Raw genomic sequence first — 144,179 nt, forward strand, 5'->3', positions numbered from 1 at the left:
AGGGATACGCTGAGACTGCGGCCAGCACCCCAGAGAGACTGTGAGAAACTCAGATTTCCCTGGAGGACTGCTGGAGGAGTGTGACTGAACTCCGGGACATTTATGCCGTTTCTGGACTCATTTTACCCTCCGTGTGGTGAATTATTTGATGGTCATTCTATGTTGCAAGGAATAAATATGCTTGGGATTGTTCACTCATCTCTCGCTCTGTTGATTGTGTGATATGGGAGAAGGACCCCTTCACAGCGGGACCCCACTTTTTTTAATTAATTATTTATAAATTAAAAAAACAGCATGGGGAGACCTTCACTTTGGAATATCAGCCAAGGGGCAGCTGCCAGCTGTGGTCTGCAGCCGTCTGCTTTACCCTAGCTGGTTTTTTTTTTTGCTTTGTTGTTTTTTTAATTGTTTATTTATTTTTTAGCTAAATATAAGGTTAAACACCTTTTAGTGCCACATGAAAGTTACTAATTGGTGCCAGCTTAGAATATGCAGGGGGGTGGGACATTATATATGTGTTTGACATCTATTCATCCATCTATCCATCCTAGCTTATTAGGGTGTGTGCCCACGATCAGGATTTGCAGTGATTCGGACGCAGAGTGTTTTGACTGCGATGTTGTGCAGTACAAGCGCAGTAGCGGAATGTTTAGAAATCTCATCCCCACTGTGTTTCTTTTCTCTGCAGCATAAACTGACCAGCGGCGCGGCTTCCTGAGGTCTACGCAGGATATCAGTTTATGCTGTGGTGATGACAGTGTTCTTCGCAGGGAGAATAAAGTCCGCAGCGGCATGAACCCGGATTGTGGGCACGGGTTGCTGCATTCTCATGTGGACAACACTGGCATCTGCACAGAAGGGCTGACACTGCGTCCTAGACGCAGTGTTGCCGGATTGTGGGCACACAGCATAAAAGTGAGAAGTTTGGCATTACAACAACATTTCTGTGAACTACCCGTGGAGTCAAAATGCTCACTGTAACCCTGAATAAAATTCTTGATTGGTCTAGTGTCCAAAATGGGGTCGCTTGAGGGGGGGCGTTATGCTGTATAGGTACCTTAGGAGCCCTGCAAATGCGACATGGTGCCCACAATTTATTTCAACTTTTCCAAAATTCACATGGTGCTCCTTCCGTTCCGAGCCCTCCTGTTTGTCCAAACAGAGGTTTTTGGCCACATGTGGGGTATCCCTGAGCTCAAAAAAATGTGGATAACAAACTGTGGGGTTTACTTTTTGATGTTTCCTCTTGACAAAGTGAAAAATTTGCTGCTAAAGCAACATTTTTGTTAAATAAAATGAACATTTTCAATATGATGACCTAAGGTTATCAAATTCTGTGAAGTACCTGTGGGTTCAAAATGCTCAATACACCCCTGGATAAAATCCTTGAGGGGTCTAGTTTCCAATATGGGATCACTTGTGGGCGAGCTCCACTGTTTAGGCACCTTAGGGGCTCTCTAAATGCGACTTGGCATTCGCTAATGATTCCAGCCAATTTTACAGTCAAATTGCGTTCCTTCCCTTCCGAGCCCTGCCGTGCGCCCAAACAGTTGATTTCCACCACATATGAGGTATCTGTGTACTCAGGAAAAACTGCACAATAAATTATATGGTGCATTTTTTCCTGTTACTCTTGTGAATAAAAGCTATCTGGTTGAAGTAATATTTTTGTGGTTAAAATGTATTTTTGTTATTTTCCCGGCTCAAGATTCTAAAATTCTGTGAAGCCTCCGGAGGTTCCAGGTGCTCACCAAACACATAGAGAAATTCCTTGTGGGGGGGGTCTAGATTCCAAACTGGGGTCACTTGTGGGGGGTTTCTGCTGTTTAGGTACCTTAAGGGCCCTACAAATGCAACATGGGGCCCGCAATCTATTTCAGCCAAATTTGCTTTCCAAGATTCAAATATTGCTCCTTCTGTTCCGGCTCCTCCCATTTGTCCAAACAGAGGTTTCAGACCACATGTGGGGTATCACCGCGCTCATAATAAAGTGGGGAACAAACCGTGGGGTCCACTTTTTGGCGTTACCTCTCGAAACCTGTCAAAATGACACTGGTCAGAATTGCAAAAACATGGCCGAGACATAAAGTACAAAACTGGCTCCATTCTTAAGGGGTTAAAGTGAATGTAAATGAGCCGGTCAGGAATAGCGGGAAACTGGTCCTGAACTGGTTAAAGGTGAAAATAGTTGAGAAATGAAGGGGTTAATGATAATGATGACCCCAAAATAACAGAGACCCTGCACCTACCTCCACCTGCAGAGCCGCACACTAGATATATAATACCCTGCACCTACCTCCACCTGCAGAGCCGCACACTAGATATATAATACCCTGCACCTACCTCCACCTGCAGAGCCGCACACTAGATATATAATACCCTGCACCTACCTCCTCCTGCAGAGCCGCACACTAGATATATAATACCCTGCACCTACCTCCTCCTGCAGAGCCGCACACTAGATATATAATACCCTGCACCTACCTCCACCTGCAGAGCCGCACACTAGATATATAATACCCTGCACCTACCTCCTCCTGCAGAGCCGCACACTAGATATATAATACCCTGCACCTACCTCCACCTGCAGAGCCGCACACTAGATATATAATACCCTGCACCTACCTCCACCTGCAGAGCCGCACACTAGATATATAATACCCTGCACCTACCTCCTCCTGCAGAGCCGCACACTAGATATATAATACCCTGCACCTACCTCCACCTGCAGAGCCGCACACAGATATATAATACCCTGCACCTACCTCCACCTGCAGAGCCGCACACTAGATATATAATACCCTGCACCTACCTCCACCTGCAGAGCCGCACACTAGATATATAATACCCTGCACCTACCTCCACCTGCAGAGCCGCACACTAGATATATAATACCCTGCACCTGCCTCCACCTGCAGAGCCGCACACTAGATATATAATACCCTGCACCTACCTCCACCTGCAGAGCCGCACACTAGATATATAATACCCTGCACCTACCTCCACCTGCAGAGCCGCACACTAGATATATAATACCCTGCACCTACCTCCACCTGCAGAGCCGCACACTAGATATATAATACCCTGCACCTACCTCCACCTGCAGAGCCGCACACTAGATATATGGCTGCTCTGTGCTTACAGGACCTGTGATGATGTCACATGGAGGGGAGGAGTCAGGGGTCACATGATCAGCTCCTCAGTGTATGCAGGACTCTGCTGTGCTGGTTGTCTTGGTGCTGGATGAGGGGAAGTTTATGTGTGGGGTCAGGAGGGGTTTACAGTGTGGATGTAGCAGAGCCGTGTGTGTACGAGGTGCACGGAGCGGAGCCGTGTGTGTACGAGGTGTACGGAGCGGAGCCGCGTGTGTACGAGGTGTACGGAGCGGAGCCGCGTGTGTACGAGGTGTACGGAGCGGAGCCGCGTGTGTACGAGGTGTACGGAGCAGAGCCGTGTGTGTACGAGGTGTACGGAGCAGAGCCGTGTGTGTACGAGGTGTACGGAGCAGAGGCGTGTGTGTACGAGGTGTACGGAGCGGAGCAGTGTGTGTACGAGGTGTACGGAGCGGAGACGTGTGAGTATGAGGTGTACGGAGCGGAGCCGTGTGTGTACGAGGTGTACGGAGCGGAGCCGTGTGTGTACGAGGTGTACGGAGCGGAGCCGTGTGAGGTAATGGACGCTGTACGCAGACAGGAGACTGTAGAATAAAGAATTTATTTCCGGTTGTGAACAAAAAAAATAACGGCTATTTGGTTATACGTACGTCAGACAAGGCGGGGTATATAGAGCTATTGGACACCTCTTTATATATCAAATGAGAATGTGACATTTTGGAAATAATACCACTTACCGTAGATTGCAATCAATGCAGCTGATGTCTTCTAGGTCGTTATACAATGTGGTGGATGGAGGCTGCTTCTCTCTAAGATTCCTTTCTCTTTTCTTATGAGGAGAGAATATTTTCTTTTAAACGTAGAAAAAGGCTCCATAATTATAATATTGAATATTCTGAGCTTCCTTAGGTCTTGTGCGCACGCTGTGTTTTTTCTGTATTTCCCTCCCCACACGTTGCAGGTTTTTTATTTGGCTGCATGTTTGTGGTGACCACAAAGATACAGCATGTCAATATCTGGCCGGGGAGGGGGGGTGGGTGGGTGGGGGTTGTAGAAGCAAGCGCTTCATATTCAATGTTCACCGGTGAGGCTGTCACACTGCTCCCGTGGCCTCTCATTCTTCCTCCTGGGCCACTAATTAATCTCATACATATTCACTGCTTCCCCAGCCACTGGCGTCTGTGATTGGTTGCAGTCAGTCGAGCCCCCACGCTGAGTGACAGCGTGTCTGAGGCTTCCAATCACAGACACCGGTGGGCGGATCTATATCGTATATTAAAATAAATTAAAAAATTGGCGTACGATCTCCCATATTATGATACCAGCACAGATAAAGCATTACATCTGGGGGCTGCTATTCTCAAACTGGGGATACCAATGGTTATTGGGCACCCACCAGCCTAAAAATATCAGGCAACAACAGCCCAAGATTGTCGCATCCATTAGATGTGACAACCCTGGCACTTTACCAAGCTCTTCCCGATTGCCCTGGTACAGTGGCAAGTGGGGTAATGAGGGAGTTAATGGCAGTGCACAGCAGCCACTAAGTCCTCGAATAGTGATAACAGGCATCTATGAGACACTGACCCCATCACTAGTCTGTAAGTGAAAGTAAATAAACACAAACACTGAAGAAATCCTTTATTTGAAATAAAAGACAAAAAAGGACCCTCTTTATTAACAGGTCCAATGTAATCCACACAAGGTCCTACAATGCTTCCACCACTGCTACATCTGAAGCTCACAGCAAGCGCCATAGAACATGACTTCACGGCTCACTTCAGTCACTTGGGTGATTTGCTGTCACAGGCGGAAGACTCCAACTGTGGCTGCGGGTAACCTGAGTGACGTCACCACTGACCGCGTGGCTCACTTCACTCATGCATGGAGCTCACAGCGGGCAGTCATGTTCTATGGCGTTAGCTGTGAGCTTCAGATGGTGCATTTGTTGGGGCCAAAAATGTGCATCTTTGGGGGTCACCACAAAGATACAACATGCACACCTAGCCTTATACAGTCATCTCTGTTTTGGATGACTAGTCCATTCCCCTTGTTGGTTACTAGTTACTATATCTGAATCATTGCATAATGATTTTAGGGCAACTTTTTCTTTTTTATTTAGGTTATTTTGTGAAGATGGGAGTGTAAAATGTCTGTTTTTATTGAACTCTTCAAGCACCAAGTTGAGTAAAGTGTACAAAAAAATAACCTTGACTTTCACGGGGATAAAAGCTTGATTTTGGAAAAACATCAGTATGTAGTGCTGTGTCATATAGAAATGATAAAATCCATAAAGGCTCAACAAGACCCTTATGAAGCTGACCCCCTCCTTTGGAAACCGGTAACTAAAGAGAATCCTCTAGCAGATGTGAGGCCAATCTCAACTTGAATGCACAAGAATGCAGAAAAGGACAGATTTATGACCGGTAGAGATAAGAGCAGCAGTTGAACAGAAAAATTGCAGGTAAATTCAAATCCTTTTATTCCCTTATAGAAAATATGAATTGAGGTTTTATGAACTGCATCAATATAATAAATAGTCATATTTTTGAATTTGTGATAAAGCAGAGAATGCAAAGCAACGTTCCGCATCATTGGGTGACAGCAGGGGTCCCGCCAAATGGAAATCGGACAGATAGATGAAAATATCTATGCAATGTCTCCTATCTATGAATAGATAAAATCATGATAGGAAAGATGATGGTAATATGTCCTGCCTGGGATATCCAGGGGTGAAGATACTGTAAAAGTTAGAAATCTCATCATTTTCTAAGACTAAAGGCCCCGTTACACGCAACGACATCTAACGATATATCGCCGGGGTCACGGATTCCGTGACGCACATCTGGCATTGTTAGTGACGTTGTTGCGTGTGACACCAATGAACGGCCGTTAACGATCAAAAAAATACTCACCTTATTGTTGATTGTTGACACGTCGGTCATTTTCAAAAAATCGTTGATTGTTGCAGGACGGAGGTTGTTCGTCATTCCTGAGGCAGCACACATTGCTACGTGTGACACCTCATCAACAACGAACTACAGCTTACCTGCGGCTGCCAGCAATGAGGAAGGAAGGAGGTGCTCATCTCTGCCCCTCCGCTCCTATTGGACGGCCGCTTAGTGACGCCGCTGTGACGCCGCACAAACCGCCCCCTTAGAAAGAAGGCGGTTCGCCGGCAACAGCGACATCGCTAGGCAGGTAAGTCTGTGTGACGGCTCCTAACGATTTTGTGTGCCATGGGAAGCGATTTGCCCGTGACGCACAAATGACGGGGGCGGGTGTTTTCACCAGCGATATCGCAAGCAATATCGCTGCGTGTGACGGGGCCTTTAGACAGATCCTATAGTTATCTGAATTCCAGCCCTGTTATGAGTCACCAGATGGGAAGTATGTGGGTGTAACTTGTGTTAATAAAAAGCTAATGTCAATTATAATCCTTGTTCAATGAAAGGAACATTGCCATGTAGGATTGCTCCACGTTCCATTGGAGTCCTTCCCTCCAGAAATCTGAAGCCATTTCTGTGATCCAGGTTGAGTCATTTCCCTTTTGTTAATCTCTTTTATTTAAATCAATTGTAAATACTGTATTGTTTTGTTCTCCTTTGTAATATCTGTTGTATATTTTTATAAACATTGTTTACTTTTCAGATTAAATATATAACAGTTAATAGCGTATGGCTTTGGAATGTGGTTTATAGATTAAGAGGAAGAAAGTTATCTGTAAGGTGTGTCCAATCGACCAGTAAAAGTAGAAACCCTGATTCCAGGGGTGTCAATTACTTGGCTGCTTGCTAGAAGTTTTGATAAACAGTTTTATCTGCTTAAGATCTACCAGTTCTCTAAATACTGCTGTATATAACCCCACCCACACCACTGATTGGCAGTTCTGTACAATGAGCATAGACACTAAGCTGCCAATCAGGGGTGGAGTGGGGGTTATACAGAGCTTATAAAGATGGAGGATACATGGCTGCTGGTTTACTAGTTCTCTAGTGATAATCCCCTAATGATAATACTGTGATTTTATCAAAATTACAGCAAGAAGCCTAGTAAATGACACATCAATGGAATCAGAGTCCCTGTCTGTCATGGGTGACAGACAGTCCTGTGGTGTCTGGCTGTGCAATATAGTCCCTGAATTTCTAATTTTGCTGCTGTCAGTATTCAGTGTACTAGGTAGCTACTCTGCTGGGCTTTCATCCTTTTCCATTTAGGACCCAGCAGAGCTCCTCTTCACTTCAGCTGTTAATCATCTGTAATTCCCCTTGGGTTTAAATAGTCTCATTTTACCTGGACTTGTGCTATTGATATTCCGTTCCTTCACAAGCTTTGGATAGAAGCATGTGGCTTGCACGCATCAGTAGGATCGTTGCTGCTCTTTACTCAACTTCTTACTGAGTCATCTAGAGATAAGTTGTAAGTTTCCACTTGTTTGTTATCCCTGTGTGTCCTTTAGTGCCTAGTGGCATTGACGAAGAGCTCATCCCATCCGCTCCTTACTTAAAGCCTAGATCATGGTCAGCCTAGGGTCAGGTATCCGGCTCGGCGCATACACGTGAAAGCTATCTAAGGCTGTGAGGGGACCCAGGGCCCAGCGGTAGGTTTGCTTAGAAGTCACCATCTCCCCCTTTGCTAAACACAGGGTTTCCCTTTTGCCATTCACTTGGTACCAGGGCTGTGGAGTCGGAGTCATGGAGTCAGAGTTGGGGTCGGAGCTCGTTTTGGTGGAGTCAGAGTCGGAGTCGGTATAAAATGCACCGACTCCGACTCCTAAAATATATAATAAATTGGGGACAGTAGTGCAATGCAGAATGTGCTGAATATTTTACTAAATAATATTTAGTATAATGCTTATATTTAAGTGAAAAATTTATTGTAGTACAATGGGAACATCAAACATTTAATTATTTTTATGATGCAATAATCAAGATATTTGGATAGAACATAAAATATATTTATTGGAATACAACTTTAGAACACAAAAAACGAATAAATTGTAAATATGTAATACAATATGTAATATATATATATATATATATATACACAAACAAGATATATATGTAATCTACTGTATATTACATAGTGTATTAGATATTTACAATTTATTAGTTTTTTGTGTTCTAAAGTTGTATTCCAATAAATATATTTTATGTTCTATCCAAATATCTTGATTATTGTATCATAAAAATTATTAAATGTCTGATGTTAACATACACATGTTCATGTACTACAATAAATTTTTCACCTAACTATAAGCAATATATGTAGGAGTCGGAGCCGGAGTCGGAGCCAGAGTCGGAGTTGGTGCAAGAGAAATTGAGGAGTCGGAGTCAAAGGTTTGGCTTACCGACTCCACAGCCCTGCTTGGTACTTCTTCGGACTTAATGTGACACTGTCTTTAGATTATTCTCATTTATAATTATGGGGTAAACACTTAGGAGTACTTTGCACGCTGCAACATCGCTACTGCGATATCGTCGGGGTCAAATCAAAGTGACGCACATCCGGCGCCGGTAATGACGTCGCAATGTATAAAGCCTAAATGCGCCGATAAACAATCGCAAAAGCGTCGAAAATCGGTGATCTGTGTAGCGTCGGTCATTTTCATAATGTCGCACCAATTGGAGATACGATGTTGTTCCTCGTTCCTGCGGCAGCACACATCGCTGAGGAACATCTTACCTGCCTCCACCGGTTATGCGGAAGTAAGGAGGTGGGCGGGATTTTAAGTCCCGCTCATCTCCGCCCCTCCGCTTCTATTGGCCTTAAAAAGGAGACGGGTCGCCGGCCAGAGCGACGTCGCAGGGCAGGTAAGTGCGTGTGAAGCTGCCGTAGCGATAATGTTTGCTATGGCAGCTATCACAAGACATCGCATGTGCGACGGGGGCGGGTACTATCGCGCTCGGCATTGCTATCATCGGCTAGCAATGTCGCAGCGTGCAAAGTAACCCTTAGTGACAGAATCCCATTAGATTCACAAAACCCCAGCATAGGTATCATAAATGTTACTTGCTTTTCATTAGGAGATAGGCCTCTTTTAGTTCTCGTCTCTTCTGCACCCATAATCTAAACTGTAATACAAGTTTGTGGGCAGAGAGGAGCGCATCTAAATAGTAAAGTTCGGTGTTTGTACTGAATACAAACTTTATAAATTAAAAGATCAGTGTTAGAGTTCAGAGTTTGGTTGCTTTATGTATCCTAACCACTTGATCTAGCATCGCTGTGCTCGGGTACACTCGGTGCTCAGCACATTGGGGGGTAAAACCATCATTATAGAATTTATTGTGTACAAGAAAAAAAAACACCTTCCCTCCCCCGGAAATGCTCTGTTTATAGCTGGATACATGTGGGTGGAGACCCGAACTGCCCAATCAGTGACTTCCAATGGGGTTCAGGACAAGTCCAGTTCCCGACCTGAACTTTATCTAAGTCCGGCTGAAAAAGCCAAACCCGAACTTCAACGGGACCGCTCATCTCTATTTGTGGATAGCCTCATTAAAAAAATAACCAGTTGGGTATCTGTCTTGCTAAATTCTCCTAAAAAGTGGCTGAAAGCCCGTACTTACGAAGCGCTCACTGATATACTAAGCAGGCACGAATACAAAGATTCTTTATAGCAAGATACTATTTATTTTAATAGCACATAAATAATCAATGGTACATAGACATTAGAACTACTTTATAGTCATGGAATCTTATACAATAACAGAAATATGCATCAACATTACCGTATGTTGTAACACTTCCTTCTTCATTGGAGGGACTCGATTAGTGAGAAGGAAGACAACCCGGCCTCTACATCACAGGCGCAGTGCGTCCACTTTGAGCGTCCTGGAAATGTCCCCAATCTCACTAAGCGAATCCTGTATTTTTATAGGAAACTTTGTACAGTCGTGTGCACTGAGTATTGCAATTGTGACCAGCACGTGATTGCTGAGTCATGGTCATGTAACCTGACCACACGCGGCTGTGGACACCAGTAGCTTCCTGCACATTTTGTTAGCTGACCACTGGCCTACCACAGTTTTTTGGAGATATTGCAATGAGCCGTGAATTTTACATGTCAGTTTCCTACACTTGTTTCTGGCTAGCCACGAGTTTCCTGTAAGTTGAACTGTAAGTGTCGCGGGCGGAGGGGCAGCGCTCGCTACGCTCGGGTCCGGGGCTTCTGCTGCTGCTCGGTGGCTCGAGCGGTGGGCCAGACCCGGAGACTCGAGCAGCGCTCCTCGCCCACGAGTGAAAAGGGGGTGGTTTGTTTGGGGAGATAGTTCGTGACGCCACCCACGGGTCGTGGTGATAATAGGCACCACCGCTGCTGGTGACGGGGATCCCGGGAGCGATGGTAGGGAGCAGCTAGGATGTTGTCCCCTCCGTGGGTAGGGGTTGGTGATCCCGGGGCCCGGTAGTGATACGAGGAGGCTGGATGGCTGGGGTGCAGGGTTGCAGGGGCAGTGCGGCGCTGTGCCGGATGGCACTGTTGTACTCACTCAGACACAGATGCACAGAGTCTCTGGTAAACCAAACGGCTGGATGGACGGGTCCCGCAGCCAGCTGCAGTGTTTGTGCTCTCCCCGGACAGGGTGATTGTGGCTGTCTTTCCCTGCACCTTGTTAGAATGTTCTGACTCCTGTGGTTGCCCACCGGTAGTCCGCTCCCCGGCGTATAGGTACTGAAGGAGCCCGTTTTGCCCGCAAGCGCTGGCCCTTGGATCTCTAGCCTATGGCGGTGGCTTTGTATCCTCACGGTGTGGACTGTTGCCTTCTGTCGGGTCTTGGTTGTTAGGAAACCCCTGGGGTTCCGGTGACTTTCGGATTTGACCGTTGTCGGCGGCTCCAAGCCTAGTCGGGGTCCGATGGCCCTGCCTTTTTGCTTAGCTTCACTCCACTCCCCGGTTCGGTACCGGCGGGCCACCGCTCGACCCCGGTCCTATGGTTCTGCAGAGATCCACTAACTCCTGCAGACGGCCACCACTGTCTGCCAACCTTGCTGACAGTGCCAGGGCTCCTACCCAGACACTAACAGGTTCTGTCCTCTCACTTTCACCTCCAAACTTAATCTCTCTCCGCTCCAAACTGAACTAACTGCTTTTCCCGCCTCCAGGCCTGTGAACTCCTCGGTGGTTGGGGCCAACCGCCTGGCTTCGCCCCACCTGGTGTGGACATCAGACCCTGGAGGGAGGCAACAAGGGTTTTGTTTGACTGGTGTTAACTATCGAGGGAAGCGGGGTGTGTGTGGTGTTATATCTGTGACTACCTGGCTAGTCCAGGGCGTCACATAAGTGTTCCTTAACACGTACGCTTGGTCATAGTGACATAGGGTCAGCCAGAGGACATCTCTCTGATACTGAATTTTGGATTGATCAATAATACCTATGATCACTATCTTTTGATTAGGATCCCTATTTAATCACACTCATTCTTGAGTCATATCACATTGGTATCACAATCGGTCCTTGATCCCAGGGATTATTTTACATCATCAGTATTCCACTTGAGGAAGATCACTCGGAAAACACCATACCATGACCATGAGGTATCACTTTTAATAGGACACTATCATTGACTTTGACACAAATTTTGTTTTCTTGGTTTGTTTAAATAAACGTTGAATCACAAATATAAACACTTTCACTACTATGTATATTAAAAGTAAAAGCAATATTATCTGAAAAGCTCCCTGCAAAAGCCCCATTACCCATCCTCCTAACCCCTTAAACCAATTTGCAGGGTTTAGGAAGGAAAAGGTATTCGCCCACCAACTATCTTTATTTACATCGTTATCTTTTTGATATTTATCTCTTAATTTTTGTATGTCATTTAACTTTGCTCGTAATTGTAGCTGTCCTTCAGGATCTATGTAATGGCAACAGGCGGGGCCTATTATCTGACACATACCCCCTTGGCTGCTGTTAGGTAATCAAGTATCAAAGTATGCTGGTTAGTAACTATAATTAACTGCTGTTGTACAGCTACAGAGGTGTTTACTATATCCAAAATTGCAAAAATTTGATCATCCAGATAATCAGTATATTTTACTAATTTATCCCACATTTGCATTACCATTGGATATAGGAAAAAAGTACTGAAAATCTTATTTGCCTGTTCTCATTTTTACCACAAGGGGTCACCCTGATTCCTTGGTTTATTATCTGCAGCTCTCTTGAATATCATGTTTTGGCAAAACCTGAGCATCTAAATGATCATAAGGTAATATAAAGGTAGGTGGGGTCAAACGAGCTAAAGTACAGCTTCCCTTGACTCCTACTGGGAGCCATTTATAGGCATCATACCCACATACCCAATACTTTCCTCTAGGTAAATCCCATATAGCCGAGTGTTGCAAAATTAAACGATGAACCAAGTCAACGAAAATACTAACATTTGATAACAAACACCACCCGGGCTGTTGTCCAACTGGGCTACAGTATCCTGCATCAGGTTATTACAGGTCAGATCATTTGCTCGATATTCAGAGGAATCATTACACATTAGATTTCCCGATATATTGCTACAAGTTTCACTAATCCCATTTATGAATATATTGGCATAAGGCCGTAACATATCATGAATTGTCCTTTCTACTAAGCTGGGTTTAAAAGCATCTAAAGTATTTACAGTTGTCCCAAACTTATTTTTATATTCTCCATAGGGAGGAATCCCAGGTTAGTCAGTCCAGTCTTATTTCTTGGTACCCAAATTCCTCCCTTAAAAGCCAGATATTGTAAATTGGTGATTGTTCCACTCAAATTGCCTTGCCACCATGGAAGATTGATCCATCCCACTACGGGAATGGGTACTGTAGTATTCCATAGACGAACATTTCGATTGTCTTTATCAGCAAGATGATCAGAACAACTTTTCCACTTTAAGATTTCCTCCATCGATACCGGGATAGCCAGATAAGGGATACTGGTGGCTGTAACCGGAGAATGTGTACAGATCCAGAAATCTGTTGGCTACTGTTCAGCGCATCAGTTAAAATGTGATGGTGCATCAGAAATTTATTCGCCATAGGTTTCTTCTGATTTAAACACAACCTGGACACCAGTAGATGACCAATTAAAGGAGTGACAAAGATTATAATAAAATAACAATCTTTATTAATATTCATTAAAACACTAAAAGGTTTAGCAAAAAAGGTACCAAGTAGATAGAGAGGCACAGACAGTTAAATCTATCGAGTCCCACTTAATAATCACAAAATTATTAATAATTAATAATTAATTAATAATATTAATGAATATTAATAAAGATTGTTATTTTATTATAATCTTTGTCACTCCTTTAATTGGTCATCTACTGGTGTCCAGGTTGTGTTTAAATTATGTTGTTTTGGAGTGCTATATGCTAAATATTTTTGGGACATGTGGTTGTTAACAGGTTTCTTCTGATGTAGACTTGTCCATCCAACGACCAAACAGGCAAACATCAAGCACAGGAATTTCTCCATCTCATCACTATCGAGCTCTTCCAGTAACTAATACCATGGATTCCGCTTATTTACAACACCATCTGCAAATAGAGATGTACTATTATTCTCGTAAATAACATTTTTCTTGTGGAATATATTCCCACTTCCCCACTCCTGGTGTCATTATCAGGAGAGTACAATCTTTTCTGACCGCTATTATCTCTGCCTCTGAGGGCGGTCCTTGGAGGTTTTGAATCCATATTTTTGCTCCTACATTTGTAATATTAGAGGATCCAAAACCTTTAGTACCCCGTTTGGTTGATTCTGCCGGGGCAGTTCCTTCTCTTATCTCAGACAAGTTTATTGGAATTATCAACATCTGAGCCACCTTCTTGTGTTTCACCAAGATCAAAGGTTCATTTCCCAAATTTAGCATCAGTACCTTGATTTCTAAAGTTCTCTCAGTACTCCACTGGGTTGCTGCCTTACAGGGAAAACCCACCATGAAACCTAAGTATGTGTCTACTGCAGTGCAGACGTATTAACACCTTCTACTTTCTGGCAATGGACCAATGAAATCCATCTGCCAAATTTGTGCAGATAATTGTCCTCGACCTATGTATCCCATTACTGTATGTTGAACCTCCCTCTTTTGTGAATGTTGGCACACTGGACAGTGTAGAATGGTTTCTTTAATGATATCAAGAGTGAGAGGCACACCCCTTTCCTTAGCCCACCTGTAAGTGGCTTTTTTCTCCCAAATGTCAACTTCTCTCATGTGCCCAAACAGCTGTACCTTGCAAACATGCCTTTTTTCCTTGTCAACTGTTGGACTGACTTGTCTGATGGCTGCTGCTTTATCTGCTTCTAAATTAAACAAACGTTCAAGTGAGTTAGTAGGGACATGAGCAGACATGAAATACAGTGGTCTTGGTAGATTGAATAATCTCTTCAATGTCTTGCCACACTTCCTTGCCCCAAATCTCTTTTCCATGAATTAACCATTTGTGTTTTTTCCATCCCATCATCCATGTGGCTAATCCATTTGCTACTGACCAAGAATCAATATAAAGATGACACTCTTTTCCCTGTTCAAAAGATAATGCCAAGAATATGGCATAGAGTTCTGCAAATTGGCTACTTTTGCCTTCCCCTTTGTGAGGTAGCGTGGTCGGCTGCGCAGCAGAAGACACGGGATCCAGGCACCAAGGTTCACAGCACACGGTTTATTCTCCAAACAAAGATCCACAACAGTACATATGTGCTTCTCCTGCAGAGAACTCAGGGAGTTGTGTTCACTCCCTCACACCCGGCACACCTGCCCTCGTTCCTGTTTCCATTTAACCCTTCCTTCAGACTGTAGGGAAACAGCATTAACCCTGGAGTGGATTTCCTTTCTATCATGGAGTGAGCACAACCGGGGCGAGACATACCGGCCGTCATAGATAACCCCGGTCACAGTCTCACATACCCTCCCCTCAGTTCAAGCTTGCGGGGTTGAACTCCCGCCATCAAACACGGGCCGCGGGACAAGGCATCGGCGTTGCCCAGCAACCTACCGGCACGGTGTTCAACCGTAAACCGGAAGTTCTGCAGAGAAAGGAACCACCGGGTAACCCGGGCATTCCGTTCCTTGGCGGACCTCATCCAGACCAGTGGAGAGTGATCCGTCACCAAGCGAAACTGCCGTCCCAGCAGGTAATAGCGTAGGGACTCCAAGGCCCACTTGATCGCCAGGCACTCCTTCTCCACTACGCTATAATTCCGCTCGGGAGGGGTGAGCTTCCTACTTAAGAAGGTGACGGGGTGTTCCTCCCCCTGAACCACCTGAGACAGCACTGCCCCCAGGCCGACCTCAGAGGCATCAGTCTGTACTATGAATTCCTTCCGGAAATCAGGGTTTACAAGAACGGGCTGTCCGCCAGAACCCCCTTCAGGGCCCGGAAGGAGTCCTCGGCCTGCGGAGTCCAGCGCACCATGACGGACTTCTTGCCTTTGAGAAGGTCCGTCAAGGGGGCTGATAGTCCCGCAAAATCTTTTACAAACCTCCTGTAGTACCCCACGATACCCAGGAAGGCCCTAACCTGCTTCGTGGTCAGGGGTCTAGGCCACTTCTGGATCGCCTCAACCTTGTTAATTTGGGGCTTAATCACTCCTTCGCCTATCACGTAGCCCAAGTAGCGGGCTTCCGTGAGTCCCAACGCACATTTCTTGGGATTGGCTGTCAACCCGGCTGTTCAAAGCGCGTCCACCACCGCTTGTACCTGTTCCAAGTGGGTCTGCCACTCTGAGCTGTAAATAATGATGTCATCAAGGTACGCTGATGCATACGCCTGGTGGGGTTCCAGCACCAAGTCCATCAACCTCTGGAACGTGGCCGGAGCGCCATGTAACCCAAAAGGCAAGACAACATAGTGGAAGAGACCCTCCGGCGTAACAAAAGCGGTTTTCTCCTTGGCGGACTCCGTCAGTGGCACCTGCCAGTACCCCTTGGTCAGGTCGAGCGTGGTGAAATATCGCGCCTGTCCCAGCCTATCAATCAGCTCATCCACCCGGGGCATGGGGTAGAGATCGAACTTGGATATTTCGTTCAATCTCCTAAAGTCATTGCAGAACCTTACGGAGCCATCGGGTTTTGGTATTAGGACAATGGGACTAGCCCATTCACTCCGGGATTTTTCGATGACCCCCAAGCGTAGCATTGTCTTCACTTCATCTGATATGGCTTGTCTTCGAGCCTCCGGCACCCGGTATGACTTTAGGCGTACCTTCAGGTGAGGCTCGGTGACAATGTCATGTCGTATCAGACTGGTCCTACCAGGCAGCTCGGAGAAGACATCAGGGTTCTGCTGAACCAGCCGTCTGGCCTCTCGCCTCTGTTGCTTGGTGAGGGCTTCTCCAATCCTTACTTCCGGTTCATCCTCTCCGGAGGTCGGTGAAGCCGGATGTGAACGACCCGAAGAGGAGGGAGATGGGGAAAAGACAACCATCAGGCTTTCCCGTTCCTGCCAAGGTTTTAATAGGTTGACATGGTATATTTGTTCAGGTTTCCGCCTACCGGGCTGCAATACCTTATAGTTGACCACCCCGACTCTTTCCTTTATCTCGTAGGGGCCTTGCCACTGAGCCAGGAATTTACTCTCCGCCGTGGGGATTAAAACCAACACCCGATCCCCGGGTTTAAAGGTCCGCACGGTGGCTTGTCTATTGTAGCGGCCGCTTTGCGCGGCCTGAGCCTCCTGTAAATGCTCCTTCACAATTGGCATGACCGCGCTTATGCGGTTCTGCATTCCTAAAATGTGTTCAATCACACTTTTATGGGGGGTGGGCTCCTGCTCCCATGTTTCCTTTGCCAGGTCCAACAATCCCCGGGGATGTCGCCCGTATAACAATTCAAAAGGCGAAAATCCCGTGGATGCCTGTGGCACCTCTCGGATGGCAAACATCAAATAGGGAAGCATCATATCCCAGTCTTTCCCGTCTTTGGAGATCACCCTTTTGAGCATGGTTTTCAGGGTTTTATTGAATCGTTCTACTAAACCATCCGTCTGAGGATGATACACAGACGTACGCAACTGCTTGATCTGGAGTAGCCGGCATAGCTCTTTGGTCACTTTAGACATGAATGGGGTCCCCTGATCCGTAAGGATCTCCTTGGGCAACCCCACCCGGCAGAACACAGCAAACAACTCCCGAGCTATAAGCTTCGCCGCGGTATGTCTGAGAGGTATCGCCTCCGGATACCGGGTAGCATAGTCAACGATCACTAGGATGTGTTGGTGCCCTCGAGCGGACTTTACGAGGGGCCCCACCAGATCCATCCCTATCCGTTCAAAAGGGACTTCTATAATGGGTAACGGTACCAACGGACTGCGAAAGTGGGTCAGGGGTGCGGTAAGCTGACACTCCGGGCAGGTTTCGCAGAACCATTTTACCTCCCCAAAGACCCCGGGCCAATAGAACCTTTGCAATATTCGCTCCTGCGTTTTCTTGACCCCTAGGTGGCCACTGATCAGGTGTTTATGAGCCAAGTCGAGGACCCGCTGGCGATACGGCTGGGGCACCACCAACTGCTCTACCCCCACGCCCCGTATTTCATCTACCCGGTAGAGTAAATCCTGCTTAAGAGCGAAATGGGGGTACCTTACCTGGGCACCGGGCAGCTGTGCCACCCCGTCAACTACTGTCACCCGACTCCGGGCATGTATTAATGTAGGGTCCTGGAGTTGGGCTGTCCCAAACGTATCCGGGGACGCCTCCAACTCCGGGATGGGCTCGACCGTCTCAGCCTCTCCTGCCAATACCTCTAGGGGCGATCTATCGGGTTCACATTCTGTCCCTATCATGGGAACCCCTACGGCAGGCGTCCCGGATTCAGGATTGTAGGGCTCAGGTCCCGGACTGACCAATATCTGAGGGGACTTAAGAGGTCCCTTCCATAAAGTCCAAAAATAGGGCAGATCCCTTCCTAGGATCATGTCATAGGGAAGAGTGTTAATAAGTCCCACCTCATGTTGCACCTGACCGCAAGGTGCTGTGATGGTGACAATCCCCGTGGGATAGTCTCGGCGGTCCCCATTTATGCAAACCACCCCCACGGTACGTCCTGTGGCCTTTACTTTAGCCCTTAGGGTTGATCGCACAAGGGTCACTAAGCTTCCGGAATCCAACAAGCCTGTAACCGGACATCCATTCACCTGTATTTGGCACAAGTGGGGCTCAGTCTCTGGGGGGACCAGGTCAGCGGTACACACCACCTGAGCATACATTGAACCCCGCCGGGTAACCCCACAATCCATGGGCTCCGTGGTGAGTGGACACTGGGCTTCCATATGTCCCACCCGCTGGCACCGCCAACATCTAATAGGGAAGGAAACCCCCTTGACGAGTTGTCGTTTAGGGTACAGAACCTTCCGGACCTCAGGGACGGCGGGCGCGGCCTCAGACGGGACGGTAGCGGACTCCTGCACCGGTGTCGGCGGTGGGTCCTTGGCCCTAGGCTTGGAGGGGCCGGACCGACGGGCGGTACGCAAAGTCTCAGTGTCCCGTATCAAGTCCTGCGTAGCCACATGCCGCTCTACCAGGGACACTAATTGGTCCAGGGTACTCGGGTCGCCCTGTCCTACCCACCGTTGAATGGTGACGGGTAAAGTGCGCACAAAACGATCAACTACTACCCTTTCCACCATTTGCGCCGGGCTCAGAGTGTCAGGCTGCAACCACTTTTTTACGAGATGCAACAAGTCATAGGCCTGGGAGCGTACGGGTTTGGCTTCCTCATAGAACCACTGATTTACCCGCTGAGCCCGTACATAGGTATTCACCCCCAACCGAGCCAGTATTTCGGCTTTCAGGGTCGCATAGTTAATGGCGTCCTCGGTACAGAGGTCCAGGTACGCTTTTTGGGGTTCCCCCGTCAGATAGGGCGACAATACCTCAGCCCACTGGGGGGTCGACAGCTTTTCCCGCTCGGCCACCCGCTCAAACACCAGCAGGAACGCTTCCACATCATCCCCCGGGGTCATCTTTTGCAACGCTTGTCTCACCGCTTTCCGGACGCTGCCGTCGTCACCCGGTCCTGGGGTTGTTGCTGCCGGTCCGGCACGGATCGACTTGGCCAGGAGAACTATCTGTTCTTGGTGCCTTTGTTCCTGCAATTGCAAGGATTTTTGCTGACGATCCACCGCCTGTAGCAGGTGTGCATTAGTCTGTTGCTGTTGTGCATTGGCCTGAGCCAGCTGCCTTAGTATGTCCTCCATGGCGTCGCCGGGTTTGGGCTGTAGTATAGCCGCTTGAATCCAGGACATGTGCTACCGGGTCACCAGAAATGGAAGCTACACCTCACCGGGCTGGCATGCCCGCATTCTCCACCATATGTGAGGTAGCGTGGTCGGCTGCGCAGCAGAAGACACGGGATCCAGGCACCAAGGTTCACAGCACACGGTTTATTCTCCAAACAAAGGTCCACAACAGTACATATGTGCTTCTCCTGCAGAGAACTCAGGGAGTTGTGTTCACTCCCTCACACCCGGCACACCTGCCCTCGTTCCTGTTTCCATTTAACCCTTCCTTCAGACTGTAGGGAAACAGCATTAACCCTGGAGTGGATTTCCTTTCTATCATGGAGTGAGCACAACCGGGGCGAGACATACCGGCCGTCATAGATAACCCCGGTCACAGTCTCACACCTTCCACTGACAGAAATTTTTCCAATCTGGGATTATATCCAACACTTTTCCACAACCTTTTCCCACTCACATAACGAGCCGATCCGTCTGTGAACCATGCATGTGTTTGTTGTTGTTTGGTTAAATCTTCATATGCTTTCCCCCACTTCAGCGGGGATTCTTCCTTCAACAGTCGGGTATTACATTCCAGAACTGTTTTCTGGCTACCTAATTCTATCATCTTTTGTTCCATCTGGAAACATTTCTTCTGCATCTTTAGATTACGCTCATGCATCGCGCGATATGCACTTGCCAAAATCCAGATGCGCCGTCCTAAAGACACTGCATCACCTGCTTTCACAGGGACACTACTGAGTACATTCACAACATCAGTAGGTTCACTATCCTTGAGCTTATCCTGCCATTGTTCTGCCAATCCACAATTGACCAATTCATGTGCTATAAGATTGTAGGGAGCCTCAGTCCAGCCGGGGATCTCCACAACAACCTCCTTAACATTATCCTTATGTTTTCTGAACATTTTGACACTATGCAAAAACATTGAAAAAATCTGGAAATTTACCAAATATACAGTTAGGTCCAGAAATATTTGGACAGTGACACAATTTTCGCAAGTTGGGCTCTGCATGCCACCACATTGGATTTGAAATGAAACCTCTACAACAGAATTCAAGTGCAGATTGTAACGTTTAATTTGAAGGTTTGAACAAAAATATCTGATAGAAATTGTAGGAATTGTACACATTTCTTTACAAACACTCCACATTTTAGGAGGTCAAAAGTAATTGGACAAATAAACCAAACCCAAAAAAAATTTTTTTATTTTCAATATTTTGTTGCGAATCCTTTGGAGGCAATCACTGCCTTAAGTCTGGAACCCATGGACATCACCAAGTGCTGGGTTTCCTCCTTCTTAATGCTTTGCCAGGCCTTTACAGCCGCAGCCTTCAGGTCTTGCTTGTTTGTGGGTCTTTCCGTCTTAAGTCTGGATTTGAGCAAGTGAAATGCATGCTCAATTGGGTTAAGATCTGGTGATTGACTTGGCCATTGCAGAATGTTCCACTTTTTGCACTCATGAACTCCTGGGTAGCTTTGGCTGTATGCTTGGGGTCATTGTCCATCTGTACTATGAAGCGCCGTCCGATCAACTTTGCGGTATTTGGCTGATTCTGGGCTGAAAGTATATCCCGGTACACTTCAGAATTCATCCGGCTACTCTTGTCTGCTGTTACGTCATCAATAAACACAAGTGACCCAGTGCCATTGAAAGCCATGCATGCCCATGCCATCACGTTGCCTCCACCATGTTTTACAGAGGATGTGGTGTGCCTTGGATCATGTGCCGTTCCCTTTCTTCTCCAAACTTTTTTCTTCCCATCATTCTGGTACAGGTTGATCTTGGTCTCATCTGTCCATAGAATACTTTTCCAGAACTGAGCTGGCTTCATGAGGTGTTTTTCAGCAAATTTAACTCTGGCCTGTCTATTTTTGGAATTGATGAATGGTTTGCATCTAGATGTGAACCCTTTGTATTTACTTTCATGGAGTCTTCTCTTTACTGTTGACTTAGAGACAGATACACCTACTTCACTGAGAGTGTTCTGGACTTCAGTTGATGTTGTGAACGGGTTATTCTTCACCAAAGAAAGTATGCGGCGATCATCCACCACTGTTGTCATCCGTGGACGCTCAGGCCTTTTTGAGTTCCCAAGCTCACCAGTCAATTCCTTTTTTCTCAGAATGTACCCGACTGTTGATTTTGCTATTCCAAGCATGTCTGCTATCTCTCTGATGGATTTTTTCTTTTTTTTCAGCCTCAGGATGTTCTGCTTCACCTCAATTGAGAGTTCCTTAGACCGCATGTTGTCTGGTCACAGCAACAGCTTCCAAATGCAAAACCACACACCTGTAATCAACCCCAGACCTTTTAACTACTTCATTGATTACAGGTTAACGAGGGAGACGCCTTCAGAGTTAATTGCAGCCCTTAGAGTCCCTTGTCCAATTACTTTTGGTCCCTTGAAAAAGAGGAGGCTATGCATTACAGAGCTATGATTCCTAAACCCTTTCTCCGATTTGGATGTGAAAACTCTCATATTGCAGCTGGGAGTGTGCACTTTCAGCCCATATTATATATATAATTGTATTTCTGAACATGTTTTTGTAAACAGCTAAAATAACAAAACTTGTGTCACTGTCCAAATATTTCTGGACCTAACTGTATGTTTTTAATTTCTAAATTACAAAAATTAATTAATTACTTCTTATAGAAGTAATCCTGCCGACTACGCCAATTTATGTCTTGCTAAATTCTCATAAAAAGGGGTTGAAAGCCCGTACTAAGGCTGCTTTCACACTACGTTTATTTAACATGCGTCCTGAACGTTTTTTTGCTGCAAAAGCGGATCCTGCTTTTACAGCAAAAAACGCATGTAAACGCATGTCTTTACTTTGCAGGATCCTGTCACTGGATGTTTAGGGGCGGGCATTGGAGTCATGTGATCGGGAGTGAGGGGAACTAAACGTGCCAGACTGGGAGCCGGCATCTAACAGCTGCAGACGCTCATAACCAAGGTAAACATCGGGCTTGGATACCCGATATTTATCTTGGTTACGAGTGTCTGCAGCTGCTAGGTGCCGGGCTGCCTGCACACGTAACCAACGTAAACATCGGGTAACTAAGAGAAGTGGTTACCCGATATTTACCTTGGTTACGAGTGTCCGCAGCTCTCAGGTGGGAGAGAGAGGGAGGAGAGGAAGGGGGAAAGACAGAGATAGAGAGGGTGAGGGAGGGAGGAGGAGAGACAGATCACGCGAGACTGGTTCTGGGCATGCTCAGTACTTTCTGGGCATGCTCAGTACAAAAGCAGGATCCTGTTACAACGCAACTCAACGCATTCTGCTAGGCAGGATCCAGCGCTCATTGAAATGCATTGCAGCTCGCGGCGCAATGTGAAGGATCCTGTGAGATGCGTTATTTTGACAAAGGTAAAAAACGCTACAAGTAGCGTTTTTGAAACATGTTAAAATAACGCAAAAGTACGGATCCTGTGTCTAACGCACGCAAACGCATGCGAACGCAGGTGAACGCGAGTCCATTGCAAATGCATTGAAGTGAAAACGCATTTGCACTGGATCCGTTTTTCCGCTAAAAAAACGTTATGGACGGATGTTAAATAAACGTAGTGTGAAACCAGCCTTACAAAGTGCTTACTGATATCCTAATCAGGCACGAATACTAAGATTCTTTATAGCAAGATACTATTTATTTTAATAGCACATGAATAATCAATGGTACATAGGCATTAGAACTACTTTATAGTCATAGACTCTTATACAATAACAGAAATATGCATCAACATTACCGTATGTTGTAGCACTTCCTTCTTCATCGGAGGGACTCGATTAGTGAGAAGGAAGACAACCCAGCCTCTACATCACAGGCGCACTGCGTCCACTTTGAGCGTCCTGGAAATGTCCGCAATCTCACTAAGCGAATCCTGTATTTTTATAGGAAACTTTGTACAGTCGTGTGCACTGAGTATTGCAATTGTGACCAGCACATGATTGCTGAGTCATGGTCATGTAACCTGACCACACGCGGCTGTGGACACCAGTAGCTTTCTGCACATTTTGTTAGTTGACCACTGGCCGACCACAGTTTCCTGGAGATATTGCAATGAGCCGTGAATTTTCCTGTAAGTTGAACTGTAAGCGTTCCTTAACACGTACGCTTGGTCATAGTGAAATAGGGTCAGCCAGAGGACATCTCTCTGATACTGAGTTTTGGATGGATCAATAATACCTGTGATCACTATCTTTTGATTAGGATCCCTATCTAATCACACTCATTCTTCAGTCATATCACATTGGTATCACAGTATCAGACATAAAAAAATCCTTTACCTTTTTTTATTACAATAATTATCCTTTGTAAAAAGATCATTTTTATCACATAAAGGCCCCAATTTATGAGGGGGAAACTCGTGATTCATGAGGTAGTGCATGCCTCTTCATGAATCCAGAGTGTCTTAACAACTTCCACATATCTAGGGTACAGTGTGATTTGATTCTCCCCTCACTATTTTTTTGCGAAATGTCTACAGCTCTGCCTCAACTCCAGAGGTTCTAAGGCAAAATCATCACATCTAGACAATAGAGAAAGCTAGGCATGAATAATATATATTTTAGAAGCATTTATTAACAAAACAACAAGATTTGAAATGCAATTATATACAATGTGATATACTTATGAGTTCCTGTCTCCAAGCTGGGACTGCGCTTTTTAATAAATAAAGAAGTGGGCAATCTGAGATAATTCACTAATCTAAATATAATCCAGTATCAAAACTATTCAAAAATATTCCTGAAGGCTCTCAAAAGGGCCAACACTGTGCCAGCTAAAAAAGAAAATGAATATTCACTGCTCCCCACGCCATATTCCCGCCCACCTCCAGGCAATGAAGCTAGCGCTAACCAAGAGGTGGGCGGTATTATTTGTGTGGGGAGCAGTGAATATTCTTTCCCTTTAATATCGGGTACACTTGATCACTCAGCCGCCGGCTTACTGCTGTGGCTGGGAAATCACGTGTGTCTATTAAAGAATGAATATTCACTGCTCTCCAAGCCCATAATCCCAGCTGTGGGGGAGCAGTGAATATTCTGGCAGCTGACATCCGCGTGTAACTGGGGGCACATGACAGTAATGTCATGCACTGCGCTGTTTACATGCTGAAGTCACTTGCCGGCACCAGAAGAGAACCCCGTTAACCGGGAGAGCGGAGGGATGGTGAGTGTAATCATTTATTTTCTTATGTGTGCAGCGTGATGGGGAAATATATATAAGAATGGGCCCGAGATGAGGGCTATATATACAAGGATGGCGACATATATACCAGGACAAGAGCCATATATACCAGGATGGGGATCATATATACCAGGATGGGATAAAGATTGGCAACATATATACCAGGATGAAAGACATATATACACGAGTATGGGAGACACATATACCTGGAAGGGGCCAAGAATGGGGGACACTAGTATGGAATTGGGGGATTTTCTCCCAGTAACAGTATCAGCAGCAGATCCTACCCATAACAGTGCTTCATGACCACATTTTTTGCATTAATTGTTTCCCTATATTCCTCTTTCAAAACCTAGGTATGTCTTATGGTCTAAAAAATACAATAATTTCTAAAAAGAAAGAAAATGGTTCTTTCCCTCACAAATTCTTACTTCAGCAATTGTAGCCGATTTTAGGATAAAACCCTTTGAATTATAATACATGATAGTTTCTCCCGTGTGACTCATCTGACAACAGGACCTGAAATTCTGAAAGCAAAAATGGCTGCTCCGCTCTGTTGGTCTTCTGATGTTTACCAGTTATACATTTCAATTATTCACAACATGAAAAAGGTTCCTTCTCTGTGCGACTTCTTCACATGTTTAACAAGATGTGATTTCTGAGAATTACATTTTCCACCTTCAGAAACATAAAAATGGTTTATTTGTGTGATTTTTTTGATGGTGAACAAGACCTGATTTCCAAATAAAACATTTCCCACACTCTGAACATGAAAATGGCTTCTCCCCTGTGTGAAATCTTTGATGCACAACAAGATTTGATTTCTGAAAAAAACATTTCCCACATTCTGAACATGAAAATGGCTTCTCCCCTGTATGAGATCTTTGATGCCTAACAAGATCTGATTTGAAATTAAAACATTTCCCACACTCTGAACATGAAAATGGCTTCTCCCCTGTGTGAAATCTTTGATGCAGAACAAGATTTGATTTCTGAATAAAACATTTCCCACATTCTGAACATGAAAATGGCTTCTCCCCTGTATGAGATTTTTGATGCACAATAACTTCTGATTTCTGAATAAAACATTTCCCACATTCTGAACATGAAAATGGCTTCTCCCCTGTGTGACATCTCTGATGCTTAACAAGATCTGATTTGAAATTAAAACATTTCCCACACTCTGAACATGAAAATGGCTTCTCCCCTGTGTGACGTTTTCCATGGTCAACAAGACTTGATTTCCTAGTAAAACATTTACCACATTCCAAGCATGAAAATGGCTTCTCTCCTGTGTGAGATCTTTGATGCATAACAAGATTTGATTTCTGAATAAAACAGTTACCACATTCTGAACATGAAAATGGCTTCTCCCCTGTGTAAGTTTTTTGATGGATATTAAGATGTGATTTCCTGGTAAAACATTTCCCACATTTTGAACATGAAAATGGTTTGTCCTTTGTAGGAGCCGTTTCATGTTCCACATCCCTTCTGTAACTTTTATTTTGCTTATAATTCTGTGATAAATCGGAATTTTGGACTTGTTTGAAAAGATCTGATGATAAAGCTTTCCGAGGAAGGACTGGAGGTATAGCTGTGACAACAGCATGCTCTTCATATGCATCATGTGTGATCATTTCATCATCTGTTTTAAATTCTAAAGACAATAGATTTCCATCTGAACTCCAAATACAGTCATCTGTTAAAAATAAACACAATGTTATTATTTTTTAATGATATTATCTTGAAGTACATTTTTTTAAAACCATAACATCAGAAATTAAATTAGGAAAAAATGTATTCTGAATCTGTTGTCCAATTTTGACATCTAAAGGCTGCTTTACACGCAGCGACATCGCTAGCGTTGTCGCTCATGAAAACACCCGCTCCCATCGTTTGTGCGTCACGGGCAAATCGCTGCCCGTGGCGCACAATATCGCTAGTACCCATCACACATACTTACCTGCCTAACGACGTCGCTGTGGCCGGCGAACTGCCTCTTTTCTAAGGGAGCGGTTCGTACGGCATCACAGCGATGTCACATGGCAGGCGTCCAATAGAAGCGGAGGGGCGGAGAGCAGCCGCAGGAAAGTCATGCCCACCTTGTTGCCGGAGGACGCAGGTACGGTGTTGTTCGTTGTTCCTGGGGTGTCACACGTAGCGATGTGTGCTGCCTCAGGAACGACGAACAACTTGCGTCCAGCACCATCAACGATATTTGGGATTTGAACGACGTGTCAACAATCAACAATTTTGTGAGTATTTGGGATCGTCGCTCATACGTGTCACACGCAACGACGTCGCTAACGAGGACGGATGTGCGTCACGAATTCCGTGACCCCAACGACATCTCGTTAGCGATGTCGTTGCGTGTAAAGCCCCCTTAAGAGTTACATCTTCGTTAATTTGAATCTCCCATTCCTAGCACTTGTTCTCTGGAATGTGCTACAGTAAATAATCTGATTGATTGTCCCAATGTGACTGCAGGATAATGAGGGACAGGGGGCTGCTATACTGTCCCTCACGGTAGGGGACCCTAAACTATTCCTAACCTCTCGATTACCCCTTAAGATGGAGATGTCTGAGTCCTGTGACTTACTATTCTCCTGACCAAATCAAATCGGTTATCTCTCTGGGAAGAAAGGGGCAGGAATATGATGGAAACACAGATTGAGACAGACAGGAAACATAGATTAAGACAAATAAGACACATTGCAAACTCACAGAAATAAACAGTGAGAGACTAAGGAGAAAAGCAAGAGCAGAAAGGCAGCAACAAAAAGACAACAGGGGTTAACACACACAACAGCTCACAGCAATAATACACAACAACCAACCGTAAGTCTGGATCACAACACCTCACCAGACCAGTATAGGTAACCTTATACACTGAGGAAATGTGGTATAAATCCTTTTGAATAAAATTAATCTTTATTATGAACACATTAAAATACAGCAAGTTAGTCCTCAAGGGGTTAACTGGACTGCTGAGTTGGGTCAGCAACAATAACAGTTGTTGTGGGCAGTTTGGCAACATGACATGACATACATTCAAAAGATCATCATTTATAGTGATAACCAAGATGTAATACAGTAATTTACATGCAAGCACACACTAAAATTTTCCGCAAAAAACTATTTAAAGGTAATGTACCCTGCTTCACATGTTACCAATATGATCACACTATCTTACAACAGTAACAGTTGTTGTGGGCAGTTTGGCAACATGGCATGACATACATTCAAAGGATCATCATTTATAGTGATAACAAAGATGTAATACAGTAGTTTACATGTAAGCACACACTGAAATTTTCCGCAAAAAACTACTTAAAGGTAATGTACCCTGCTTCACATGCTACCAATATGATCACACTATCTTGTATGTCAAGTCCATAACAGAGTTGTAATGCGGCCAAAGCCGTAATTAATTAGCCAAAACTAGTATCGGCCAAAACACCCACAGCCCACAGTTTTTCACAATTATAAAGTCAAGGCTACTAACCACTTCACAGCAAGTCCAGGCAACCACCAGTCCCTACGCGCGTTTCACCTCTTCTTCAGGGGACGTATGGTGGACTGTTGTGCAGGTCAGGTATATATAGTGTACTAAAAAAATCCTAATTGGGAGGGGATGGACTTCCTGTGGGTTTACGTAAGCTTGCTATAGGAAGGATCAAATGTCAATCAATGACATAATGGTGCTCAATGGTATGGGCGGCTGCACACAACTCAGGTGATCACTCTTTAATCACACCGCCTATAATAGCCTGATGTGCTTCCAACAGTGGGGTGTGTCACCTAGCAACCAAGGACGCTGTGTCTGATGACGCTAGTAAAGAGGCCGAGTCAGCCGCGTCATACTGAACTCGTGCCAAAGGATACGCCTCCTAACCACTATACTCGTCAGAGCTGAAGATACTACTAGGAGGAGCAAAGACAATCGTGTCGCAAAATGAGACATATACTTAAAGTGTAAGCCACCCGGCACCCGTTCAAGTGAACAGCGTACTGCTTTGGTGTCGTCCCACCCTATGTTCAATGATTCTAGTAGGAAACCGAGTCCACCGCGTCATAGTATGCTAATATCTTGAGACGCGTCACTTAGCAACAACTGGCCTCATCAGCCAGAGACGCTAGTAGGAGGGCGGGATTAACCACGTCACTAATCGTGACGTTTATTTAAAGTAAGAGCCATCCGGCATCTATGTATCCTCAAATAAACAGTAAGCAGTATGCTGCCATAACATCGTCCAGCTGGTTCATCTGGGAGGGCTCAGTTGAACAACTGGAACTATTTATGGGCCGGCTGAACATGAACAATCAAAACATCTATCTGACCTACAAATATGGACGTGAGGTCGAGTTCTTGGACATAAAGATCCAGGCGTCTCCTAATGGAGACATCAGCACTGATGTCTATAGAAAAAAGACCTCTACTAATACCCTGTTACACGCCCAATCTTGCCATCCTACAGCCACAATTAGGGGCATACCCACGTCGCAATTTTTAAGGGCAAAACGTATCTGCTCTTCTGCCGACAGTTTCCAATCACAAGCTGAAGACCTGACTAACCGCTTTTTAAATAGAGGCTACAGTAAGAAGTGCATTAAACGGGGCTATAGACGGGCACTCAAAACTCCGAGGGAGAAGTTACTCTTTCCTCAACCAATAGAAATTCAGACAGAACAACCTGTCAGACTTATTACCACCTTTAACAGCCGGTGGCATGATCTATACTCAATCCTCCAGAAACACTGGAGTGTCCTTATGGTTGACCCAATTTTGAGAAAATGTCTATCTGATCGCCCCCTGCTTACAGCACGACGGTCAAAAAATTTGAAAGATCTTTTGGTCCATAGCTGTTATCAAAATTATCAAAAGAAGCCCCAAATGCAACTTTCCCCTGGGTTTTTCCCTTGTGGATTGTGTAAGGGGTGCCTCAACATGGTTAAGTCTAAAACATTTTTTGGTTTGAAAAACTCAAAAGAGTATACCATCAGACCACACTTGACTTGTTCATCGAAAAATGTGGTCTATCAAGCGGAATGTGGATGTGGAAAATATTATGTCGGTCTTACTAGTCGAGAGCTAAAAATTCGGGTACGCGAGCATGTCCGAGACATAGAAAAGTCGAAAACAGCACAGGACACGGAACATCTTTAAACCCTACCAAGACACTACAAGGCTTACCATGATTCCAACCCTACCTCTTTAAAAATTAAAGCAATTGATCAAGTAAAAATGGATTTGAGAGGTGGTGACCTGGGCACTGTTCTAAGCAAACTGGAAAGCAGGTGGATTTATACATTGGGTACAGTTGCTCCTGTAGGATTGAACGAGCATTTTGGATTTAGTTCCTTTTTGTAGGTTGTATGGGGGCATTGTTAATTTTTAATCTATTTTAATTTTTTAAATTAGGTTCTTGTGCAGGCTGGGTATGGAACCGGGAATCATTAAGCTGACTGACAATTTATATGGTGTAATTGTAAGAATTGGTATTTACATTTTGTCTTTCTGTTTAAAGACCTATAGATACCTGGTCCATCTACTTATATGATGACAAATTGGGACTGTGATGAAGTAACCATAATTGAACAAAGAGAATCCATGATGCTAAACTGGGATTATGAGGGAACAACCAAACTTCGAATAAAGATGAAAAACCCCACATCAAGAACAACACTCTATCTGTATTATATTGCATGAATTGAGTTATATATGGTGATATAAATAACTTTTGTTTTATTGTGGTTGTATGAATAACAGGGTGGTGCGTGGAGTCTCGGTGGAGTCCGGGTGCTCCTTCTTCGTCCGGTCCTTAGGGACCGGGTGGGGGGGGGGTGGCTCCGATGTCCCCCGGGACTACCACGCCGTCTTAAACCTTGTTGGTGCAGTGGGTTGTTGCTGCCATTTGGGGACGCCCAGTGTGGCTGCACCACCTTCACTGCACAGACTTAGAATGATTAAACATTAACTATGATTCAGTGGTATAATATTGGTGATTGGGGGTTGATATGTATAGAACTACGCTTCCTTTTTGATGTAATGTGGATGTGACTTGGATAGGAGGAATGGGCTTTGGGTATAGGTCGGTATCCTGGCATATCGTATGTTTTTTGATTGGTGAATTAGGGTTCTGATGATGAGTGCTATTGCGATTTTCTCTGTGTTTTGACTTACATCTACCAACCAGCTGTATATGATGTAGTAGAGATGTGTGCTATATCTGGCGATATGGGATAAATTGATTGATATATTGATGTTAGGTAACTGTGTGTTGTCATAACAATGTACGCTTCACCCGCCGACGTGGAGGTGAGTGGCGTACCTTACCGGAGGTGGGCGAGGTACCTCGTGGCCGGAGCATACCGGACAGGGGGCCTGTCCCTTGCCCGCGTCTGTGGTGGTGGGGGGATACTGTGGCGTTATATTGTTTATTTTTAATGACGCATAGGTGCTGGGTGATCTTTATTATCATTATTTATAAACGTCACGTTATGTGACGTGATTGACCCAGTCCCTTTTACTAAATGCTCTCGGGATTGTTGTTTGTTGCTGGGAACATGTGGGCGCGCTGGACTGGGTCCGTGCCTTACCAGTGTTAGCTGTAACGGGACGATGTTATGGCAGCATACTGCTTACTGTTTATTTGAGGATACATAGATGCCGGATGGCTCTTACTTTAAATAAACGTCACGATTAGTGACGTGGTTAATCCCGCCCCTCCTACTAGCGTCTCTGGCTGATGAGGCCAGTTGTTGCTAAGTGACGATTCCCAAGATATTAGCATACTATGACGCGGTGGACTCGGTTTCCTACTAGAATCATTGAACATAGGGTGGGACGACACCAAAGCAGTACGCTGTTCACTTGAACGGGTGCCGGGTGGCTTACACTTTAAGTATATGTCTCATTTTGCGACACGATTGTCTTTGCTCCTCCTAGTAGTATCTTCAGCTCTGACGAGTATAGTGGTTAGGAGGCGTATCCTTTGGCACGAGTTCAGTATGACGCGGCTGACTCGGCCTCTTTACTAGCGTCATCAGACACAGCGTCCTTGGTTGCTAGGTGACACACCCCACTGTTGGAAGCACATCAGGCTATTATAGGCGGTGTGATTAAAGAGTGATCACCTGAGTTGTGTGCAGCCGCCCATACCATTGAGCACCATTATGTCATTGATTGACATTTGATCCTTCCTATAGCAAGCTTACGTAAACCCACAGGAAGTCCATCCCCTCCCAATTAGGATTTTTTTAGTACACTATATATACCTGACCTGCACAACAGTCCACCATACGTCCCCTGAAGAAGAGGTGAAACGCGCGTAGGGACTGGTGGTTGCCTGGACTTGCTGTGAAGTGGTTAGTAGCCTTGACTTTATAATTGTGAAAAACTGTGGGCTGTGGGTGTTTTGGCCGATACTAGTTTTGGCTAATTAATTACGGCTTTGGCCGCATTACAACTCTGTTATGGACTTGACATACAAGATAGTATGATCATATTGGTAGCATGTGAAGCAGGGTACATTACCTTTAAGTAGTTTTTTGCGGAAAATTTCAGTGTGTGCTTACATGTAAACTACTGTATTACATCTTTGTTATCACTATAAATGATGATCCTTTGAATGTATGTCATGCCATGTTGCCAAACTGCCCACAACAACTGTTACTGTTGTAAGATAGTGTGATCATATTGGTAACATGTGAAGCAGGGTACATTACCTTTAAATAGTTTTTTGCGGAAAATTTTAGTGTGTGCTTGCATGTAAATTACTGTATTACATCTTGGTTATCACTATAAATGATGATCTTTTGAATGTATGTCATGTCATGTTGCCAAACTGCCCACAACAACTGTTATTGTTGCTGACCCAACTCAGCAGTCCAGTTAACCCCTTGAGGACTAACTTGCTGTATTTTAATGTGTTCATAATAAAGATTAATTTTATTCAAAAGGATTTATACCACATTTCCTCAGTGTATAAAGTTATTTAGTGGTGTTCCGACACTTCCAATGAGTTTGAGGAGTGGCCTAAAGTAAAGTACAGTATAGGTAACCTGTAGCTTGCATTAATGAAATAGTCCAGCCAGCATACACAGAAGGGGAGAAATAGATACTTTCTCCTCTACAGCATGTGACCAAAGGCATGAACAAGCAGCCCAGCAGAGAATAACTCTTGCTAGACTGCCCAAGCCTGTGTTTCGATGCCTGTGTCTCCCTGCGCTGCTCAAAGACATCAGAGCAGTTAACATGCAGAGTACCAGAATCTATAATTTCCACAGATCATGACGTCGCCATGACAGTTGGCAAACCTGCAAAAATCTCCTTGTAACATTGACCACCAAATAGACAATTTCAAAGAGGTTTTTTTTTCAAAGACGAACATAAAATAGTTACAGACAGATGCCGGATATTTAACGGGGTTATCTGTGACTATAACGTTGATGGCCTATCTTTAGGCTTTCTAACCAAAGCAGGTAGCAGGGTCTTGCAGTCAAACATTAGGGCTCCAATTCATTAAGACCGGCGATGGACACTGAAAAATGACGTCAGGGACTGAAGTGAGATTTCTGGCATAGGGAAAACCGCAGTTTGTTATGAATTAGAGAAGCGGTCGCATCACACCCTTCTTCTGGCCAAGCGCTGCCCATTTTGGCAAAGCTGGTTAAAATTGGTGTGAACACACACACACCAGCCTGTGGTCACATGACGTGATGTCAAAAAGGTCCTTAAAAGTCCTATAATTGGCATATAAACACTGAGCCCCTAGGAGAATGGGGCCCTGTGAAATCGTCCAGTTTGCGCTCCCTTTCCCCTAATGCCAGTTCTGCATGCCAGCCTGTGTCCTGTCAGTTCTTTTAGTTCTGCAATTAAGAGACCTTTGGTTACATCATGCCACATGACTTTGAAATCATAACTTCTCCATGGTCATCATTCATCTCTGATTCTGACTATCCATCTGTCTCATTCACAGGTATGATCGACTGTCCATTTGAACTGTCCATTTGAATTTCCTGCACAGATTTTCATCTCATCTCCTCTTCTGCATTCACACTTAAGCTGTCTCTCATTTTGGTATGCTAAACTGATCTTTCCCTGAGGGCGGCACGGTGGCTCAGTGGTTAGCACTACAGCCTTGCAGCGCTGGGGTCCTGGGTTCGAATCCCACCAAGGACACCATCTGCAAGGAGTTTGTATGTTCTCCACGTGTTTGCGTGGGTTTAATCCAGGTACTCCGGTTTCCTCCCACACTCCAAAGACATACAGATAGGGAATTTAGATTGTGAGCCCCAATGGGGACAGTGTTCCTGATGTATGTAAAGCGTTGCGGAATATGTTAGCGCTATATAAAAATAAAGATTATTAAAAAAAATAAAGATTATTATTTTCCCTACTGTGTAATTAGTTAAGTGTTGTCTTTTTTTCTGTGAGTTGATTCTACCTACGTTTGTAAGGCTGCTTTCACACTACGTTTTTTTAGCATGCGTCATGAACGTTTTTTTGCTGCAAAAGCGGATCCTGTTTTTGCAGAGAAAAACGCATGCAAACGCATGTGTTATTTTGCAGGATCCTGTCACTTGAAGTTTATGGGCGGGCATTGGAGTCATGTGATCGGGAGTGAGGGGAACTGAACGTGAGACTGGGAGCCGGCATCTGACAGCTGCGGAGGCTCGCAACCAAGGTAAATATCGGGTAACTTGCTTGGATACCCGATATTTACCTTGGTTACGAGCATCTGCAGCTGCTAGGATCCGGGCTCCCTGCGCACGTAACCAAGGTAAACATCAGGTATCCAAGCAAGTTACCCGATGTTTACCTTGGTTACGAGCCTCCGCAGCTCTCAGGCGAGGGAGGGGGAAAGAGAGACTGATCACGCCAGGCTGGTTTCTGGGCATGCTCAGTAGAGCAAGCAGGATCCTGTCTATCAGCATGCCAGCGTTCACATGCGTTTGCGTGCAGTATAGTCAGGATCCAGCAATTTGCAGTATTTGGACGCAGCTCAAAAACGCTACAAGTAGCGTTCTTGAAAAAAGTTAAAAACCTGCAAGTCGCTGGATCCTCACTATAACGCACGCAAACGCAGGTGAACGCATGTTGACGCGAGTCCATTGCAAATGCATTGAAATGAAAACGCATTTGCACTGGATCCGTTTTTGCGTTAAAAAAACGTTCAGGACGCATGTTAAAAAAACGTAGTGTGAAAGCAGCCTAATTGTTTGATCTACTTCCTCCTCTCTGGATCACCTGCTGTTCAACTTGTGCAATGAGACTTGTATAAAAGTAGACCACTTGGTCTCTGTGTGCATCTGATAAGTGCATCATAACTGCTCAGAAATATACCAGAAATTTCCCAGAAAGAACCAGAAGGTAATTACCAACCATTCTTTATGCGTCTCATATGCCAAGTGTGAATAGTTCCTGATTTTCAGCTATGCTAGACACTAGTCTAGCAAATGGTTCACATTGACTCCCACTTTCTTTTCTGATCTTTTTCTGCCCTGTCTTGGTGTCTGGTATCTTGTATAGTAATCCCTGATATGGTGTCTCTGTAATTGCATAATTAATAAACATATACAATTGTGTCATACATCGCAGCAGATCCTTCAAATGTATCTCAGTCTGGCCTAGGGATTACGTGTGCAGTATATTCCTAAGACCAATACATTTGGAGTCTCTTTCCAGCCAATCATGGCATATTGACAGGGCAGGATACAGGGACGCTGGGCCAGACAATCTCACAAGCATGATACTGGTTCTGCTCTATTACACTATTTGTTTGTCCTATCGCTTAGTTTCTTATATGTCTTGGTTTCTGCACTCCCTCACCTATACCCCCCTCCTATACATTCTGTGCCTTCTCTCTATATCAGCCCCTCTCTCCTTCCCTCTCCCATGTACAACACTGAGGCCTTACTAACATTTTTCAACCCTTCAAAACCATCCACTACCCCCACACAGCGCACAAAACGCTCACACAAAACACTGAACCACCTGCTCTTTCTCTTTTTCCTCCTCCTCCTAGCTGCTGGTGACATCTCCCCTAACCCCGGGCCACCATCCTTTAGTACATATAACTCTCATCCTGCAACACATAGAAACCCTGCTCATCTTATCAAGATCCAGTGCTCACCTTCTCCTGCCCCTTTTAATTGCGCACTCTGGAATTCAAGGTCAGTGTGCAACAAACTCCTCTACATTCATGACTTCTTCCTCTCCAACGCCCTGAACCTTCTTGCTCTAACGGAAACCTGGATCCACCACTCTGACACCACCGCTGCTGCTGCTCTCTCACATGGTGGGCTTCAATTCTCACATACTCCAAGACCTGAGAACAGATCAGGAGGAGGTGTTGGTCTGCTCCTCTCATCCCAGTGTGCCTTCCAGGTCATCCCCTCAGTACCCTCACTCATGTTTCCTTCTTTTGAAGTCCACACCATTAGACTCTTCAAACCATTCTCCCTGCGAGTGGCAGTTGTGTATCGCCCTCCAGGCTCCTCCCATCAGTTCCTCGATCATTTTGCCACTTGGCTTCCACACTTTTTATCCTGTGCCCTTCCCACTCATCATGGGGGATTTCAACATCCCTATTGACAACCCACTCTCCCTGTCTGCCACCCATTTTCTTTCTCTAACTTCATCATTCGGCCTCTCACAGCTCACTAAGTCTCCTACACATGAGGATGGGAATACGCACGACCTGGTCTTCTCCCACCTCTGCACTCTTCATGACTTCACCAATTTCCCTCTTCCACTCTCTGACCACAACCTTCTCTACTTTTCCATCACAAACTGTCTTCAAACCCGGGATGCCCCCACTTATCACCCATACAGAAATATAAGCGCCATCAATACCCAGCTGCTAATGAACAATTTGCAGTCATCCTTGGCTCCCATCTCCTCCCTCTCCTGTGCAAACTCTGCAGTATCACATTATAATAAGACATTGCAGAGTGCCCTGGATGAAGCTGCACCAGCTACATGCAAAAAAAAAAAACACACAGGCAGCAGCAGCCCTGGCACACGCTTCAAACACGTTTCCTACAGCACTGTCCAAGGTGTGCAGAGCGTTTGTGGAGAAAATCCTTTTCAGCTGAAGACTTCATCCACTATAAGTTCATGCTCAAAACCTATAACTCTGCTCTCCATCTGGCTAAACAAGTATACTTTACCACTCTCATCACTTCACTAGCCAACAATCCTAAACGACTCTTTGAAACCTTCCACTCCCTCCTGAGCCCTAAAGCACAGACCCCGGTCACCAACCTAAGCTCTGATGATCTGGCCACTTCTTCTTACAAAAGATCAACAACATCCGCAAAGAAATCTTTCAAAAATCCCCTCAGAGCCTGGATCCCCTCCTCTCCCGAACCTCAATCTCACTATGAATACTCGAGCCTGTCACAGAAGAAGTGACGCATCTCCTTGCCTCTTCCCGCCCAACAACATGCACTAGTGACCCTCTTCCCTCACATCTCCTTCAGGCTCTCTCCCCAGCTGTCACTACCTATCTAACTAAAATGTTTAACCTCTCTCTTTCATCAGGTATCTTTCCTTCATCATTTAAACATGCCATCATAACCCTTCTACTTAAAAAACCTTCCCTCAATCAGAACTGTGCTGCTAACTACAGACCAGTCTTTAATCTTCCCTTTATCTCTAAGCTCCTAGAATGCTTGGTCCACTATCGGCCAATCCGCTATTTATCTGAAAACTCACTTCTTGATCCCTCTCAATCTGGTTCCCGCTCTTTACACTCCACCGAAACGGCCCTCACCAAAGTCTCAAATGATCTATTAACAGCAAAATCTAAAGGCCACTATTTTCTTTTGTTTCTCCTGGATCTCTCAGCTGCTTTTGACACTGTGGATCACCAACTTCTCCTCACCATGCTCCGCTCTATTGGCCTCAAAGACACCGCTCTCATCTGGTTCTTCTCCTATCTCTCCGACCGCTCTTTCACAGTTTCCTTTGCTGGCTCTTACTCCACTCCTCTCCCCCTCACCTTCAGGGTTCCTCAAGGCTCAGTCTTGGGCCCTCTCCTTTTCTCTCTATTCACTGCTCCTATTGGACAAACCATCAGCAGATTCAGTTTCCAATACCATTTCTATGCTGATGACACCCAATTATATACATCATCTCCAATCATCACCCCTGCTTTGTTACAAAATACCAGAGATTGTCTGTCTGCTGTCTCTCAAAGCATGTCCTCCTTCTAACTGAAACTGGATCTCTCCAAAATGGAGTTTCTTGTGTTTCCTCCCTCTACCAACCAACCTACACCCGACATCTCAATTACCTTTGATGATTTAATCATTATTCCCAAGCAGCATGCTCGCTGTCTTGGGGTCATATTTGACTCAGAACTCTCCTTCATTCCCCATATACAATCACTCACTCGCACATGTCACCTGCATCTCAAAAACATCTCCAGAATCCGACCATTTCTTACTTTAGAAACTGCAAAACCTCTTACTGTCGCTCTTATTCATTCCCACCTGGATTACTGCAACTCTTCATTGATTGGTCTCCCTCGGACCAAACTCTCCCCTCTCCAATCCATCTTGAATGCAGCAGCCAGGATCATATTCCTGTCCAGCTGCTTCACCGAGGCCTCCACCTTGTGCCAGTCACTACACTGGTTACCTATCAGCTACAGAATACAATACAAACGCATATCCCTCACCCACAAAGCTCTCCACAGCTCTGCACCACCATATATCTCATCCCAAATCTCTGCCTATCATTCTACCCGCCCCCTTCGTTCCGCAAATGATCTTAGACTAACATCCTCCATAATACGAACCTCACACCTCCGTCTCCAAGACTTTTCTCGTGCCGCGACAGTTTTCTGGAATGCACTACCCCAAAGAATGCGACTAATATCCAGCCCCCAAGTTTTTAAGCATGCATTAAAAACACATCTCTTCAGACAAGCTTATCATAATAACTTACTAATCTAACTCTCCCCTGTCCCACCTTCTAAATGCTACTCGGAACCTTCTCTCTCCTATTTCTGTCCTCACATCCTACATACAACCAATAGCACGTAAGTGCACCCAAAAGGTTACTGTCTAAAGACCAGATCATTCATCTTTATATGTAACCAATAAACTAGCATAATGATGGCCGGCCAGATCTACAAGTGTGCTTGACCTTTTGTGTCCCTCTTCTTCCCCATAGATTGTAAGCTTTCGAGCAGGGCCCTCATTCCTATTGTAGCTGTTGAATTATGTACAATTGCGTTTTGTTTTTGTCTGTACAACCCCCCACCTGATTGTAAAGTGCTGCGGAATATGTTGGTGCTATATAAATAAACTTTTTTTATTATTATTATTACCGTATCAAAGGTCCTTAAACAATCAACCTTAGAATACAACTGATGGGGTCCCTAAGAAAATGAGGTTCCTGAGAAATTTTTGCAGTTTGACTGCTCCCAACACTAGTCCTGACTGCAACTAGGGCTTATTCTTGGAGTAGGGCTTATATTTCAAGCATTCTCCAAAAATCCCAGAAAATCGTGCTAGCGCTTATTTTCAGTGTAGGTTGTCTTTTCAGGGAAACAGGGTATTCATGAACCCTCTGCAGGTCTTTAAGTTGTCTTCATAACGACATACAGATGGGACTAGAAACAAACAGCAGAAGAAGCAGAAGCAAATAAAACACAGGTGAAAAAAACAGAGCAGAAAGCCTAAAATGTAAACACAAAATTAGTGCAGAAAGTACATGAGTAGATATCTCTTACAGGATAGAACTGGAGGAAACACATCCTGAGGAACATCGGGGTCTTCTTGTTTACAGTCCTGTGGGAGAAGAGGACGGGGACATCTCTCTGGTGTTGTCCTCTTACTGGATAGAGCTGGAGGAGACACATACAGGGGCTGAATTCATTCCTTACATACAGATAATTATAGGCCGTGTGTATTTAGTCCTGTCTATTACCTGGTGATGTGAGGGGCTGGGGAACCTCCATCATGACGTCCTTGTACAGATCTTTGTGTCCTTCTAAATACTCCCACTCCTCCATGGAGAAATAGACGGTGACGTCCTGACACCTTATAGGAACCTGACACATACAATGATACCGTCACCCCCGATCCCTTCATAGCGTTACTGTATAATGTCCCAGCATTCCCAGCAGTGTCACCTCTCCAGTCAGCAGCTCAATCATCTTGTAGGTGAGTTCTAGGATCTTCTGGTCATTGATGTCCTCATGTATCGGGGGGGTGAGGTGGAGGCCCCGTGATTGGGCTCAGGGGTCTTCCCCATCCCTCAGACACAGGGGCCTGACAGCGCTCACTAGAGGTCTTCTTCACTACTGTGTAATCCTGGTTATGGAGAGACACAGTAATAAATCTCACTCCAGACATTTCCAGAGTCCTCACCTCTCCAGTTCTGTCCATCTGTTATTCCCATAGATAAGAATGATGTAATGTGACGTCATCAGAATCTCTCACCTCTCCAGTAAGCCGGAAGAGGATCTCTAGGGTGAGGTGTAATATCCTCTCCGCCATCTTGTCCCTGTCCATATCCATCCTTCACGCGGCAATCAGGAGAATTCTCTTATATAGAAGATCTCCACTGAGAGGATCCGATATTATAAAGACCTGAATGGGAAGATGAGCCGATATGTAAAATTAATGGAGATAAGGGAGGTGAGATATTATTTTATAGCCATATTAATACAATGAAAAGTGATCAATTATCCATTTTGCACCTAGAATGGTATCAATGTCGGCTCATCAACAAAAAAGTAACAAGTCCTCGCTCAACTCCATTGATGCAAAAATAATAATGTTACCGGTGTCAGAAAATGGAAAAACATTTTTTTTTTTTACAAACCTGACTTTTATTCACCACTAGAGATGAGCGAAACTGAATTTTGGTTTTTGGTACGAACTCATGACTTTTCCAAGAAAACTAAGTTCGAGTTCGGGGGTTTTACGTATGCAAACCACTCTCGCGAGTATCGCTGTGCTCAAGTACGCTCGGTGCTCAGCCCGGTGTGAGACCCTTGCAGGGTTTGATTGGTTCACACTGGGGATAACAACAGCGTGATTGGATGTAGTGTGCACAAACAAAAAAACCCGCCCTCCCCTGGAAGTGATGTGTTTATGACTACTTGTGGGCGGAGACCCGAACTGCCAATCAGTGACTTCAAATAAAGTTCAGGTCATGTCCAGGTCCAAAACCGATCTTTAAAAAAGTTCAACTGGACCAGCAGTACCTGAGCTCATCTCTAATCATCACTTAATAATAATAAATGTGCAAGTCTGATATTGCTGTAATCACACTGACCTGGAGAATCACACTGACCGCTCACTTTCAGCCAATCAAGGAATGTAGTAAAAACAACACTAAAAGAATAATGGTGGAATTACTTTTTTTTTAACCATTTCACCGTACTTTGACTTTTTACTTAATTTCCAGGTAAAATCTATCTTTGTACCGTGTTAACCAGTAGAGATAAAGTTTAAAAGAACTGAGAGTCCTCAGTGGTTGATGCCTTTTAATGGCTAACTGAAAAGATGGTAATAATAGCAGCTTTTGAGACTACTCAGGTCTCTTCATCAGGCTCAGTATAACATAAAATCTGAAGAGTCACATATTTATACACAACAGGACATAGAATAGTGCAGTAAAAAAGACAAGTTATGTGAAGCAGAACTATCAATATGGGAAGGGGACAATCAGTTGTGTCAGTAAATATTGCAGCAGTTCATAGATAAGGAGTGTGAAAGTTTTATTGTCCTCTGATTGAGGTCTGGTCCAGAGTTGTGATGCCCCCAGATGCTCTGAGGAGCACATTTCTTAATTGATGTAAAAAGACATAAATCCATGTGACACTTTCATTCCTGCTCTGAATGTGTCACCGGTCATCATAAGTTTGTGTCCCAGATTCTCCTGTCTCTCTGGATTTTGAAGTTTCCTTTCAATACCAGTAATTTCTTGTCCATTATGCTGTGGTCTGGGTTACAAAACAAAAAAACAAACAGATTACAAGAGCCACCAATATCAAGAAACTATCTCCTACATTATAAAACTAAAGAAGAAAAACAACTGGGTACCTCTTGTGATCACCTACAATCCAAATCTGGAGGTGTAAAGGCTGCTTTACACCTTACAATTTCTCGTGCGATTGCATTTGCGATCGCACCCGCCCCCATCGTTTGTGCGGCACGGGCAATTTGTTGCCACAGCTGATTGTCCCCTTGCCATACTGATAGTTCTGCTTCACATAACGTGTCTTATTTACTGCACTATTGTATGTCCTGTTGTGTATAAATATGTGACTCTTCAGATTTTGTGTTATAATGAGCCTGATGAAGAGACCTGAGTAGTCTCAAAAGCTGCTATTATTATCATCTTTTCAGTTATCCATTAAAAGGTATCAACCACTGAGGACTCTCAGTTCTTTTAAACATTTTTGTTTACTTAATCTCCAGTACATTTTTATGGTAAAATGAAAAACTATGAGTCATGTTTAAAAAAATCCCAATCCTTCATACGGCAATGTGGGTGGAAAAATAAAAGAACAATTGCTCTCGGAATAAGAGTAGGAAAATACATAAGAGCAAAAACAAAACATTTCCAAGTTTTTCAGTTAAGAACAGGGCAATGGAATTAGGATTCAAGGTATTCTTGTTTCTAATAGAAGCAGAGGGGCCCAGCATTGATTCATATGGGGCCTGTGCGATTTCTTTCTGTTGTTTATTGTAAGAATAAAAGAAAATGTTCACATGGCTTCTGTACAGCCCGCGTGGACTACTGACCTGGCCTCTGCATCGGGGTCCTCATCTCAAGACTCTAGTGATACGGCACAGTGAGAGCGCTTGTACGGAAATCAGATCACGGAGACAAGTGTGACCGTAGCGGGGTCCCTCTTATACAAGGGTCACAGAGCTCCATAGATGGTGTACAGATCTGTGCACTCGCTGACGCGCACAATTTACCACCCATTCCTTGTATGAAGGCAGCAAAATATTGAACATTAACCCAATTACAAAATGTGTCCACATTATATTTTACTCCTAAACTAGAAAAATTATGTAAATAACAAAGTTTAGATATTCTTTCCTGGTTTTGGAGCTCGTAGACTTTACACGTCCGGGCCATCTGACTCCTACTCTGCAGTGATGTTCTACAATGTCATTACATAGTAGGACAGCTACACGCAAACAAGTAGCAACGGAGAGGAAATCCGTCCGTCTCTACATAAGGCACAGACGGTTTATTACTGCCTCTGCCTTCTCTGTCACTGTATACACAGCTCTGCAGTGCAATGCAGCTGGAACGGTGAGGGACCTGACACAGACACATATCTCTATGTGAGAGCCCATCCACCATTGGTACTTGCCAACTGTAATTGTTTGGGGTCTGGTTTGGGGGAGGTTTGCTTTCTTTTGAAGCTATCTGCTTTCTTTTGGGGTGCCTGCTTTCTTTGATGACGAGTCCTGCTGTATTGTTTAATTTTTTGGAGTAGGGCTTATATTTCAAGTATACTCAAAAAAAGGCCCAAAAATCCTACAAGGGCTTATTTTCCGGGTAGGTCTTATTTTTGAAAGAAGAGCTGACGGTGCCTCCTCCCCCATACACAGAGGATATGGTCACTGCGGAGTCATTATGTCAGCCCCAGTTACCAGGGAATTAAGATGAAAATACAAATTCTTAACTCCTTATTTTCCCACCAATATCACTCGACAATAAAAACTCGATGCTGAAGTTGGTTTCTTATTTGTTTGTTTTTTTCTGTTTTTTTACATGTTAAACAGCAAACACAAAAAATAACAATAATAGAAAACAATGCAGTGCGGAGTCCGTTAACCCTTTCAATAACGCCCTTCGGAGCCACTTTTATACCGATTTTTGTGCCAGTTTTATCATTTTTGTGGCTGCTTTTCACTGTATTCACATCTGGGCTCCGCACTGCAGTGTAAGGTATTGTTTTATTTTTGTAGATAAAGACCTGTCAAAAAGACCCCAAAAAAACAGAAAAAATAAGAAACCGACTTCAGCGTCGTCATAAAAACAAAGAAAAGACGACGACAGAAAATGAAGAACAAAATACTAGAGACCCTGCACCTACCTCCACCTGCAGAGCCGCACACTAGATATATGGCTGCTCTGTGCTTACAGGACCTGTGATGATGTCACATGGAGGGGAGGAGTCAGGGGTCACATGATCAGCTCCTCAGTGTATGCAGGGCTCTGCTGTGCTGGGTGTCATGGTGCTGGATGAGGGGAGGTTATGTCAGGGGGTCACAGTGAGGTAATGGAGGCTGTATGTAGACAGGACACATCCTGGGAGCCGTGGACGGACATGGAGCAGATATCCTGGAAATCCAGGGATGAGCAGTGAAGTCTGAGGGGGCAGTGGCCACAGCTGTTTCTAGATTGTTCCAGAACTATTTACCACGGCCACAGTAAGCGAGGGTCACTGAGCTTGTGAGGGGCAGTAAAGTCTGAGGGGGAGGGAAGTGCATAGTATAAGCACAATATCATAGTGTGACACAAGAGAATAGTTTGGAGTTTTCCTTACAAGTTTTCCATAGTTTTTTGCTTTTATCTGTACTGTTCATCCCCATTTAATAGCGGCTCCATGGACAATGCTACCAGGTGTGTGTCTTGTCAGATGTATGCCTGCCTTGAGCAGCCGTTGGAGGGTGAATATGTCTGCTCTCGATGCCAGCGTGTTACATATTTGGAAGCCCAGGTAACTGATCTAGATATGAGCTCACAACACTCAGGAGCATTGCAAACCTGGAGAGGAGTTTAGAGCTCACTGAGCGGCTCTGGCTGGGGCCAGTGCTATGGAGGAGGGTGGAGGTGGGGAAGGTCAGGACCCAGAGGTAGGTAGCTGGGTAACAGAAGAAGAGGTAGGGGGAAAAGTGTCAGGGAGCCCAGTCCTGATCTGGCACAACATAGTAAATATGCCTATGTGGCTGATGTTGGGAATGCAGGGCCAGGACTAGGATCACTACAGCAGGACGTTGCTCCTAGCAACCAGGAAAACAAGTACTGTAGGAAGGAGGGAAATAGGAGTGCACAAAGGCCAGACAGATGGTGGTGGTAGGGAACTCTATCATTAGGCGGACAAACAGGGTCATCTGTCGCCGAGAACATGAATGCTGAACAGTGTGTTGTCTGCCTGGTGCTCGGGTTCAGTATATTGCGGACCGGATCGACAGATTGCTGGGTGGGGCTGGGGAAAACCCAGCGGTCATGGTGCACATTGGTACTAATGACAACGTTAGAGGAAGGTGGAAGTGTGACGCCCTGGCCTATCAGGACGTCACAGGGTATTGTGCAATCTGCCCTTCTGTACAGTACCCATCTCCTCCTTGGTTACGGGTCCCTAACCTTTGCTGTTGCCAAGATCAAGCTGATTAAAATCCTGGGAACACTCTGCACCACACCCACCAGACATACTAGTGGACAGCCTGAGTGGAATAGGGTCGGCTGGGGGTTCTTTAAGGGAGGGTCAGGAGTGTAAAAGAGGAGCAGTGTAGTGTTAGAGGGGAAAGAGAGAGGAGGTCAGGAGCAGGGCTCCTTAGAACTACTATGTGGCAGATATTGGGCTGGACCCCTGGTCGCAGGGGATCGTGACAAGGGGCACGGACTGTCGAGGAGGACAGCCGGCGGCCTTGTGCCATCACCGGGCAGGGGTCAGGGCATGATGGGGTACGTGGATACTAGGTCAGGGAGAAGCTTCAGGCGTCCTGACAACCTACCCGACAAGGACGGAGCCTTCAAGATCTGTTCTCTACCTGCTCCAAAATCTGGGTACTAGCCCAACGAGGGGGATAGGACTTCTCATTATACGGTCCAGAAAATCCCAAGCGTGAACCCTGAGAGCAAGCTCACCCAGTTAGCCATACTGGTGAGCGGGACCTGATAGTTTCAAGCTAGAGGGACCATCAAGAGGAAACAGGTGCCAAGGTTAAGGTAACAGGCTAACAAGCAACACCAAAGGGCAAGGGATCCAGGCGTGCTCCCCCCAAGAGGCAGCGGTGTCCAGAACTTTGGTTTACTACAGTTGTCGGTGTCAGCGTTATTGGACTGAGTGAGTACAAAGTGACCCTTACCTCCCCAACGGCACCTCACTACCACTATCACCGAGTCCCGGGGCATCCCCCCTACCCGTGGAGGGGTTAAACACCTTGCTGCCTGCACCAATGCCACCGGGTACTCCCATTCGCAGCGGTGGTACTCCATCTTACCACACACCATGGGTGGCATCACGAACTTTCCAATCCATCCCCTGTACATAACCCCCCTTCATTGGAGGAGCCGCACGACCTCCGGTTCCGTAGCCCTCTCGAGCCACCGCGGAACCGGATCTGAGCAGCCCGGCTGCTGACGCGGGGGCGGCACAGAATGTCCTTAAAAATGATTACAGGGAACAAGAAGAGAAGCTGAAGTCCAGGACCTCTGGTGTTTTCAGAAATACTACCAGTGCCACAGGGGTCAGTAGAAAGATAGCGGGAGCTTAGGGAGATAAATACATGGCTTAGAAATTGGTGCAGTAAGGAAGGGTTTCAAGAATTAAGCCATCTTCTCAGTTGGCAACAGGTTCTACGGTAGGGACGAGCTGCACCTCAATGGGGATGGTGCAGCTGTGCTGGGGGAGAAAATGGTCAGATGGAGGAGCTTTTAAACTAGGATCTGGGGGGTGGGAGGGTAGTGGAGCAAATAAGGGGATAGATAGAGCAGATAGAGACAGTGAGATGGTAGGAGGTCAATGAAGGAACAGGGGGGCTGGGACATGCAAGGAAAGTACGGAGGCAAGGAGTAAGGAATGTGTTAATAGTATTAAATGTTTACTGGCAAATGCAAGAAGTCTTGCAAACAAAGTGAATGAATTGGAGACACTTATGTCAACCATGGATTACGATCAGGGCCGGATTAAGGTTGGTGGGGGCCCCTGGGCAGAAAATCTGGTGGGGGCCCAATAACGTTAACATTTTAACCATAACAGTAGAGCACGAACTGTAGCATTTAGATATAAATACTGCACCTCAGTCTCACATTCCCCCTCCTCAGCATACTGTGCCCTCACACTGGCCCCCATGCTGCCCCTTCTCTATACTGCTTATCCCCCCTCCCCAACTACCCAGTCTCCATTCTATGCCCCTCACACTTTTCTTTCTCAATACTGTCCACTTACAATTTTCTCCCAACATACTGCTGCCTCACATTTTCCAATGGTGCCCCCCTGATTGCTGTGCAGGGGCAGATATGCCGCATGCCCCCCAAAGGTACGCCCCTGTACAGTGTACAGGAGAATACATGACTGGTACACGCAGGGCCGGCTCCATGTTTTTGTAGGTCCTGGGCGAAAGAGTCTCAGTGGGCCCCATCCACACATAGACATGCACAGATACTGTACATACACATACAGGCATACGTACACATACATATTTAAAGACAAATTCACAAAAACACATATAAACAGACATAAATCTAGACACAGTCATACACACCGACATACATAGATGACACATAGATACGCATCACACATGCACACACAGACACATTTTTATATTTTTATCTAAATTTTAATATTGGGAAGCCAGCAACAGCCTCATTCACCTCCCCGCTTGTCTCCATCCAACTCCTCCTGGGTATGTGTCTGTGCCACGCTGATTGGTTGCTGACACTAACAGACATGGCCGCACATAGAGAACACTAACACTGCTGTATATACATCACAAGAGAGGCTGGGGACATCCATATTACTGAGGAAAGGGGTACATAGCAATGGGGGGCATACAGCTCTAGAGGGGGTCAGTGGCTCTGAGGTGGGGGGGACAAAGAGCTCTGAGGTGGGGGGATGACATGCAGCTCTGGGGATATACAGCTCTGGGGTGTAGAGGACATACAACTCTGGGGGTATAGTATTATGCAGCCCCCATATTCCTCCATATAGTGTTATGAAGCTCCCATAGTCCTCCATATAGTATTATGCAGCCCCCCATGTAGCACTATGCAGCCCCCATATGGCACTATGCAGCCCCCATATGGCATTATGCAGCCCCCATATGGCACTATGCAGCCCCCATATGGCACTATGCAGCCCCCATATGGCACTATGCAGCCCCCATATGGCACTATGCAGCCCCCATATGGCACTATGCAGCCCCCCATATAGTACAATGCACACCCATATAGCATTAGGCACCCTCATGTAGTACACAGCCCCTATATAGCACAGTGCAGACCCAGATAGCATTAGGCATCCTCACATAGTACACAGCCCCTATATAGCACAGAGCAGACCAAATAATATTAAGCACCTTCACATAGTACACAGCCCCTATATAGCACAGTGCAGAGCCAGATAGCATTAGGCATCCTCACGTAGTATACAGCCCGTATATAGCAAAAAGCAGACCCAGATAGCATTAGGCATCCTCATATAGTGTACAGCCCGTATATAGCACAGTGCAGAACCAGATAGCATTAGACACTCACGTAGTTCACAGCCCGTATATAGCACAGTGCAGAACCAGATAGCATTAGACACTCACGTAGTTCACAGCCCCTATATAGCACAATGCAGACCAGCTAGCATTAGGCACCTTCATGTAGTATACAGCCCCTATATAGCACAGTGCAGAACCAGATAGCATTAGGCACCTTCATGTAGTATACAGTCCATATATAGCACAGTGTAGAACCAGATAGCATTAGGCACCCTCATGTAGTATACAGCCGCCATATCATTTAATGCACCCCCATGGTCGTCTGGCCACAGTGATTGTACATACTCACTTCTCCTCGTTCCCCCGCTCCTCCTGTCTCCTCAGCGCGTCCACTGCTGTTGCTTTCTCTGACCTCTCAGCAGGCGCGCAGTGATCACGTCACCACTCTCTGCTGCAGAGCTGTCAGAATGCCGACAGACACAGTGGGGAGAATGATGAGAGTGAGCGCGCCGCTCCATCTCATCATTGCTCTCAATTGTATCGGCAGCTGCGATGCCGATACAATTGAAAGCGCGATCCTCGGCGGGGGGAGGCAGCGCGGGCACCGGGCCCCCCTTACTAGCGCTACGCCACTCCTGCCACCGCGAGTGGGCCCCCTCGGCATTTGACCGGGTTTACTGTGATACAGACACCAGATGTTATAGAATATACACATTATTATATACCATCTGATGTGTGTACACAGTATATCACACTGCTCTGTACACTGGATGTGATATACCATGTACACAGATATACAATACCCTGCACTGATCACACCTGGACCTACAGGACCTCACATATTCTATATGTAATATGGGCCATATAGTATAATGTGTGCTGCAGGCTCAGATGTGATCAGTGCAGGATTCTGTGTAGTGATGTTTGTGCTGGAGATCAGTGTGAGTTATTGCAGGGGAGGGATGAGGCTGCAACCGATGACCCGGCACTGACAGCCCGACCTGATCTGCTGCAGTTCAGACTCTGGCAATAACTCACACTGATCCCAGGCAGAGCTGCCGCTGACACTATGGAATCCGGTCTGGTGTTATCACCGGCGTCCTGCTCCCTCCTCACTGCAGCCTCCTGCCCGGCACCATGATTAATGACCTCATACTTACCGGGATCCACTGAGACCTCCGGTCCTCCCACAAGCTCCTCTACGGCAGGAACTTACAAGCAGCAACAGGTGCGCGGTGACGTCATCCTAGCAGACGCAGCCCACAGAGCGTGCAGTGGGCGTGTCTGCAGAAAAGTGACGGCCGGGATTGAAATTCTTTAAAGGTACAGTGCGGTCCTGAACCACACTGCGGCGTTAATAAAATGGCGCCCACACTGATGGTGGTGGGGGCCCCCTCAGAAGCTCTTGTGGTGGGGGACCCTGGGCGGGAGCCCCGTCTGCCCCGCCTATAATCCGGCCCTGATTACGATGTGGTGGGCATTGTTAAAGAATGAATCTGATTTAAAAGATTAGATTATTATTATTATTGTTTGAATTTGCTACACCTAACATAGAATAACATCTAGACATGTGTGAAGGCCATATTCAGTGTAATGTACCTTTAAATATAAAATGATATATTAGGTACTGGTATATTGCACAATGAACCAGTCCTTATCTCTGAGAGTGTCCCCTGATGCACATGGCTCTGCTGTTCCACATTACATAAATTCATATTAAAAAGGTCCCTAGATTATGTAAGAACAAGATAAAGACCATCTTGGAGCATGCAGCATGCCAAGAATATTATCTTGCCATCCATTTGATTCAGGTGGTCTCTGATTTCTGCAATACTACCTGTAGTACCCGGGTGTTGCCCGGGATAGTAACTGTCTCTCTGTGTCTCTCCCAGTCTCTGTCTGTGTGTCGCTGTCTGTCGCTGTCTGTCTGTCTCTTTCCTTGTCTGTCTGTGTATATGTCTCTGTCTGTCTATTTCTATCTCTGTCTGTATTTGTATCAGTCTGTCTGTCTCTATCTCTGTGTGTCTCTATGTGTGTGTCTGTCTTTTTCCCCGTCTGTCTCTTTCCCATCTTTCCAGGTCTGTCTCTTTCCAGGTCTGTCTCTTTCCCCATCTGTCTCTTTTCCCGGGCTGTCTCTTTTCCAGGGCTGTCTCTTTGCCCGCCTGTCTCTTTCCCCAGCTGTCTCTTTTCAGGGCTGTCTCTTTTCAGGGCTGTCTCTTTGCCTGTCTGTCTCTCCTTCCAGGGCTGTCTCTTTCCAGGGCTGTCTCTTTCCAGGGCTGTCTCTTAGCCCAGCTGTATCTTTCCAGGGCGGTCTCTTTCCAGGGCTATGTCTTTCAAGGGCTGTCTCTTAACCCAGTTGTCTCTTTCCAGGGCTGTCTGTCTGTCTCTTTCCCCATCTGTCTCTGTCTGTGTCTCTGTCTGTCTTTTTCTGTCTCTGTATCCATCTCTCCACCGACATCATATAACCTCACTCATAAGCTTCAACTAACAGTTTATTTTGTTCCTATATCAACCACTGACAGTTGCTATTAATAACCTATAGCTCCCACCTCCATTCAGTTTAATGGCGGCAGGATTTTAGAGACTAACTGTAAAGCACTGGGTTAAATTTTTATGTCAAAACATAGTCTATGACGTTCCCTGGGTCACATGAGGCGTCTGTGCAAAATTTCGTGATTGTAAATGCGACGGTGCGGATTCCTTTAGCGGACATACACACACACACATACACTCAGCTTTATATATTAGATTTCACATGAACCAATCAGTTTAAATCATAAACAAGGGTGTAACCAATCATTATGTAATAGTGTTGGGATTGACCAATGAATGTTGGAGTACAATGACTAACATTTTAGAGCTTTTCAATAAGGCTACTTTCACACATCCGGATTTTTGCTCTGCGGCACAATACGGCGTTCTGCAGAAAAAACGCAACCGGCTTTTGTAACGCCGGTTGTGGTTTTTTTTGCATAGACTTACATTAGTGCCGTATTGTGCCGCAGGGGCTTGCGTTCGGTCCGGTTTTTGCCGCATGCGGCAGATTTAGCCGATGCCGCGGCCGGATCGAACGTTCCCTGCAACGTTTTTTGCTCCGGCAAAAAACACCGCATCCAGCCGCTGCGGCGCATTTTTCAATGCATACCTATGGAGGCCGGATGCGGCGCAATGCGGAAAAAACCGCATCCGCTCGCCGCATGCTGTTTTTTCCACTGCGCATGCTCAGTAGCATGCCGCAACCGGAAAAAAACGGACGGGCCGCATGTAAAAACTTATGCAAAGGATGCGGTGTTTTCGCCGCATCCGTTGCATAGTTTTCACAGCCGGATTGAGCCGCAGTGCTCAAACCGGATGTGTGAAAGTAGCCTAAATGACCCTCTGGGCACTTGCTCAGATGAGGAACCACACGACTGTCATCTGTTATTGCTGACTACCTCCCGCCGACAAAGCATTCATTGGGCACGTGGCTTGGCTGATTGCCATAACAGTTTTTGGTGGAGAATTGCGGCCTCACAACATTGCCCCCCCCTTCCCCGACGGGAACAAGACTGGACGCAAGACAAACCGCGGTTAGTAACCCTTTGTGTTACTGACTGCCTCCTGTGCTGTCCTTGTGGTTTGGGGTGTGTCGTCCAGGCATCCTGCTGCCTAGTACCCAATGAGTGTTGCTTTATATGTGCTATTGTCTGTAGGTGTATGAGACTGTGAGTGTGTGTAATAAGCCTCTTACGGGGGAGGCTGAGAGAAGGGGCCCAGTATACAGGGGTCCAACCATAAGAAAGTTAGGGCCCCTGCGATTCTGCGAGCTGACCCACGTGAGGCGCCTTCGGCCAGGGACTGTTACCTGTTTGTTTTTGTCTATACTTAGGTACACCCGCCGAGATTGCTGTGTACTGTATAGCAGTTTAAACTGAGGGTCTGAAACTCTAACATTAATGTGTAAAGACCTACCTGTACCCTGGCACGTGTTTGAAGGATGTGATAGACCAGGTCTGTCGCTCTTTGAACTTGATAGACTAACTTAGTGGAGACTGAGGTGAGTATAAGATCTAGATGCACATCACTATAGGCAGGGAACGGTCGTACACCATTTGAGGCTTCCATTCAGAAGGGACGGAGCTGCTGGGTACGAGCCAGGGACTTTGTGGTTTCTCTGTGTGTGATAACCTTATAACTTTGTGTGATTGTAAAAATGTTGCAACAAGTGAAGACTCATTGCAATGTCTGTAACTGACTTTTTGACTGACTGGCAGTTTTGCTGACAGGTTGTGATTTCTTCTATGTGTGTATATGGATGACTTGCCATTCGTGATGAGCACTGTCGGTGTAAAAAAATAAATGCCCTGCATATTTTTTCTTTAAATATGTGATAAGATGCATGAGAAATAGACTTAAAAAAATGTAAAAATAAAAAGATGTATTTTATATTGAGTAAAAATGATTGACAAAAATAGAACAGTTCATTAGTTCAGTTACAGAAATGAAAAATAGTATTCGTTAGCTTACATGAGGAGTTAAATAATAGTCAATTTCTTTACTAAATCAGTAGAAGTCTTCATTCATCTTTCCCTGGTTCCTGAATGGCTAGGCTATGGTGATATGTGTAGGCCTGCCACCATGTGTTCCATCGTGGATCTTCCTGCGCATCCGACATGCTGCTGCTATGACCATGCGGAGAAAAGTGACCCCCCCCCCCCACTTTAGAATTGTCATGTTATATATGCAGCTGTTCAAAACCATATAGGGAGATTCTGATGAACACATGATGTAAGCTTCAAAGATAGATAAGACTATGTCAGTATATATATGTATATATATATTCAATGCAGACTCAAAATATTAATTTCTAAGTAATAAGTACCGTTATCAATAAGTTCTGCCATCTATAGATTTATTATGTGGATGTATTATATATTATAAATTATTTGAGAAATGTGAACTTTTTACAATACCCCCTATGGAGGGAAAATTTACATGAGACTCACCAAATAACTTAATACATCATTAAGATAACAGATCTTCTTTCCTACATTGGAGATAGTGGATTAACGTCAATAATAATGATGAAAATAATAATCAATTTTGCATTATTCATGTTGTATATTCAGCAATATAATGATGTGGATTCATGTTATGGTAGGCTGTGACTTATAATCATATAAAATACATAATTATACTTTGCTAAATCTAAAAAGATGCTAAACTGATCCAGTCATCATCTGATGTCATCTGGCCTGGTGTCTTCTTATATCTGATGTCATCTGTCCTGGTGTCTTCTTATCAACTGATGTTTGTTAATTATTTTCGGCATAAACACAGTGCTTTGAAATAGATCCTTTGATAAAAGCTGAATGGTTATCGATTTGATACAGTCCATTATTGGAACTTTTCCTTTTAACCTCTTTAGCCCCAAGCCTATTTTGACCCTAAAGACCAGGCCACTTTTTGCAATTTTGACCAGTGTCACTTTATGAGGTTATAACTCTGGAACGCTTCAACGGATCCCGGTGATTCTGAGATTGTTTTTTCGTGACATATTGGGCTTCATATTAGTGGTAAATTTAGGCCGATATTTTTGCGTTTCTTTGTGAAAAAAACGGAAATTTCGTGAAAACTTTGTAATTTTCAAACTTTGAATTTTTATGCTCTAAAACCAACGAGACATATGACACAAAATAATTAATAAATAACATTTCCCACATGTCTACTTTACATCAGCACAATTTTTTGAAAAAAATAAATAAATTAAAGAAGTTATAGGGGTTCAAAAATTATGAGCAATTTCTCATTTTTACAACAAAATTTACAAAGCCACTTTTTTTAGGAACCACATCACATTTGAAGTGATTTTGAAAGGTCTACATGACACAAAACACCCAAAAGTGACACCATTCCAAAAACGGCACCCCTCAGGCTACTCAAAACCACATTCAAAAAGGTTATTAACCCTTCAGGTTCTTCACAGTAACTAAAGCAATGTGGAAGAAAAAAATGAACATTTTACTTTTTGCAACAAAAATGTTAATTTAGCCTCAAATATTTCATATTCACAAGGGTAGCAGGATTAAATTAACTCCCAAAATTTGTTGGGCAATTTCTTCTGAGCACGCAGATACCTCATATGTGGCGAAAAACCACTGTTTGGACTCAGAAGGGAAGGAGCATCATTTGACTTTTTGAACAGAAAATTAGCTGGAATCGTTAGCCGCACCATGTTGCGTTTGGAGAGCCCTGAGGTGCCGAAACAGTGGAGCTCCCCCACATGTGATCCCATTTTGGAAACTAGACCCCTCTTGGAATTTATCTAGATGTTTATTGAGCACTTTAAACCTCTGGGGGCTTTACAAAAGTTAATAAAGTTGAGCCGTGAAAATAAAAAAAACAATTTGCCACGAAATTGTTACTTCAACCAGGTAGCTTATTTTCACAAGGGTATCAGGAAAAATTGCACCATAAAATGTATGGTGCAATTTCTCCTGAGTAGACAGATACCTCATATGTGGTGGAAATCAAATGTTTGGGCGCACAGCAGGGCTTGGAATGCAAGGAGCGTCATTTGACTTTTCAAACGCAAAATTGTCTGGAATAATTAGCGTATTCAATGTTGTGTTTGGAGACCCCCTGAGGTGCCGAAACAGTGGAGCTCCCCCACATGTGACCCCATTTTGGAAACTAGACCCCCATGGCATAAAAAAAAAATCAGGGCGCACGCACTGATGTGCTGCAAAAAGGGGTGGGGACTAGGTGGGATGTAAAAAAGAAGTCCTGTCCAAAGTCAAATACGACTGCAGGACGCTTGCTGATCAGGTACTTAATTGTTCAAGTTTTGTCTTTTTTTTTTTTTTTTTTATTTGGAGTGCATAAAAAAAAGCAAAAACTCGAGCAACAATTACGTACCTGATCAGCCAATCACGTAGCTGATCAGCACTTGGTGGCAAGCAGGTGGGAGAGGAAGGGGGGGAGAGGGAGTGGGAGATGCGATTGGGGATAGTTAGAAAAGAGCCACGAACAATACTTACAGGATGAATCAGAACAGCAGCAAGATCACAGGAGAGATGGCAGCAGATGGGGGTGCGGCAGATGGGGGGGTAGCGTCAGATAACGGGAGCATCGGTGGATGTGAGACGGCGGCGGCTGGGAGAGGGTAGCGGCGGATGGGAGAGGGCACAGTGGATGCAAGAGCGTCGGAGGATGGAGAGAAAGGGTGGGATTGTGGGGTGTGGGGGGGGAAGGGGAGTGGGAGGTGAGATTGGGTATAGTTACCTTACAGGATGAATCTACGCAGCAGGATGGGATAGGTGGGAGAGGTGGGAGAGGGGGCAGCAGATCACAGGGGTGAGAGGTGAGGGAGCGCAGATCACGGGAGTGACAGGTGACCGGAGAGTGGGCAGCAGATCACATTGGTGACAGGTGAGCGGAGCACAGATCATGGGGGTGACAGGTGAGGGAGCACAGATCACGGGAGTGACAGGTGAGGGAGCACAGATCACGGGGGTGAGAGGTGGGGGGTAGCAGACAGATGACGGGTGTGACAGGTGAGGGAGCACAGATCACAGGGGTGACAGGTGAGGGAGCACAGATCACGGGGGTGACAGGTGAGGGAGCATAGATCACGGGGGTGACAGGTGAGGGAGCATAGATCACGGGGGTGACAGGTGAGGGAGCACAGATCATCGGGGTGACAGGTGAGGGAGCACAGATCACGGGGGTGAGAGGTGGGGGGAGCGGACAGCAGATCACGGGGCTGACAGGTGAGGGAGCACAGATCACGGGGGTGATAGGTGAGGGAGTACAGATCACTAGGGTGACAGATGAGGGAGCACAGATCACGGGGGTGAGAGGTGAGTTGAGCGGGCAGCAGATCACGGGTGTGAGAGGTGAGGGGGCGGGCAGCTGATCACGAGGAGGAGGGGGCGGGCATCCGATCACGGGGGTGAGTGGGCAGGCAGCCGATCACGAGGGGAAGGGGGCGGGCAGCCGATCACGGGGGTGAGAGGTGGGGGTGAGGGCAGCAGATCGAGGAGAGTGGTGGCAGATGAAGGAGGGCGGCGGATCAGGAGGCTTTTCGCCGGTTTGATACAGTACAATGGCAGCGTGGCAACTTCTGGGTCCCATGCTCCGGTCACATGACAGCATGGAACCGGAGCTTGTCACCCTGCCATTGTACTGTATACACTGCATTGGCATGCTCGCTCCAGGACCGACAAGTGAAGCTGAGGGGGGCGGTCACCGACAACAGGTCCACGATGATTGGAGAAATCGGTCACAAGGCCGGTCTCTCTAATCAGAGCTGCTGGAGCTGGGGGGAGGGTGATCCAGCTGAGGTCACCCAACTCCAGCCAATAGTCAGTGCTATAGATGCATTGATCATGGCTGGATTTCAATGTTTCAGCCATTTTCAATGGCTGAAACGTTACAGTGGCTATGATTGGCTGAGCGGCGTTCGTCAGCCAATCACAGCCTCCGTAGGTCCGGCGAGGAGGCACCACCCCTCCTGAGGTCAGGTCCCCTCCTTCCCGAATCTGAGGTTTGTGTGAACCGATCGCAGTCAACGGGGCTCCGGTGCGCAATTTCACCATGACGGATACATCCGTCACGGGTCTTTAAGTACCAGGGCACCATGACAGATATATCCGTCAAAGGTCGTGAAGGGGTTAAAGAAAATGATGGGTCCTGGATAAGCCAGGAAACAAGTCAGAGATATTTGGGAAAAGTACCCACTCATAATTTAAAAATTAGTTTTTCACTAAAAAAGCCACCCCATTAGTAAGCACTGGAAACCAGTATTGTAATAAGCAACCCTGTCTTCAGAGATATGTGCATGAAACTAATTGGTCCAGAGCATATACATTTGAAGATGGTAATACTGATATTTGCACAAATCATAGTGCAATATATGTAGATCCAGAAACAGAGGAAGGGCAGCTTGGTGACGGGGCAGCGGAAATGACAATAGCCATTAATACTGAACCATATTGCATACCTCTACAATATTATAAATCAGTTACTACCAACCTGGCGGATTCTTGGTGTCTGCATGAAGAGACTGTGTGATTTATTTCAGTGATTATGGCATTATTAAATGAGTATCAATTTGAACTCCCAAAAGGTATATACATTGTCTGTGGGGAAAAAGCCTATAGATGGATTCCCAAAGGGGCAGAGGGAACCTGCACATTAGCTAGATTAAAACCAGGCAACATGGGTATGGGAGGATGATGATTTCACATGCAAAAATATTCCTCAGCACATGCTTGCAAAGCGTGATGCTGAGTCAAAATCAGATAAACAGACATACAAACATTTATTCCGTACCCCATGGTATGCACAAGCGGGTATGGTTCTGACCGGCCCATTGGGAGTAATGTTCAGAACAATGAGAAATGCCCAAATGATTCAAGAATTTGGAGATATTTTTGATAATATAACTGATCTCCTATTTGATGCATTAAATATAGAATTAGCATATACAAAACAGCTTATTATCATAACCAATCAACACTCAATGGTGCTTGATAGTGTTGAGCGGGAAGGCAATAATCCGGGGCCGGCGGGTCGTTAACAGACTTAAAAATAAGTCCGATCCGCTCCGGAATCCGGTGCCCATATAAGTCAATGGGGACCGGAATCCGGAGGGTTAAAACATTTGTGGAGGGGCTAAGGGGCTGGGAACGAGCGCGGCATACTCACTGAGGCGCTGTCATGGCGACACACTCCTTCCGGGTCACGCTGTTACCTTCCGGAGCCGACAATTCAATATTCATGGTTTTCCCCGCCCACCGGTGTGTGTTGGTTGCAGATAGACACGCCCCCATCCTGAGTGGCAGCGTGTCAGCTAACTGCAACCAATCACAGGCGCCAGGACGGCCGGTGGGCGGGGAAAGCAGTGCACTGTCGGTCACGGTGGTAAACACACTCGGCAGCACAGTTATAGCGCTCGGCTGCAGCCCCAGCCGTCGCGCAGTATCTGTGCTGTTTATCCATTGCCCGGAGTCACACGTGCGAGGTTGCTGGGTGCTGCCAGAGCCCCTCGCACCTGTGATTCCAGTGAAAGTAAAAAAACAAACAAAAAAAAACGACGTGCGGTACCCCTAATCTTCACATCCAGCCAAGATAACGCCGGTCGGGGGCTGGTACATACTCAGCCCGCAGCCGTCCGGTATGTCGCATCTGTTAGATGCGACATACCGGTGTGCGATACCGGCTCTTCCCGCTGGCGTGATGCGGTGCCAGTCGGGGTAATAGCAGGGGTTAGTAGGGGCACATAGCTGCTGCTAAACCCTAGGTTTGTGATGGTACAGGCGTCTGTCAGATACCTGCATCACACAAACCTGTAAGTGACAGTAAATAAACACAGAAAAATCCTTTATTTGGAATAAAATACAAACACTCCTCCTTCACCTCTTTATTACCCCCAAACACCCTGCAGCTCCGACGTAATCCACACGACGTCCCACGCCGCTTCAGCTCTGCTACATCTGAATATCACAGAGAGCGGCACGAGCGACCGCTCTCTGTGAGCTCCAGAGAATGAATGAGTTGCGCATTGAGTGGTGACGTCACTCAGGTTATTTGCGGTCACAGATTGAGGTTCCCACGGTTCTTCATCTGCAATCGCAGGTAACCTGACCTCAGGTGGAGGTCACTGAGTTCACAGACCTGCATCTCCTAGCAGAAAAAGCGCATTTTTTTTTGGCTAAGAGATGCAGATTTTGTGCTGAAATTTTTATACCATATTCCTGCATCCAATCTAGACCTCCTGGCAAAAAAATCGCGGTGTTTTTTTTACATAGTTACATAGTTACTAAGGTTGAAAAAAGACCTAGGTCCATCTAGTTCAACCTTCCTCCACCAGTTCTACATTTGGTCACTAAGTCATTTATAACCAACAATGTTGTGTGTACTGAGGAAATCATCCAGCCCTTTTTTGAAAGCTGTTATAGTATCTGCCATTACTACCTCTTGTGGTAGGGTATTCCACAGTCTGACTGCTCTAACTGTAAAGAACCCTTTCCTATTTAGCTGTCGGAATCGCTTTTCTTCCACTCGCAGTGAGTGCCCTCTGGTCCTTAGTATTGTCTTCGGAAGAAATAAGTCATGTGCCAGTCCTTTATATTGACCACACATATATTTATACATGTAAATGAGATCTCCTCTGAGACGTCTTTTTTCTAAGCTAAACATATCTAACTTTTTCAACCTGTCATCATATGGGAGGCCTTCCATTCCTTGTAGTAGTCTAGTTGCCTGCCTTTGAACTGACTAACTTCTGAATGTCCATTTTAAAATGTGGAGTCCAAAACTGGATCCCATATTCCAGATGTGGCCTTACAAGTGATTTATAGAGGGGTAATAATATATTGGGATCGCGGGATCTAATCTCTCTTCTTATACACCCCAGAATCTTGTTTGCTTTAGCAGCTGCCGCCTGACATTGAGTGCTGCTGCTCAGCTTATTTGTAATGAGAATACCCAAGTCCTTCTCCTGTTCTGTAGTCCCGAGTTTACTTCCATTTAATGTATACGCAGTTATAGGATTACTCCGTCCTAGGTGCATTACTTTACATTTATCAACATTAAATCTCATTTGCCAAGTATCTGCCCATTCTGACATCTTATCCAGATCTTTTTGTAATATTATACTATCAAGGTCAGTTTTTAATATCCTACATAGTTTGGTGTCATCAGCAAAGACTGACACTTTACTATCAATCCCATCCACAAGGTCATTAATAAAGAGATTAAAAAGAATTGGTCCTAGCACAGATCCCTGCGGCACCCCACTGCTGACTATAGCCCATTTAGAGAATGTTCCATTTATGACTCCTCTTTGTTTCCTATCTTTTAGCCAATTCCTTACCCAGTTGCATATAGTTTCCCCCAGTCCTTGCTTCTGGAGCTTTAGTATAAGCCTATTATGTGGTACAGTATCAAATGCCTTTGCAAAGTCCAAATAAATCACATCAGCTGCATTACCAATATCCAGGTTTGCACTTACCCCCTCATAGAACCCCAACAGGTTGGTTAGACACGACTTATCTTTCATGAATCCATGCTGTCTGTCAGTTATTATATTATTTTCTGCAAATATTTTTGCATGTCATCCCTTAAAATGCCCTCAAAAACTTTGCATAGTACTGATGTCAGGCTTACTGGACGGTAGTTGCCTGGATCTACCCTCTTACCTTTCTTAAATATCGGTACCACATCAGCAATCCTCCAATCCTGAGGCACCAACCCTGTTACAAGCGAGTCTAAAAAGATGAGATACAGCGGTCTGTCAATTACGGAGCTCAATTCCCTCAATATTCGTGGATGAATGCCATCTGGCCCTGGGGATTTGTCAATGTTTAATTTACTCAGACGTAGGCGTACTTCTTCTTGTGTTAAATTAATTATATCGGGTGGTGAACTTTGATTTTTCACTTGTTGAAGGATGCCTGGTACAGTCAGTTCCTTGGTGAACACAGATGAGAAATGCCTATTTAATATCTCAGTCTTTTGTTTGTCCTCTATAACTAACTTGTTATTATATTTTAAGGGGCCAATACTATCCTTTGTTTTCCTTTTGGCATTAATGTATATATAAAAGATTTTGGGATTTATTTTAATGTCATTGGCGATTTTTGTTTCAGTAGCTAGTTTTGCTTGTTTGATTTCTTTTTTGCATTGCCTATTGATATCTTTATACTTCTGCAATGCTATTTCTGTATTCTCAGCCTTCAAGATTTTAAACGCCCTTTGTTTTTGTTTTATTATACTTTGTACAGTCTTATTTATCCATAGTGGTTTCTTTTTATTCCGGGACATTTTATTACCAGAGGGTATATGTTTTTTACAGGACTCTAGCAGTATATCCTTAAACTTTCCCGATTTATGTTCAGTATACCCAGTTACCATGACTTTGTCCCAATCTACACATTTAAGCTCTTCCCTTAATTTGTTGAAATCAGCTTTCCTAAAATTCCAGGTTTTAGCATTTCCCCTTTGAAATGTTCTATTGAATATTACGTTGAAGCTTACCATATTATGATCGCTGGTGCCCAAGTGCTCCCGGACCTGTAGATCTGAAATTGTACCCGGTCTATTTGACAGGACCAAATCTAGCAAATTATCTCCCCTCGTCGGTTCATCTACCATCTGAGAGAGGAAATGGTCTTGAATGGTAGATAAGAATTTACAGCTTTTAGCACAACCAGAAGATTCTATGTCCCACTGTATGTCTGGATAGTTGAAATCCCCCATAATAAGAACCCGATTATTATTATTAGCTGCTTTTTCAATTTGTTCCAGCATTTCACCCTCTATTTGTTCAACTATGTTAGGAGGCTTATAGCAAACTCCAATTAGCATTTTTCCATTATTCTCCTCCCCATGTACATTTACCCATACTGACTCTACATTGTTGCAGTTCCCCCCAATGTCATCATTCAACACAGGTTTTAGGTTAGATTTGATAAATATACACACCCCACCACCTTTTTTGTCTTTCCTGTCCCTCCTAAATGTACTATAACCCTGTATGTTTGTCACCCAGTCATGGCTTTCATCCAGCCAGGTTTCCGTAATGCCCACCACATCATAATCCATGGTTGACATAAGAGTCTCCAATACATTCATTTTGTTTGCAAGACTTCTTGCATTTGCCAGTAGACATTTAATCCTATTAACACCTTTATTACTCCTAGCCTCCCTACTTTCCTTGCATGTCCCATCCCCCCCTAATCCTTCATTGACCCCTACCATCTCACTGTCTCTATCTGCTTTATCCCCTTTTTTGCTCCACTACCCTCCCTCCCCCCAAATCCTAGTTTAAAAGCTCCTCCATCCGTCTGACCATTTTCTTCCCCAGCACAGCTGCACCTTCCCCATTGAGGTGCAGCCCGTCCCTACCGTAGAGCCTGTAGCCGACTGAGAAGTTGGCCCAGTTCTCCATGAACCCGAACCCTTCCTTCCTGCACCAATTTCTAAGCCACGTGTTTATCTCCCTAAGCTCCCGCTGTCTTTCTAGTGACGCTCGTGGCACCGGTAGTATTTCTGAAAACACCACCTTGGAGGTTCTGGACTTCAGCTTCTCTCCTAGTTCCCTGTTATCATTTTTAAGGACCTTCCACCTGCCTCTAACTTTGTCATTAGTACCAATGTGCACCATGACCGCTGGGTTTTCCCCAGCCCCACCCAGCAATCTGTCTATCCGATCCACAATATGCCGAACCCGAGCAACCGGCAGACAACACACTGTTCGGCATTCACGGTCTCGGCGACAGATGACCCTGTCTGTCCGCCTAATTATAGAGTCCCCTACCACTAACATCTGTCTGGGCTTTGCTGCACTCCTATTTCCCTCCTTCCTACAGCAGTTGTTTTCCTGGTTGCTAGGAGCAACGTCCTGCTGTAGTGACCCTAGTCCTGGCCCTTCATTCCTGATATCAGCCAAACAGGCATATTTACTAGGTTGTGCCAGGTCAGGACTAGGCTCCCTGACACTTTTTCCCCTACCTCTTCTTCTAACTGTTACCCAACTACCTACCTCTGGGTCCTGATTCTCTCCATCTCCACCCTCCTCCATATCACTGGCTCCAGCCAGAGAAAGCTCAGTGAGCTCTAAACTCCTCTCCAGGTTTGCAATGCCCCTGAGTGTTGCAAGCTGCTTATTTAGATCAGTTACCTTGGCTTCCAAACACGCAACATGCTTGCATCGAGTGCAGACATATTCACCCTCAAACGGCTGCTCAAGGCATGCATACATCTGACAAGATACACACTTGGTAGCATTGTCCATGGAGCACCTATCAAATGGGGATAAACAGTAAAGTAGACAAAGAGAAAAAAAAAATAAAAAAAAAACAATGGGAAACGTATAAGGATAAATTCAAACTATGTTCTTGTGTCAAACTATGTAATTGTGTTGAAACTATGCCACACTTATCTTTAAACCCTGCACACTTTGCTGCAGAACCTCGCACGCTCAGCACCTCGCTTGATCTGGCTGGTTTATATAGTTCTACAGGACTTGCAGAAGCTGCCAGAAGCTTCTAGAAACAGGTGTGACTAATGCTACTGATTAAATCCCAAGACAAACGTTTTTTTTTTGCTTTTTTAGACAAACAGACAAACAATTCCCTAATAAAATGAAACAATTACAGTTATCACCACTATGTAATTGTGTTGAAACTATGCCACACTTATCTTTAAACCCTGCACACTTTGCTGCAGAACCTCGCACGCTCAGCACCTCGCTTGATCTGGCTGGTTTATATAGTTCTACAGGACTTGCAGAAGCTGCCAGAAGCTTCTAGAAACAGGTGTGACTAATGCTACTGATTAAATCCCAAGACAAACTTTTTTTTTTTGCTTTTTTAGACAAACAGACAAACAATTCCCTAATAAAATGAAACAATTACAGTTATCACCACTATGTAATTGTGTTGAAACTATGCCACACTTATCTTTAAACCCTGCACACTTTGCTGCAGAACCTCGCACGCTCAGCACCTCGCTTGATCTGGCTGGTTTATATAGTTCTACAGGACTTGCAGAAGCTGCCAGAAGCTTCTAGAAACAGGTGTGACTAATGCTACTGATTAAATCCCAAGACAAACGTTTTTTTTTTGCTTTTTTAGACAAACAGACAAACAATTCCCTAATAAAATGAAACAATTACAGTTATCACCACTATGTAATTGTGTTGAAACTATGCCACACTTATCTTTAAACCCTGCACACTTTGCTGCAGAACCTCGCACGCTCAGCACCTCGCTTGATCTGGCTGGTTTATATAGTTCTACAGGACTTGCAGAAGCTGCCAGAAGCTTCTAGAAACAGGTGTGACTAATGCTACTGATTAAATCCCAAGACAAACTTTTTTTTTTTTTTTGCTTTTTTAGACAAACAGACAAACAATTCCCTAATAAAATTAAACAATTACAGTTATCACCACTATGTAATTGTGTTGAAACTATGCCACACTTATCTTTAAATCCTGCACACTTTGCTGCAGAACCTCGCACGCTCAGCGCCTCGCTTGATCTGGCTGGTTTATATAGTTCTACAGGACTTGCAGAAGCTGCCAGAAGCTTCTAGAAACAGGTGTGACTAATGCTACTGATTAAATCCCAAGACAAACCTTTTTTTTTTTTTTGCTTTTTTAACAGTATCACAGACAGACAAACAATTCCCTAATAAAATTAAACAATTACAGTTATCACCACTATGTAATTGTGTTGAAACTATGCCACACTTATCTTTAAACCCTGCACACTTTGCTTTGTTTTGACGCAATTTTTATGCCGCGGTTTTTGCCGCGGTTATTTTTCCGCGATTTTTGCCGCAGTTTTTTGCCAGGAGGTGCACATTTGGTGCTGAAATCGCCTGCAGCAGCTTTCAGCACCAAATTTCCACCTGTGGCAGATTTTTTAAAATTTTTTTTTACTTTTGGGGGCCAAGGGATTCAAATTTGATGCTGGGATTTTTACACCATATTCTGCTGTCTGAAGATGAGCGTGCATATACCTAGAAACACATGCACGCTTCTGTGAGAAGTGTGCAGCAGTGACGGTGATGCGCTGTCAGACTCGTGCGGGTCTGACATCACCCGTCACAGCCTGCTGCTGTCTGAACATGAGCATGCATGTACCTAGAAACACATGCACGCTCCTGTCAGAAGTTTCCAGCTGTTCTGCGATGTCAGACTCGCGGGGGTTGCTCACAAGTGTGACTGCGACGTAGAAAAAAAACCGCTTGCTTTTTTTAAAATATATATATATATATAATTAAAAAAAAAAAAAAAAACGACGTGCGGTCCCCCCTAATCTTCATATCCAGCCATGATAACGCCGGCCGGGGGCTGGTATATCCTCAGCCTGCAGCCGTCCGGTATGTCGCATCTGTTAAATGCGACATACCGATGCGATACCGGCTCTTCCCGCTGGCGTGATGTGGTGCCAGTCGGGGTAATAGCAGGGGTTAGCAGGGGCACATACCTGCTGCTAAACCCTAGGTTTGTGATGGTACAGGCGTCTGTCAGATACCTGCATCACACAAACCTGTAAGTGACAGTAAATAAACACAGACACAGAAGAAATCCTTTATTTGAAATAAAATACAAAACACTCCTCCTTCACCACTTTATTAACCCCCAAATACCCTGCAGTTCCGACGTAATCCACAGGAGAAGTCCCACGCCGCTTCAGCTCTGCTACATGTTAGAGCGAGCAGCCATAGAGCACGACCGTCCGCTCTGAGTCCAGCGTAGTACTGACCGCGATAAGCGATGACTGTACGGCAGACACTGTCACAGGCTGGGGGGCGGGTCAGCCAGGAACCAATCACAGCTGAGAGGACGGTCGGTGGGCGGGGAAAACACGGAAAGCTGTGTGACAACACAGGAAGTGAAAGCGCGACCCGGAAGCAAGTGTGCCGCCATGATAGAGTCTGGTAAGTATGAAACGCTATTTATTTATTGTTTTTTTTTTTCATTTTTTATTAAATGCCGGTTCCGGATCCTGCAGCCGGAATCCCGGGCCCGGATCGGGCTCGGGAATAGTGCTGAAACCGCGCGGATCCGGACATTTACAGCCCGGGCCCGCTCAGGCCTAGTGCTTGACTATCCCACTGCCTCTAGTGGGGGCTTTTGTCAGGTGGTGGGACCTTCATGTTGTCACTTCATTAACCCCGAAGGACTCATGCAGGTTACACATGATATAGTCCAAGCAGAAAAACTGAAGCGGGAATATAAAAAGGCTAATGCATTAGATGATCTGCCTCTTCCTTCAAGGATCTCATGGTTAAATCCATTACATTTGTTCAAAGGCGTGGGTGGATGGATAACTGGAATAATACACTATGTGATCAAAGGAGCTTTTGTAATATTGGTAATGGCAGTACTGATAAAATTATTTGTGATACTTGTGAAGAAATTTCTAGGAACTAATTGTAAGTGTTTTTCAGGAAAATAGAACATCAAAAAAGAGAAAGATACTGAATCTCTCCAAACCCAAGTAATGATGACAATAACTACCACAAGAAGATGCAGATGCATATTATGTGATAAAGAAACCTTGGTGGACCTGGCAGACTGCGCCTATTGTGGAAATCATATAAATGGAGTTGACACAACCACAAGAAAGTCAACAAAATGAGAACTTTAATATTGTGTAAAACACTCATAAGTGTGTGACATATATCATATAAACACTTTTACACAGATCAAATAAACTATAGTCTCAACATATATTATATTATTATATATCTTATATAGTCTCAAATATATTTACATCTCCCCTCTTTCTGATATATTAATAGGAGGGGAAAAAAAAAGGGTAGGCATAGGGAAAAAGGGTAGGTCGACTTACAGGGTATGTCTGAATGGTAGAATGCCATAATATGCGTAGGGAAAGCCTTGTGTATTGTGAAGTAGGGCAACTCTACAGACCTACTGATAGGTAGGGATATGTAGCATAGAATAAAAAAATAATAAAAAGAGGGGAGTTGTTAAAGTAGGCACCATTTTGTTTTATTCAGCCATTTTGTCTATAGTCTGCTACACATACTCTAGCCAGTTAACAGATTATTATGTTTTATTCTCTCTTATTCTCATGTAATGACCATGTTGTGCAAGATATAAGGGGGCTTTACACGCTACGATATCATTAATGTTTTATCGTCGGGGTCACGTTGTTAGTGACGCACATCCGGCGTCATTAACGATATCACAGAGTGTGACACTTATCAGCGACCTTAAAAATGGTGAAAATAGTTTACCATGGAGAGATCGTCCCAAAACCAAAAATCGGTAAGGGTTGTTTATCCATGTTGTTCGTCGCTCATGCAGCAGCACACATTGCTATGTGTGACACCGCAGGAGCGAGGAACATCTCCTTACCTGCCGCCGGCCGCAATGCGGAAGGAAGAAGGTGGGCGGGATGTTATGTCCCGCTCATCTCCGACCCTCCACTTTGATTGGCCGGCCGCTTAGTGATGTCGCGGTGACGCCGAACTTCCCTCCCCCTTGAGGGAGGGATTGTTCGGCAGTCACAGCGCCGTCGCCGACCAGGTAAGTATGAGTGACGCTGCCGTAGCGATAATGATCGCTGCGGCAGCGATCACACGATATCGAATGTGCGACGGGGGCAGGTGCTTACACGCTCGATATCGCTAGCAATTGCTAGCGATATCGTAGCGTGTAAAGCCCGCTTTACTCTTTGCTCGAAATATGTGTACTTGGCAGGATTTTCTCCACCATATCTTTTTATTCCTTAATTTCCTGGAATAATATAATTACTAAGGTCAAAATTAGCCAAAAGAATGTCGATTCCCAGAAAAATTATAAAATGCTTGTCAAACATATGTCAAAATTGATGGATTACTCTGGGAACATGTAATTGGCCCAAAACTTCCCCCTATTGTGTAATTTCCCTTTTATGTAATCTCTTATCTATTTTTACACACTTTAAAAAAACCTATATAACCCACCTAATACAATAAACAGTGTGACTTTGCAAATTAAAGACTTGTCTGTCTTGGTTTGTCAAGTGTCTCCACACGGGACATGGCTGCCGATCCAATCATCCTGTACTACCTGAGAGAGAAAAGTCTCACGTCTCTAACAAATGTTTTGTGAACCATTGTCTCAAACATTGGTTAGTAGTGGAGATGACACACTAGGATTAGCAGAATGTGATCTAATTCTACTGAATTGCTGAAATCTAGTCTTCTTATATCTACTGTTGGTGAAAACCCTTGTGTGGTTAGAACCGCGCACGGTGGAGCCTATTCGCTCACCAATAGTAGGGTTTTTCGGAGTAGGTTGAGTTATCCTGTTTGGATAGTACATGATAATCCTCCCTGTCTCTTTGTAATTTTTTAGACTTTTTAATAATAGTCTCTGTGAGATCCTCTGCAAAACAGCCGCCTCTTACACTGGGCTCCACTACAGAAGCTAGTAGTCAAGCTAGTTCTTCCCTAAACCACACAGTACAAACCAAAGCCGAAAACCACGAGACAGAACAATACTCACGTCTTTAAAACTGGATATCACAATTGTCCCTGCTATCTCAACTGTGTGAGCTTTGATGCACAAGAAGTTCTGATTTCCAATTAAAACATTTCCCATTCTGAACATGAAAATGGCTTCTCCCCTGTGTGAATTTTCTGATGTCTAACAAGGTATGATTTCTGAATAAAACATTTCCCATACTTTGAACATGGCATTGGCTTCTCCCGGTGTGAGCTCTTTGATGCCCAACAAGTTTTTGTTTCATTCATTACTAATTGTTATTTCTGATGAGATGTACTATTGTACTGTAAAAATATTTGCACGTTTGTATTACTACAACTTATGTACTATGATTGTTGATTTTTTTTTATTTATCACTTTATATATAAATAAGTCCAGTCTGACGAAGGGCTGTTGGCCAAAACGTCAACTTTTTGTGGACAGTTCCATGCACAGCACTTTGAAATAATTTTTTTCAACAATAAAAATGAACACAGCATAATCTAAGTCTCTTTACTTCATTTGGGGTAGTCAGTGTGCTGGAATTCTCTCATTTGCCTTACTTTTTTCGTACTAGCACCTGCTAATTGGTGACACTGAGCCTTACTTGTACTCTGTTTTCCAATTAAAACATTTCCCACATTCTGAACATGAAAGTGGATTCTCCCTGCATGAATTTTCTGATGTCTAACAAGGGATGATTTCCGAATAAAACATTTCCCACATTCTGAACATGAAAATGGCTTCTCCCCTGTGTGAATTTTCTGATGTGTAACAAGGTATGATTTCTGAATAAAACATTTCCCACAATCTGAACATGAAAATGGCTTCTCCCCTGTGTGAATTTTCTGATGCGAAACAAGGTATGATTTCTGAATAAAACATTTTCCACATTCTGAACATGAAAATGGCTTGTCACCAGTGTGAAATCTTTGATGGCAAACAAGCTCTGATTTCCGAATAAAACATGTCCCACACTCTGAACATGAAAATGGCTTCTCCCCTGTGTGAATTTTCTGATGCGAAACAAGGTTTGATTTCTGAATAAAACATTTCCCACATTCTGTACATGAAAATGGCTTCTCCCCAGTGTGAACTTTCTGATGCCCAACAAGTTCTGATTTCCGAATAAAACATTTACCACACTCTGAACATGAAAATGGCTTTTCCCCTTTGTGAACTTTCTGATGCGAAACAAGGTTTGATTTCTGAATAAAACATTTCCCACATTCTGTACATGAAAATGGCTTCTCCCCAGTGTGAACTTTCTGATGCCCAACAAGTTCTAATTTCCGAATAAAACATTTCCCACACTCTGAACATGAAAATGGCTTCTCCCCTTTGTGAATATTCTGATGCGAAATAAGGTTTGATTTCTGAATAAAACATTTTCCACACTCTGAACATGAAAATGGCTTCTCCCCAGTGTGAATTTTTTGATGTGTAACAAGATATGATTTATGACTAAAACATTTTCCACACTCTGAACATGAAAACGGCTTTTCCCCTTTGTGAATTTTCTGATGCATAACAAGTTTTGATTTCCGAATAAAACATTTCCCACACTCTGAACATGAAAATGGCTTCTCCCCTGTGTGAGATCTTTGATGCCAAACAAGTTCGAATTTCTGAATAAAACATTTTCCACACTCTAAACATAAATATGGCTTCTCCCCTGTGTGAATTTTCTGATGCCTAACAAGGCTTGATTTCTCACTAAAACATTTTCCACACTCTGAACATGAAAATGGCTTCTCCCCTTTGTGAATTTTCTGATGCGAAATAAGGTTTGATTTCTGAATAAAACATTTTCCACACTCTGAACATGAAAATGGCTTCTCCCCAGTGTGAATTTTTTGATGTGTAACAAGATATGATTTATGACTAAAACATTTTCCACACTCTGAACATGAAAATGGCTTCTTCCCAGTGAGAGTTTTTTGATGATTGGAATTTTGGTCTTGTTTGAAAAGATCAGATGATAGAGCTTTCCGATGAAGGACTGGAGGTATATTTGGGACAACATCATGCTCTTCATATGTATCATGTGTTATACAGTCATCATCTGTTATAAATTCTGAAGATATTAGAGATCCATCTGAACTCCCAATACAGTCATCTGCTAAAAATAAACACAATGTTATTATTTTTTAATGATATCTTGAAAGTTAATTTATTTTTTTAAACCATAACATCAGAAATTAAATTAGGAAAAAATATATTCTTAATCTGTTGGCCAATTTTGACATCTGTTACATCTTCGTTAATTCGGATCTCCCATTCCTAGCACAAGTTCTCTGGAATGTGCTACAGTAAATAATCTGTACTGTTGTCACAATATGACTGCAGGATAATGAGGGACAAAGTGCTCCTATACTGTCCCTCACGCTGACCCTAAGCTATTCCTAACCTCTGGATTACCCCTGAAGATGGAGATGCTGGAGTCTCGTGCCTTACTATTCTGCTGATGAGATCTAATCTGTAATCCTCCAGGGAAGGAAGGGGTAGGCATATGATGGAAACACAGAATAAGACAGACGGGAAACACAGATTAAGACAGATGAAACACATTGCAAACTCACAGAAATAAACAGTGAAAGACTAAGGAGAAAAGCAAGAGCAGGAAGGCAGCAACAAAAAACAACAAGGGTTAATACCACAACAGGTCACAGTAATAGTGCCCAACAACCTCCCGTAAGTCTGGATCACAACACCTGACCAGACCAGTATAGGTAAGCTATAGCTGGCATTAATGAAATAATCCAGCCAGTATATACAGGAGGGGAGCAAATTATACTTTCTCCTCTACAGCATTGGATCAAAGACATTAACAAGCAGCCCTGCAGAGAATAAGGGGTACTTTACACGCTGTGACATCGCTGCCGATATATCGTCGGGGTCTCGTCGTTAGTGACACACATCCGGCACCGGTAGCGACATCGCAGCCTGTAACACAAATGAGCGACGATCAACGATCGCAAAAACGTGCAAAATCGTTGCTCATTGACAAGTCGTTCACTTCCATAATATCGGTGCTGCTGCAGGTCCGATGTTGTTTGTCGTTCCTGCGGCAGCACACATCGCGATGTGTGACGCCTCTGGAACGACAAACATCTCCTTACCTCCGTCCACAGGAAAAGGAGGAAGGAAGGAGGTGGGCGGCATGTTCCAGCCGCTCATCTCCTCCCCTCCTTTTCTATTGGGCGGCAGTTCAGTGACGCTGCTGTGACGTCGCTGTGACGCTGAACGAACCGCCTCCTTAGAAAGGAGGCGGTTCACCGGTCACAGCAACATCTTAGAGCAGGTATGTGCGTGTGACGCTGCCGTAGCGATAATGTTCGCTACGGCAGCGATCACCACATATCGGCTGTGCGACGGGGGCGGGAGCAATCTCGCTCGACATCGCTAGCAAATGCTAGCGATGTTGCAGCGTGTAAAGTACCCCTTAAGCCAGCTTTACACCTTACAATTAGGTGTGCGATCTCGTATGCGATGTGACACGCCCAGGTCGCATATGCGATTTAATGAGATCGCACGTAGGTCGGTCATTTGCTGTCACACGTGCGTTAATAGTCTATGTTAAATTGGTCAATTTTGTGTGCGATCCTTTAGATCATGTGTTCTGTGACGTATGCATTGGGCACCCTTTTTTTTTATTTATTGACTTGCAAAGCGTGTGTAATGTGTAGGGATGCGTTTTTACTATGTCATCTGCCATTCAGCTCTGCTACATGGCCGCTAACAGCAGACACAGACAGCCATGTAGCAGAGCTGAATGGCAGATGACAGCAGACACAGAAAGAGCCGCACGATCAGAATGAACTCGGGTTAACTTCACCCGACTTCATTGTCATGCTGCGGCTCTGTCTGTGTCGCGTCCTGATTAGCGGTCACCCGTGAAGGACTCACCGGTGACCACTAAACTCCTGAGTTACTGAATTGAGCAGCCCTCTCTCATATACTCACCGATGCCCGATCCCCGGCGCTGCACGGCATTCACACTGCTCCGGCGGCTTTTACTATTTTGAAAAAGCCGGCCGCCCATTAAACAATCTCGTATTCCCTGCTTACCCCGCCCACCGGCGCCTATGATTGGTTGCAGTGAGACACGCCCCCACGCTGAGTGACAGGTGTCTCACTGCAACCAATCATAGGCGCCGGTGGGCGGGGTAAGCAGGGAAAAGGAGATTGTTTAATGGGTGGCCGGCTTTTTCAAAATAGTAAAAGCCGCCGGAGCAGTGTGAATGCAGTGCAGTGCCGCGCCGGGGATCGGTGAGTATGAGAGAGGGGGTAAGAGGGATAGACTGACATGGACAGAGAGAGAGGGACAGAGATAGTGACCGACTGACAGAGATTAGTGAATGACAGACATTGTGAGGCGCTTCAGAACGCAGCTTTTCAGCTGCGCTCTGAAGCGGACCTTTTTTAAGCTGCAGTGCAGAGCGCACACCTGCGCACATAGCCTCAGACACCAAAATCGTATGAGGGATGGCACACGTTTCAATTGACTAGGTTCATGCAACAAAACGTCCAATGTATGAGGAATAAACGACGTGTATGCGATCACCGTATATGCGTTCAATCTTGATCGCACGTAGGTGTCACACGCAAATACGTCACGAGCGAGTCAGGATGTGCGTCACTCACAACTTGACCCCAACGATGGATTGAAAGATTTATTGAAGCGTGTAAAGCAGGCATTACTCTTGTTAGCCTGCCCAAGTCTATGGTTCGACGCCTGCGTCTCCCTGCGCTGCTCACAGACATCAGAGAAGTTAACATGCAACGTACAAGAATCTATAATTTCCATAGATCCTGACTCCGCCATGACAGTTGGCAAAATCTGCAAAAATCTCCTTGCAACATTGATCCACAACATAGACATTTTCAAAGAGATTTTTTTTTCGAAAATAAAATAGTTACAGACAGATGTCAGATATTTAACGGGGTTGTCCGGGACAACGATTGTGACGATGTACACTGAAAAATTTCGTCAGGGACTGGAATGAGATTTTTGGCATAGGGAATGCCGCAGTTTGTTAAGAATTAGAGAAGCGGTGGTATAACACCCTTGTTCTGGCTGAGCTTTGCTCATTTTGGCAAAGCTGATTAAAATTGTCGTGAACACACACACACACCAGCCTGTCTCCTCTTCACCTTTAGACTCCTGCAATTAAGAGCTTTGGTCACATGACGTGATGTCGAAAAGGTTTTTAAGCAGTCCTATAATCGGCATATAAACACTGGGGCCCCTAGGAGAATGGGAGCCCTGTGAAATTGCTCACTTTCCCCTAATGCCAGTCCTGCATGCCAGCCTGTCTTTTGTTCAGTTCATTTACACTCCTGCAATTATGAGACCTTTGGTTACATCATGTCACATGACTCTGAAATCATCAAAGGTCCTTAAACAATCAACCTCAGAATACAACTGATGGGGACCCTAAGAGAGTGGGGTTCCTGAGAAATTGCGCAGTTTGACTCCTCCCAACGTTGGCTCTGACTGTAACTAGGGCTTATTTTTGGAGTAGGGCTTATATTTCAAGCATTCTCCAAAAATCCCATAAAATCATGCTAGGGCTTATTTTCGGTGTAGGTCGTCAGGGAAACAGGGTATTAATTATTAATAATAATAATTTTATTCATTTATATAGCGCTATTAATTCCACAGCGCTTTACATACATTGGTATTCATGAACCCTCTGCAGGTTTTTGAGTTTCCTTCATAACAACATAGAGGAGGCACTAGAAACAAACAGCAGAAGAAGCAGAAGCAAAGAAAATACAGCTGAAAAAAACAGCAGAAAGCCTAAAAATGTAATCACAAAATGAGTGAAGAAAGTACATAAGTAGATCTCTTACTGGATAGAGCTGGAGGAGACACATCCTGAGGAGCATCGGGATCTTCTTGTTTACAGTCCTGTGGGAGAAGAGGACGGGGACATCTCTCTGGTGTTGTCCTCTTACTGGATAGAACTGGAGGAGACACATACAGGGACTGAATTCATTCCTTACATACAGATAATTATAGGCAGTGTGTATTTAGTCCTGTCTATTACCTGGTGATGTGAGGGGCTGGGGAACCTCCATCATGACGTCCTTGTACAGATCTTTGTGTCCTTCTAAATACTCCCACTCCTCCATGGAGAAATAGACGGTGACGTCCTGACACCTTATAGGAACCTGACACATACAATGATACCGTCACCCCCGATCCCTTCATAGCGTTACTGTATAATGTCCCAGCATTCCCAGCAGTGTCACCTCTCCAGTCAGCAGCTCAATCATCTTGTAGGTGAGTTCTAGGATCTTCTGGTCATTGATGTCCTCATGTATCGGGGGGTGAGGTGGAGGCCCCGTGATTGGGCTCAGGGGTCTTCCCCATCCCTCAGACACAGGGGCCTGACAGCGCTCACTAGAGGTCTTCTTCACTACTGTGTAATCCTGGTTATGGAGAGACACAGTAATAAATCTCACTCCAGACATTTCCAGAGTCCTCACCTCTCCAGTTCTGTCCATCTGTTATTCCCATAGATAAGAATGATGTAATGTGACGTCATCAGAATCTCTCACCTCTCCAGTAAGCCGGAAGAGGATCTCTAGGGTGAGGTGTAATATCCTCTCCGCCATCTTGTCCCTGTCCATATCCATCCTTCACGGGGCAATCAGGAGAATTCTCTTCTATAGAAGATCTCCACTGAGAGGATCCGATATTATAAGGACCTGAATGGGGAGAAGATGAGCCCATATGTAAAATTAATGGAGATAAGGGAGGTGAGATATCATTTGAGTAGGAAAAATAATTCAACATGAAATGTGCTATGTAAGTAGTAAAACCGACCGATAAAAGTAGCACAAAAAAACCCACAATCCTTCATACGACAATCTGAATGGAAAAATAAAAGAGTAATTGCTCTCGGAATAAAGGCCCCGTCACACACAGGCATAAATCTTTGGCAGATCTGTGGATGCAGTGAAATCATGGACATATTGTTCCATTTGTACACAGCCACAAACCTGGCACTGATTGTCCACAATTTCACTACAGCCACAAATCTGCCGCAGATTTATCTCTGTGTGTGACAGGGCCTTAAGAGTAGGAAAATACAAAAGTGCAAAAATAAATAATTTCCCAGTTTTTCGGTTAAGAACGGGGAATGGAATTAGGATTCGATGTATTCTTGTGTCTAACGGAAGAAGAGGGGCCACACATGGCGTACGGATCTGTGCACTCGCTGATGCGCAATTTACCACCCATTTCTTGTATGAAGGCAGCAAAATAGTGAAAATTATCCCAATTACAAAATGTGCCCACATTATATTTAACTCCTAAACTAGAAAAATTATGTAAATAAAGTTTAGATATTCTAAACTGGTTTCGGAGCTCGTAGACTTTAACCCCTTAACGACCGCGGGCAGTAAAATTAAGTCCCCAGCTGTCATAGTGTTAATTCCCTCTTGCTGCTGCCGGCAACTGGCGGAGATAGGCGCACATCTCAGCTGATTTGTACAGCTGAGATGTGTGCCTAGGAGGTACCATGCCTGTTAACCCCTTAAATGGCTCTGTCAAAATGACAGACCCAGTATAATCGCAATCTCCATAAAACTTTACTCATAGGCCTCCACCGGAAGTCACGTGACATGATCACGTGGATCTGATGGTTGTCAGGGTAGTACAGGTCCTATGATGACTCCTGTAGCTCACATGACTTAGGTCCTGTAACAAGCAGCCAAGTACTGCAGGTTACAGGAGATCAGTATTTTTCCTGATCTGACCGCTGTTGTTCGGATCGGGAGACATGAATAAGCGATCAGACTGCTGATCCTTATAGCCCCCTAGGGGAACTAGTAAAATAAAAATAAGTAAAAAAAAAGTTTTCAAAAATTAAAAAAAAAAAACCTAAAAGTTCAAATCACGCTCCTTTCACCCCATTGACAATGAAAGGGTTAAAAAAATTAAAAATATACACACATTTGGTATCGCCACGTTTAGAAAGGTCGGATCTATCAAAATATCAAACCAATTCATCTGATTGCTAAACAACATAGCGGCAACAATGGCAAACGCCAAAATTACGTTTTTTGGTCGCCGTAAATTTTGAGAAAAATGCGATAACAGGTGATCAGACTGTAGTATCTGCGCAAAAAGGTACCATTAAAAACATAAGCTCGAGACACAAAAAATAAGCTGTCACTGAGCCATAGATCATGGGAACACTATGGGTTGCGGAAAATGGCACAAAATGTCCACCACTTTTTTAGACAAACTTTTGATTTTTTTAGCCCCTTAGATAAAAGTAAACCTATTCATCTTTAATGTCTACGAAGTTGTACCGATCTCAGGCATCACACCGCCACATCCGTTTTTCTATATAGTAAACACAGAGAATAAAATATCTGAAAAACAATCATGCAATCACACTTTTTTTTGCATTTTTTCTGCATTTGGATTTTTTTTGCTGTTTTCCAGTACACTATATGGTAAAATTCATGGTTTCATTGAAAATTACAACTTGTTCCACAAAAAACAAGTCCCACATGGCAAAATTGACTGAAAAATAAAAAAAAGTTACAGCTCTCAGAAGAAGGAAAGTGAAAAAAACAATAAAACCCCCCCCCGAAAAATTGGCCGGAGGTGACGGGGTTAAACATCTGGGTCATCTGACTCCTACTCTGCAGTAATGTTCTACAATCTCATTACATAGCAGAGTATCTATACAGAATCATGTAGCAACGGAGAGGAAATCCGTCCATCTCTACATAAGGCAGAGACGGTTTATTACTGCCTCTGCCTTCTCGGTCACTATATACATAGCTCTGCAGTGCAATGCAGCTGGAACAGCAAGGGACCTGACACCGACACAGATCTCTGTGTGAGAGCCCATCCACCATCGGTACTTGTCAACTGTAATTGTTTGGGGTCTGGTAAGTTCGATTTTTCTTTTGGGGGGGTTGGTCTGCTTTCTTTGATGAAGAGTCCTGCTGTATTCTTTAACTTTTTTAGATGCTTGGACACTTCCCTATGGAAACGCAACTTAGGCTGCTTTCACACCTCCGGTTTCTGCAATGCGGCACACTCCGGCACTTTGCAGGAAAATCGCAACCGTTTTTTTTTTGCTGCCGGTTGCGATTTTCCTGCATAGACTTTAATTAGTGCCGCATTGTGCCGCATGGCCTTGCGTTCCATCCGGTTTTTGCCGCATGCGGCAGATTTAGCCGATGCGGCGGCCGGATGGAACGTTGCCTGGCACGTTTTTTCGTGCGGCAAAAAAACCCGCATCGCGCCGCATTCAGTCGATGCGGCGCATTTTTCAATGCATGCCTATGGCGGCCGGATGCGGCAATAACCGCATACGGCCGCCGCATGCGGTTTTTGCCACTGCGCATGCTCAGTAGCATGCCGCAAGCGGCAAAAACCGGACGGGCCGCAAAGGAAAAACTTATGCAAAGGATGCGGTGTTTTCACCGCATCCGTTGCATAGCTTGCACAGCCGGATTGAGCCGCAGAGCTCAAGCCGGATGTGTGAAAGCAGCCTTAGGCTTATTTTTAGAGTAGTGCTTATATTTTAATTACAGTATAGTCAAAAAAGCATTAAAAAATCCTACTAGGGCTTATTTTCCGGGTAGGTCTTATTTTCAAGGTGGAAAGAGCTGACTGTGCTTCCACCCCATACACAGAGGTCATGTGGTCACTGCTAAGAAGTAAATTAAAAATACTTAAATACTGAACTGACCCCCCCCCCCGACCCCCACCCTCGGAATATGTGAGATATAGGAAAATACTACTGTGAATCCAAACCTCCGTTATTAGCCCTGATAGGGCAGTAAGACCCCTTTTCCAGAAACCACTATAGATAATACAGTTTAATTTGTCACGATGACCTGCAGACTCTCCCGTGACTTTTACACAAGTAACAGCCTGTACCGGGCACAACTATGATTTTATTACTAATAAACAAGCTGCTAAGCACAATTATTGCCACATTCAGCATATTGATCAGAACCTGCAGATGTCACGCGTAATATTAGATCATACTTATTAGATCATAATGGACTATGGCTAACACGTCCACACATACACGTCTACACACCTACCTGTGCATAAATATGAGAGTGATTTGTTCCATAAACTTATGGTATTTGCATTTTTACCCAGGCTCATTATTGACTCTGCGTCAATTTCATTCGGACTGCAGTCTTACCATCCAATTTGGCTACCATCCAATATATCTAAATGATCTGATTTAGACCAACCTGACAGCCCCGACCAGGTAAAAATCAGCCATATATACAAAATAAGAAGTGTTACAAAATAGCTAAGAAATATTTACGTGTGATCATAAACATATAATAGGACAGTGTCCGGCTTTCAGTCATAGGGATGGCCCCGATGAGGTTTTAGTCATTGTTCAGTATACAGTGATCAGTGGTTGTATACGTGCTCTCACCACTAAGGCTGCTTTCACACATCTGTTTTTCTGCCGTCAGGCACAATCCGTCGAAAAACAGATAAAACTGATCCGGCGCCGGATCCATTTTATTCCCTATTGACTTGTATTAGCGCCGGATTGTTTCGGATGGCCTTGTGTTGCATGCGGCGTCCGCCGAATCCGGCGAAATTTCTTGGTCCGGCTGCCTGAAAGGACGCAGCATGCAGCGTTTTTTGTTTCCGTCAAAAAAACAGACTAAGACGGATCCGGCACCATTCGGCATGTTGTAGAATGGAAGCCTATGGGCATCATCCAAAAAAAAAACGCATTCCAGTGATGGATCTGTTTTTTTAATCTGAGCATGCTCAGATGAGATGTGAATTCATTTCTGGCCACTCTCTGTCTGTCTCTCTCCCTCTGTGTAGATGTCGGTCTCTCTCTCTCGGTCTCTCCCTCTCAACCCCTCTTTCATACTCACCGATAACGGGTGCGGCGCTGCACAGCTGTCACATTGCTCTGGCGACTTCTCCTGCTTTTAAAAATGCCGGCCGCTTATTATTCCATCTCGTATTCACTGCTTCCCCCGCCCACTGGTGCCTATGATTGGTTGCATTCAGATGCGCCCCCACGCTGAGTGACAGCTGTCTCACTGCAACCAATCACAGACGCCGGTGGGCGGGTCTATGTAGTGCAGTAAAATAAATAAATAATTATAAAAAAACAGCGTGCGGTCCCCCCAATTTTGATACCAGCCAAGATAAAGCCACACAGCTGAAGGCTGGTATTCTCAGGATGGGGAGCCCCACGTTATGGGGAGCCCCCGAGCCTAAAAAATGACATTTTTGTGTACTCACCGTAAAATGTCTTCCGTGGAGCCTTTCATTGGGGGACACAGATAGTGGGTAGTATGGTGTCTCCAGGGGAGGCGTGACACTAGATTGAAAAAGTGTTAGCTCCTCCTCCTACAGCATATACCCTAGCTAGGCAGGAAACTAGCTCAGTTTGGTGTAAAAGCAGTAGGAGAAGAACAATGAAAATACAAGGGTGGGAGCTATGTCCCCCAATGAAAGGCTCCAAGGAAGACATTTTATGGTGAGTACACAAAAATGTAATTTCCTTTCTCGCCTTTTCATTGGGAGACACAGACAGTGGGACGTCCCAAAGCAGTCCCTGGGTGGGAACTGAACTATTAACAGTGTATAACATCAGACTAAGAGCTGACTAACGACTGCAACTGCAGCGAACATTTATCAAAACACTGTCAAAAAACCGAGCAGTGGCCACTTATAAATGGGCCACTGCCGCCTGAAGGACTTGTCTTCCAAGAGCAGCATCCACGGAGGCATGCGTATGCATTCTGTAGAATTTTGTAAACGTGTGCACACTGGACCAGGTAGCGGCCTTGCAAAGTTGGGCTGCCGAAGCCTGATGGCGGATAGCCCAGGAAGCACCCACTGCTCGCGTAGAGTGGGCCCGCACACATTGAGGGGTACAGAACCTCGTGCTTTGTATGCCTCACAGATGGCAGTCCTGATCCATCGAGAAATCGTGGATTTAGAAGCCTGGCTGCCCTTTTTGTGTCCTTCTGAGAGGACGAAGAGGGCATCGGACTTGCGCAACGGCGCTGTTCTGGAGATGTAGATCCGCAGAGCCCTAACAAGATCTAGAGCAGGGGTGGGGAACCTCCGGCCCGCATGCGGCCCGCCATGACCTTTTATGTGGCCCCCGGGCAGATTCCCGGGGGAGGCAGTGCTGGTGCTGTCACCGCGGTCTTGCTGCCGCCGGCTCTTTAAATCCACACATTGCTGTTTGTGCTGCAATGTGTTCTCCCGTCGGCCAGTGCTTACTTACTTTGTGGGCGGGTCCACAGAAGCCTCACAGCTTCCAGCGTTGTGTGTCCGCCCCCTGCCCTCCGGAGATCAGTGCCTGCCTTCTCCTTCTGATGCAGTGTGTCCGGCTCCTGCACTCCGGTGATGTGTGAATGCAATGCTGCTGTGAGTCCAGCGCCGACCCTCTGCTGCTATGTGCCCTGCCCAATGCTTTGTGCCTAAACCACAGTTCTGTAAACCCTCTCCCCCAGAGTTGCATGAAACTCTCAGCACAGTGTGCCCCCCAATGTCCTGTGTGCACCCCTCCCCCACTCCTGTGTGCAGCCCCCCAATGTCCTGTGTGCACCCCCCACACAATCCTGTGTGCACCCCCCACACAATCCTGTGTGCAGCCACCCCAGTCCTATGTGCAGCCCATCACCCAGTCCTGTGTGCAGCCCATCACCCAGTCCTGTGTGCACCCCTCCCCCAGTCCTGTGTGCACCCCTCCCCCAGTCCTGTGTGCACCCCCCCCACACAATCCTGTGTGCACCCCCCCCCACACAATCCTGTGTGCAGCCCCCCCACACAATCCTGTGTGCAGCCCCCCCCACACAATCCTGTGTGCAGCCCCCCCCACACAATCCTGTGTGCAGCCCCCCCCACACAATCCTGTGTGCAGCCCCCCCCCCACACAATCCTGTGTGCAGCCCCCCCCCACACAATCCTGTGTGCAGCCCCCCCCCCACACAATCCTGTGTGCAGCCCCCCCCACACAATCCTGTGTGCAGCCCCCCCCACACAATCCTGTGTGCAGCCCCCCCCACACAATCCTGTGTGCAGCCCCCCCACACAATCCTGTGTGCAGCCCCCCCCACACAATCCTGTGTGCAGCCCCCCCCACACAATCCTGTGTGCAGCCCCCCCCACACAATCCTGTGTGCAGCCCCCCCCACACAATCCTGTGTGCAGCCCCCCCCACACAATCCTGTGTGCAGCCCCCCCCACACAATCGCGTGTGGGGCCTGTGCTGCCCCCCCCACACAATCGCGTGTGGGGCCTGTGCTGCCCCCCCCCACACAATCGCGTGTGGGGCCTGTGCTGCCCCCCCCACACAATCGCGTGTGGGGCCTGTGCTGCCCCCCCCACACAATCGCGTGTGGGGCCTGTGCTGCCCCCCCCACACAATCGCGTGTGGGGCCTGTGCTGCCCCCCCACACAATCGCGTGTGGGGCCTGTGCTGCCCCCCCACACAATCGCGTGTGGGGCCTGTGCTGCCCCCCCCCACACAATCGCGTGTGGGGCCTGTGCTGCCCCCCCCACACAATCGCGTGTGGGGCCTGTGCTGCCCCCCCCACACAATCGCGTGTGGGGCCTGTGCTGCCCCCCACACACAATCGCGTGTGGGGCCTGTGCTGCCCCCCCCACACAATCGCGTGTGGGGCCTGTGCTGCCCCCCCCCCACAATCGCGTGTGGGGCCTGTGCTGCCCCCCCCCCACACAATCGCGTGTGGGGCCTGTGCTGCCCCCCCCCCCACAATCGCGTGTGGGGCCTGTGCTGCCCCCCCCCCCCACAATCGCGTGTGGGGCCTGTGCCCCCAGCCCCGCGTGTGGGGCCTGTGCCCCCAGCCCCGCGTGTGGGGCCTGTGCCCCCAGCCCCGCGTGTGGGGCCTGTGCCCCCAGCCCCGCGTGTGGGGCCTGTGCCCCCAGCCCCGCGTGTGGGGCCTGTGCCCCCAGCCCCGCGTGTGGGGCCTGTGCCCCCAGCCCCGCGTGTGGGGCCTGTGCCCCCAGCCCCGCGTGTGGGGCCTGTGCCCCCAGCCCCGCGTGAGGGGCCTGTGCCCCCAGCCCCGCGTGAGGGGCCTGTGCCCCCAGCCCCGCGTGAGGGGCCTGTGCCCCCAGCCCCGCGTGAGGGGCCTGTGCCCCCAGCTCCATGCCCCCAGTTAATTAATTGTTTCACCCAATATAGCAGGGTCATTTAAACATTGATAATTTTGTGCGGCCCCCGAAGGTTGGTAGAAATTTCCAAATGGCCCCCAACAGAAAAAAGGTTCCCCACCCCTGATCTAGAGTGTGAAGGGCTCTTTCAAAGGAGTGGACTGGGGCCGGACAGAAGATACGACCTTCAGAAGAAAGGCGGGGGAAGGCCGAAGGACCACCTAAGGCTACTTTCACACATCCGGATTTTTGCTCTGCGGCTCAATACGGCGTTCTGCAGAAAAACCGCAACCGGCTTTTGTAACGCCGGTTGCGGTTTTTTTTTGCATAGACTTACATTAGTGCCGTATTGTGCCACAGGGGCTTGCGTTCGGTCCGGTTTTTGCCGCATGTGGCAGATTTAGCCGATGCCGGATCGAACGTTCCCTGCAACGTTTTTTGCTCCGGCAAAAAACACCGCATGGCGCCGCATCCGGCCGCTGCGGCGCATTTTTCAATGCATACCTATGGAGGCCGGATGCGGCGCGATGCGGAAAAAAACGCATCCGCTCGCCGCATGCGTTTTTTTCCACTGCGCATGCTCAGTAGCATGCCGCAACCGGAAAAAAACGGACGGGCCGCATGTAAAAACTTATGCAAAGGATGTGGTGTTTTCGCCGCATCCGTTGCATAGTTTTCACAGCCGGATTGAGCCGCAGTGCTCAAACCGGATGTGTGAAAGTAGCCTTATCGTGATGAAATATCAGGTAAGGTGAGCGACACTCGTCTGATAGAGGTAATGGCGACTAAAAAGGCAACCTTCCAAGAGAGACGTTGAAGAGAGATTTCTCTTAAAGGTTCGAAAGGAGGAAGCTGAAGAGCTCCGAGAACAAGATTCAGATCCCAGGGAACTAAGGGGTGGCGATAAGGAGGGACCAAATGCGCTACCCCTTGAAAAAAGGTACGGACCTGAGGACAGCTTCCTATATACAGTATGAGCCCCCACACAGCCTCTCTATATACAGTATAAGCCCCCACACAGCCTCTCTATATACAGTATAAGCCCCCACACAGCCTCCTATATACAGTATAAGCCCCCCACACAGCCTCTCTATATACAGTATAAGCCCCCCACACAGCCTCCTATATACAGTATAAGCCCCCACACAGCCTCTCTATATACAGTATAAGCCCCCACACAGCCTCTCTATATACAGTATAAGCCCCCACACAGCCTCCTATATACAGTATAAGCCCCCACACATCCTCCTATATACAGTATAAGCCCCCACACAGCCTCCCTATATACAGTATAAGCCCCCACACAGCCTCTCTATATACAGTATAAGCCCCCACACAGCCTCCCTATATACATCCAACACGTCACCTCCGGTCCTCCCAAGATCTCCTCCTCTCCTCCTCTCTCATTCGCTCCTCACACAACCGACTCCAAGACTTCTCCCGAGCATCCCCAGTCTCCTGGAACTCGCTGCCTCAACACGTCAGACTATCCCCTACCCTTGCAAACTTCAAACGGAACCTGAAAACGCACCTGTTCCGAAATGCCTACAATCTACAATGAACTCGCTGCCGCCCGACCACCGTGCGGAGCTGCCGCCCGACCACCGTGCGGAGCTGCCGCCCGACCACCGTGCGGAGCTGCCGCCCGACCACCGTGCGGAGCTGCCGCCCGACCACCGTGCGGAGCTGCCGCCCGACCACCGTGCGGAGCTGCCGCCCGACCACCGTGCAGAGCTGCCGCCTGACCTACACCCCACCTATTGTCTCCTCTCCATAATCCTATAGAATGTAAGCCCGCAAGGGTAGGGCCCTCTTCCCTCTGTACTAGTCTGTCTACTGTAACTTGTATACGTATTTTGTATGTAACCCCCTTCTCATGTACAGCACCATGGAATTAATGGTGCTCTATAAATAAATAATAATAATAATAATACAGTATAAGCCCCCACACAGCCTCTCTATATACAGTATAACCCCCACACAGCCTCTCTATATACAGTATAAGCCCCCACACAGCTTCCTATATACAGTATGAGCCCCCACACAGCCTCTCTATATACAGTATAAGCCCCCACACAGCCTCCCTATATACAGTATAAGCCCCCACACAGCCTCTCTATATACAGTATAAGCCCCCCACACAGCCTCCTATATACAGTATAAGCCCCCCCCAGCCTCCTATATACAGTATAAGCCCCCCCCAGCCTCCCTATATACAGTATAATCCCCACACAGCCTCCCTATATACAGTATAAGCCCCCACACAGCTTCCTATATACAGTATAAGCCCCCACACAGCCTCTCTATATACAGTATAAGCCCCCACACAGCCTCTCTATATACAGTATAAGCCCCCACAGCCTCCCTATATACAGTATAAGCCCCCACACAGCCTCCCTATATACAGCATAAGCCCCCACACAGCCTCCCTATATACAGTATAAGCCCCCACACAGCTTCCTATATACAGTATGAGCCCCCACACAGCCTCCCTATATACAGTATAAGCCCCCACACAGCCTCTCTATATACAGTATAAGCCCCCACACAGCCTCTCTATATACAGTATAAGCCCCCACACAGCCTCTCTATATATAGTATAACCCCCCACACAGCCTCTCTATATACAGTATAACCCCACACAGCTTCCTATATACAGTATGAGCCCCCACACAGCCTCCCTATATACAGTATAAGCCCCTACACAGCTTCCTATATACAGTATGAGCCCCCACACAGCCTCTCTATATACAGTATGAGCCCCCACACAGCCTCTCTATATACAGTATAAGCCCCCACACAGCCTCCCTATATACAGTATAAGCCCCCACACAGCCTCCCTATATACAGAATAAGCCCCCACACAGCTTCCTATATACAGTATGAGCCCCCACACAGCTTCCTATATACAGTATGAGCCCCCACACAGCCTCTCTATATACAGTATAAGCCCCCACACAGCTTCCTATATACAGTATGAGCCCCCACACAGCCTCTCTATATACAGTATAAGCCCCCACACAGCTTCCTATATACAGTATGAGCCCCCACACAGCCTCCCTACATACAGTATGAGCCCCCACACAGCTTCCTATATACAGTATGAACCCCCACACAGCTTCCTATATACAGTATAAGCCCCCACACAGCCTCCCTATATACAGTATGAGCCCCGACACAGCCTCCCTATATACAGTATGAACCCCCACACAGCCTCCTATATACAGTATAAGCCCCCACACAGCCTCCCTATATACAGTATAAGCCCCCCACAGCCTCTCTATATACAGTATAAGCCCCCCACACAGCCTCCCTATATACAGTATAAGCCCCACACAGCCTCTCTATATACAGTATAAGCCCCCACACAGCCTCCCTATATACAGTATAAGCCCCCACACAGCCTCTCTATATACAGTATAAGCCCCCACACAGCCTCCCTATATACAGTATAAGCCCCCACACAGCTTCCTATATACAGTATGAGCCCCCACACAGCCTCCTATATACAGTATGAGCCCCCACACAGCCTCCTATATACAGTATAAGCCCCACACAGCCTCTCTATATACAGTATGAGCCCCCACACAGCCTCCCTATATACAGTATAAGCCCCACACAGCCTCTCTATATACAGTATAAGCCCCACACAGCCTCTCTATATACAGTATAAGCCCCACACACAGCCTCCCTATATACAGTATAAGCCCCACACACAGCCTCCCTATATACAGTATAAGCCCCCACACAGCCTCCCTATACACAGTATGAGCCCCCACACAGCCTCCCTATATACAGTATGAGCCCCCACACAGCCTCCCTATATACAGTATGAGCCCCCACACAGCCTCCCTATATACAGTATAAGCCCCCACACAGCCTCTCTATATACAGTATAAGCCCCCACACAGCCTCCCTATATACAGTATAAGCCCCCACACAGCCTCCCTATATACAGTATAAACCCCCACACAGCCTCCCTATATACAGTATAAGCCCCCACACAGCCTCCCTATATACAGTATAAGCCCCCACACAGCCTCCCTATATACAGTATAAGCCCCCACACAGCCTCCCTATATACAGTATAAGCCCCCACACAGCCTCCCTATATACAGTATAAGCCCCCACACAGCCTCTCTATATACAGTATAAGCCCCCACACAGCCTCCCTATATACAGTATAAGCCCCCACAAAGCCTCCCTATATACAGTATAAGCCCCCACACAGCCTCCCTATATACAGTATAAGCCCCCACACAGCCTCTCTATATACAGTATAAGCCCCCACACAGCCTCTTATATACAGTATAAGCCCCCACACAGCCTCTCTATATACAGTATAAGCCCCCGCACAGCCTGTCTATATACAGTATAAGCCCCCTGCAGCCTCCTATATACAGTATAAGCCCCCACGCAGCCTCTCTATATACAGTATAAGCCCCCACACAGCCTCTCTATATACAGTATAAGCCCCCACACAGCCTCTCTATATACAGTATAAGCCCCCACACAGCTTCCTATATACAGTATAAGCCCCCACACAGCCTCCCTATATACAGTATAAGCCCCCACACAGCCTCTCTATATACAGTATAAGCCCCACACAGCCTCTCTATATACAGTATAAGCCCCCACACAGCCTCTCTATATACAGTATAAGCCCCCACATAGCCTCTCTATATACAGTATAACCCCACACACAGTCTCTCTATATACAGTATAAGCCCCCACACAGCCTCTCTATATACAGTATAAGCCCCCACACAGCCTCCCTATATACAGTATGAGCCCCCACACAGCCTTCCTATATACAGTATGAGCCCCCACACAGCCTTCCTATATACAGTATGAGCCCCCACACAGCCTCCCTATATACAGTATGAGCCCCCACACAGCCTCCCTATATACAGTATAAGCCCCCACACAGCCTCTCTATATACAGTATAAGCCCCCACACAGCCTCTCTATATACAGTATAAGCCCCCACACAGCCTCTCTATATATAGTATAACCCCCCACACAGCCTCTCTATATACAGTATAACCCCACACAGCTTCCTATATACAGTATGAGCCCCCACACAGCCTCCCTATATACAGTATAAGCCCCTACACAGCTTCCTATATACAGTATGAGCCCCCACACAGCCTCTCTATATACAGTATGAGCCCCCACACAGCCTCTCTATATACAGTATAAGCCCCCACACAGCCTCCCTATATACAGTATAAGCCCCCACACAGCCTCCCTATATACAGAATAAGCCCCCACACAGCTTCCTATATACAGTATGAGCCCCCACACAGCTTCCTATATACAGTATGAGCCCCCACACAGCCTCTCTATATACAGTATAAGCCCCCACACAGCTTCCTATATACAGTATGAGCCCCCACACAGCCTCTCTATATACAGTATAAGCCCCCACACAGCTTCCTATATACAGTATGAGCCCCCACACAGCCTCCCTACATACAGTATGAGCCCCCACACAGCTTCCTATATACAGTATGAACCCCCACACAGCTTCCTATATACAGTATAAGCCCCCACACAGCCTCCCTATATACAGTATGAGCCCCGACACAGCCTCCCTATATACAGTATGAACCCCCACACAGCCTCCTATATACAGTATAAGCCCCCACACAGCCTCCCTATATACAGTATAAGCCCCCCACAGCCTCTCTATATACAGTATAAGCCCCCCACACAGCCTCCCTATATACAGTATAAGCCCCACACAGCCTCTCTATATACAGTATAAGCCCCCACACAGCCTCCCTATATACAGTATAAGCCCCCACACAGCCTCTCTATATACAGTATAAGCCCCCACACAGCCTCCCTATATACAGTATAAGCCCCCACACAGCTTCCTATATACAGTATGAGCCCCCACACAGCCTCCTATATACAGTATGAGCCCCCACACAGCCTCCTATATACAGTATAAGCCCCACACAGCCTCTCTATATACAGTATGAGCCCCCACACAGCCTCCCTATATACAGTATAAGCCCCACACACAGCCTCCCTATATACAGTATAAGCCCCCACACAGCCTCCCTATACACAGTATGAGCCCCCACACAGCCTCCCTATATACAGTATGAGCCCCCACACAGCCTCCCTATATACAGTATGAGCCCCCACACAGCCTCCCTATATACAGTATAAGCCCCCACACAGCCTCCCTATATACAGTATAAGCCCCCACACAGCCTCCCTATATACAGTATAAACCCCCACACAGCCTCCCTATATACAGTATAAGCCCCCACACAGCCTCCCTATATACAGTATAAGCCCCCACACAGCCTCCCTATATACAGTATAAGCCCCCACACAGCCTCCCTATATACAGTATAAGCCCCCACACAGCCTCTCTATATACAGTATAAGCCCCCACACAGCCTCCCTATATACAGTATAAGCCCCCACAAAGCCTCCCTATATACAGTATAAGCCCCCACACAGCCTCCCTATATACAGTATAAGCCCCCACACAGCCTCTCTATATACAGTATAAGCCCCCACACAGCCTCTTATATACAGTATAAGCCCCCACACAGCCTCTCTATATACAGTATAAGCCCCCGCACAGCCTGTCTATATACAGTATAAGCCCCCTGCAGCCTCCTATATACAGTATAAGCCCCCACGCAGCCTCTCTATATACAGTATAAGCCCCCACACAGCCTCTCTATATACAGTATAAGCCCCCACACAGCCTCTCTATATACAGTATAAGCCCCCACACAGCTTCCTATATACAGTATAAGCCCCCACACAGCCTCCCTATATACAGTATAAGCCCCCACACAGCCTCTCTATATACAGTATAAGCCCCACACAGCCTCTCTATATACAGTATAAGCCCCCACACAGCCTCTCTATATACAGTATAAGCCCCCACATAGCCTCTCTATATACAGTATAACCCCACACACAGTCTCTCTATATACAGTATAAGCCCCCACACAGCCTCTCTATATACAGTATAAGCCCCCACACAGCCTCCCTATATACAGTATGAGCCCCCACACAGCCTTCCTATATACAGTATGAGCCCCCACACAGCCTTCCTATATACAGTATGAGCCCCCACACAGCCTCCCTATATACAGTATGAGCCCCCACACAGCCTCCCTATATACAGTATGAGACCCCACACAGCCTCCCTATATACAGTATGAGACCCCACACAGCCTCCCTATATACAGTATAAGCCCCACACAGCCTCTCTATATACAGTATAAGCCCCCACAAAGCCTCCTATATACAGTATAACCCCCCAGCCTCTCTATATACAGAATAACCCCCCACACAGCCTCTCTATATACAGTATAAGCCCCCACACAGCCTCTCTATGTACAGTATAAGCCCCCACACAGCCTCTCTATATACAGTATAAGCCCCCACACAGCCTCTCTATATACAGTATAAGCCCCCACACAGCCTCTCTATATACAGTATAAGCCCCCACACAGCCTCTCTATATACAGTAGAAGCCCCCCACACAGCCTCTCTATATACAGTATAAGCCCCCACACAGCCTCTCTATATACAGTATAAGCCCCCACACAGCCTCTCTATATACAGTATAAGCCCCCACACAGCCTCTCTATATACAGTATAAGCCACCACACAGCCTCCCTATATACAGTATGAGCCCCACATAGTGTCTCTATATACAGTATAAGCCCCACACAGCCTCTCTATATACAGTATAAGCCCCCACACATCCTCTCTATATACAGTATACGCCCCCACACAGCCACTCTATATACAGGATAAGCTCCCACACAGCTTCCTATATACAGTATAAGCCCCACACAGCCTCTCTATATACAGTATAAGCCCCCACACAGCCTCTCTATATACAGTATAAGCCCCCACACAGCCTCCTATATACAGTATAAGCCCCCACACAGCCTCCTATATACAGTATAAGCCCCCACACAGCCTCTCTATATACAGTATAAGCCCCCACACAGCCTCCCTATATACAGTATAAGCCCCCACAAAGCCTCCCTATATACAGTATAAGCCCCCACACAGCCTCCTATATACAGTATAAGCCCCCACACAGTCTCTCTATATACAGTATAAGCCCCCACACAGCCTCCCTATATACAGTATAAGCCCCCACAAAGCCTCCCTATATACAGTATAAGCCCCCACACAGCCTCCCTATATACAGTATAAGCCCCCACACAGCCTCTCTATATACAGTATAAGCCCCCACACAGCCTCTTATATACAGTATAAGCCCCCACACAGCCTCTCTATATACAGTATAAGCCCCCGCACAGCCTGTCTATATACAGTATAAGCCCCCTGCAGCCTCCTATATACAGTATAAGCCCCCACGCAGCCTCTCTATATACAGTATAAGCCCCCACACAGCCTCTCTATATACAGTATAAGCCCCCACACAGCCTCTCTATATACAGTATAAGCCCCCACACAGCTTCCTATATACAGTATAAGCCCCCACACAGCCTCCCTATATACAGTATAAGCCCCCACACAGCCTCCCTATATACAGTATAAGCCCCCACACAGCCTCTCTATATACAGTATAAGCCCCACACAGCCTCTCTATATACAGTATAAGCCCCCACACAGCCTCTCTATATACAGTATAAGCCCCCACATAGCCTCTCTATATACAGTATAACCCCACACACAGTCTCTCTATATACAGTATAAGCCCCCACACAGCCTCTCTATATACAGTATAAGCCCCCACACAGCCTCCCTATATACAGTATGAGCCCCCACACAGCCTTCCTATATACAGTATGAGCCCCCACACAGCCTTCCTATATACAGTATGAGCCCCCACACAGCCTCCCTATATACAGTATGAGCCCCCACACAGCCTCCCTATATACAGTATGAGACCCCACACAGCCTCCCTATATACAGTATGAGACCCCACACAGCCTCCCTATATACAGTATAAGCCCCACACAGCCTCTCTATATACAGTATAAGCCCCCACAAAGCCTCCTATATACAGTATAACCCCCCAGCCTCTCTATATACAGAATAACCCCCCACACAGCCTCTCTATATACAGTATAAGCCCCCACACAGCCTCTCTATGTACAGTATAAGCCCCCACACAGCCTCTCTATATACAGTATAAGCCCCCACACAGCCTCTCTATATACAGTATAAGCCCCCACACAGCCCCTCTATATACAGTATAAGCCCCCACACAGCCTCTCTATATACAGTATAAGCCCCCACACAGCCTCTCTATATACAGTAGAAGCCCCCCACACAGCCTCTCTATATACAGTATAAGCCCCCACACAGCCTCTCTATATACAGTATAAGCCCCCACACAGCCTCTCTATATACAGTATAAGCCCCCACACAGCCTCTCTATATACAGTATAAGCCACCACACAGCCTCCTATATACAGTATGAGCCCCACATAGTGTCTCTATATACAGTATAAGCCCCACACAGCCTCTCTATATACAGTATAAGCCCCCACACATCCTCTCTATATACAGTATACGCCCCCACACAGCCACTCTATATACAGGATAAGCTCCCACACAGCTTCTTATATACAGTATAAGCCACACACAGCCTCTCTATATACAGTATAAGCCCCCACACAGCCTCCCTATATACAGTATAAGCCCCCACACAGCCTCCTATATACAGTATAAGCCCCCACACAGCCTCCTATATACAGTATAAGCCCCCACACAGCCTCCTATACACAGTATAAGCCCCACATAGTGTCTCTATATACAGTATAAGCCCCCACACAGCCTCTCTATATACAGTATAAGCCCCCACACATCCTCTCTATATACAGTATAAGCCCCCACACAGCCTCTCTATATACAGTATAAGCCCCCACACATCCTCTCTATATACAGTATAAGCCCCCACACAGCCTCTCTATATACAGTATAAGCCCCCACACATCCTCTCTATATACAGTATAAGCCCCCACACATCCTCTCTATATACAGTATAAGCCCCCACACATCCTCTCTATATACAGTATAAGCCCCCACACAGCCTCTCTATATACAGTATAAGCCCCCACACAGCCTCCTATATACAGTATGAGCCCCACATAGTGTCTCTTTATACAGTATAAGCCCCCACACAGCTTCCTATATACAGTATAAGCCCCATATACTTTATGACCCCGAGATAGCTTCCTATATACTCTGTGAGCCCCACATAGCCTCCTATATACCTGATCTCCATATATCCCCTATATACTATATGTGCTCATACACATGGAGAAACACCCACCTGCAGAGCCGCACGGTAACGTGTAGCATGGGGTTGAAGGGAAAACCGTCACCGGAAAGGGCGGGGCCTCCTCAGTGTAGCTCTAGGAGCAAGAAGCACCGGCAGAGTAGGTGCTAGAATGTACGGGCTCCTGACAGGTCTGACGTCACTGGTCATGTGATGGGGCGTGTTCATAATGCAGCCTGCTGGTTCCAGCCCGACCTTTCCAGACAGAAAAACAATGTTTATTTATGTTTATATAAAGTCCACGTGGGCACAGAGGTGATAATACTAGATATGATAGAAGCGGGGTCTGGTGGTGACACTGAGAGATGGTGAAACAGCTCCCATTGTTCATGGCCAGAAATATGTACCTGGTTAGGCTGCTTTCACACCTCCGGTTTCTGCAATGCGGCACAATCCGGCACTTTGAAGGAAAATCGCAACCGTTTTTTTTTTGCTGCCGGTTGCGTTTTTTCTGCATAGACTTTAATTAGTGCCGCATTGTGCCGCATGGGCTTGCGTTCGGTCCGGTTTTTGCCGCATGCGGCAGAATTAGCCGATGCGGCGGCCGGATGGAACGTTGCCTGGCACATTTTTTCGTGCGGCAAAAAAAACCGCATCGCCCCGCATTCGGCCGCTGCGGCGCATTTTTCAATGCATGCATATGGCGGCCGGATGCGGCGCGATGCGGCAATAACCGCATCCGGCCGTCGCATGCGGTTTTTGCCACTGCGCATGCTCAGTAGCATGCCGCAAGCGGCAAAAACCGGACTGGCCGCAAAGGAAAAACTTATGCAAAGGATGTGGTGTTTTCACCGCATCCGTTGCATAGCTTGCACAGCCGGATTGAGCCGCAGAGCTCAAGCCGGATGTGTGAAAGCAGCCTTAAAGATGTGCATGGCAAGCCCCTGTATCACCTCACAAGCATAGTTTAGACGTATATATTTGTGTCTCATAAATGTGAACAGTATTTATTGTATGTAACTTTATAACCTGCAGCTGTCAGTAATGATGTGATAATACTTTATAAGGGACAAAAATGTCATTATTCAACCATAAGAGGACGCTGTTTCTCAGCACAGATGAAAGGCTGCAATAGGTAGCTCAGATGGGGCGGAGCTACAGGCTGATAAAAAAAAGTACATCACAGGAAGTAGAGGAGCGGCCATCTTGGAAGCGGTTGGCAGTGAATGAGTACAGAGACAGAGGACGTGCAGAAGAGGGAAGAGAGAATATTTGCGACTAGAAATCTATCATCTTGATCAGAGCTGTGACTGTATCCGTATCCTTAACAGATGGGAGAAGATTGCTGAAAGAACGCTTTTGCACTTTTGTGAAGTTGATAGGACGTTGCCAAGGAGACAAGCCACAGTGACCGCAGTACTGCTCAGCTGTTGGAGAGGCCTCTCATCTGACTGCGTATTTCAGACATATTGTCCAGAGCAGACCCGGGTCGATAAGATAAGTAACCGTGCACGCACCTCACATCAGTTTGGCGCCAGAATATTTGAGACTCAGGTAGGGCCTGTAGTTAGTTTAGGTAGTCATTGTAACCCCTTCAGGCCACACTTACTGCACAATCACCGTTTGGGACCATGGTTTCTACAACTACAACATCTAATTATTTGCCATTGAGGCTTCTCTGTGGACCACAATGACCTCATACCTGGATGTTGCTAAGACCTATCACGGACTTTAGGCCATAATTGAGTTCATTCAGGAGGGAACTTGTATTGAACAATATATCTGTTTTTTTTATTTATGTCTTTATGCTCTTTGCTAAGCAGTCATTGTATATAGTAAGTTGTTTGGTTATTCAAGGTGAATCTTGGAAAGGATCCTCCATTAATGGGCACTATATTTATATTGGGGCAGGGGAATAGTCAATTTGGGGTTAGAGTAAATTTATTTTAAGTTTGTAAACTGTTGTGCTATACAGCAGGCGGCTTGTATTTCACACCCATCCATTTTTTTGTTTCATGTTTAAGGGTATTAATAGGTAGTTGGCAGTTGGAATATCCAGTCATGCCTGTAGGTAACATATATTGTAGTTGACTCATGTTAAAAGGCGCCACGCTGTATAGCACAGGGGTCTCAGTTTATTCGCTGAGTGTTTGTGAATTTTCCCTGAGTGTCTTCCTCTGTTTGATTGTGTTCATATCCAAATTGTAGTAAAGTACTTTTGTTAGTTAATCTAGTTTTGGGGCCGTTTATTTCCCATTCGTGACTTCGCTGTATCCTAAAGAGCCCACCCCGGTGCACGGCTTACAACACCCCCAAATGGGGGGGTGCGAAGCCTTAGTCTAAATCCCAGTGGCCAGAGGGACCTCTGCTGACGTCACGCCCATGTGACCGGCCTCTTGTGTGGGAGAAGCCTGTAGTTCCCGGCAGTCAGTGCACAGTCGTAGTGATGGGCAGTCCGGCTCTTCTGTGTGTGTGTGTGTGCTGCTGTGTGTGTTGCGCGGTTTGTGTGGGTGTGGAGTGCGTGTGTGTATTTTGGAGGAGGTATGTTTTGTGCAGTGTGTGTGTTGCGCGGTATGTGCGTATATTTGTGTATGCCGCGGTGTGTGTGTTGGGTGTTGTGTGTGTGCGGCGTTGTCTGTGTGTGTGGGTGTCTGTGTAGGGCGGTGTTTGTGGTTCCCAGTGTGGTGTGTGTGTGTGTGTGTGTGTGTGTGTGTGTGTGTTTTGGGGGGAGGTGTGCACCCCCATCATGCTCCATTCCCCATGCTGCGCACCCCCCATCGTGCTCCATGCCCCATGCTGCGCACCCCCCATCGTGCTCCATCCCCCATGCTGGGGCCGCCGAGGGCGGGTCAGAGCGTGGCAACGTGTGCCGGGGGCTGAGCAGGCGAGGCGTCAGCGTATGCCGGCTCTCTGCACATGTGTACCTGGAGCCGGTGTACGCTGGTAACCATGATACACATCGGGTAACTAAGGGAAGTGGTTCCTATAGTTACGCGATGTGTATCATGGTTACCAGCGTACACCGGCTCCGTCACGATCCCAGCATCACAAGGTTATGTCCGCCGGGAGCGGGGCTGAGTGTGCCAATGTGTGGCAGGGGCGAGCGGGCGAGGCGTATGCCAGCTCCCTGCACATGTGTACCAGGAGCCGGTGTACGCTGGAGCGGGCGATGCGTGCGGAGGGCCGGGTGCCGGCTCCCTACACATGTGTACCAGGAGCCGGTGTACGCTGGAGCGGGCGATGCGTGCAGAGGGCTGGGGCGAGCGGCTAATCCATGCAGGGGGCGGGGCCAGGCCGAGGTGAGCTGCCAATCCGTGGTGGGGCGGGGCCAGGCCGAGCCCAGCGGCCAATCCGACAGTTGTCACTGAAATGACACTCATGGTGACACAATTTTGGAGCAAGAGACACACAGACAGAATAAGGCAATTATATATATACTAGAAGGTGGCCCGATTCTACGCATCGGGTATTCTAGAATTTACGTATTGTGTAGTTAATGTATGATTTTTGTTATATATATATATATATGTTGTTGTGTGTAGTTACCAAGTGTTTGTGTAGGGCGCTGTACATGTTCTGGGTGTGGCGGGGGGTGAGAGCGGTGTTTGTGTGTTGCGTTGTTTGTGGAGCGCTGTGTGTCTGTAGCGTTGTTTGTGTGGGTGTGGGGTGTGTGTTTTGGGGGGAGGTATGTTTTGTGCAGTGTGTGTGTGTGTTGTGCGGTATGTGCGTATATTTGTGTGTGCCGTGGTGTTTGTGTGTTGCGTGTTGTGTGTCTGTAGCGTTGTGTGGGTGTCTGTGTAGGGCGGTGTTTATGGTTCCCAGTGTGTGTGTGTGTGTGTGTGTGTGTGTGTGTGTGTGTGTGTGTGTGTGTGTTTTGGGGGGAGGTGTGCACCCCCATGGTGCTCCATCCCCCATGCTGCGCACTCACCATCGTGCTCCATCCCCCATCGTGCTCCATCCCCCATGCTGCGCACTCACCATCGTGCTCCATCCCCCATCGTGCTCCATCCCCCATGCTGCGCACCCCCCATCGTGCTCCATCTCCCATGCTGCACACCCCCCCATCGTGCGCCATCCTCCATGCTGCGCACCCCCCATCGTGCTCCATTTCCCATGCTGCGCACTCCCCATCGTGCTCCATTCCCCATGCTGCGCACTCCCCATCGTGCTCCATTCCCCATGCTGCGCACTCCCCATCGTGCTCCATTCCCCATGCTGCGCACTCCCCATCGTGCTCCATCCCCCATGCTGCGCACTCCCCATCGTGCTCCATCCCCCATGCTGCGCACTCCCCATCGTGCTCCATCCCCCATGCTGCGCACTCCCCATCGTGCTCCATCCCCCATGCTGCGCACTCCCCATCGTGCTCCATCCCCCATGCTGCGCACTCCCCATCGTGCTCCATCCCCCATGCTGCGCACTCCCCATCGTGCTCCATCCCCCATGCTGCGCACTCCCCATCGTGCTCCATCCCCCATGCTGCGCACTCCCCATCGTGCTCCATCCCCCATGCTGCGCACTCCCCATCGTGCTCCATCCCCCATGCTGCGCACTCCCCATCGTGCTCCATCCCCCATGCTGCGCACTCCCCATCGTGCTCCATCCCCCATGCTGCGCACTCCCCATCGTGCTCCATCCCCCATGCTGCGCACTCCCCATCGTGCTCCATCCCCCATGCTGCGCACTCCCCATCGTGCTCCATCCCCCATGCTGCGCACTCCCCATCGTGCTCCATCCCCCATGCTGCGCACTCCCCATCGTGCTCCATCCCCCATGCTGCGCACTCCCCATCGTGCTCCATCCCCCATGCTGCGCACTCCCCATCGTGCTCCATCCCCCATGCTGCGCACTCCCCATCGTGCTCCATCCCCCATGCTGCGCACTCCCCATCGTGCTCCATCCCCCATGCTGCGCACTCCCCATCGTGCTCCATCCCCCATGCTGCGCACTCCCCATCGTGCTCCATCCCCCATGCTGCGCACTCCCCATCGTGCTCCATCCCCCATGCTGCGCACTCCCCATCGTGCTCCATCCCCCATGCTGCGCACTCCCCATCGTGCTCCATCCCCCATGCTGCGCACTCCCCATCGTGCTCCATCCCCCATGCTGCGCACTCCCCATCGTGCTCCATCCCCCATGCTGCGCACTCCCCATCGTGCTCCATCCCCCATGCTGCGCACTCCCCATCGTGCTCCATCCCCCATGCTGCGCACTCCCCATCGTGCTCCATCCCCCATGCTGCGCACTCCCCATCGTGCTCCATCCCCCATGCTGCGCACTCCCCATCGTGCTCCATCCCCCATGCTGCGCACTCCCCATCGTGCTCCATCCCCCATGCTGCGCACTCCCCATCGTGCTCCATCCCCCATGCTGCGCACTCCCCATCGTGCTCCATCCCCCATGCTGCGCACTCCCCATCGTGCTCCATCCCCCATGCTGCGCACTCCCCATCGTGCTCCATCCCCCATGCTGCGCACTCCCCATCGTGCTCCATCCCCCATGCTGCGCACTCCCCATCGTGCTCCATCCCCCATGCTGCGCACTCCCCATCGTGCTCCATCCCCCATGCTGCGCACTCCCCATCGTGCTCCATCCCCCATGCTGCGCACCCCCCATCGTGCTCCACAGTCACACATCAGACAGTAAACACGCACACTCACACATCAGAACACACTCACGCACATCCGATCGCATACACTCACACACACACTGACGATATCGCACATACGCGCTGACACAATCACAACATCCGGAGATACCACATGCTTCCGGCCATGTGATCCTCCGGCAGGTCCTGGAAGATCACTGCACAGTATCGCCGCCGAGAAGCAAGCGATATCACGGGATGTTGTGAGTATGTGGATGCGATCTGATGTGTGTGTGAGGTGTGTGTGAGAGTGAGTGTGATCTGATATGTGTGTGTGTAAAACGGATGAGAATAAAGGAACCGCACTCTGTCCGCTGTGCTGGGTAATGTTTATTCAACACACGTGCATGGTGAGAGGCTGGAGACGCACTGTGAGCTGGCTCCTCTAAGACGGACGACGGCCGTTTCGCCCACAAATTGGGCTTCCACGGGTCCACATGTGGAGCTACAGCTACGCCATTTTTAAAGGAGCGCTCACAGACTGCCTGAAGCCCACATAAAAACAAAAGGAGATTGTACATGTGCATAATAATAAAATACAAACATGCTGTACATATAAAATCTTCAAACATGTTTACAATGAAGAATATAAAAAGATTTATGTAAAAAAGCAGACAATGAAGTAATTTTTTACAGGAACACAGTCAAATCCACCCGATCGTTTAACCCTTGTGGACCTTGCGCCCCATAATTAATAATAAGCCTGGCCTCTTCTTGCAATAGAAGTTTATGTAGGTCACCCCCCTTGGGAGGGAGAGAGACCTTCTTTAGGCCGGCAAAACGCAAAACGTCGGGGTTACTGTCATGGTGCTCCTGAATATGTGAGATTAATCTGGGAGACCCCTTTCCTGATGTTACTGAACTATAATGTTCCCTAAAACGTATGTATAGACACCTGATTGTTGTGCCTATGTAGAACCTGCCACAAGGGCAGAGGACTACATAGACCACAAACTTTTGTCTTACATGAAATAAACTCATGGACAGTGTGCATATGCGAGCCTACCTGCAGGGAACGACCACTCAAATGTAAGCTACAAAAGCGACAATGACCACACTGGTAATTACCAGGTGGGCAACATTTGTCCAGCAAAGTCCCGGGGCTGGTGAGTCTGTTCCTCACAAGTTTATCACGCAGATTGCCGCATCGTCTGAATGACACTAGAGGGTTGGAATTAGTCCTCTCAGACAAAGCAGAATCCTTCTCCAGGATATGCCAGTTTCTGCATAACGCACTCCTAATAGCGTGCTCCAAAGGTCCAAATTTAAAGTTGAAAACAAACCTCTCCAAATCACAAGCATTCCTTTTGGTGCGGTTCTTGCAGACAAAAGTGGTGCCGGACGAGTTGGCCCTCTCACAGGCCGAATCTACCAATTGTTTGGGATAACCCCTCTGTTGCAATCTTATTTTCAAATCTTGGGATTGCTGCAAAAAAGATTCCTCTGAACTGTTAGCCCTACGTACTCTCAAAAATTGACTGTAGGGCAAACCCATTTTTGTGTGGAGCGGGTGAGCACTTTGATAGTGTAAGAGGGAATTAGATGCTGTGGGTTTTCTGAACAACCGAGTATGGATGTCCCCATCCCTGATAGAGACCTCAATATCCAAAAAATTGAGGGTATCGCCACCATATGAGGAAGTGAAGGACATATTCATCGTGTTGCGGATATTAAGATATGACACAAAGTCAGCAAAAAGGGCCTCAGTGCCGGCCCACACGATGAATATGTCATCCACATACCTCAAATAGTGGCGAATGTGTCTCAAAAAAGGATTGGTGTCAGAAAAAACATGTTTGGATTCAAAGGAGCCCAAAAATATATTGGCCATGGCACAAGAGACAGGGGTACCCATAGCGGTACCCCTGCACTGCAGGTACCAACGGTCCAAAAACATAAAAGCGTTCTTAGACAGAACAAAATCAAGGGCTTCCTCAATAAAATCACAAAAAAAGCACATCTTTTCCCGTCTGTGCCACCGTCTCTCTAACAGCCTGTATACCCAATTTTTGAGAAATACGGGTATACAGACTTTCCACATCAAAGGAAGCCAGGGAAAAACCCTCCTGCCATGTCATACCTTTGAGCAGAGTCAAAAAGTCACCGCTATCCTTTACCTAAGAGGGGATATGACCCATAATAGGTCTTAAGAGCCAATCCAAATAATGCGACAAAGGCTCAGTCAAAGAGCCGATGCCCGCCACTATTGGACGACCCGGTGGATTATCCCTACACTTATGTATTTTTGGTATGCAGTACCAGTGGGGCTTAGTCGGGAAGGGTGGAACCAATTTATCAGCCTGTGAGCGGGACAAAAACCCCAGCCCCACATATTTGTCTAGCAAACGCACCAAAGATTTTTTAAAATCTTGAATTGGATTAGAACGAAGGGGGACATATGTGGAAATGTCCGCCAACTGCCTATTACATTCCCGGATATAATCATGCCTAGTTAGGAGGACCACGTTGCCCCCCTTGTCAGCCTCCCGGAACACTGTGTCCTCCCAACTTTGCATGATACATATCGCATTTTTTTCCTTCCAACTTAAATTCTGAATAGGTTTGGCATACAATAAAGATTCCACGTCTTTCAAGACCGCCTCTTGATATAAATCGATCAAGTTTCCTGGCACAGTAGGGGGACAGAAATCAGATTTGACACCCTTGGTAAATCTCTCCAAAGGTGGAGCGATGTCCCCATCAGCTGTGCCAGTTGACTGCTGCGATTCATTCAAACTAAGCAATAGCCTAGCATCCTGACAAATTTCAGGATTAAAAGCCCCTGTAACATCAAGCTGAGAATCAGCCACACCACACGGAACATGCCCGGCCGGAACCGTCCCTGTCCCTTCAGGTGCTGTTCTAAAATATTTATACAGGTGAATCTTTCTAATGGCTTTAAACAGGTCAATCTTGAAATCAGCGACATCAAAATTTCCTGGAACGCAAAACTTTAAACCCTTGGTTAGCACAGAGATCATATCAGGAGTAAGGGTATGCGATGTCAGATTTATAATCGTATCAGTTGAGAGACAAGAGTCAAGCTGAAAACCTAACTCCTCCAAGTCACAGACTTTCTTTTGCGACCCTTGCCTCTTGTGCCTCTTCCTACCCCCCCGTCGGGTGCGTTTCCTAAAGGGGCGGTCGGTCTGGCATCATGAGGCATTGTTCCAGAGGGGCCTGGAACTACGTCCTCAGATCCACTGGATTCTGAGTCCGTGGTCCAGTACCCCTTATTGGAGCCAGGGTTACCCCTCTTTTTTATATGTGCTCTTTGTCTATAATTACGTGCCCCATCTTTGGCCCAACAAAAAATCTGTTTCTTTTCATAATCCTTTTTGTCTCTCAGGAATTTCTCCCTTTTTCTATGTTTTATCTCAGTCTGAACGATTACAAATCGTTTATCCAATTTCTGACAAAAAACGTTCCAATCATCTACAGACATCCGTGCCCGGGTGTCCTGTTTTAATGTGTCTAATTTAGCAGTTAAGGCAGCATAGTTATCTTTGTTTTTATCCAACACCAAATGCAGCAATTTTTTTGAACATTCTAATTGAATGCTTTCCCACTGTGTAGTAAATGTGGAATCCTCCTGGAAATGGGAAAGAGTTTTTATAACACGGAGTCCACGTGGCACACGATCACAATCAATATAGGACTGAAGGGATTGAATAGTCCAGAACAGTCTGACTTCTTTTTCAGCCAGGGTTTGTATTTGAAACTCCAGGGTTTTTATACCCAAAACTTCAGTGTCCTTTTTAAAATTACAATCTCCAAAAAAGGAGCCAGCGTCCGCACGTCCAGCCAACAAGCCTGTAGTGGTGGACGGTAAATCACCACCGCTCTCCATAACACTCAGGAGCATTGCAAACCATGAGAGGAGTTTAGAGCTCACTGAGCTTTCTCTGGCTGGGGCCAGTGATATGGAGGAGGGTGGAGGTGGGGAAGATCAAGACCCAGAGGTAGGTAGCTGGGTAACAGAAGAAGAGGTAGGGGAAAAAGTGTCAGGGAGCCTAGTCCTGACCTGGCACAACCTAGTAAATATGCCTGTATGGCTGATATTAGGAATGAAGGGCCAGGACTAGGGTCACTACAGCAGGACGTTGCTCCTAGCAACCAGGAAAACGACTGCTGTAGGAAGGAGGGAAATAGGAGTGCAGCAAAGACCAGACAGATGTTGGTGGTAGGGGACTCTATAATTAGGCAGACAGACAGGGTCATCTGTCGCCGAGACCGTGAATACCGAACAGTGTGTTGTCTGCCGGGTGCTCGGGTTCGGCATATTGCGGATCGGATAGACAGATTGATGGGTGGGGCTGGGGAAAACCCAGAGGTCATGGTGCACATTGGTACTAATGACAAAGTTAGAGGCAGGTGGAAGGTCCTTAAGAATGATTACAGGGAACTAGGAGAGAAGCTGAAGTCCAGGACCTCCAAGGTGGTGTTTTCAGAAATACTACCGATGCCACGAGCGTCACTAGAAAGACAGTGGGAACTTAGGGAGATAAATACGTGGCTTAGAAATTGGTGCAGGAAGGAAGGGTTCGGGTTCATGGAGAACTGGGCCGACTTCTCAGTCAGCTACAGGCTCTACGGTAGGGACAGGCTGCACGTCAATGGGGAGGGTGCAGCTGTGCTGGGGGAGAAAATGGTCAGATGGATGGAGGAGCTTTTAAACTAGGATCTGGGGGGGAGGGTGGGTAGTGGAGCAAATAAGGGGATAGATAGAACATATAGAGACAGTGAGACAGTAGGGGTCAATGAAGGATTAGGGAGGATGGGACCTTGCAAGGAACGTAGGGAGGCTAGGAGTAATAAATATATATAAATAATTAGTGTACTACTGCGCTAAATATTCCATTTAATAAAAACTGATTAAAGAATATAATGCTTAGGTCCATTTCAACAGTATTTTTTGGACTAGGTCCCAAATTAGCATGTATTTCCTACATATAGCCTTTTGTCCCACATTTTTCATACATAAATAAATTATTCTAAGTAGAATTGCTATCAGATAAATTTTTATTTAATTCAAATATAAATGTCACACAGTGCACAGAGGTGAAAAAATTATTAAAAAGTCTTATAAAAAAACATTCAGAGGAGATTCTCATAACAGGGTAGCATGATCCACATAACTGATATGTATTATTGGTTCATAATAAAAGCGGGTGATATTAACAATTTGACAAGATGGTTCATTAATACATAGAAAGTGCTTAGCATAGTGCAATGTCCACAGTCCACATGGTTCTCAAGACCTATAAAGTGCTTAGTGCCAAGCAGCATAGATTGTGAATATATATGCAAAGTCCTGTGCTCCTAAAATCAGTTGCACAGGACAAACAGTATCAAGCTCACCGCTGAACCTTAGTCTGGGGGTAAAGGCATAACTTCATAGTGAATACCCACCAGCTGTATAAATTCTGAGTATGTGGATCACGCCGCCCCGCACCTCGACGTGTTTCGCCTAGAGCTTCATCCTGGAGGTGCAGGTATGGTGTGATCGACATCCTTATATACATCCTCGCTTTAATTGCACCTGTATCTTTGGCGCGCACGTCCCATCTGTCTCCGCGTTCACTGCCGCATCCGGCGTCCAGAAATCGTCACTGCGCATGCGCACAGTGATTCGGTCTGATTGGACGCCGGGCGTGACATAGAAGACGGAGGTGGAATGATTCGCGCGCGCACATACAGTGCATCCTTTCCTCCATATTGCATGAGGGCAAACGGAAGGGCAACAATACACCTCAGCCGCTACAATTCAAATTGTCCACATAATGCATTATATCTTCATTTTATTTTAATACATAGGGAATAACTACTGTCTTAGTTTCTGTATTGTTTTAAAGCGGTCCAGGTCCATTCCAGCCCCCCGGATGTGCCGATGCATTACATATTCCATCGATTGTGGGTTGTTTTTCTTTTTTTCTTTCCAGATGGGATATTTTTCAAAACGAAGGAGGATATCAGGCCACCATATTCCTGTCAATAATACACAATTTATAAAAAATATATATTAAAAACAATTATAATGGAAAGCGGAAAATGCAGACTGCATATCACCTCCCCATGCTAGTGTAGTGTCATAAGAATGTTTTGAAACTGATGGCATCATTTAATCCATTTGGTTTAGCAGTGTTCAACACTGTTATCCAGCGTGCCTCCTTTTGGGCTAGATTTTTCTTTAAGTCGCCCCCTCTGGCTCCCAACTGTACTCTGTCTATGCCTCTAAATTTCAGCAGTCTCCAGTTACATTGGTGTTTGTCCCTAAAATGTCTTGGGATATTTTTCAATATTTCTATTTCTTCTGTTTTTTTGGCCTTAATTGCATTCTTTATATCTCGAATGTGTTCCATGATTCGAACTTTAAATTCACGTGATGTTAATCCTACATAGATTAAACCACAAGGGCAATGTGCCCAGTACACCACCCCAGTCGTACGACAACTGATGTGGTGCACTATAGTATATGTAGTTGAATGAGTCAAATCATGGAACACCTGAGATCTCTCTACTTGGGTGCATGCACCACAATCTTCGCAGGGGTATGTGCCCCACTTTGGCTTGGTATCCAGACCCCATAATTTTTTTTGAGGGGGTATACAATGGCTTCTCACAACCATATCCTTAATTGTTTTAGATCTCTTGGATGCAACTGCTGCTTTAGATGTTAAGATTGGGGCTAGATCATTATCTGTGAGTAATATGGACCAGTATTTGTTTAATATATCACACATCTCTCTCCATTGGGCATGGTACGGAGTTATAAATCTCACCTTCTGATCTGCTTGTTCTTTATTTGTTGGTTTTAGAAGCTCCATACGTGATGTTTGGTCAAGGTCAAGTTACTGAGGTCAAGTTACCTGCGGTCACAGATGGAGGACCATTGGAACCTCCAGCTGTGGCCGCGGCTAACCTGAGTGACGTCACCACTGATCGCTGCTCAGTTTCTGCCTGAACCTCACAGCAGGCGGTCATGTGCCATGATCGCGTGCTGTGACTACATGTAGCAGAGCTTGAATCGTCGTGGGACCTCGTGTGGATTATGTTGGACCTGCACGGGTGTTTTTGGGGATTAATAAAGTGATAAAAGAGGGTATCCGCTACATACATGTTGTGCACACTTGGCTCCACTACATACACATCATGCACACACGGCTCTGTTACATATACAGCTCCGCTACGTAGACATAGTACACACATAGCACTGTCCCGTACACATCGTACACATGCGGCTCTGCTCCATATACGTCATACACACATTTTCAGCAACTTGTGTTCAAGACCGATCAGGTCCAAACGTCTCTATTTTAAAGTCGCTCAATAAATCTTCTCCTCACCTGAACTTATCAATAAAGAATTCAATAAAGCAAAGATTGAAATAAGAGTGTGCAGGGGTCACATACATACGCAACAGGGGTCACATACATACGCAACAATAGTTTACTATAACCGTCCACTGACACCGCGCCTCATCCCATAGGACTACACTGAGGAGCTGATCATGTGACCCCTGACTCCTCCCCTCCATGTGACATCATCACAGGTCCTGGAAGCACAGAGCAGCCATATATCTAGTGTGCGGCTCTGCAGGTGGAGGTGTGTGGAGATTCCCCATTACTGGGGCAGGCGGCATTAACCCCTTCAGCTCTGAGACTTTCTTGGTGATTTTCTCTCGCTGATTTCTATGAATCGTGAGGTTTTTGTTCCTTTTCCTCTGTCAGATACCGACGCCCCAACTATGAGAGGCCGGAAGTGAGGAAACCCGTCTGCCCTCAGTCCTTGACCCCTTTCTGCCCTCAGTCCTTGACCCCTTTCTGCCCTCAGTCCTTGGCCCCTTTCTGTCCTCGGTCCCTTTCTGCCCTTGGTCCTCGGCCCCTTTCTGCCCTCGGTCCTTGGCCCCTTTCTGCCCTCGGTCCTTGGCCCCTTTCTGCCCTCAGTCCTTGGCCCCTTTCTGTCCTCGGTCCCTTTCTGCCCTTGGTCCTTGGCCCCTTTCTGCCCTCGGTCCCCGGCCCCTTTCTGCCCTCGGTCCCCGGCCCCTTTCTGCCCTCGGTCCCCGGCCCCTTTCTGCCCTCGGTCCCCGGCCCCTTTCTGCCCTCGGTCCCCGGCCCCTTTCTGCCCTCGGTCCCCGGCCCCTTTCTGCCCTCGGTCCCCGGCCCCTTTCTGCCCTCGGTCCCCGGCCCCTTTCTGCCCTCGGTCCCCGGCCCCTTTCTGCCCTCGGTCCCCGGCCCCTTTCTGCCCTCGGTCCCCGGCCCCTTTCTGCCCTCGGTCCCCGGCCCCTTTCTGCCCTCGGTCCCCGGCCCCTTTCTGCCCTCGGTCCCCGGCCCCTTTCTGCCCTCGGTCCCCGGCCCCTTTCTGCCCTCGGTCCCCGGCCCCTTTCTGCCCTCGGTCCCCGGCCCCTTTCTGCCCTCGGTCCCCGGCCCCTTTCTGCCCTCGGTCCCCGGCCCCTTTCTGCCCTCGGTCCCCGGCCCCTTTCTGCCCTCGGTCCCCGGCCCCTTTCTGCCCTCGGTCCCCGGCCCCTTTCTGCCCTCGGTCCCCGGCCCCTTTCTGCCCTCGGTCCCCGGCCCCTTTCTGCCCTCGGTCCTCGGCCCCTTTCTGCCCTCGGTCTTCGGCCCCTTTCTGCCCTCGGTCCTCGGCCCCTTTCTGCCCTCAGTCCCTGGCCTTTTTCTGCCCCCACACAGTATAATGTTACCCCAGAATGTTCTCATTCTATGTTTCCCCTTATTCTCTCCAGTATTTGTATTATTACAGCGGATTCTCTATGATGTTACATCGTCATGTTCTCCCCACTCAGGTCCCTACAATATCGGATCCTCTCAGTGGAGATCTTCTATAGAAGAGAATTCTCCTGATTGCCCCGTGAAGGATGGATATGGACAGGGACAAGATGGCGGAGAGGATATTACACCTCACCCTAGAGATCCTCTTCCGGCTTACTGGAGAGGTGAGAGATTCTGATGACGTCACATTACATCATTCTTATCTATGGGAATAACAGATGGACAGAACTGGAGAGGTGAGGACTCTGGAAATGTCTGGAGTGAGATTTATTACTGTGTCTCTCCATAACCAGGATTACACAGTAGTGAAGAAGACCTCTAGTGAGCGCTGTCAGGCCCCTGTGTCTGAGGGATGGGGAAGACCCCTGAGCCCAATCACGGGGCCTCCACCTCACCCCCCGATACATGAGGACATCAATGACAAGAAGATCCTAGAACTCACCTACAAGATGATTGAGCTGCTGACTGGAGAGGTGACACTGCTGGGAATGCTGGGACATTATACAGTAACGCTATGAAGGGATCGGGGGGTGACGGTATCATTGTATGTGTCAGGTTCCTATAAGGTGTCAGGACGTCACCGTCTATTTCTCCATGGAGGAGTGGGAGTATTTAGAAGGACACAAAGATCTGTACAAGGAGGTCATGATGGAGGTTCCCCAGCCCCTCACATCACCAGGTAATAGACAGGACTAAATACACACGGCCTATAATTATCTGTATGTAAGGAATGAATTCAGTCCCTGTATGTGTCTCCTCCAGCTCTATCCATTAAGAGGACAACACCAGAGAGATGTCCCCGTCCTCTTCTCCCACAGGACTGTAAACAAGAAGATCCCGATGTTCCTCAGGATCATCAGGTAGATGGAGAGAAGGTGCCATGAAATCTCCCTATGATGTGTAGATGGCTGTGAAGGTCTTGTGCGCAGTCTTGTTTTATCCTCCAGTATTATATGTGTTATACTTGTGTAATGAGAGCGGTGGAGATGGCAGGATTAGAGCTGATCATAGATGTGACTTCTCCATCTGTCTGTGACTTTTACAATATTTGTTTCAGGGGGAAGATCTGCCCCATATTAATACTGCAGAGACATATGTGGGGGGTGATGAGCGGTGTAAAGAGGAGATTCCTACGTATGGCTACCCAGGTGAGTAGTGACCACTAAATGCAGAGAAGTCACAGATTCTTCTCAGTCCCCGAAAGTAAGACAGTGTCTTACATTCTTTTTACCCCCAAAAGTCCCACTATGTCTTACTTTCGGGGTATGTCTTATATTGGAAAAAAATCCCACAGCAATCGCAGCAAGTCTCCATGCAATGTACCGTATGGGGACTTGCCGCGATTGCTGCACATGAGGGCACTGAGGCTGCGTGTTTTTGTATGTTGTCCGTGGTCCTGATGGACCACGGACAACATTACTGCAACATTTCTCAATGGCCGAGCGTTCGGCTGAGCGCCCGACCGCCGGCATGTGACAGCTCTCATGTCAGGGCGCTCAGCTGGGCGCTCGGCCGCCGGTGTGTCAGGGCGCTCGGCTGGGCGCCCGAGTGACGGCTCTCAGCTGAGCGCTCGGCCGCCGGCATGTCAGGGCGCTCAGCTGGGCGCTCGGCCGCCAGCATGTCAGGGCGCTCAGCTGAGCTCTCAGCCGCCGGCATGTCAGGGCGCTCAGCTAGGCGCTCGGCCGGTACTGTAAAGAAGAACTGGGCGCTCGGCCGCCGGCATGTCAGGGCGCTCAGCTGGGCGCTCGGCCACCGGCATGTCAGGGCGCTCGGCCGCCGGCATGTCAGGGCGCTCAGCTGAGCGCTCGGCCGCCGGCGTGTCAGGGCGCTCAGCTGGGCGCTCGGCCGGTACTGTAAAGAAGAACTGGGCGCTCGGCCGCCGGCATGTCAGGGCGCTCAGCTGAGCGCTCGTCCGCCGGCATGTCAGGGCGCTCAGCTGAGCGCTCGGCCGCCGGCATGTCAGGGCGCTCAGCTGAGCGCTCGGCCGCCGGCATGTCAGGGCGCTCAGCTGAGCGCTCGGCCGCCGGCATGTCAGGGCGCTCAGCTGAGCGCTCGGCCGCCGGCATGTCAGGGCGCTCAGCTGAGCGCTCGGCCGCCGGCATGTCAGGGCGCTCAGCTGAGCGCTCGACCGCCGGCATGTCAGGGCGCTCAGCTGAGCGCTCGACCGCTGGCATGTCAGGGCGCTCAGCTGGGCGCTCGGCCGGTACTGTAAATAAGAAAAAAAATAAATAAATAAATAACGCTTTCCGTTTACTATGTCTTACTTTCGGGGTACGTCTTACATTAGCCGACCCCCCCAAAACCCCCACTACGTCTTACTATCGGGGGTGTCTTACTATCGGGGAAACACGGTATGATGTGGGACTAAAAAGAATGAAAATTACTTATCCTAAAAATAAGGAGTAAGAGGTTCCCGTACATCCTAGAAATGGGGAATGTGCAGTTTATAGTGGAATGTTCACATGTTCCATATTATTTATACTGGTCAATCATTGATTTCTTGTATATTATTGGATTACAGAACTTATGTGCAGGTATATTCTAAAATAAGACGCATGTACAAAACCTTTAGATGCAGAGTAGTGTCGGACAGCCCCTTTAACCCCTTCCCGACCATGGACGGATCTTTCCGTCATGGTGCCCTGGGCCTTAAAGACCAAGGACGGATCTTTCCGTCATGGCGTAATCGCGGCACCGGAGCCTCCGGTGACTGCGACCGATTAACATAAACCGCAGATTCGGGGAGGAGGGGACCTGTACCTGACCTCAGGAGGGGTGGTGCCTCCTCCCCGGACCTACGGAGGCTGTGATTGGTTGAGCGGCGTTCGTCAGCCAATCACAGCCACTGTAATGTTCCAGCCATTTAAAATGACTGAAACATTGAAATCCAGCCCTGACCAGTGCAGCTGTAGCACTGGCCATTGGCTGGAGCTGGGTGACCTCACTGGATCACCCTCCCCCAGTTCCAGCAGCTCTGATTGGAGAGATCGGCCTTGTGACCGATCTCTCCAATCACCATGGACCTGTTGCCAGTGACCGTCCCCGTCACCTGTCGTCCCTGCAGCACGCCAGCACAGTGAGTGTATACAGTGCAATGGCAGGGCGACAAGCTCCGGTCCGGGCGGTCCCATGCTGTTATGTGACCGGAGCATGGGACCTGGAAGTTGCCGCGCTGCCATTGCACTGTATGAAACCGGCGAAAAGCCTCCCGATCTGCCGCTGCCCTCCGCGATCTGCCACCTGTCTCCCCGATCTGCTGCCCGCACCCCCACCCCTCGTGATCTGCTGCCCGCACCCTCACCCCCACACCTCCCAATCCGCCGCAGCCCTCCGTGATCTGCCACCTGTCTCCCCGATCTGCTGCCCGCACCCTCACCCTCACACCTCCCAATCCGCCGCAGCCCTCCGTGATCTGCCACCTGTCTCCCCGAACTGCTGCCCACACCCCCACCCCTCGTGATCTGCTACTTGCACCCCCACACCTCCCGATCCGCCGCTGCCCTCCGCGATCTGCCACCTCTCTCCCCGATCTACTGTCCGCACCCCCACCCCTCGTGATCTGCTGCCCGCACCCTCACCCCCACACCTCCCAATCCGCCGGTTCCCTCTGCGATCTGTCACCTGTCTCCCCGATCTGCTGCCCGCACCCCCACTCCTCCCGATCTGCCGCTGCCCTCCGCGATCTGCCACCTGTCTCACCGATCTGCTGCCCGCACCCTCACCCCTCGTGATCTGCTGCCCGCACCCGCACCCCCACCCCTCCCGGTCCGCCGCTGCCCTCCTCCGTCTGCCACAGTGTCACCGCTCTCCCCGATCTGCTGCCCGGACCCTCTCCTCCGTTATGTGCTGCGCGCCCCCTCTCCTCCATTATGCGCTGCGTGCCCCCTCCCCTCCGTTATGTGCTGCCCACCCCTCCCCATCGTGATCGGCTGGCGCCCCCTCCCCTCCGTGATGTGCTGCCCACTACCCCCCCACCTTTCACCCCCGTGATCGGCTACCCGCCTCCTCCCCTGTCACCCCCGTGATGTATGCTCCCTCCCCTGTCACCCCCGTGATGTGTGCTCCCTCCCCTGTCACCCCTGTGATGTGTGCTCCCTCCCCTGTCACCCCCGTGATGTGTGCTCCCTCCCCTGTCACCCCCGTGATGTGTGCTCCCTCCCCTGTCACCCCCGTGATGTGTGCTCCCTCCCCTGTCACCCCCGTGATGTGTGCTCCCTCCCCTGTCACCCCCGTGATGTGTGCTCCCTCCCCTGTCACCCCCGTGATGTGTGCTCCCTCCCCTGTCACCCCCGTGATGTGTGCTCCCTCCCCTGTCACCCCCGTGATGTGTGCTCCCTCCCCTGTCACCCCCGTGATGTGTGCTCCCTCCCCTGTCACCCCCGTGATGTGTGCTCCCTCCCCTGTCACCCCCGTGATGTGTGCTCCCTCCCCTGTCACCCCCGTGATGTGTGCTCCCTCCCCTGTCACCCCCGTGATGTGTGCTCCCTCCCCTGTCACCCCCGTGATGTGTGCTCCCTCCCCTGTCACCCCCGTGATGTGTGCTCCCTCCCCTGTCACCCCCGTGATGTGTGCTCCCTCCCCTGTCACCCCCGTGATGTGTGCTCCCTCCCCTGTCACCCCCGTGATGTGTGCTCCCTCCCCTGTCACCCCCGTGATGTGTGCTCCCTCCCCTGTCACCCCCGTGATGTGTGCTCCCTCCCCTGTCACCCCCGTGATGTGTGCTCCCTCCCCTGTCACCCCCGTGATGTGTGCTCCCTCCCCTGTCACCCCCGTGATGTGTGCTCCCTCCCCTGTCACCCCCGTGATGTGTGCTCCCTCCCCTGTCACCCCCGTGATGTGTGCTCCCTCCCCTGTCACCCCCGTGATCTGTGCTCCCTCACCTCTCATCCCCGTGATCTGTGCTCCCTCACCTCTCACCCCCGTGATCTATGCTCCCTCACCTCTCACCCCCATGATCTGTGCTCTGCTCACCTGTCTCCCCCGTGATCTGCGCTGCGCTCCCTCTCCCACCTCTCACTCTCCCCGATCTGCTGCCTCCTTCATCTCCTGTGATCCTGCTGCCTAGATCCATCCTGTAAGGTAACTATACCCAATCTCACCTCCCACTCCCCTTCCCTCCCATCCCCCCTTCACCCCATCCTCTGCCGCTCCTGCATCCACTGCGCCCTCTCCCATCCGCCCCACCCTATCCCAGCCGCCTCCACCCTATCCCAGCCGCCTCCGTCTCACAATCACAGATGCTCCCTTTATATGCCGCTGCCCCCCCCCATCTGCCGCCCCCCATCTGCCGCTGTTCTGATCCATCCTGTAAGTATTGTTCGTGGCTCTTTTCTAACTATCCCCAATCGCATCTCCCACTCCCCCACCTGCTTGCCGCCAAGTGCTGATCAGCTACGTGATTGGCTGATCAGGTACGTAATTGTTGCTCTAGTTTTTGCTTTTTTTGTGCACCCCAAATAAAAAAAAACAAAAAAAAAACTTGAACAATTAGGTACCTGATTAGCAATCGTCCTGCAGTCGTACTCGACTTTGGACAGGACTTCTTTTTTCCATCCCACCTAGTCCCCCCCCTTTTTTGCATAACATTCGTGCGTGCGCCCTGTTTTTTTTTCTATGCCATTGGGGGTCTAGTTTCCAAAATGGGGTCACATGTGGGGGAGCTCCACTGTTTCGGCACCTCAGGGGGTCTCCAAACACAACATGGAATACGCTAATTATCCCAGAAAATTTTGCGTTTGAAAAGTCAAATGACGCTCCTTGCATTCTGAGCCCTGCTGTGCGCCCAAACATTTGATTTCCACCACATATGAGGTGTCTGTGTACTCAGGAGAAATTGCACAATACATTTTATGGTGCAATTTTTCCTGATACCCTTGTGAAAAAAAAAGCTACCTGGTTGAAGTAACAATTTTGTGGTAAAAAAACTTTTTCTTATTTTCACGGCTCAACTCTATTAACTTTTGTGAAGCCCCCAGAGGATCAAAGTGCTCATTAAACATCTAGATAAATTCCATGAGGGGTCTAGTTTCCAAAATGGGGTCACATGTGGGGGAGCTCCACTGTTTCGGCACCTCAGGGGCTCTCCAAACGCAACATGGTGCGGATAACGATTCCAGCTAATTTTCTGTTCAAAAAGTCAAATGACGCTCCTTCCCTTCCGAGTCCTGCCAGTGGTTTTTCGCCACATATATGGTATCTGCGCACTCAGAAGAAATTGGCCAACAAATTTTGGGGGTTCATTTAATCCTGCTACTTTTGTGAAATGCAATATTTGAGGCTAAATTAACATTTTTGTTGCAAAAAGTGAAATGTTCATTTTTTCCTTCCACATTGCTTTAGTTACTGTGAAGCACCAGAAGGGTTAATAACCTTCTTGAATGTGGTTTTGAGTAGCCTGAGGGGTGCCGTTTTTGGAATGGTGTCACTTTTGGGTGTTTTGTGTCATGTAGACCTTTCAAAATCGCTTCAAATGTGATGTGGTCCCTAAAAAAAAGTGGCTTTGTAAATTTAGTTGTAAAAATGAGAAATTGCTCATAAACTTTGAACCCCTATAACTTCCTTTAATTTTTTTTTTTTTTTCCCCCCAAAATTGTTCTGAGGTAAAGTAGACATGTGGGAAATGTTATTTATTAATTATTTTGTGTCATATGTCTCGTTGGTTTTAGAGCATAAAAATTAAAAGTTTGAAAATTACAAAATTTTCGCGAAATTTCCGTTTTTTTCACATAGAAACGCAAAAAATATCGGCCTACATTTACCACTAGCATGAAGCCCAATATGTCACGAAAAAACAATCTCAGAATCACCAGGATCCGTTGAAGCGTTCCAGAGTTATAACCTCATAAAGTAACACTGGTCAAAATTGCAAAAAATGGCCTGGTCTTTAGGGTCAAAATAGGCTTGGGGCTGAAGGGGTTAAAATATAAGATAGAAGAAGAAAAAAGGGTGTCCAGCTCTTCAGGCAGAGAAAACCAAGGTCTTTATTTCATCATGCAGATACAACGAATGACATGACCAGCACTACGCGTTTCAGGTGAAACACTCACCCTTAATCATGATTAAGGGTGAGTGTTTCACCTGAAACGCGTAGTGCTGGTCATGTCATTCGTTGTATTTGCATGATGAAATAAAGACCTTGGTTTTCTCTGCCTGAAGAGCTGGACACCCTTATTTCTTCTTCTATGCTATATCGGGCTGTGGCAGTGCCTGTCCGTGCTCCAGGACGAAACCAGGACTGAGCTTCCACACGGTGAGCTGATACACATAATTGGTTAAAATATAAGGGTTTATTAGAATCGGTGTGGAAAAATGTTGCTGTATACAGGCCAGATACAGAGGCGGCTATCCAGCCCCCACCTGACAGTTTTCCTGCACGTGTGGTCACATAAGATGGTTGCCTAGATCTCTTGTACAGAGTATAGCAGCATTTTTCTGCACCTGATTGTCAGGCCAAGATCGAAGAAGAGCACTAAAGTAGTTGCCCTGAAATGGCAATGGATTTAACAGGAGACTAATGCTTATATTATAATAATCTTTATTTCTATAATGCCAACATATTCATATTTACAATTCAAAAGTTCCTATACAAACAATCATAAGTAGTTAAGCCCCTCCCTCTAAAGGCTAAGCCCAGGTCCCCCCTGTGATCCAGTGTGTTCACTACTCCCATTTGCTGCCTCTATATTGGCCACAAGCGTTACAGCAATGACTGGCACAGAGCGAAAGCGTCTGAGCAGTGATTAGCTAGTAGTAACGGTTACCCTGGCGTCAGCATTAAAGATTCATTGGAGAAGGGAAAGTCTAGTGAGGGGGAGGCCAATTAATAGAGAATTACAGTAATCAAGGCGGGAGTGGGTCAGGGCCACAGTGAGGGTTTTTTAGTTGTTTCCATAGTGAGAAAGCGGCGGATCCTAGAGATGTTTTTCAGGTGCAAGCTGTCACAGGTTGATAGGGGAACAAAGGAAAGCCTATACTGGCCCTAATGCTGAGCCCCTATGCTCACCCTAACATCTGGAGCTACCTTTGTTGGTAGGGAGGTCTAGGCCTCTAACCTAGGCCATATCTCCTGTCCTTGTCCCTGATGTTAAGACCCCCCTCCACAACCCACCACCCGGGGGAAAGGGACAAGAACCAAAGTAAACACCCTGTTAAAAATATACTCTTAAATATATTTTTCTTCAAATACGTGATAAGATGCATGAATAATGGACTTCAGAATATATAAAAAAAAAATGTATTTTGTATCTGATAAATTGGTTGCCAAAGTTCAGTTACAGAAATGAACAATAATATTCTTATTTGCTTACTTAAAAAGTTAATAATTAGTCCATACTGATCAATAGAAAATCTTAATCCATCTCTCCTTGGATCCTGAATGGTAAGGGAGGGGTGATATACATGTGTTCATCTTGCAGGCTAGAAGGATTCTCGGTTAGTTGGCGATGTGCAGGAGTGAGTGACCCCCTCCATCGTGTCATGATATATATATATATATATATATATATATATATATATATATATATATATAATATATATATTATAGCAACTGTCCAGACCATATAGGGAAATTACTGCTGGGCTGGACACATGTCACTAGAAGCTTCCAGATGGATAAATATACCATACTATGTCAGCACTTATGTATATTCAATATGGATATTTTAATATTTATTCCTTATAAGAACTTTATCGATAAGCTATGCCCTCCAACATAAACAGAACTGTGGACATATATAATATGTCCTACTATAAAATGTTTGATAACTAGATGTATTAATTTTAATGTTTTTACACACCCCACTAACAAATATGATAAACAGGGGTAACAACTACTCGTACACATGTGAACCGCACACAAAGGAGCCACTAAAAGTGCATGAGGGGAAATAAACAGAAAAGGGGGGGAATGAAATACACTACTGGGGAACATCCATACCATTTAACCAGCACACCTAGAACTGCTGCAGCAAGCACCAATTCTGCAACCCACACCACAAGTCTCAGAGAGAGGAAAATACCAGCTCCTTCCACCTCCTGGCCAAGCTTCCAAATGATGAAAATAACCTGCACCCTCTGGTGGACGTTGAGGGTATTTATAGGGCCTGGGCTTGGTCCCAACCGGAAACGCCTGCCCAGGAGTCAGGAGCTGCTGGAAGGTAAACTGACATTAACGCTCTCCTTCCCAAAGGAAAGGGAATCCATTTAATAATCTCCAAGTCCTACAAGAAAAAGTGAGACTCAGACTCAGAACTTGTCACCAAAATCTGCAACAGGGAAAGTTTGTGACACAAGAGATAAGAGTGACCGAGAGATTGTGTATAGGAGGTGAAGGGAACATCGGTGTCAAACATAACACCCAGACAGCGAGCCTGCGGCCTAGGCGTTATCATGGTGCTGCACACAGAGAGGGAGATGTCAGGTTTAGGGAGGTTAATAGACGAAGGGAGTAGAAGTTCAGTTTTGGAGAGGTTGAGTTTCAGACAGAGAGCAGATATGATGTTGGAGACTGCAGACAGACAGTCACTGGTGTTCTGTAGTACAGCAGGGGTGAGATAAGGGAATGAGTTGTATAGCTGTGTATATTCATTTATCACATTCTTCCACTTTTTAACTACATGATAAAACCACTTTACAAATTTACTTTTCCAGTTTTACACTTTCAGCAAAGTCAGAGATTCTTCATACATAATTGCAGTGCTCCTCCATTCTGCAGTAAAATGCATCTGGCTGTCAGGAATTGTGTCGGACAGACCCCTCTAATAGCACTGACTGACAGGATCATTTATGATTCTCCACTGAGAGTCTTACTACAAAATAGTGGTGACCGACACTCTGAGACATGAACCTAGGAAGATGCGGAATACAACACTGAATTGGGAAACTGCTAGAGCCGATCCTGGTGGCCTGATATCATACTCTAGTGGTACTTGCTCCGTGATCTTCAGTTAGAATGTGAACTGTTTTCTCACCATTACCTTAGTGAATAATGAAATTTTGCAACATGACTTGCAATTTTAATGGACTTTGGATATAGTTAAAAAATAAACTACACATTATTGAAAAAGTATTAACAGTGTTATTCTTGACAGGTGACTGTATTAGATCAGAGGGGCTTCTGACTTCTTCAGACATTCAATCAATTGATCTTGGTGTGCCACAAGACACATATGAAGAACATTGCGTTATCCCAGCTGTATCCTCAACGCTTCAGAGCAAAGATCTACCATCTGATCCTATTAAACAGGTCCTATCTTCTGATTCATTAGAGGCTATTAAGGAAAATAGTCCCAGAAGAGATGTTAGAATTACCATAGGAACGAAGACATTTTCATGTTCAGAGTGTGGGAAATGTTTTAATTGTCAATCAAACCTTTTTGTACAGAAGAGAACTCACACAGGACATAAGCCATTTTCATGTCCAGAATGTGGGAAATGTTTTACAACTAAATCTTATCTTGTTAGACATCAGAGAACTCACACAGGAGAGAAGCCATTTTCATGTTCAAAATGTGGGAAATGTTTTACAATTAAATCACATCTTGTTACACATCAGAGAATTCACACAGGGGAAAAGCCATATTCATGTTCTGAATGTGGGAAAGATTTTACTCGGCTATCAGGGCTTCGTTTTCACCAGAGAATTCACACAGATGTGAAGCCATATTCATGTTCAGAATGTGGGAAATGTTTTAGATTTAAATCAAATCTTGTTACACATCAGAAAATTCACACAGGGGAAAAGCCTTTTTCATGTCCAGAATGTGGGAAATGTTTTACAATTAAATCAAATCTTGATACACATCAGAGAATTCACACAGGGGAAAAGCCATTTTCATGTTCAAAATGCGCTAAAAGTTTTGTGTGTAAATCAAATTTGATTACACATCAAAAAAATCACATAGGGAAGAAGCCATATCTTTGTTGAGAATGTGAGAAATTCTTTTTTCAAAACATCTCATGTTAAATATTAAAGAGCTCACATAGGTGAGAAGTCATTTTCATACCCAGAAAGTGGGAAATGTTTTATTTATTAAATGTTTATTCTTTTTATCAAAAATTAAGAATTTAAGTAACTTTTTTTTCCCACAAAAAATGTAAGAGCCCAAAAACGTACAAAATAGCATTTTTTTTGTTTTGTACAGTAATTTTTATTATGATTTTCAAAAGTTTAACAGTGAAGAATAAAGTAAAAATCAAAACCATAGATTACATTGCTTGGGGGAGGTAGGGAGTGAATGAGGGATGCTAAAAAGTAATAGCAAGTTTTAATAGAAATAGAAAAGAGGAATGTAAGGGAAAGTACAGGAAAAATTAACCCTTCATCCCAGGCGATTTTCCGTTTTTCATTTTTGTTTTTTCCTCCCCTTCTTCCGAGAGCCTTAACTTTATTTTTCCGGCAATTTTGCCATTTGAGGGCTTATTTTTTTGTGGGAGGAGTTATGATTTTGAATGAAATCATTAGTTTTACCATATAGTGTAATGGAAAACAGGAAAAAAAATTCCAAGTGAGGTGAAATTGCAAAAACAGTGCAATTGCACGATTGTTTTGGGGATATTTTATTCAGTGTTCATTTTATGGTAAAAATGATGCCTCATGTCGTTACGAGTTTGTGGATACTAAACATGTATACTTTTTATTTTTATCTAAGGAGTTAACAAAAATTCTGAAGTTTGTCCTTAAAAAAGAATTTCGGTTTTGGCGACATTTTCTGAGGCCCATAGCGTTCTCATTTCTCGGGATCTGGGGCTCATTGATGAGTTATTTTTTGCATCCTGAGCTGGCGTTTTTAATTTTACTATTTTTCTGCAGTTGCTAAGTTTTGATCGCCTGTTACGGCATTTTTAAACAATATTGCAGTGATCAAAAAACTTAATTTTGGCGTTTGGAATTTTTTTCTCGCCATGCCGTGTACCGATCAGATTAATTGATTTTATATTTCGATAGGGCATTTCTGATGGCGGCAATACTAAATGTGTATTTTTTTTATTGTTTTTAACTGTGGCTAATGAGAGATGATTTGAACTTTTTAGATTTTTTTTTTTTTATTTTTTTTATTATTTTTAAAAACTTTTTTTCACTTTTAATAGTCTCCCTAGGGGACTTATCAGTGCACACTGCGAGCACTTGTTCATTTCTGCTGATCAGAGCAACATTGCTGTGATCAGCAGAAATGCAGAGTTCCTGTGAGTGCTGGTGGTCTGTGGGCTCTCACAGGATGGGAGTTATGGTAGCGTCAGGGGTCATCAGCTGACCGTGCGCTACCATGTCAATACCAAGGCGCCCTGCGATCACGTCATGGGGCGCCGATGGTGGCGGGGAACAGCGTGATCCCCATCGTGGCCATTTAAATTGTGCTGTCAGTGCAATCTAAAGGGTTAACAAGTGCTGGTGGATCAAATCAGTAGAGACATATGAGGATTACCATGGGCTTGCTGCCGAAGCCTGCAGTAACCAGGGGGAGGCGACCAAGGGCGTACCAGTCTGTCCTTGGTCGTAAAGGGGTTAAGAAAAAAGGGAGGATACGACAAGCGCTACATATACTTGTATTGTCGCTTATTATTTATTTTTTAGTCCGCGATAAACCCAATGCTTAGTCCAAGGTTAATGTTGTTTTTAATCTGTATGCTCCTAAATGAAAATAAAATTCCTTAAAATGTTGCTTAGTCCTTAAAAACCTTCTGGATTTTTCTTCTTTCATCTTTTAAGGCAGGCACAAGAGGCATCTTTGTGAGTCGGGTGCCGCACTCCTGCTTCAATGCTATGACGTCACCTTGTCTCTGTCAAAGGGGGTGTTTGTTATTGGATAGGGCTTCCCCTGATGGTTCTTGGAATTATCTTTTCTTTCATGATACAGGTGCATCTCAATAATTATTTCAGCAATTCTATACAAAAAGGTAAATGCATATATTATAGAGTCATTACACAGAGAGGGATCTATTTCAAGTGTTTATTTCTGTTAATGTTGATGATTATGGCTTACAGCCAATGAAAACCCAACAATGATCTCAGAAAATTAGAATAATTGCCACAAAATACATTCAAATGTTTCCACACACAGATGTATCCAGGACATGGGCTACTACTGTCGCATTCATTGTGTCAAGCCCCTCATGACCAATAGACAATGCCAGAAGCGTCTTACCTGGGCCAAGGAGAAAAGAACTGGACTTTTGCTCAGTGGTCCAAGATGTTGTTTGTAGATGACAGTAAATTTTGCATTTTATTGGGCAATCAAGGTGCCAGAGTCTGGAGGAAGAGTGGAAGTGTGAAGTCTCCACAATCAGTGATGGGGAGTGATTTGGGGAGCCATGTCATGTTCTGGTGTAGGTCCACTGTGTTTTTTCAAGACTAAAGTCAATGCAGCCGTCTGCCAGGAAATTGTAGAGCACTTCATGCTTCCCTCTGCCGACAAGCTTTTTGGAGATGGAAATTTCATTTTCCATCAAGAAAATGACACCTGTCCACACTGCCAAAAGTACCAATTCCTGCTTTAAAGAGGTAGTTCGCCTATTTTTTAATGTTTCACTATCAATTTAAATCCCTATAACAACTCTCTTTAATGGGGGAGGGGAGAATGAGCAGAGCACAGTGTCTGTGTGTAAGAGCAGAGAGCAGTGTGGGTGAGAAGAGAGCGCAGTGTGTGTATGAGCACAGCGCAGTGTGTGAGAGCAGAGAGCAGTGTGTGTGAGAGCAGAGCACTGTATGTGAGAGCAAAGTGCAGTGTGTGTTAGAGCCCAGTGTGTGTGTGTGTATGTGTGAGAGCAGAGTGCAGTGTGTGTGAGAGCAGAGCACTGTATGTGTGAGCAAAGTGCAGTGTGTGTGAGAGCAGAGCCCAGTGTGTGTGTGCGAGCAGAGCGCAGTGTGTGTATGTGTAAGAGCAGATCGCAGTGTGTGTAAGAGCAGAGCACTGTGTGTGTGTTTGAGGCCTCTGCCACACTTCCGCAAAAAACACATACGTGTTTCACGTTCCATTTTTCGGGTCCATGTTCTGTTTTTTATGGGCGTTTCTCCGGTACGTGTGACATCCGTGTGATGGCGTATGCTCGCCGTGTGTGCGTGTGGAATGTCTGTGTATGCGTGAGATACGTACGTGTAATGTCCGTGTGGTGTCCGTTTGAAATGATCCGTTTGTGTGGCAAAATGTCGTTGCTACATACCCACTGACAGCAGACACAGACAGAGACGCGCGATGAGAATGAACTCTGATGAACGTCACCCGACTTCATTGTCATAACACGGCTCTGTCTGTGTGTGGCGTCCTGATTAGCGGTTTCCCGTGAAGGACTCACCAGTGACCGATAATCCCCTGAGTGGCTGAAGTTAGCGGCGTGATTATCGCTGCCGTCACTCAGGCTACCCGCAGCTAGCTGGAGTCCTCCATCTGAGACCGCAACTCACCTGTGACTTTTTTGCAGATCGCTCAGCTCACTTCAGTCACTTGGGCGACTTGCTGTCACGGAGGATCCAGCGGTGGCCGCGAGTAACATGAGTGACGTCATCGCTGATCGCGCGGCTCACCTCAGTTGCTGCGTGGAGCTGACAGAGAGCGGTTATGGTATGTGGCCGCTCCTGTCACCTTCATGTAGCAGAGCTGAGAGCGTCGTGGGATCTCTGTGGATTACGCCGGACCTGGATGGGTATTTGTGGTTTAATAAAGTGGTGAAAGAGGGTGTTTGTTTTTGTGTATTATTCCAAATAAAGGATTATTTGGATGTGTGTGTTTATTTTCTTTAACTTACAGGTTAATCATGTAAGGTATCTCGGGGAGACGCCTGTCATTATTAACCCCTTATTACCTCGATTGCCACCGCACCAGGGCAATTCGGGATGAACTGGGTAGAGTCCCGGAAATGTGGCATCTAATGGATCCAGCAATTCTGGGCGGCTGCTGGCTGATATTGTTAGGCTGGGTGGCTCCCCATAACGTGGAGCCCCCATCCTGAGAATACCAGCCTTTAGCCGTGTGGCTTTACCCTGGCTGGTATCAAATTTGGGGGGGGACCGCATGTCATTTTTGCTTATTTATTTATTTATTTTACTGCATGATATAGACCCGCCAGCCGGCGGCTGTGATTGGTTGCAGTGAGACAGCTGTCACTCAGCGTGGGGGCGTGTCTGACTACAACCAATCATAGGCGCCGGTGGGCGGAGGAAGCTGTGAATACGAGATTGAATAATGAGCGGCCCGGCATTTTCAAAAAAGTAAAAGCCGCCGGAGGTTTTTGACAGCCGTGCAGCGCCGCGACAGTGATCGGGGATCGGTGAGTATGCGAGAGGGGGAGAGACCGACCGATGGACAGAGAGGGACAGACAGGGAGAGAGACAGACAGACAGAGTGACCATCTGACAGCGAAAGATACCGACCGACTGACAGAGGGAGATTGACAGACATCGCATCCAGAATTCACCCAAAAAAATGCACACGGATGGTACAGGTAGAACACAGACATGCTACGTGTCACATACGTGCAGGCACGGACCCATTGACTTTAGTGGGTCCGTGCCTGCGTGATGCCGGAGAAAAACGGACCTGTTGAGCATGTGGAAAAACGCACAGACGTACAAACGATATGGACACACATTCCATGTAGTTTTACGTGTGTGTGCCTGTTACTGTACCGCCCCGCTTTCAGCAGCCGAGCTGCTCGGATCCGGTCCTTCTGTGGGTGGCTCGAGGATCTCCGGACCTGGGGGTCTCGCAATCACTTCAACCAAAAAGGGGTTTGATGGGATGGTGGATGTAGGACGTATATGTACGGGTTGAGCTGTACGGAGTTCGTGATGCCACCCACGGGATGTGATGATATTGGACACCACCGCTGCTGTTACGGGGCACCCGGGGGAGATGTTGCGCAACAAGTTGTTAACCCCTCCATGGGCAGGGATGGTGGCCCCGGGATCCGTTGGGGATGTGGTGGTGCAGGGAGATGAGCGACTGCAGGATGCTGGTGTACTCACTATGGAAGAAACACATGAGTCTCTGGTAAACCAAGATGATGGTGGTCGGTGCCCGCAGCCGGCTGCGTTCGGGTTCCCCCACCTGGCTGGTGGCCTCTATCTTTCTCCTGCACCTGCTGTTTAAGATGGTGGACTGCCTGTGCTTGCAACTTCAGGAGTCCGCTCCCAGCTTGTGGTTGCCTAAGGAGCCCTTTGCCAGCAGACGCTGGCCCGTGGGATCCCTGAGCCGTGGCGGTGGCCTATTATCCCCCTCGATGGGCTGTTGCCTTCAGTCGGGACTTTGGGTGGGACAGGACCTCTAGTCCTGGCCGCAATCAGTTAATTAGCTAGCCCCCAGTCGCTTCTGGACCTAGCTTCAGGGTCTGAGTACCCCCCTTTGTGCTCCGGTTTCCGAGTCGGTTCCCTGGGTCGGTACCAGCGGGCCACTACCCTGTCCCAGTCCACCTCGGTTCCACCGAGCCGTCTTCCCGGCTCCTGTAGACGGAGACCACCGTCTGCCTCCTATCCAAAGGCACCAGGGCTCCTACCCTGGTACCTCACAGTTTTCCTCAGGCCCAGACACAGGCCTGACCTCCACTATCCTTGAACTCTAGAACTGCACTGTCTGAACTTGACTGTCTGTGTACTTTCTCGCCCCTGGGCTGTCTGAACTTCTAGGTGGGCGTCTTCCAACCGCCTGGTTCTGCCCCCTGGTGTGTCCATCAAGCCCTGAGGGGGTGACTAGGGTTTAAATGGTTGGCTGTGTGTTACCTGTGAGGGAAAGGTGTAATGCGGGGCCCTATCTGTGACTACCTGGCCCGGCCAGGGCATCACATTACCATAGGGTACGTGTCTCTGTGCCGCCAGTACGTGCAAAAACGTACCAAACATGTGTCGCGGGCGGTGGGGCGCGCTCGCCACACTCTGGTCCGGGGCTGCTACTGCTGCTGCTCGGTGGCTCGAGCGGTGGGCCGGACCCGGGGACTCGAGCAGCACTCCTCGCCCGTGATTGAAAGGGGGTGATTGGTTTAGGGAGATTGTCCGTGACGCCACCCACGGGTCGTGGTGATGATGGCACCACCGCTGCTGGTAACGGGGATCCCGGGAGAGATGGTAGGTTGCAGCTGGGATGTTATCCCCTCCGTGGGTAGGGGGTTTGGTGTTCCCGGGGCCCGGTGGTGTGACGGCGAGGCTGGATGGCTGGGGTGCAGGGACTGCGCGGCGCGGTGCTGGACGGCACTGGTGTACTCACTCAGACAATCACTGACAAAGTCTCTGGTAAACCAAAACGGCCGGATGAACGGGTCCCGCAGCCGGCTGCAGTGTTGATGTTGTGTTCTCCCCGGACGGCTGATGGTGGCGGTCTTTTCCTGCACCTTTTAGAATGTTCTGACACGTAGCCACAGTACACATCGGGTGTACTGTGGCTAGGAGTGCAGGGAACAGGGAGCCGACACTGGCAGTGTGAGAGCGGTGGACGCTGGTAACGAAGGTAAATATCGGGTAACCAAGGTAAGGGCTTCTTGGTTACCCAAAGTTTACCGTGGTTACCAGCGTCCGCAGAAGCCGGCTCCTGCTGCCTGCACACGTAGCAGAGTACACATCGGGTAATTAACCCGATGTGTACTGTGGCTAGGTGTGCAGGGAGCCAGCACTAAGCGGTGTGCGCTGGTAACCAAGGTAAATATCGGGTTGGTTACCCGATATTTACCTTAGTTACCAAGCGCAGCATCGCTTCCACGCGGCGCTGCTGGCTGGGGGCTGGTCACTGGGTGCTGGTGAGATCTGCCTGTGTGTCAGCTCACCAGCAACCCGTGTAGCGACACTCCAGCGATCCCTGCCAGGTCAGGTTGCTGGTGGGATCGCTGGAGCGTCGCTTAGTGTGACATCTCACCAGCGACCTCGTAGCAACTTACCAGCGATCCCTATAAGGTTGTATCATTGTTGGGATCGCTGGTAAGTTGTTTAGTGTGACTGGGCCTTAAGGAACCACCTTTTGCATGTCTTCTACAGCATCAAGAGTAAAATCCAGAGGGAATTTGAAACACAAAGGAAGACACTTCCAGAAAGCACAGAGCAAAAAGTACAACAATACTACTACAGACTACGAACCCTTTTGATTCACAACAAGGAAAAGAAGCTACACAGACTGCGCCTCAATTCAAGACTTAATACAAACAGGTTGAAAACAAAGCCAAAACCTAACAACTTGGACAACCACTCCATTCAAAGCAAGAAGGTCTGCGGAGGCACCATCACATGTTTCTCAACGCTGGCAGGAAACTAGCCAGGTCTTTCACCGGGAAGGAACAACCACGGGAAGGGTAGTCTTCAGTCAAGGAGACCACCTATGCCAAACATGGTATCCATCCACAGACAGCCGTTTCGGGGTATTTGCCCCTCATCAGTGTGGAGTAGGAATCTGGCTAGTGGGACATTGCCTAGTAAAAGACTATGTGAGCAAGGATGGTTGACCTTAGGGAGATCAACATCCACCACTGCGGAGACACCATCACGTGTTTCTCAACGCAGTGATTCTAGAGCAATGCCCCCTGGGAAATATTCAAAGCAAGAAGGCCTGCGGAGACACCATCACATGTTTCTCAACGCTGGCAGGAAACTAGCCAGGTCTTTCACCGGGAAGGAACAACTACGGGAAGGGCAGTCTCCAGTCAAGGAGACCACCTATGCCAAACATGGTATCCATCCACAGACAGCCGTTTCGGGGTATTTGCCCCTCATCAGTGTGGAGTAGGAATCTGGCTATGTCTGTCTGTGGATGGATGTTGATGGATGTGGATGTTGATCTCCCTAAGGTCAACCATCCTTGCTCACATAGTCTTTTACTAGGCAATGTCCCACTAGCCAGATTCCTACTCCACACTGATGAGGGGCAAATACCCCAAAACGGCTGTCTGTGGATGGATACCATGTTTGGCATAGGTGGTCTCCTTGACTGGAGACTGCCCTTCCCGTGGTTGTTCCTTCCCGGTGAAAGACCTGGCTAGTTTCCTGCCAGCGTTGAGAAACATGTGATGGTGTCTCCGCAGGCCTTCTTGCTTTGAATATTTCCCAGGGGGCATTGCTCTAGAATCACTGCGTTGAGAAACACGTGATGGTGTCTCCACAGTAGTGGATGTTGATCTCCCTAAGGTCAACCATCCTTGCTCACAACCACTCCATTCAAGACACAAAACTGTGTTATCAATCTTTCGGATTACAAACCCAACAAAGTGGAACTTGCTGTGCTTTCTAGGGGACTCTCATTTTGTCCTACTAAAGCTATAGACAAAACTGAACTCTGCAGCTACATGGAAGATTACTTCAGGAGACTACGCCTCAGGGAATATTTTAACGATGCAGATGATTCGGAATCCACCCAGACTGAAGGAAGACGAATCTTGACAAACAAGAAAAGATCAGATTGGACACCTGCACCTGGACTCAACCCTCATTTGGATATTTATATAGACACTTTCAGACATTTGGTAAAATCCAGTATCCTAGACACACACAGGAGGCAACCATCCAACATCAGTGCCCAGGAGAGAAGGGCCATAAAATCTTTGAAAACCAACAAAGAAATCATCATTAAACCTGCAGACTAGCGGGGTGCAATAGTCATGATGAACAAATCAGACTACATGAAGGAAGCACACAGACAACTGATGGACACATGCTACTATAAAAAAATTGGAGTCTGACCCTTCACAGGACTATTACAAGGAACTTAAGAAGTTGGCCTCTTGTCTGCCTGACATATCCATAAGAACTGATGAACTGATACCGGTGAGTCCAAGAATAAGCACATTCTACATGCTTCCCAAAATTCACAAATCTGGAAACCCAAGTTGCACCTTTGATATCGCCATAGGAACGCACAGTCAGAGCCAGGCTGGGGGTGGAGTCTAGTTATTGGGATCAGACTGTAGAAAGTGAGACAGAGGGAAGGAGCAGTGGAGGAGTGAAGACCTGTGGCCTGGAGCTGGTGCAGCTCGGCTCAGGCACAAGAGAGAAGGGGTCCTAGAGCCTACGGGAAGTTTGCCATACACCTGTGGTCTTGCTCCACATACGATATATTGGAGTGGAGGGACTTGGCTGCAAACGGGGATCCGGTCCCTAGACTAGAGGAGAAGAACCAACATGCTCATCTAGTAAAACCGGAGGCAGAGGATACAGCTAGTACCGAAGCCAACTCCACAAACTAATCCGCTGGAAGGTGACCATATAGGGTCAAGGGATAGAGCTTCAAGCCACCTGACAGGGTCCGCAGACACAGGCTCATGGCACTGGGTGCAAAGGCGCGGGACAGGCGAGCGAGAAGTCAGTGCAGGAAGGCGACCAGGGAAGGAACATAAGAAGGGTCCACCGGTCTTTACCTCTGAACTACCCAGGATTGACTAGAGCCCTTCACAGTGGAACCCAGCACTCCAAAGATGGTCACTGACTAGTCGTGTTACCTTGGAACCTGCTACAGTGAGTAAAAACCATGAGGCTGCATCCCTGTGTCACTCCATCATTCACCTGCGCCTCCAACCCTGCACCCCCGCCATCACCGATTACTACCCCCATCAGCCCTGGGGCCAAGCTCTCCTGTGGAGAGCTATAACAACTCAGCTGCATCACCATCTGCCCCAGAGGTCTCATCCCGCAGCGTCGGCTATCCCTGGCCGAGTACCAGAGGTGGCGTAACGAATAACTATCATCCCTTGTAAAAACCGGGCTTTGCCACCTCAACATCCTACCCCAAGACTCGAACCGGCCCGGTAATAAGGGCCCCACGGCCCCGGTGCGGGCACGTCAACTTGGCATCACGAACAGGATTTCGTGCCTGTTACAACGGGTACTGTGCACCTTAAAGACTGTAAAAAGGACTGCACTGGCGTCTATTAAAAAGAACAGGTGCCATGTGTAATCAGATGGCTTGGGCATATTCGCCCTTCATGGGCTGGGTAGTGGTATGGCGCGAAAAGCCCTGCCCGCCCCCTGCAGCAATCACAGACAAATGAAACTAAAGACCGCTTTACACGCTCAAGTGATCTCGTTGGGGTCACAGAATTTGTGACGCACATCCGGTCGCTTTAGCGATGCCGTTGCGTGTGACACCTTTGAGCGATTTTGCATCATTGTAAAAACGTGCAAAATCTCTCATCAGTGACATGGGGGTCCATTCTCTAATATCGTTGCTGCAGCAGTAACGAAGTTGTTCCTCGTTCCTGCGGTAGCACACATCGCTCCGTGTGACACCTTATGAACGAGGAACCTCTCCTTACCTGCCTCCCGCCCGCAATGCGGAAGGAAGTAGGTGGGCGAGATGTTCGTCCCGCTCATCTCCGCCCCTCCGCTTCTATTGGGCGGCAGTTTAGTGACGCAGCTGTGATGTCGCTGTGAGGCTGAATGAACCGCCCCCTTAGAAAGGAGGCGGTTCGCCGGTCACAGCGACGTCGCAGGGCAGGTAAGTAGTGTGACGGGTCCGCGCGATGTTGTGCGCCACGGGCAGGGATTTGCCCATGTCGCACAACCGATGGGGGCGGGTACCCATGCTAGCGATATCGGTCACGATATCGCAGCGTGTAAAGCCACCCTTACCAAAGTGCCCAGAAGTCCCACCTTCCCAGGAAGTAAAAGAACATGGGATAACTGCGCAGAAGAACTCATAACGCGCCATAGCGAGCAGCAACCGGACAAACTGGAGCGCAGGGTGGAAGCTGGAAGTGACAGGCTCCCTGGCCGTCCAGGAGATGCACCGTTACTGCGACCAGCCCTAGCCCTGGACTTTCTAGAGGAGGTGAAGCAGCTGGGATGCCGGCTGTTGGAGCTCCAGGAGGGTACCGTCCAGAAGTGGCAGGGTGGTGGCAGAGGGGCGTGCTCTTATGGAACGGGCGACACCGACCCTAGCGGAGAAGAAGACTGGCACCAGAGAGGTAACGGTAGTGACAACCCCTGTTGCCCTGATAGCTGAGGACACCCTGGTGGGACCCTTTGCAACTCCCCCAGCCCTTGTACCCGGTCAGGTTTCTCAATGTTTTGCCAGGGATGTCATGGCTGGTGGCGGAAAAGAACTGGCGGCCTCTCTGCAGCCCAACCTGTCCAAAAGCGTCATCGAGGTGTCTTGCCTACAGCAGCTGACCAAACTGCTTGTGGAGCAGGAGCAGCGCCAGGCCAAATGGAATGCAATGGAGGCCCGCAACATGGCTGCTAATCAGCAGCTCCGCAAAGCCCGACCTTCCAAGTGGGGACCTCTGAGGCACGGGATAGTGATCAAGTTTGACCTGGAGCGGGGATGGGGCTTCATTAGCGAGCCCGGTCTCGCAAACGACATCTTTGTCTCCCGGCGAGACATTGTTGCCCACCTACAGAAGGGTCATCCTGGTCGCGACCTGTACCCAGGTGATGCAGTGTTGTACTCCCGACATAAGGGTGAAAGGGGTTGGTACGCCCTGAATGTAAAAACCCAGCTCTTGGATGAAGCTGCACCGGAGTGCACACCCGAACGGGAACTGGAACCAGTCAGCATAACAAACATTGCATCCTGTGACCAGGGCACACAGACACTGGGTCTGAGCTACGGCGTGCCGGGGCACATGGACTGCCCTGAGCTGGGAAGCCGCAGACCTGGTGCCACAGAGTAAAAAGTATCTGAAGGAATGTAAATAGTTAATTTGCTTGAAAATATTTAACCGGTTTGATAGCATTGATAACTTTGCTGATAATGTTTTCTTGTTTAAAAATGGATCACTGGACTACGTGTGATCAGGACTGCTCTTGTATATAGTTTGCACTGGTTACAGTGCCCGCTAGCAGAATTCACAGACCACAGGAGTCAAAACCTGTCTGGTGTGCTGAAGTAATGAAGCGTGGTCAGGAACGCTCTGTCACACGCCCAGAGCCAACATTGGGGATTTGTTTGTAGCGGGTCCCCACAGGAATCCATACAACAGATTTTTGGATTTAAATGGAGGATACTATTATAAATATTACAGATCATCCAACTTGAGACAGAGAAAGTGCAGATGGATACATGGACATTTTTATAACTTCTTTTTTCCACTTTTCACAATTTTTGTATATATTTTAAATATATATATTACATGGACATTTTTATAACTTTTTTTTCCGCTCTTCACATTTTTTGTATATATATTTAAATATGTATATATGTATGTTCTTATATTCTTTTCTCATTATAACATATACACGAACTTACACATTTTTATATTTTTATGTATATATTTACACATATATTTTCATGTCTTTTGTATAATTAATTTTACATATATATATATATATATGTCAATTTTTTTCACTTACTTATGGTATATATTCATACACATGAACTTACATATTTGTTTATTTTTTATTTTTTCGGATATATTTACATGCATAGATACATATTCACCTTTTTACATAATCAATTATATATTAAATACATATCTATTAGTATATTTATACATACTCTCTTATATGGGTGTATGTATGTTTTCGTAGGTCTTAATATATATACTGTGTGTGTGTGTGTGTGTGTATATATATATATATATATATATATATATATATGATTTTTCACCTTTTGTTGTATGTATTTATTTTTACACACACACATATATATATATATATATGTATTATTAATTTTGTCACTTTTTTGTAGATATTGCATATCATTTTACACATGAATTGATACAGTTAGGTCCAGAAATATTTGGACAGTGACACAATTTTCGCGAGTTGGGCTCTGCATGCCACCACATTGGATTTGAAATTAAACCTCTACAACAGAATTCAAGTGCAGATTGTAACGTTTAATTTGAAGGTTTGAACAAAAATATCTGATAGAAATTGTAGGAATTGTACACATTTCTTTACAAACACTCCACATTTTAGGAGGTCAAAAGTAATTGGACAAATAAACCAAACCCAAACAAAATATTTTTATTTTCAATATTTTGTTGCGAATCCTTTGGAGGCAATCACTGCCTTAAGTCTGGAACCCATGGACATCACCAAACGCTGGGTTTCCTCCTTCTTAATGCTTTGCCAGGCCTTTACAGCCGCAGCCTTCAGGTCTTGCTTGTTTGTGGGTCTTTCCGTCTTAAGTCTGGATTTGAGCAAGTGAAATGCATGCTCAATTGGGTTAAGATCTGGTGATTGACTTGGCCATTGCAGAATGTTCCACTTTTTTGCACTCATGAACTCCTGGGTAGCTTTGGCTGTATGCTTGGGGTCATTGTCCATCTGTACTATGAAGCGCCGTCCGATCAACTTTGCGGCATTTGGCTGAATCTGGGCTGAAAGTATATCCCGGTACACTTCAGAATTCATCCGACTACTCTTGTCTGCTGTTATGTCATCAATAAACACAAGTGACCCAGTGCCATTGAAAGCCATGCATGCCCATGCCATCACGTTGCCTCCACCATGTTTTACAGAGAATGTGGTGTGCCTTGGATCATGTGCCGTTCCCTTTCTTCTCCAAACTTTTTTCTTCCCATCATTCTGGTACAGGTTGATCTTTGTCTCATCTGTCCATAGAATACTTTTCCAGAACTGAGCTGGCTTCATGAGGTGTTTTTCAGCAAATGTAACTCTGGCCTGTCTATTTTTGGAATTGATGAATGATTTGCATCTAGATGTGAACCCTTTGTATTTACTTTCATGGAGTCTTCTCTTTACTGTTGACTTACAGACAGATACACCTACTTCACTGAGAGTGTTCTGGACTTCAGTTGATGTTGTGAACGGGTTCTTCTTCACCAAAGAAAGTATGCGGCGATCATCCACCACTGTTGTCATCCGTGGACGCCCAGGCCTTTTTGAGTTCCCAAGCGCACCAGTCAATTCCTTTTTTCTCAGAATGTACCCGACTGTTGATTTTGGTACTCCAAGCATGTCTGCTATCTCTATGAAGGATTTTTTCTTTTTTTTCAGCCTCAGGATGTTCTGCTTCACCTCAATTGAGAGTTCCTTGACCGCATGTTGTCTGGTCACAGCAACAGCTTCCAAATGCAAAACCACACACCTGTAATCAACCCCAGACCTTTTAACTACTTCATTGATTACAGGTTAACGAGGGAGACGCCTTCAGAGTTAATTGCAGCCCTTAGAGTCCCTTGTCCAATTACTTTTGGTCCCTTGAAAAAGAGGAGGCTATGCATTACAGAGCTATGATTCCTAAACCCTTTCTCCGATTTGGATGTGAAAACTCTCATATTGCAGCTGGGAGTGTGCACTTTCAGCCCATATTATATATATAATTGTATTTCTGAACATGTTTTTGTAAACAGCTAAAATAACAAAACTTGTGTCACTGTCCAAATATTTCTGGACCTAACTGTATATATCTTTATCCGTATATAATTAATGAATTTTATTATATATGTATTAATTTCTGATTATCACCCTTTAAATAGTAAATGTTTGTTAGTTTATTATGTCCATGTGAACATATGTTGAATTGTTCCTTAGATTAAATCTTCCAGGAGATAGATCAGTCTCCTTTCTTTTATTATGGGCTAGTGTGATTACATGGTGACGTGTCACTCCTCGCTCCCCTCCCCTTTTCTTGAGCTTGGGGAGTGATGAGTGCATTACACCCTGTACTTCCTGCGGTGTGTGCTCGGTTTTGCAGCCTCCATATTGGTTGTCATGCCAATGCGTCCTGTAACTCCCTCCCCTCCACTTTCCTATTGAGAGTGGAGGGAAGTGACGTAGGACACCGCAGCATGGACTTCCGGTCCGGGCGGTGCAGACACGAGCGCCGACATATCTGGCCGAGGTGAGAGGTATAAAATCCCCCTCTGTACATCCCACTACTACCCTCATGAAGAAGCCTCCCAGCGAAACGCATCAAGGTATCTGTTCCTCCTCACACACATCCTGCACAGTATTTTTCTTAGCCTGACACTGTGTCTGTATCTTGGCTGTATGGTATTTGTCCTCAGCCTGATATTCTGGATCTATCTTGGCTGCTTTGTTCACTTCCGATAAGCTAACTGCTCTGCTGTATTCCTAGATACACCTCGATTTGGCTCTTTAATTCCTTATATTTTTTGCTTGATTATTTTGTAGAGCCTATCACACGGTGTTATATATATGTATATGTATGTTACAGGTAAAAATATTTTCAGCAGTTTCAATTGCTATACCTGAATATGAAAATAGGCAATATCCATTTTTTTTTTATGTCTGATATTTTGTTCCTTTGTGCAATCCCTTGGGTCAGTGCAATATATTAAGCTATTATTATCCGGCTTTAATATAGCACTTTAGTATATCTGGGTGGTGCAATAATATATATCCTTTCTGGGCTGTGCAATAAATACAGTGGTACCTTGCTTAACGAGAACAATCTGTTCTGGGACTGTGCTTGTTAATCAAGGTACTCGTTCAGCAGAGCAAGATTTCCCATAGGAAATCATTGCAATGCTGACGATCCGTTCCACAACTTCTAAAATGTCCCATCCTGGTCCCCTATTGTGCCATTCCACACACGCACAAACACGCACAAACACACACAAACTCACACAAACACACATGCACGCATGCACACACACATATTATATGCTCACCTTACCTTCCATTCCATCGCCGGTCTGCTGGGACTTGTTGTTCTCTGGTACGGGGCCGGGCGGTGTAACGCGTTACTATAACGACGAGGCAGGAAGTTCCCGGCCAGAGCACTGACGTCAAAGGCAGAGCCGCTTGCCTCTGATTGGCCAGCACTCTGCCTTTCATTAGTGGTGACAGGAAGTTCCTCCCTCGTCGCTATGGATGCAGAGACACCGCGTGGAGCGGAGCGGCGCACTACAGCACCCAGGAGGCCGGCGATGAAACGAAAGGTAAACATATGTTATATTATATGCTCACCTTACCTTCCGTTCCATCGCAGTTCTCCTGGGTCTTGTAGTTCGCCGCGAGGACACCGTGATGTACCCAGGAACTACAAGAACCATCAGACCAGTGGTGGAACGGACGGTAAGATGAGCATATTACTACATGTGCGTGCGTGTGTGTGTGAGTACATGTGTGTGTTTGTGTGGACTGCAAGTGCGGGTCAGAGTGTGGTAGATGGACGAAACCGGAAGTGTGTGCGGTGAGAATTTCGCTCGTACAGCAAAGCTTTCTCGTAAAGCGGGTTACAAATTTACAGAAAGCTTTGCTTGTATAGCGAAATTCTCGTTAAGAGGGTTACTCGTTAAGCGAGGTACCACTGTACTATGAACTTTCTATATATTATGATATATTTGCACTAATATTGATCTACTTTATTTTTTGAACCAGAGTGACCCCTACTGATTAAAATTTGAGAAATCCTCTTTCTGACTGGGTTGGTGCAATAATATACAGTGGACCCTTGGTTTACAAGAACAATCCGATCTGGGACTGTGCTTGTAAAACAAGTTACTTGTCTAGCAAAGCAAAATTTCCCCTAGGAAATAATGCAAGCTCAGACAATTTGTTCCACAACTTGTTCAATGTCCCATCCTGGTCCCCTACCATTCCACACATGCACAAACATGCACAAACACGCACACACACATAGTATGCTCACCTTACCTTCCGTTCCATCGCCGGCCTCACGGTTCTTGTAGTTCGCCGGTACAGGATGTGAATCGGGTAACCATCGTGACCGATGCCGGAGCTTCTGCTGCCAGAGCGCTGACGTCAAAGGCAGGAGACGCTTGCCTCTGATTGGTCAGCGCGCTGCCTTTCAGAAGCGGCTGACAGCGGAAGTTCCTCCATCGTCGCGATGGTTACCCGATACACATCTTGTATGGGCGAACTATAAGACTCAGGATGAGGGAAGGTAAGGTGAGCATAATATGTGTGTGTGTGTGTTTGTGCGGACTGTAAGAGCGGGTCAGAGCGTGGTGAAAGTACAGACCGGAAGTGTGTGTGGTGAGTATTTGCTCGTACAGCAATGCTAAAAAGCGAAATACTCGCACACCAAGTTACTCGGAAACTGAGGTTCCACTGTATATTCTTTCTGGGCTGTGCAATAAATACTATGAACTTTCTATTTATTATGATATATTTTCAGTAACTTTGATCTAATTTATTCTTGGACCACAGTGACCCCCTAGTGATCACACCTGAGTAATTTATTCTCTAGGCAAAAAATTCTATTCATTAATATTTTGTGGATATCTGCTATTTAGCGTATTTGCACATTTGGGTTGCAATGAAAAAGAGGAAAAGGTGGTGTGCTAATAAGATCCCCAAATGATGGCAATAAATGTACAAAAGTTTATTAGGAAGAAAAAACACCAACACAATTTAAAATCATCTAAAAGCATAAAGTGCAATGAATTTTAGAGGTTTGCTATGATGCAGCAAAAAACAAAAAACCCTAAAAGGTATCCACCTCAGAGATTATGGACCATGTACTACAACCACTAATAGCCGACAATAATGCATGATGATACAATAAATATAGGAAATAGACAAATGCCTACTACATAAGTATGCAAAAATAAGCCTGCAAACAACCAAGATGTAAATATCAATCCAGCCAACATAACAAAGTAAAGTAAGGCATAAAACAAAAACCTGTGAGATGAAATAAAACAGCTTTAAGTACAAGTTTGCATAACAAAAGCCATGATCCTAACCAGGATCACAATGATGAAAAAGGCATACGGGATGATTCCTTAAAGGCAAAAGATGGTAGGATTGTAGTCATGGTAGAGGTGGAGACCTAACACAGAACTGAACAGAACAGAACTGTTTTAGGTCTCCACCTCTACCATGACTGCAATCCTACCATCTTTTGCCTTGAAGGAATCATCCCGTATGCCTTTTTCATCATTGTGATCCTGGTTAGGATCATGGCGTTTGGTATGCAAACTTGTACTTAAACCTGTATCTCACAGGTTTTTGTTTTATGCCTTACCTTACTTTGTTATGTTGGCTGGATTGATATTTACATCTTGGTTGTTTGCAGGCTTATTTTTGCATACTTTTGTAGTAGGCATTTGTCTATTTCCTATATTTATTGTATTATCATGCATTATTGTCGTCTATTAGTGGTTGTAGTACATGGTCCATAATCTCTGAGGTGGATACCTTTTAGGTTTTTTTTTGCTGCATCATAGCAAACCTCTAAAATTCATTGCACTTTATGCTTTTAGATGATTTTAAATTGTGTTGGTGTTTTTTCTTCCTAATAAACTTTTGTACATTTATTGCCATCATTTGGTGATCTCCTTATTAGCGCATCACCTTTTCCTCTTTTTCATTGCTGCTATTCTCAGGTGTGCATTTGGATGATCCCATCCATACTGCCTTAGTGCCCTCATAATTCTTTTCTCATAGTGCACATTTGGGTTGGGGCAATAATATATATTATTTCTGGGTTACAAGTTGTTGTGATGTACTTTGTTCAGACCGGCACATATGAATATTTGGATCAACCAATTGGATTAATCTCTTTATTTTTTGCACAAATTGTGACCTCCAGTGACTTCTATAAGCATTTTTCATCCCGGGCATAAAACCTTTTTAGTAACAGCTAATGGATATGTCATTTGCCATTATAAATGTTTTTCTGGTAGAAACACATGCTTTTATGGATGATTTGTGGAGGAAGAATGTTCTCTGCATATCCCCACTATTTATTGTCATTGTTTAGTTCGTTTTTAATTTCTTCAATAAAGAAATAGATTTTTATAAAAGAGAAGACATCTTTTCTGGCTTCAAACTCAGCTTGTTTTCATAGATGTTGTTGATTAGGAGTTACCATTGTGAATGAGATTTGGCCATTCTTTTTAGTTTCGTGTAATTATCTGTATCCTTACAGTCGTTTCAGGCCAATATGGACATCAAGTCCAGAGACAACTCATGGAAGTCAAGGAGATAAGCAGCACACTATGAGACATTTTATAACCTGCAAAACTAAAAATGTAGTATATGCCGTTTACTGTCCCTGCGGGCACTACTACATAGGCAAGACAATAAGACCTATGTTTGTAAGGTTTAGAGAACACCTAAATTCCACTATAACGGGAATAAGTGTGTCGCGTCTAATTAAACATGTTCTGGAGGTGCAAGCAGGAAACACAAAATCTTGTCTTTTGCTGGTTTAGAAAAAATGATTCCTTCCCCAGCAGGGGTAGACACTCATAAAGCCCTACTAAGAAAAGAGTCCCGCTGGATCATTGAAAGCAGAGCAATGGGACCTCTAGGGTTAAATGATAAAAATGATATGATACTATTCTTCTAAGTTTAAGGAATAGTGTAGGATATATAATGTTGCATTCTGTTAGTGTTTTTGTCGATGTTTGTATATTATTATGTTTTTAAATTGTCACGTTTCTAAGATCCCGTAAAGGTAACACAACTGACACTAATCAGTATGGACCCGTTGAAGCACCACCGCTGGTGAGAAACGGCAGCCGTAGTCCGGATGTGCTCTGCACTCACTCCCTCCCGATGCCTGAAGTCTGAATAAAGCATCTACTTGCAATGACGGTGCGTGCCTCCAATCCTTTTTATTTTTGGAAGACTCTTCCTGAATTCCTACATCTAGATGGGTGTGAGAAATGGATTTTATCAGGTATCAGTACAGCCGAGGAAAGGAAGGAAAAGGATGAGGAGGTCATATTGTCTTCAAAAAAAAAAAAAGAAAGACCAAGAGTATAGGCTTTAACACTAGAAGTCCCAGAAATTTCGAGCTCCCCCCTGAAGTCCCGAAAGAGGGTCAAATGACCCTTAGCCAAACTGAATAGAACTAACTAGAAACTAAATGGCTAAACTCAATGGAAAACAACAACCTCCTGTGGTGCGACAGTAATGGCCTAAATTACAGAACAAAAAAGACGGTGATTATAGGATGTTTGCTAAAATCCTTCAGGTCATTCGACCCGTCTCTGGGTTCCAAAGGTAGAAATGTTAAATGACCCCTCTCTGGGACTTCTAGTGTTAAATTGTTATGTCGGGCCTTACAGAGGAAAAATGGATGTACTTTTAGGGAAATTAGCAGCTAAAGCTTTGTTAGTGAGAAATTTTAAAATTACAGTAATAAGAGTATTGTATCCAAAATATTTACTACCATAATGAGGGTTGGGCGACCTCTGCTCCAGCAAAAAGGAAATGGAGGAAGAAGAAATGAAGACCATTAGTTTAGATACTCATCTTTTATGAGCTACAGTAAAAATACTGGTTGTTGAATTTCATAATTGTTCAGTATATTATTTAACACCAGAGATATTATAAAGATGGGTAACAAAACGGACCCTGAGTGTCCTAAGTGTCTGATTATGTTGGAGGACTGGTATCATAATAATAATAATCTTTATCTTTATATAGTGCCAACATATTCCACAGCGTTTTACACCACTTTATATCAGCAACACTGTCCCCATTTGGGCTCACAATCTAAATTCCCCATCAGGATGTCTTCGGAGTGTGGGAGGAAACCCACACAAACACGGGGAGAACATACAATTTCCAAGTAGATGTTGTGCTTGGTGAGAACATCTGCATGGAGTTTGTCACCACTGAGCCACCATACTGCCCTGTATCATATGTCAGTATTATGCTTTATAGAGAACCTATCATTAGGATTTTAAACTTAGCATGGAATAAAATTTTAAAAACTCGATCACACCAGATGTTCCCACAAAGAAGGAATGGATGGTAGATGGAAATAGTAATTTGTAATATGAACATGTTTATTATTGTAGTATAGAGAAGTTACAGACATTGTTCAGATGTGGAGATTGTGCACTGAAAATAAAGCGGGCTTTACACGCTGCGACATCGCTAGCAATTGCTAGTGCTGTCGAGCGCGATAGCACCCGCCCACGTTGTACGGCCGATATGTGGTGATCGCTGCCGTAGTGAAAATTATCGCTATGGCAGCGTCACACGCACTTACTTGCTCTGCGACGTCGTTCTGGCCAGCGAACCGCCTCCTTTCTAAGGGGGCGGGTCGTGCGACGTCACAGCGACGTCACATGGTAGGCGTCCAATAGAAGCGGAGGGGCGGAGATGAGCGGGACATAAACATCCCGCCCACCTCCATCCTTACACATTGCCGGTGGACACAGGTAGATGTTTGTCGCTCCTGCGATGTCACACATAGCGATGTGTGCTGCCGCAGGAACGACTAACTACATTGCTAAAGAGCAGTAAACGATTTTTTGATTTAGGACGACCTCTCCGAAGCAAACGATTTTGCCCTCTTTTGCGATCGTTTCAGATGTTCGTCACAAACAACGTGACCCCGACGATAATTCATTAACGATATCGTAGCGTGTAAAGCCCACTTAACTGTAATGAATGGAAGATCGCTGAGATTGGGAGTTAAGAAGAAGAGGGAGGAGGAATATTGGGTATTTTTGGGGAGGGATGCAATACTCCTGTCCATATAGTGAATTTATTAATATACACTGATGAGCAAAAGGGTAACAATGTTTTGAACATGTGACTTTCAGGCTCCATATCTCATCATCCACTACATATTTGAGCATGAGACTACCACTATTTTATAGATAATCATCTCAGCTATCTCCTACATAAATTTGGCTTACAACTATTTAGCATATGATTAGTTATGCAGATTTTTGTCAGGTGACTGCATGGTTACTGTTTTGCTCCTGATGTTTGAAAAATCTGTTTTTTCCTGTATGCCGCATATTACAACTTCTCATATTCACTTATAGCTCAGTGTGTTATTAGGTTGATTCCCAAGAGAAAGATCACTAGTTTGAATCAATGGGCAGCCATGAACATTATCCAAAAAAAGAGAAACGGCATCCTCAGTTCATCAAGACCAGTCTATCGGCCAAGAAAATTGCCAAACTGCAAAAGCCAAGAGGTGGACATCCGGGAAAAAATATCGGAGTCAACAAGTCGGCTCATCACAAGTAGAGATGAGCCACCCCCCTAGAGTTCGAGTTCGGTTCGTCGAACAGTGCCCCGTTCGATAAACCGTTCGACAAACCTCTCGAACCCCATTGAAAACAATGGGAGGCAATCACAAACACCTAAAAACACCTGGAAAACACCCTCAAAGGTGTCCAAAAGGTGACAAACAACTCCCAAGACAACACAAACACATGGGAAAGTGACAAGGACAAATACCCATGCGAAAACTAAACAGCTGGAAGAGGAAAAAGAGGAGGAGACACAGATATAGGCATGGCATGTCCTTCTAAAGTCATGTAAAACACAGCAAGGAGACTCCAAGCAGAGTCTCCCTTTTTTCCAAAAATTGGGCCACACAGACACCACTTCATTGGCATCACTTGTGCCCTAGTTGCAAACATGATGTTTTGATTTGCATCAAGCACATTCAAAAATACGCCAGCCTTAACTGTCCCCAGGATGACACCGGGGAAGGTCTAGCAAAGTCTTTGCTGATCCCAGATCTGTTCATCTTGGATCATTTTTAAAAATACAGCAAGGGTTACTACAAGCAGAGTCTCCCTTTTTTCCAAAAATTAAGCCACACAGACACCCCTTCAGTGGCAGCACTTGTGCCCCTGTTGTACACTTCACAGGTAGATTTGCATCAAGCACATTCAAAAATACGTCAGCCTTAGCTGTCCCCAGGATGACACCGGGGTAGGTAGCAAAGTCTTTGCTGAACCATGACTTGTTCATCTTATCTCGCTTTTAATAACACAGCAGGGGGACTCCAAGCAGAGTCGCCCTTTTTTTCCAAAAATTGGGCCACACACACCACTTCAGTGGCATCACTTGTGCCCCAGTTGCAAACTGGATTTGTTGATTTGCATCAAGCACATTCAAAAATACGCCAGCCTTAACTGTCCCCAGGATGACACAGGGATAGGTAGCAAAGTCTTTGCTGAACCATGACTTGTTCATCTTGGCTCATTTTTAAAAACAGCAGGGGGACTCCAAGGAGAGTCGCCCTTTTTTCCAAAAATTGGGCCACACACACCACTTCAGTGGCATCACTTGTGCCCTAGTTGCAAACATGATGTTTTGATTTGCATCAAGCACATTCAAAAATACGCCAGCCTTAACTGACCCCAGGATGACACCGGGGTAGGTCTAGCAAAGTCTTTGTTGAACCATGACTTGTTCATCTTGGCTCGTTTTTAAAAACACAGCAGGGGGACTCCAAGCAGAGTCTCCCTTTTTATTCCAAAAATTGGGCCACACAGATACCCCTTCAGTGGCAGCACTTGTGCCCCAGTTGCAAACTTGACAGGTACATTTTCATCAAGCACATTCCAAATCCACAAGCCTTTACTCTCCCCAGGATGACACAGGGATGGTAAAGTCCTTGCGGATCCATGACTTGTTCATCTTGATGAACGTTAGTCTGTCCACATTGTCACTGGACAGACGCGTGCGCTTATCTGTCAGCACACACCCAGCAGCACTGAAGACACGTTCTGATACAACGCTGGCAGCTGGACACGACAAGATCTCCAAGACATAAGTGGAGAGCTCAGGCCATTTTTCAAGATTTCAAGCCCAAAATGAGCAAGGCTCCAGTTGCAAAGTCATGGTATCGATGTTCATTTGGAGATACTCCTGTATCATCATCTGCAGCCGTTGACTGTGTGTCAGACTTCTTGTCTCTGTTGGCCTTGCAAAGGATGGTCTAAAAAAATTATGAAACGATTCAATAAAATTGCTGTTACCAGCAACAGATACGGTTAGACTGTTGATGACGAGACCGTCCCATGTTTGTCAAGTTACAACTGGGAGATTTACTCCGTGCACCACTGGTGTTTGGTGGAAAAGCCGAGCTAAGATTGAGTAACAGCTTCTGCTGAAACTCCTGCATACGTGCGTCCCTTCCTATGGCTGGAATTATTTCACAAAATTTGGACTTGTACTAATAGTGTGGCAACCCAGTAGTCATCATCACTTCTAATTTTGACAATTCGAGGGTCATGTTGTAGGTAGTGCAGCAAGAAGGCGCTCATGTGTCTTGCGCATCCATGCAGACCAAGTCCTTGCTGTGTTTGTGGCATAGAGGTGCTAACCGTTCTTTCTTCCTCTAACATCTCCCCCCAACCTCTTTCAACTGAAATGTGACCAAGGTCTCCCTCATCTGCTGAGTCTTCCATGTCCATGGACAGTTCGCCCTCCATTTCTTCATTCGTCCTCCATTTCTTCATGTTCTCCTGCACCTTTCTCAACATTTTGCCTGCTACCATGCGCCCTTGTTAATCCCTCTCCCCCATCGTCCCATGCCTGCCGCCTTGGTGATGATGAACGTCTGGACCTTGGTGATGTTGTTATCCCTTGTGCATATGAATCCTCCTGTACTTCCTCCCCTTCCTGTTGTCCTGCCCCCGACTCCGAATAGTGTTTAGCGTGTGCTCCAGCATGAAAATTACTGGAGATGTCATGATGATAATGGCATTGTCAGCGCTAAACATATTCGTCGCCATGTCGAAACTGTGCAGAAGGGTGCATAGGTCCTTGATCTGAGACCACTCCATCAGGGTGATCTGCCCCACCTCTGCATCTCGTTGGCCCAGGCTATACGTCATGACATATTGCACCAGTGCTCAGCGGTGCTGCCACAGTCGCTGTAACATGTGGAGAGTCGAATTCCAGTGTGTTGGCACATCGCATTTCAGGCGATGAACCGGCAGGCCGAAAGACTTCTGGAGCGATGCAAGTCGGTCAGCTGGGGCGGTTGAACGGCGGAACTGAGCAGACAGTTTTCGTGCCCTGTGCAGAAGGCCATCTAGGCCGGGATAGTGTGTTAAAAATTGCTTGACAACAAGGTTCAACACGTAAGCCATACAAGGCACGTGTGTCACCTTGCCCAGGCGAAGGACCGCACCCAGGTTTGCAGCATTGTCGCACACGGCCTTACCTGGGTGCAGGTTGATTGGAGACAACCATTTATGAAACTCGGACCGCAGAGCTGCCCACAACTCAGCCGCTGTGTGGCTCTTATTTCTAAGACATTTCAAGCTAAAGACCGCCTGATGCCGTTGCGCTCTGCTGCCAGCATAGTAAGGTGGTGTGCGTGATTCCTTGTGCGCAGTTACAACGCTAGTGGCCTGACCAGGCAGGCTTGGGGCGGAGGTGGAGGACCCAGACGAGGTTGAGGAGGCAGAAGCGTTGGAGGAACTTATACATACAGAGGATTGACGCACAAGTCGTGGGGACGGCAAGACTTATTCAGCAGACCCGTCTCCATCTATCACCATAGTTACATAGTGCCCAGTCAGCGACATGTAACGCCCCTGTCCATGCTTACTGGTCCAAGTATTGGTGGTGAAATGCACCCGTTCACACAAATAGAGTTTGTCAAGGAAGCGGTGATGTTGTGTGTGACATGCTGGTGTAGCGCAGGAACACCTTTCTTAGAGAAGTAGTGGCGACTGGGCATCTGGTACTGGGGCACAGCGAGGGACATAAGGTCTTGAAAATCCTGTGTGTCCACCAGGCGGAAAGGCAGCATTTCGGTGGCCAAGAGCTTACAGAGGGATAAAGTCAACCTCTTAGCTTTGTTATGGGTCAGAGGAAATGGCCTTTTATTTGTCCACATCTGAGGGACAGAGATCTGGCTGCTGTGTGTAGACGGTGGTGAGTAGTGTGTCCCTGGAAAAATGCAGGTTTGTGAGGAAAGTGCAGGCGGAGACATGATGTTGCCTTCATCCAACGTTGGTGCTATCGATGTCTGAGAGAGCTGTACACCCGCACTTGTTTCCCCTTCCAAACCAACTGACGACCTACCAAGCAAACTGCCTGTTGCGGTTACAGCGGTGGAAAGTGTGCGTGGAAAACCAGGTGTGACAGCTGTCCCCAGTCATAGAAGATGAAGAGCGCGCGGATGCACTGGAAGGGGCAGGCGGTGGTTGGCCTGCTACGCTAGGCCGAATTGCAGCACAGTGAGCTTCTCACTGGGAATTATGTTTGGTATTCATGTGACGATTCATGGAAAAAGTTGTCAAACTGGTGAGCTTTTTTCCTCTACTTATAGATTCCCGACAAATTTTACAGATCACATGATTTGGGAGATCCTTTGCAAGGTCAAAAAAGGACCAGGCTAGGCAAGGCTTAGAGGACATGTGACCTGCAGAGCCACCCCGACTTGTGCTCAGAGGCAGAGTGGTGGCTGAGGATGCAGTTGTAGACGTGCTACCAGTACTCAGACTCTGTCCAGGAAGGCGCAAGATAACTTTGTTGTCAGTTGCATCCTCCTCCACCGCCTCTGTTGACCTCCTCAAGTGCCCTCAGACCTAGCCTCTTCCTGCCCTGACCGAATATTTAAGTTGTCATCCCAATCTGGTATCTGCGCCTCATCGTCATCAGTATGTTCCTCATCGTCTACACCAACAGGTGTTACAGTTTGTGAATGAGGGTCTACATTATGCTCATAAACTTGGTCATCAGGGCCTGAATCTGAATCACAAAGCTTCTGGGCATCACTGCAGACCATTTCCTGGTCTGTACTCATTGTAGCTTGGGAGCAGACCTCTGATTCTCAGGCTATA

At 46.5% G+C, this 144,179-nt stretch overlaps 2 protein-coding genes and 1 long non-coding RNA gene across 3 annotated transcripts; 2 read left to right on the top strand and 1 right to left on the bottom strand.

The window, feature by feature from the left end:
- Positions 1-23,344: 23,344 nt before the first annotated feature.
- Positions 23,345-104,843, bottom strand: LOC142260719 (uncharacterized). Its single transcript, XM_075332061.1, has 7 exons — positions 104,799-104,843; positions 101,305-101,608; positions 68,472-70,069; positions 39,674-39,766; positions 39,469-39,592; positions 39,272-39,385; positions 23,345-26,220 (listed from the first exon to the last, which is right to left on the bottom strand). The coding sequence occupies exons 1-7, from the start codon at positions 104,841-104,843 to the stop codon at positions 25,202-25,204; spliced, it is 3,297 nt and encodes a 1,098-aa protein (XP_075188176.1). The 3' UTR covers positions 23,345-25,201.
- A 2,265-nt stretch (positions 104,844-107,108) lies between these two features.
- LOC142260726 (uncharacterized) lies at positions 107,109-107,637 on the top strand. Its single transcript, XR_012728689.1, has 3 exons — positions 107,109-107,275; positions 107,358-107,481; positions 107,565-107,637. It is a non-coding gene; the product is annotated as an uncharacterized LOC142260726 (long non-coding RNA).
- Positions 107,638-107,859: 222 nt separating this feature from the next.
- LOC142260720 (uncharacterized) lies at positions 107,860-118,806 on the top strand (the record flags this gene model as incomplete). The annotated part of the gene is made up of 2 exons (XM_075332062.1): positions 107,860-107,950; positions 116,891-118,806. Coding segments are annotated over 2 exons (927 nt in total), but the record flags the coding sequence as incomplete, so codon positions are not given.
- Between the last annotated feature and the right edge of the window lie 25,373 nt (positions 118,807-144,179).

This window comes from Anomaloglossus baeobatrachus, unplaced genomic scaffold (assembly GCF_048569485.1).
Source record: "Anomaloglossus baeobatrachus isolate aAnoBae1 unplaced genomic scaffold, aAnoBae1.hap1 Scaffold_170, whole genome shotgun sequence".
Classification (NCBI taxonomy): Eukaryota; Metazoa; Chordata; class Amphibia; order Anura; family Aromobatidae; genus Anomaloglossus; species Anomaloglossus baeobatrachus.

Excerpts from the sequence above, each read along its gene's own strand:
- LOC142260719 (XM_075332061.1), bottom strand. The coding sequence starts at position 104,843 with ATGGAGCTTCTAAAACCAACAAATAAAGAACAAGCAGATCAGAAG. Across the intron at positions 39,767-68,471 it reads TCCAGCACACTGACTACCCC|GGCCTCCACCTCACCCCCCC; the intron begins AAATGAAGTAAA and ends GCCCAATCACGG. Across the intron at positions 39,593-39,673 it reads TTGAGCTGCTGACTGGAGAG|GTTCCTATAAGGTGTCAGGA; the intron begins GTGACACTGCTG and ends TGTATGTGTCAG.